Source organism: Centropristis striata, chromosome 11 (assembly GCF_030273125.1).
Source record: "Centropristis striata isolate RG_2023a ecotype Rhode Island chromosome 11, C.striata_1.0, whole genome shotgun sequence".
In the NCBI taxonomy this organism is placed as follows: domain Eukaryota; kingdom Metazoa; phylum Chordata; class Actinopteri; order Perciformes; family Serranidae; genus Centropristis; species Centropristis striata.
Genome location: NC_081527.1, coordinates 24,167,945 through 24,312,123, shown reverse-complemented (window position 1 = coordinate 24,312,123; position 144,179 = coordinate 24,167,945). Strand labels below are relative to the sequence as shown.

General features: G+C 38.8%; 2 protein-coding genes and 1 non-coding gene across 3 annotated transcripts in view; 2 read left to right on the top strand and 1 right to left on the bottom strand.

Moving 5' to 3' along the window:
* The window catches only part of LOC131980645 (potassium voltage-gated channel subfamily H member 2-like), a 36,620-nt gene extending 22,294 nt beyond the window's left edge, over positions 1 to 14,326 (top strand). Inside the window, exons 6-14 of the mRNA XM_059344923.1 lie at positions 2,942 to 3,096; positions 3,963 to 4,204; positions 7,439 to 7,638; positions 8,179 to 8,266; positions 11,367 to 11,531; positions 12,132 to 12,256; positions 12,387 to 12,458; positions 12,884 to 12,983; positions 14,042 to 14,326. Of these exons, the coding sequence (XP_059200906.1) occupies positions 2,942 to 3,096; positions 3,963 to 4,204; positions 7,439 to 7,638; positions 8,179 to 8,266; positions 11,367 to 11,531; positions 12,132 to 12,256; positions 12,387 to 12,458; positions 12,884 to 12,983; positions 14,042 to 14,145 (1,251 nt within the window). The 3' untranslated portion in view covers positions 14,146 to 14,326. The remainder of the gene's footprint in view (positions 1 to 2,941; positions 3,097 to 3,962; positions 4,205 to 7,438; positions 7,639 to 8,178; positions 8,267 to 11,366; positions 11,532 to 12,131; positions 12,257 to 12,386; positions 12,459 to 12,883; positions 12,984 to 14,041) is intronic.
* Positions 14,327 to 48,714: 34,388 nt separating this feature from the next.
* On the bottom strand, positions 48,715 to 113,121 carry LOC131981095 (phospholipid phosphatase-related protein type 4-like). The gene is made up of 11 exons (XM_059345394.1): positions 112,793 to 113,121; positions 79,219 to 79,404; positions 74,185 to 74,314; positions 73,280 to 73,475; positions 67,582 to 67,639; positions 66,071 to 66,244; positions 62,259 to 62,394; positions 61,061 to 61,289; positions 56,772 to 57,387; positions 52,308 to 52,461; positions 48,715 to 50,133 (listed from the first exon to the last, which is right to left on the bottom strand). Exons 1-11 carry the CDS (start codon positions 112,874 to 112,876, stop codon positions 49,118 to 49,120), a joined length of 2,979 nt encoding a protein of 992 aa, XP_059201377.1. The 5' UTR covers positions 112,877 to 113,121; the 3' UTR covers positions 48,715 to 49,117.
* LOC131981141 (U2 spliceosomal RNA) lies at positions 97,752 to 97,944 on the top strand. Its single transcript, XR_009395275.1, has one exon. It is a non-coding gene; the product is annotated as a U2 spliceosomal RNA (small nuclear RNA).
* Positions 113,122 to 144,179: the final 31,058 nt, after the last annotated feature.

Here is a 144,179-nt window from a genome sequence, read left to right as displayed (position 1 = left end):
TCTGGGCTGTCTATACTTGTCTCTGTGTTAGGAGGCTCTCAGTTGTGCCTCTAACAGAAGGCCCATAGGATCTTGGGCACCCAGACAACTTTTTTTCAGGCGTCACTGCGTCTTTTTCTCCACATGGCGTCCGTCATGGTGTTTGTCCCAGGTAAGACCCTCTGTGATGTGGACACTGAGGTGCTTGAAGCAGCTGGCTCTCTCACAGCTGAAGTGCAGATGGTGATGGGGTCCAGTATGAAGGTATTATTGGTGCAAAAGATTTGAGCACCTCTAACAGTGGAATTTATAGTCTTCCCCTCTGATTGGCTGTGGGACAAAAGTCCCTCTCCTCTGATTGGCTGTAGGATCAGTAATCTTAGATCAGCACCCGCCTTTTTGCTCCATAGACTGAATGCACAGATCGTTCTGCACCACAGACCTCAGTGGAAGGGTGCAAGTTGTGATTTGTAGTTGAAAGAAACAGAATCTGTGACTCGTGGGGAAGATTCGAGCAGTTGAACTTATCGATTTGTGTTTGTGTTTTAAAAGAACACACATTTTTTTGTGAGAAATTATTTCACATACACTACCGGTCAAAAGTTTTAGAACACACCAACTTTTCCAGAATTTAATTGAAAATGATGCAGTTTAATGTCTCAGTGTACTCTGAAATTAATGCACATTTGCAACATTTAAAAATTTTTATTGAGCATGATAGTGTTTTGAAAGTAAAAAAAAGATTCAAAATCACATTTTATGTTGGACTAAAGGACTAAAAAAAGACACAAAATGACAAAAAAAGACACAAAATGACTAACAAAGACATGAAAAGAATTCAAAAATGGACAAAATAGCCCAAGACTCCATAGAGTTAAGTTGTTAACCCATTTCTTGTTCCCTGAAAAAGGCCTACTTGTATAATTCTGAAATGTACATTATTTTTCAGTTTTGGTTAAGCTTACCTTTTTTTATTTACCTCTGGCAGTTCACCACTTACCTTTGTACCCTTTCAAGCTGTTCATTTGACTTGAACTGCTTGAATTTCAATAAAAAACTGGAAACATTGGGGTGTTCTAAAACTTTTGACCGGTAGTGTACATTGAACATTTATTGCACAAGTTCACATTCAGATTTGCACATATTAAAATTTTGTCCACAACTTCACATTGTCTGATGCAGCTACACAAATATGTTTTGCCGAATATACGACAACAATAGGAGCAAAAATGTGAGCATGTCAGTTTTTTAATCTGTGACTTGTAAAATAGGATTTGTGCACCTTTAATTAAGAATTTGTGAATGTGTAAGTGTTGTGTTGTATTTGTGGAGAGAAAAAAATCTAAAAAAATCTAGTATGTGACTTCAAATTTACTGATACGCATACACAATCACTGTACACAACTACAAATTCCACTGTAAGAGGTGCTCAAATCTTTTGCACCAATAATACCTTCATAGTGCAGCTTCTCTTTCTTCCTACTGTAGTCCATGATCAACTTCTTGGCCTTGTCGACACTGAGAATCAGGTTGTTCTGTGTCAGGTTGCTGACAACTGTCATTGTTTGTTTTTTTTGTTTTTTTAAACATTTCTTTATTGAATTTTCAGTGACATAACAAAATCAAGAGATGACATTACGAGAGTCAAAACAGTGTCAAGTGTAACAAGTAAAAAACTAATAATAATAATAAAAATAATACATAAAATAAAATGAAATCAGATAAGGAATAACTAATAGTAAGAATATAAAATAAAATAAAATAAATAAATAAATAATTAAATAAATAAAAATGGAAGCGAACAACAAATACACAGAACAAAACAAAAACACAAATAGGTCACCCACTGCTAAATAAAAGTCTAATAATATGTTCTCTTAAGCAGAGATAAATAAAAAAAATTCCCAGCATGCTACAAAATCACACAAGAAAAACTCACAACTAGTAGACAATCAGGGTGGCTACTCAGGAATAGCCGTAAAAACCAATCCCTCAACATGTGCAAAAAATGGATCCCAAGTTTTATCAAACTTTGCAAGAGAACCATGTATGGAGCACCTAACCTTCTCCAATTTCGCAAACTGAAGGATGTCGACAACTGTCATTGTTGTCAATGATTATTATGAGTCCTTGGTCCCTGAGCTCGTTGAGTCTGGAGCAAGGTTATAATAGTTTTGTATTTTTCATTAGTTTTAGTTTTAATTTCGTTGTGAATTTTATCTTCAGTTAGTTTTTAGAGTGAGTTTTCTAGTTTTAGTTTATTTTTTATTTTTTTTAAATGCTTAGTTAGTTTAGTTTTTATTAGTTTTAGTGTTAGTTTTAGTTTTTTTGTAACGGGCTATATGTTTGGTGCCAGATTCAAAGAGGTCATAATAAATGTTTCCTTTATTTCCTTTGGTTTATCATCTCAGCCCCAATAAGGTTATTAACTCTTACAGTTCTGGGTGTTTTTAATTTTTTTGAGTGTAAACATCCCAGTCTCAGTAAAAAAAATGTACCATGTGTTGCATTTTCAAATAAATACACTGAATTATGAATGAAAAAAGTTGACCAAAAACGAAAACTAAGGACATTTTCACTATAATTTTAGTTAGTTTAGTTTAGTTTTAGTTAGTTTTGTAACCACAAAATACAGTTTCAGTTAGTTACCGTTTTTTTTAAAAACTCTAGTTTTTATTTTTATTTTTAGTTAACGAAAATGTTTTTTCAATTCTAGTTTTCGTTATTTCGTTAGTTTTCGTTAACTATAATAACCTTGTTCTGGAGGCAACTATAGTAGTAAATGCTGAACTGAGTCTACAAACATGCTGATAGAAGTACTCCTCTTCTCCAGGTGAGGGGAGAAAGAGAAAGAACATGTGGAGGCCAAAAAGCTAATAACACTCCTTATTTATTGATATTGTTTTATGACATTTGTTCACTCACATTACATTGTTGTACATCTGTCTCCTCCTCCTAACAGACCACCACACTGATTGGTTTACTGAAGACAGCTCGGCTACTGCGATTGGTTCGTGTAGCCAGGAAGTTGGACCGCTACTCAGAGTATGGTGCAGCTGTCCTCTTCCTCCTTATGTGCACCTTCGCCCTCATTGCCCACTGGTTGGCCTGCATCTGGTATATTACTCTACTTTATCCTGCACTATTTCTTACTTACACCTAAAATGCAGCACATGTAGACTCTTGTCTGGATCACTGGTATTGGCATACAGATAAACATTTGGATGTATTTTTTTTTACTACTATCTGCATTAAAATGCCTTTTGTAGTAAAATCTTAGCAAAGATAATTTAGGAAAAATTAGTTGCTCATGTGTTGCTGATCTCTTCTCTGAGATCAGTTTGAGCTTCTCATATTCGATTCAGTTCAGATCACCCAAAAAATAAACAAAATGACCAAAAAAAGTAAACAAAATGACCAAAAAAGACACAAATTGAGCACAAAATGACCAAAAAAGACACAAATTGACCACAAAATGATTAAAAAAAAGACACCAAATGACCAGAAAAGACACAAAATGACAAAAAAAAGACACAAAATGACAAAAAAAAAGACACAAAATGACCAAAAAAAGGAAACCAAATTACCAAAAAAGACACAAATTGACCACAAAATGATCAAAAAGACTTTATATTGGGAGATTTTTTCTCACTTAGGGTAGTCGCTGGGGGACTGCTGAGCTGTGCTGACCCTCCTGTGTAGAAAATATATTTAATTTTTTGATGTTTTGGAAGTTTTCTTTTGATGTAAATAGTTCTTAAATAAATGGGATTTTTTGCACCTTCATTTTTTTTTTACTGTGGCTTGTCATTATTTTTGTAAGGCAGTTTTCCCTTACAAATTGGTTTTTGGGGGAATTTTTCCAGTATGCCAAGCGGGCAACCTACCCTCACTCTGAGTCAGAGTGTGACAGGTCTACCAAAAGAGTTGTTAATGGTGCTGTTTGTTAGACACGGGTTAAATGAATTGTCTTCTCTCCCAAGGTATGCCATTGGTAGTGTGGAGCGGTCAACCTCAGCTGGGATTGGCTGGTTGGACAATCTGGGTGAGCAGCTGGGGAAGCCATACAATGACTCCATCATGGGGTCGGGTCCTTCCATCAGAGATAAATATGTCACAGCTCTGTACTTCACCTTCAGTAGTCTGACCAGCGTAGGCTTCGGGAATGTCTCCCCAAACACCAACTCTGAGAAGATCTTCTCCATCTGCGTCATGCTTATTGGAGGTGAGCTCTACAAGAACAAAACTGTTGGACTTTTTGGCCATGTCACAAAAATAGTAGCCTTTTCTGTAGCCTGGAAATTAAGTCTGCTTCAGCCCCTGAAAAAAAAAGATGGCAAAAAAATCTTCCTCAGTTAACATGTCACAACTTTTACTAGATTTTTAAAGAGTTTGTCCAGCTATTAGATGATTGGTGATGGTTGTGGTGAGTTATAACAGATGATGCTGATCCTCTAGCTGTGGTAGGAAATATAATCCTATTTAGAATGATTCTCCATTAAAATTACTGCACAGGTCAGAAATCTGGGAAATTGTTTGTCTGACCTCAGATTGCAAAGCCATAACTCCAACATTAGAAAAAGCAAACTGTCTTTTTCCATTTGAACAATATGTATGTTTTGTTCCAGGCTGGAAAAAAAGTTTAATCCAAAATATAGCTGCCAGAATCCAAAAATATCACACTAGTGGTGGGCGATATGGGCAAATTATTATTTTTTGAAATTTCCAGGTAACAATAATCTGACGATATCCTTTAAAATGTTTAACAAAAAAAAAAGCTGTTACAATTCGTTTTGCTTACCAGGACATCTATGGATGGACACAATGTTCCAGAACAACAGCTCTTGTTTATTTTCTTTAAACTAAAGCATTCAAGAGACTCCCAGTTAAACTTCAATGTAGAGACATTAAATAGAGTGGGGTTAAAGGGTTATTTGTGCCCTAGATGGTGTGTATGTGTAAATATCAATAAGCAATTTAGAAAGTATAAAAAATGACACTTAACTGCAAAATAAGCTTTAGAACCAGTGTTTCTTACAAGATTTTATGATACTATGATGGTGGGACCGAACAAAGTAGGGGAGTCCCAATCTTTTGCCGTAAAAGCCTAAATTTGAAGGCCTCTCGCACATTCTAATGCCACTATTCCATTGATTATTTTCATGAATTATTGTAAGGGAGAGTAAGGGTTCTTCTGTTTTAATTAAGGCATCATATTTGGCAGTGCTTTTGTAAATTCTGTGGACTCTACTAACACATCCATGTGCTCTTATTTTGAGAGCTACATGTGTTTGCTTTTATTTTGAAGAAGGGTCCAACATGTTCTTAGCGTAACGCATAGTAAATACATGCACTGGGAAAACTAGTGAAGGCTGCAGTGTGCTTTGTTCTCTTCCAGTAACGGTAGATAGCCATTAGCTTAAAAGGTAGTCTAACCCATAGACTGTATATAAATAATGGACATAGTCACCGTGACGTCACCCATTGGTTTGTGGCCCGTTGGAAGCCTCGAGTTCAGCGTTATACTCGTCGCCATCTTGCGTCGCCATCTTGTTTCCGATACAGGAAGCAGACCATATTTGGATTGTGGAGGAGGAGAGGGATCTGATCACTGACTACAGCCTCTCTACACCTCAACCTGACTGAGAGAAGCTGCTGCTAATTCATGTTAGCATTAACTGGAGCATTAACTGGGATGTTAGTTTTGGCTAGCAAAAAAACAAAAACAAAATGTATCTTTCTTACCTCAGAAAACTGAGCAGCGACTTCTTGGAGTGTCTGTTAGTCCAACCAAACACTGAACAAGACATTTAATGAACAAAACGTTCAAATAAACTGTCATTAAGTGAAAATACAGTGAAAGGGTCAAAGATATGAGATCAAATCGGTAAACCTCCTCTTTTCTATCTATATAACGTTATATATAACTTTATTGACACGTTGCCGTGGATATGCATTGCTCTGCTTCTCTCCTGGTGACGGCTCGCCTTGTCAGTGACCTGTCAATCAAAGGTAGCCCCGCCCCAAATCATATGATTCTTTATCTTCTATTTTCTTCTAAATGGGGCCATTATTAGAACTATTGACATCAAATTGTCTTGAAGAATATTTTTTACTAGTGATTGAGACCATAATGTTGTCCCTGAAAATTTTTTCTGAGGTAATAAATCAAGTGAGAAGTTTTCAAATTTAGCACTGAAAAGAATGGGCAGATTTCTTTTGCAGCCAAACTTAGCACCACCTACTGGAATTTTTGTTGAATTGCAGGTTTTATGCACTTCCTGGTTGGCCTCCATGCTCAGACACGGAGATTGCTGCCTGGTCTAACCTCACTCAGAAACTGGAGTAATGCTAACAGAGTGCTCGTGCTGTTACGGTTGTTATGACGACAGTGTTCTATTTACTTGTCCCTGAGAGCGGGAGAGTGTTCTGGGGAGCCTACCACTGTGGTCACTGCTACAGAATTAAAAATGTGGTTCGTTCGCAAGTGGTGGAACAGATTTGTCGTTGAGCTGCTTTTCACAGTGACAGTTTGCGGCATGTCTTGAAAATAACGTTATTTTGACCAACGTCAGTCGTTTAAAACGGGACCATTTCCAGGGAAGTGAGGTAGACCTACGTCTCGCCACTAAATCATCCGTATCAGACAGTAGAGGAGAGGTGCATGAAAGTCCTCATTCACCTCCTTTTTACATGATCAAATTAATGTTGAAGCTGTATATTGTGTATTTTTTTCTTATAACCTGTTTCCGTTTTGTTTTTTTCTTCTCTTTGCGCTAATGAACTAGACCAGGGGTGTCAAACTCAAATACACAATGGGCCAAAATTTAAAACTTGAATAAAATTGCGGGCCAACATTGAACAAATAAACCTTTTAATATATACCAAACATGTTTTGCTTTAACATTAAATATGGAACCAGCGACGCTTATAAACATACAATATATAACTAAATAGTGCAGACATGCAAAATCAAATTTCAAATAAAAAACACATCAGTGTCATTAATTTATTAAATAAAAATTAAATAAAAATTGTATGCCTCTTCTATTTGCATCCTTCCAATTTAAATATCAAAATAAACTTTTTCAACAGCTTAATAAATTCTGCCTTTCTTTTCTCCATTTTTGGGAAGGGGTAGCTGGGAGACAGCTCTAGCTTGAGGTTGCTATGACGACTGTCACAGAGGAGCGTTTCTGGGTCCTGTCCTGATTGACGCGCCAAAACAACAGCAGGGCATTGTGGGATTTGTAGTTTTAGCGGTAAATGCGCCGTATAATACCGGCGGGTCAGCTGTTATAGTACAATAATAATATAATAATTTGGTATTGCCTCGCGGGCCAAATAAAATTACACTGCAGGCAGCCAGAGTTTGACACCCCTGAACTAGACCATGAACTATTAAACTCCTTGTTTGAAAGGTTGGTAAATAATAACCAGGTTTTGGTCTCTTCTCCAGCTCTGATGTATGCCAGTATTTTTGGTAATGTGTCAGCCATTATCCAGCGGCTGTACTCTGGTACTGCACGCTACCATGCCCAAATGATGAGAGTTCGAGAGTTCATCCGCTTCCACCAGATCCCCAACCCTTTGAGGCAGCGGCTGGAAGAGTACTTCCAACATGCATGGTCATACACTAATGGAATAGACATGAATGCTGTGAGTATGGGAGACCTTCATGTGATCTTACCTTTTCTCTGTTAGCTATATCGTAAGTCCTCAGCTCTTGTGTTCAGCCAACTCAACAGCCTAGATTTCTTTTTGTCTATGTTGTTTATGGCTGAGAACATATACTTTTTAGCCATAATTTTAATATGATTTCAGGCAGCTTGTTTGTGTATTTATCTGTTAAACCAACTTCTGTTTCAGATCCCATAGTTTCCAAAGCTACTCAAATAAACAAGCTCATTATGGCAAAAATTGTCAAAACATATCCATAAAACAGATATAATATTTACATTTGATCTAAAGATGCAGCCATGAAAAGGCAGGGCTTTAATAAGGGTCCTGCTAGGTTAGCTATGGCTTTAATTTCTGTATCAAGTAATAATAATTATAAATTGTATCTATACACCACTTTTCAAGAAACTAAAATATGCTTTAGATGACATTTAAGTAATTTATTTAATTCATTGTGTATATTAATTTTGTTAAAATTGGATAATATCTTTTTTTCTCCCATTCCTATATAACCATCAGGTTTTAAAGGGTTTCCCAGAGTGTCTCCAGGCAGATATTTGTCTCCACCTCAACAGGTCACTGCTGCAAAATTTTAAGGCTTTTAAAGGTAAAACCATTTTACCTTAAAAATGTCTTCTAAAATTTGATATCACATTTTATTAGTATTGATTAGGAATAATTACAATTTGATTCACCTTCACCAAATACATACTTCATTCATCAAAACACTATATACATGTATTGTTCAATAAGGGTATACTGTAAGTCATTTTGTTAATATCAACTTCCTGTTAACACAGCAGAGTATATTTTAACATCATTAACATGTATAACAGTTTCCAAAATATGACATACCATAAATATTCAGGGGGCAAGTAGCCTGGGACCTGACGAAGTTTGCCAAAAGCCAGAACCGACGAGCAGAACCACTGGATGTGGTCTGGCCGCTTGAAGTCACGAAGGGCCCCTCAACTGAGCAAGACCTGAAAGTGGCACTTGCATGGAGGGCCCTGAATGGCATGACCAGTGTATGGAACTCCAACCTCCCCCATAAAATCAAACATAGCTTCTTCTATGCAACTGTGGAGTCTGTTCTCCTATATGGCAGTGAATGCTGGACCCTGAAGCCAACCTTGCAGAAGTCTCTAGACGGGTGCTACACCAGAATGCTGCGTGCAGTATTAAACATCAGTAAGGGTACACATGTTACCAACAAGACTCTGTATGAGGGCTTTCCAAGGTTGAGCCAGAAAATAACAGCCAGGAGAATGAGACTAGCAGGACACTGCCAAAGGCACCAAGAATTGTCGGCCAGTAAACTGGTGCTGTGGGAACCAACACACGGGCGCCAGTCTGTGGGACGTCCCACACCAACATATGTGGACGTACTCAAGGACGATGCAGGAGCACAAAGTACCGATGAACTGGCCAGATGTATGGAGAATCGGGATGACTGGAAGCAAAGATGGAAGGCTCGTCTGAGGACGACCTAGAGAGAGCCCCTGCCAACTGATGATTAGGTTGTAGGTCAGGGACTGCTGGAAAACAGAGCAGGAGGCCTGTGACAGACTTGCAGAGATAGCTGACTGAAGACCAGGCAGAAGGCTGGATGACCATCTGGAGGGTTTCTGCCTGAATTTGCGGTTCAGGCAGGACATCAGCTGGGATGTAAAAAAAATCTTCCTCTGAATTACCTTTTGTTGATGTTTGTCCTCCTCAAGCTCAGTGTAGCGTAGAACCTGTTCCTGTGCCATTATCATAAGACCCTCTGTCCTCTCCTTTAATCTCGCCTTTTCTAGACAAGGGTAGTATTTCTTTATTTCAGCCATATCCTTTATCTGTTTATGGAACATCCCATGAAGACACTATGTCTTCCATGATACCTCATCTTATGCTGTCTGAGGTACTCACTTAGCAGATTGGGGCCCACTTTCTGATGTACTTATGTATGTTTCTTATTTCATTCTGGATAATTGTCCTGACAAACAATAACCCTCAGCCCCAGTCTTTTTGCTAAATGTCCAGTCTCAGGCTGCTGGACTATGGATGAACCCTATTTGCATTGTGAGAAATGTTCATGTCCTGATATCTTCCTTTGGTCAGCTAGAAGTGGGTGTCTGATGACTGTTAAGGCATGAATTATGGGGGTATTTGGCTGTAACTGACCTCCTTATTACTTCATTGTGGTTTCCATTTGCCTGCAGAATACTTTGGTACTTCTAACTGCCCTTGATACTATTGCCATAATCCAAAAGATCTCAATGTCCACACTGTAGATCCTGGGGAGATGGGTCAGACATTCAATGTCTCACTCATTTCTGGCATACAACTTGATGTTATCTATGTGTATGAGGCAGCTGATGGTACCTTCACTTCTGAACCTCTACCCATATCATCATTCTCTGATTGAAGGGAGGAATTCGGTGAGGCTATGGAGGAGGACTTTTGGTCAGCCTCAAAGAGGTTGTGGATAAACGTCAGGTGACTCAGGAAGGGAAAGCAGGGCTTGGCCCAAGCTGTGTTCAGACTCAGGGGAAGCCCACCAGTATCCCTGGCAGAAGTCGCAGAGCTAGTTAAGAAGCTGCCCGGCGGCAAGGCGCCAGGGTTGGATGAGATTCGCCCTGAGATGCTGAAGGTTCTGGACACTGTTGGGCTGTCAAGGTTGACACGCCTCTTCAGTGTCGCATGGAAGTCTGGGACAGTGCCAGTGGAGTGGCAGACCGGGGCGGTGGTCCCCATTTTCAGGGAGGGGGACCGGAGGGTGTGTTCCCATTACTGTGGAATCGCACTGATCAGCCTCCCCGGGAAAGTCTAGTCCAGGGTGCTGGAAAGGAGGCTCCGGCCGATTGTCGAACCTCAGATTCAGGAGGAACAATGCGGCTTTCTTCCTGACCGTGGAACAGAGGAGCAGCTCTTTACCCTTACAAGACTTCTGGAGGGGTCATGGGAGTTTGCCCATCCAGTCTACATGTGCTTTGTGGACTTGGAGAAGGCTTACGACCGTGTCCCTCGGGGGGTCTTGTGGGGGGTACTGCAGGAGTTTAGGGTACCGGGCTTGTTGCAACGAGCTATCCGGTCCCTATATAACCAAAGTGAGAGCTGTGTCCGCATACTCGGCACAACGTCAAACATGTTCCCAGTGGGTGTTGGCCTCCGCCAGGGTTGCCTCTTGTCTCCGATTCTGTTCGTGGTCTTCATGGACAGGATCTCAAGGCGCAGCCAGGGGGAGGAAGGGATCTGGTTTGGTGACCTTTTTGCAGATGATGTGGTTCTTTTGGCTTCATCAGACCTGGACCACCAGCACTCATTGGGGTGGTTTGCAGCCGAGGTCAAAGTGTTTCGGATGATAGTCAGCACCTCCAAGTCTGAGGCCATGGTTCTCTGCCGGTAAACGGTGGACTGCCCCCTCTGGGTGGGTAGAGGTACTGCCTCAAGCGAAGGAGTTCAAGTATCTCGGGGTCTTGTTCACGAGTGAGGGTAGAACGGAACGTGAGATGGTCTCGGCCTCGGGGTCCCCCAGGAGGAGCTGGACGTTGTGGCTGGAGAGAGGGATGTCTGGAATGCCCTGCTTAGCCTGCTGCCCCGGATAAGCGGAGAACAATTGATGGATGGATGGATATATATGTGTGTGTGTAGCTATAGTACAAACATTATTAAAGATGTCTTGTAGCATGAGACCAACACAATGTATTTGTTATGCTGTCTAGGAACTACCAAGGGCTGTCTGAGGGCCCTAGCCATGAGGTTTAAGACCACCCACGCTCCACCTGGTGACACCCTAGTCCATGCTGGAGACCTGATATCAGCTCTGTACTTTATCTCTAGAGGATCCATAGAGATCCTCAAAGGAGACGTGGTCATAGCTATCCTTGGTAAGTGCCTGCATGACGCTCAGATATCGTTAGCCTCATAGCATAATTGCCCAAGTCATTTTTTGGCCAAATTGTGATATCTGCCTAACTTTACTCTCCTACTACTGCTGCATCTTTCTGCCTTATTGCCTATGTTCTCAACCTATCAGAACACTTGTTGGAGTGCAAAATCACTTTCTGCCTTAGTCATCTCCTTGACTTAGACATTTTTGCCGCTACATACAAACCAAACTACATTATTTATATGTAAGAGAAAAATTGCCTTAGTCAAGGCATATTCTGCCTAAGACATTTTTATCTGTTATGAAATCGATGCATTTAATTTTTTATGCAAACTTGTTCACACTTCTATTTGAACTTACTGTTACAATATCAATTAAGAATACCAATGGGCTTACTAAAAATTGTGTATTTTCTTGTTTCCCGAAAACGTTCAAATATGTCTTAGGCAAATATGCTATGAGGCTAACGATATATGCTAGTGGCTCCATCAAGTGGCCCAAGGAAGACTCATATTGAGTTAATAATGTGTCTTATGTGAATTAATATACATATCAATTTAATTGTGTTACAATCCTGACTAGATTTTTTCTGCTTCAGGGAAGAATGATATATTTGGGGAGCCCATCAATCTGCATGCTCATGCTCCAGGAAAATCCAATGCTGATGTCAGAGCTCTCACCTACTGTGATCTGCACAAGATACACAGAGAGGATATGCTGGAGGTTTGCCAGAGTCCTTTTCTATCTGTTTTTTTAATTTGTGCTATTCATTTTCATACAGACACATACCCATTGTAAATAGATTTCTTGTGATGTTGACAGTTCTAAGTTGTATTTGTATTTTTGTTTGCAGGTTCTCGACATGTATCCTGAATTTTGTGAATATTTCTGGTCCAACTTGGAGATTACCTTCAATCTCAGAGATGTATGTTACTCATGTTACAGATCCTCTATTTATTAAAACAAGGTAGAAATAATGACTTGTCAAAACTAAAATAGGGGTATTTTGAATTTTAGTTTTGACTAATAATGCTTTAAGTGGAGGTTTCTGGAATTATGGAATGGAGGCAGGTCACAATAATCTCTTATTAATTAAATTAAAGTTAATTCATTTAATGTAACTTTATACTGTAAATCCTGTGAAGCTGTTAACAGGTCAAATGGATGTGAAACTACTGTATCTCTGGCTAGATTTAAGAGCCAGATATACTCTGTTACACTGTGTACCACTGTCTAAAACAGAACCTTTACAAATAAAAAAAGTTTGAATGAAATGTATCTGTATCGATAGTCCATGATTCTTCTTTTCTTTAGCTTCACATATTCCTCCCTCTCCCTCCCTGTCTGCAGGTGAATAAAGAATTTGTAGATTTTCTCAGTGGAGAAGACTCTGATTGTGAGGGAATCAGCAGACCACAGAGGAAACACAAACTCTCTTCCACTCACACAGGTAGTGTTTCACAAGGTACATCAGATCTCAGATGATTTGGCCCCTGAACCTCTGACCAGAGAGGATGGGGCACATAGATGAGGGTGGACAGGCCTCTGTGTTCTTTAGCTGTGTACACAGAGTACGTTTTAAATAGTATTATGAATATAATAATAAAATAAATACATTTTATTCTGTATATTGTTTTCCAAACCTTACTTTCTACCCTTACTGTTATTATTGCTCTGCTTTTTAGCACATCATCTAGCTTGTGCTTGGACTTAAACTGGGACTCGGACGAGATTTACTCCAACCTACACTACTGATCAAAAGTTTTAGAACACACCAACTTTTCCAGAATTGAATTGAAAATGATGCAGTTTAATGTCTCAGTGTACTCTGAAATGAATGTACATTTGCAACATTTAAAATTCTTTATTAAGCATGATAGTGTTTTGAAAGTAAAAAAAAGATTCAAAATCACATTTTATGTTGGACTAAAGGACAAAAAAAAGACACAAAATGACAAAAAGACACCAAAAGACACAAAATGACTAAAAAAAGACACAAAATGACCAAAAAAGACACAAAATGACAAAAAAAGACACCAAAAGACACAAAATGACTAAAAAAAGACACAAGATGACCAAAAAAAGACACAAAATGACTTACAAAGACATGAAAAGAATTCAAAAATGGACAAAATAGCCCAAGACTCCATAGAGTTAAGTTGTTAACCCATTTCTTGTTCCCTGAAAAAGGCCTACTTGTATAATTCTGAAATGTACATTATTTTTCAGTTTTGGTTAAGCTTACCTTTTTTTATTTACCTCTGGCAGTTCACCACTTACCTTTGTACCCTTTCAAGCTGTTCATTTGACTTGAACTGCTTGAATTTCAATAAAAAACTGGAAAAATTGGGGTGTTCTAAAACTTTTGACCAGTAGTGTACCTTTGATGGTAGATGTCTGTTTTGTGCTGCTTGCACCATTAATTGTTTGATTCATACTCCACTCCTTTGAACTTGTTCATTTCTTCAGAATGCAAACTCACAGTGACTGTTTGTGTTTACCTGTCAGGTGACACCATCTCCGCTGGGAGAGCTGCCTACAGTACAAGAACACACAGTAACTGGGAGCAGCGTGCCAGCCACAAAAGAGATGAGCATAAACATTCACTGTGAGACCTGGTGTTTTATTCTCTTCCTATAAAATATCAAACAATCATTCAAATCTTAATTAGAAAAAGAAACTCTAAACTAATGGCTTGTGTAGATATGGCCCTGTGTTTTCCAGTGACGATGAGGGGGAAGATCCAGAGGTGAGCAGCCCTGCTCACACCTCCAAGATACATGCTGCTGCCATCAACACTAGCAGGTGTCCCGATAATGATGGAAGAGACAAGACATGCAACCCTTTAACAGGCAAGGCTCACATTTAAGAAACATTAATCAATCAATCAATCAATCAAATTTTTATTCAAGACTCAGGGTCCATAGGAGACAGATATTAAAAACAGGGACAATACAAATAAATAAATTACACAGCAGACAAAAATATGACAGAAACCAAAAAATACAAAAAGATGATCTTCAGACCGACCAAAATAAACTGTTACGCCACATTACTTAAGTGTGTGTGTGTGTGTGTTCTTGTACTTCCTACATAGTGAGGACCAGAACACGTTTTTTAACCAACAGAGTGAGGACATTTTTGCAAAGTGAGGACATTTCGGCCGGTCCTCACTTCTTTAAAGGCTTTTTGAGATTTCAGACTTTGTTTTAAGGGTTAAAGGTTACATGATTATGATAATTAACTGAAACTGTATTGTGTGGTTACAAAACTAACTAAAATTATAGTGAAAATGTCCTTCGTTTTCGTCTTTGTCAACTTTTTTCATACGTAATGAAGATGGATCAGACAAAGGAAATAAAGGCAAAATTTACTGTGACCTTTTTTAATCTTCCACCCAACAAATACCCCATTACTAAAAACTAAAACTAATAAAAACTAAACTAAAACTAAAGCATTTCAAAAAAATAAATACTAAACTAAAACTAGCAAACTCACTCTAAAAATCTCATTAAAACTAACTAAATTTGAAAACAAAAATTCACAACGAAATTAAAACTAAAACTAATGAAAAATTCAAAACTATTATAACCTTGCAAGGGAATTCACTGTTCCAATGAGGGCCCTCACAAAGATAGAAGTAAAAGAATGTGTGTGTGTGTGTGTGTGTGTGTGTGTGTGTGTGTGTGTGTGTGTGTGTGTGTGTGGGTGGGTGTGTGTGTGTGTCTTACTGCTAGTGATACAAAACATGGTCCATTACTCAAGGCTTCAGTTACACACAGTGCTCGAGGAGGACATCTAGTGGTCAATAAAATGAAGAACAATCAAGACGTGTCATTGGTTGGTTCATGGATTCGAGTGGATACAACAATAATAGTAATATTACTAGTAATGATAAAGACAATAACTATTGAAGACCATGTTTCTTCATTTGACATGTCTGTAACCATATATAGTCTTCACTCTTGTGTTAAGAAACATTTAAATGGTGCTGCTACATTCATGAGATGTGCTTTAGAAATACAGACTGATGTAATTTTCACATGGGGCTGGTAGTCTAGACGGAATTGTCCAAAAAGTGAAAGTGAGGAGCATTTATGGGTACAAGTCGGGAACTGGCCTACTTTACTTATTTCAAGGGTGCTGAATAAAAAAAAATGGTTCCCAAGCTGAAATCATCAAACCTCAGGACCACATAGCATTTACTCCTAGTAATCGTAATCTCTACATATGCATATGGTCTCCGTGACTTAATTATAACGTATATTTAAAGGCCTGTAGGAAGAAGTGAATGAATCTAAATCTCCACTTAGCATGCTAAGCGCGAATAACAGAATTTGCACAACCAAAAAAGACACAAAATTACTGAAAAAACACTAAATTATTTTAAAAAGTAGTTTTGTGTCTTTTATTAGTAATTTTGTGTCTTGTTTGGTAATTTTGTGTTTTTTTAAGTAATTTTTTTTCTGTCATTTTGTGTCTTTTTTTGGTCATTTTGTTTCCTTTTTTTGGTCATTTTGTGTCTTTTTTTGGTCATTTTGTGTCTTATTTGGTAATGTTGTGTCTTAACAGGGTGTGTGTGTGCAAGATGGGCAATTTGGTGGCCATTTGATATACAAATTAGAAGGTCAAAAACTAAAAATTTCGCTTGGGAACCATTTTTTTGGACTCAGCACCCTTTAAATATGTAAGGTAGGCCAGTTCCCGACTTGTACCCATAAATGCTCCTCACTTCTTATAGGGGGCCTTTTTTCTGAAATCTGTCTAGACTATGGTGCAAATACAGATTATATTATGGATTTTGGCAGAGTGTTTTGGGGTTCATTGGTAAAGAGGTTCATGGGTGGGTGGGGAAAGAGCTTGTGCTTGAAAAACAGGGCAGTGACTTTGCTTGTGTAACTTGTTATGAATTTTTATTTAGAAACAACAGTTTTTCCACAGTTTTGGGATTCAAGCGGTTTCTTCTTTTTGATACAATATCCCCAGCCTTGGAAAAAACCCGTTGACACGGCACAGATGAGTCTGGGGTGCATAACAAATGTTTAGCAATTGGAATTTCAAGTAACTGCGGGTGGGTTATTGTCAAGTGACCCACAGAGATTCCTCATATCACCAAATAAACCATTATATCACTTAACTGCTCCGTGTCGGCCATCTTGAAAAATGTCCGCCATCTTAAAATTTCAAATGTCTCGGACAATTTTCTTGTTAAGTTACCCATGGAGAGTGTTCATGTCAATTTTCACGATTGTATCATAAACTGAACGATTCTGCCAAAAATGAGCACTTAACCGCTCCACTAACTTGATAAAGATTGGGATAAACATTTTTGCGGTTCGTCCAGTATGTGAGCGAGTCTGCAGTTATAGTTAAGGTGGTGATAAGGTATCGGTTCACTTCCACATTAGCGTTGGTGATTCGGTGACGTTCAAAGCACTCAGCTGCTTTGAACCAAGGTTATAATAGTTTTGGATTTTTCATTAGTTTTAGTTTTAATTTCGTTGTCAATTTTTGTTTTCAAATTCAGTTAGTTTTAGTTAGTTTTTAGAGTGCGTTTGCTAGTTTTAGTTTAGTTTTTATTTTTTGAAAATGCTTAGTTTTAGTTTAGTTTTTATTAGTTTTAGTGTTAGTTTTAGTTTATTTGGAAGGGGCTTTGTAATGCGAGATTCAAAGAGGTCGTAATAAATTTTTCCTTTTTTTTCTCTTCGGTTTATCAAACATCCAAAGAGTGTTGAGCCGGTGACATGTTTGCTCAAGCACACTTCGGGTGACCATAATAACTGAACGGATTACTCTATCGGAAAATTTCCAATGTTTTCTGAAAGCTGAGAAGTTGCTGTTTACAGCCAACATGGTGTCATTACGGTGATTTCACTCACGCTTCTCCCGGAAGCCACAAAACAGGAATACACACACTCAGCAGTGAAGAAATAGAAACACTGGATTATGATTGAAAAAAAGTTGATAAAGACGAAAAAACGAAGGACATTTTCACTATATTTTTAGTTAGTTTTGTAACCACACAATACAGTTTCAGTTAGTTATCGTTTTTTTTTAAACTCTAGTTTTTATTTTTATTTCAGTTAATGAAAATGTTTTTTCAATTCTAGTTTTCGTTATTTCGTTAGTTTTTGTTAACTATAATAACCTTGCTTCGAATGTCACCAAGTGTATGAAACATCCAACATGGTCTCACAGGAATCCGTGAAATAGCCACGGAATCACTCAAATTTCCGTGAAACTTACACGGATTTCGCTACAATGCAAATTAATGACAGTCATATCCCGTGGCTATTCCAACATACAAAGTGATTACTGTATGTACATTCACTGAGTGAATATTTAGAAAATAAAACACATATTTCTCGCTAGAAATGTGATCAAAATCCATTTTTATGCAGAAACTAAGTCAAAATATTGATTTTTTTCACTAAAAATGAGAGAACTGTCCGCCATGTTTTTTGTTCTGACCGCCGGGACCTTGAAAGTCACGTGACTTGGAACAAACCAATAGGAACAAATATCCATGGAATAGCCACGGGATATGACTGTCATTAACTTACATTGTAGCGAAATCCGTGTCAGTTTCACGGAAATTTGAGTTATTCCGTGGCTATTCCACGGATTTTGAGTTAAGCGAATCCGTGGCTATTTCACGGATTTCTGTGAGACCAGGTTCGAAACATCACGTGTCTCACTGTCCGTCTGTCTGTCTGTCTGTCTGTGTGTGAACCAGGTGCATTCTCAGGGGTGTCCAACATCTTTACGTTCTGGGGCTCAGAGAGTCAGGAGGAGCAGAGATACCAGGAGGTGCCCTGCTCCAGCAGCCTCCCCTCGCCTCCTCCTCAGCCTCCCTCCAAGCAGTTCTTTGATCTGCCCTCCTCCTCCTACTGTCCCACCAGCCCTCCGCCTCTTCCTCCTCCTCCTCCTCCTCCTCCTCAGTCCATCATCTCTCGGAAGCAGAGGGTGGAGTTAGAGAAGAGGCTGGAGGCCCTGCAGCAACAGATAACCAGGTGGGTCATGATTCCTTTACTTGTAGGTCCAATTTGAAGTCAAATACACAATGCCAGCAAAATCATTGTAACAGCCTTACAGGCCTTGAACACACAGGCGTTTACACCTATTCTGACTGATCAGACCTCTGCTCAGGTCAAAGAGGGGCCGGAGCTTTGATGGGAATTTATTTTGTCACAATTCTTCATCTACACTGTAAAAAAAGTATTGTTTTTAAGGTTAAATACTGGCAGCTGTGGCTGCCAGAACTTCAAATGTATATATGTATATATTCCTTTTCATTGAACAACAAAAATATGAACGTTAAATATTACTCACCCACCGCCCCCCTACACCCACCCATTCAAAAATTAGTACAAGTGACTCAATGACACTGCAGTGGTTGTCAGGGGTAATAAATGTCATCACACTGGACTAAATGTATTTTTTACAGTAGTTAAATGCAAAAAAATTTGTTAGCTGTTATATATATATGTATATATATATATATATATATTCAGTCAGGTCCATAAATATTGGGACATCGACACAATTCTAATCTTTTTGGCTCTACACACCACCACGATGGATTTGAAATTAAACAAACAAGATGTGCTTTAACTGCAGACTTTCAGCTTTAATTTGAGGGTATTTAGATCCAAATCAGGTGAACGGTGTAGGAATTACAACAGTTTGTATATGTGCCTCCCACTTTCTAAGGGATCAAAAGTAATGGGACAAATTAACAATCATAAATCAAACTTTCACTTTTTAATACTTGGTTGCAAATCCTTTGCAGTCAATTACAGCCTGAAGTCTGGAACGCACAGACATCACCAGACGCTGGGTTTCATCCCTGGTGATGCTCTGCCAGGCCTCTACTGCAACTGTTTTCAGTTCCTGCTTGTTCTTGGGGCATTTTCCCTTCAGTTTTGACTTCAGCAAGTGAAATGCATGCTCAATCGGATTCAGGTCAGGTGATTGACTTGGCCATTGCATAACATTCCACTTCTTTGACTTAAAAAAGTCTTTGGTTGCTTTCGCAGTATGCTTCGGGTCATTGTCCATCTGCACTATGAAGTGCCTTCCAATGAGTTCTGAAGCACTTGGCTGAATATGAGCAGTTAATATTGCCCGAAACACTGTCAGCAGTCACATTATCAATAAATACAAGGGAACCAGTTCCATTGGCAGCCATACATGCCCACGCCATGACACTACCACCATGGTACCACATGCTTTGGATCATGAGCAGTTCCTTTCCTTCTCCATACTCTTCTCTTCCCATCACTCTGGTACAAGTTGATCTTTGTCTCATCTGTCCATAGGATGTTGTTCCAGAACTGTGAAGGCTTTTTTAGATGTTGTTTGGCAAACTGTAATCTGGCCTTCCTGTTTTTGAGGCTCACCAATGGTTTACATCTTGTGGTGAACCCTCTGTATTCACTCTGGTGAAGCCTTCTCTTGATTGTTGACTTTGACACACATACACCTACCTCCTTTTTCTTCATCAGGGAAAGAATTCTTTGGTCATCCACCACAGTTGTTTTCCGTGGTCTTCCGGGTCTTTTGGTGTTGCTGAGCTCACCGGTGCGTTCTTTCTTTTTAAGAATGTTCCAAACAGTTGATTTGGCCACACCTAATGTTTTTGCTATCTCTCTGATGGGTTTGTTTTGATTTTTCAGACTAATGATGGCTTGCTTCACTGATAGTGACAGCTCTTTGGATCTCATATTGAGAGTTGACAGCAACAGATTCCAAATGCAAATAGCACACTTGAAATGAACTCTAGACCTTTTATATGCTCCTTGTAAATGGGATAATGAGAGAATAACACACACCTGGCCATGGAACAGCTGAGCAGCCAATTGTCCCATTACTTTTGGTCCCTTAAAAAGTGGGAGGCACATATACAAACTGTTGTAATTTCTACACCGTTCACCTTATTTTGATGTAAATACCCTCAAATTAAAGCTGAAAGTCTGCAGTTAAAGCACATCTTGTTCGTTTAATTTCAAATCCATCGTGGTGGTGTGTAGAGCCAAAAAGATTAGAATTGTGTCGATGTCCCAATATTTATGGACCTGACTGTATAACGGTATATTTACCTTAACAACACAATGGTTAGTATATTTAAAAGTGACAAGATGTCATTTTTACAAAGAAAATATTTACAAAGTACAGTCTTGGCTGTTATTCATATTTGAACAAGATCTTCAGACATGATGTGAAGACTTATTGTTTACTTCAAACGTTTAACTGGACCCGAAATGTCACTTGAAGAAAACGGACTAGTTAGAAGCTAGCTGTTTTTATCATGCTGGGTCGTCATATCTCAGGACTGTAAACTCATGGAGCTCTTTCTGTTTGGATCTTTGTGTGTTTTCCAGGTTGGAGTCTCATATGTCAGCAGACATTGGGAACATCATGCAGCTGTTGCAGAGGCAGATACCAATGATCCCACCTTCCTATAGCACCCTAACCTCATCACCCTCCTCCCCCATCCTGCCCCCCACTGCTGCCTCCCCTCCAGACAAGTCTCCAAACACCAACACCCAGCAGCAACAGTCCAATGAAAACCAAGATCAAACCCGTCAACAACTTTCACAATCTAACTCTCTTGGGTGTGGCTCCTCTGTCCTCAACCTCACTGCCTCCCCACCTCTTGTTAATACCTCACCCCTTCACACCCTGTCACTTCTTTATTCCCCCAACTTACCCTACAACACGTCCACCTCTCCAAGCCTTTCTCAAACTCCCACCCATTCTTCCTCTTTCCCTCCTCAGACAGGAAGTCAGTGTGTGTCCCTTCCCTCTCCCCCCAACACTCTAAACCCCCAGCTCCTGGAGAGGCTCGATCAACCACTCCTTCCTGTCCGGAAACAAAGTGTTGCCTCTGTCTCACAGGTACTGTAAACCTTGTAGTAGCATAGGCTCTAAACTTTCATAGGAAAGTCGGTTAGTGAAATAATATTCCATTTAGTCACAGAATTCTGCCTTGTTTTTTTCCTTGTATTTCCTTTGAATGTAGACTGTTGTTGTCATTTACTTACTTAACCCTTTGATGCACAACATGGTCTAAAGCAGCTATTCTCAACCTTGGGGTCGGGACCCAATTGGGGTCGCGAGATGATTTCTGGGGGTCGCCAAATCATTTTGGAAGTCAGCTCTGTCTCCACTGTGTTAAAGTGTTCATGTGTTAATGTGTTTTAGTCTTTTTGGTCACTTAATGTCTTTTTTTGGTCAATTTGTGTCTTTTTTGGTTATTTTGTTTCCTTTTTTCGGTCATTTTGTTTCTTTTTTGGGTAATTTTGTGTCTTTTTTGGTAATTTTGTGTCTTTTTGGTCATTTTGTTTGCTTTTTTTGGTCATTTCGTTTCTTTTTTGGGTGATCTGAACTGTGTGTGTGAGATTCTGTTTAGTGAGCAGGGGTCACGGACAACATGCATGTTAAAATGGGAGTCGCGACTCAAAAAGGTTGACAACTACTGTTCTAAAGTGACCCGACTAAGTTTTTATACTATATCTTTGCAATAAACTAATTCCATCATTCAGTGTTGCAGGTTTTCCTCAAATAACTTGTTTTTGATCATCATACATCCTAACTTTTTTGTTTTCATTTCTTACTTTTTGAATAAAAACCCTTTTTTTATCGCTACACTTCTAATGCACACGGTCATTTTTGACCCATGTTGTGCATTAGAAGGTGTTTATATGCATCAAAGGGTCACCAATTCTCCAATTTAAAACCTGACAAACAAGACACAAATATTAATTATTTTTTAACCATATCAGCTCCAATAAGGTTATTAACTCTTACAGTTCCAGGTGTCTTGAATTTTGGTTGGAGTGTAGACATCCCAGTCTCAGTAAACATATTTACCATGTGTTCCTGCATGTTAACTAACCAGCAGCTGTTAAGTTGGAACTAAATAAATACATTTCATATCAACCAAAAAGGATGATGCAGTGTTTCCTCTACATGTAGTTGTTGTTGTTTTTTTTTTAAAAACTCTCGTTTTTATTTTCATTTCAGTTAACAAAAATGTTTTTTCAATTCTAGTTTTCATTATTTCGTTAGTTTTCGTTAACTGTAATAACCTTGGCTGTAACCAGAGTGCGGATAAGTGGTTAAGGATAATGAATGAATGAATGAATGAATGAATGAATGACATGATTGAAATGAAAGCCACATTCACAGAAGGATGTGTGCTCCAAGATGTGTGATCTTTCTTTATGTCTCTCTTTGGCAGGATGTGGTTACTGATTGTGAGGACCAGTCCTCACAACTCCTCCAACAGCCAACCTGTCCTCCCATCATCAGTCAGGGTGGAATCAACAGATCAGAGGAGGGCCTGCTGAGCCTCTCACCTGATCAGCCCAAAGCAGAAGCCGCATCTAGCCAATCAGAGCAGAATGGGAGCCAGTTACACCTGTCGATGCTGGGAGAGCCATCACTGGACAGCAGCTAGCTGACTCAGCACTACAGAAAGTATCAGTGATGAAGAAGTTTGGCCTGATTTAGCTCTGAACTTTGTTAACATGCTTCTGCAGAATCATTTTATTTTTTATTTTTCATATTGATCACACAAAATCACCAAATTACCAAAATTCATGGATCAAACTAGCCTGGGTATACCCATACTGCCTTGCGCGCTCGATTTCATTTCGAACCTGCAGGCGGTCTGGAAACTAAGGCCGATGAGGCCCTGATTAGGATCCAATCACAGAACGAGGAGGGACGGCAAGACGATGACGCGTACTACTTGACAGATGGAAGCTTGTAGTTTTGTAGTTTTCTTACAGATCCAACATGGTTGCAGCAGACGCAAAACTCTCTTTGGATCTAGCTGTAGACGGCGGTTTAAATAGTTTAGAGCGAAAGTTGATTTTAAAAGAAGAACAACGTTTGACTTTACACTCATGTTTCACCACCAAAAAGGATGTTTTAGCCTTGCTTCCGACAGGATTTGGTAAAAGCCTAATCTACCAACTAGCCCCGCTACCGCTCGCTGCTGTAACGTAAAAAGACGTAAAAATAAGAATAAATAATCTTGCAGAAAGCGAGAACTGGAGAAGCAAAGCAGCAAGCAACACTCTCTCACAGACACACACAGACACACACACACACATACACACACAAAGTAGAGATGGGCTATGTAAACATCAATTTCTGTCGCTCTAAATACGTCATCTGGTATAACTGATCTGATTGGCTAAGAGCTACCTACAGACGCTTTGATAGACATTCTAAGCGTCCAATAAACGGCTCTGGAGGATCGTAAACCACACCTCCTCTACGGAGAAATGAACGGCAGGTGTCCAGACTAATCTCATCTGTGATTAGTCTGGCGTTAGCCAGGCTAATGTTAGTCTAGAATCAAGGCCGCAATTCAGCACATTAATTAGCAACGATAAATAACCTTATCTACATTCACTCATTTCTCGTGACAAAACCAACACATCCCAACTGTTTTTTTTCTGAGCTTCACACACTTTCAAATACAATTAATACACAATGAATCATTTTTGTTAATAACACAGTGATGCTACGTAGCTAACCGCATGGCTAACTCACCAGGATTAGTCTGGCATTAGCCAGGCTAGGATCAAACCGAAATTATTAGTTTGTTAAGGCTCTTGATTATGTAGCATTAGTATGAGCTAGTCTTCACTTTTGCTTTGCTTTGATCCCCACCAAATCCTGAGTCTGTCAGCATCATACAAATGCAGCAAGTGGCACTGAGAAAGAGAGAAACGTTCCTCATACTGGGTTACTTTTCTATTAATGCCTCTTAAAGTTTGTTTTGTGAATATTCGAACTACATATCGGTGTAACATTTTGTTACTTCATTTCTCCCAAGGTGACATTATTCTTCAAAGCTGGCTGCTATTTATTTGATCTATTTATTATTTTCCTTCAGAGAGAAATGCTCTCCTCCTCAGAAGGTGCTGTTCACACATTCACAGCTGCAGCTGCCTGGTACACCAGTCTGACCTGTTGGTCACTGAGCAGTTCTACTGGAGCAGCTGGGAGTTATTACTCACTGGTGGTAATTAGAGCGCTGTTCTGTCACTCCCCCACATGGATTAAAGCTGCAATTGTAGGGGATCAGACCAAGGACTGTCACACAACACATTCTCATCCAGGCTTGTCAGATACTGACACTTTGTCACAGCCAACTCTTGTGTTTACAGGAAATTGTTAACTTTAAACAATATAAGCAGTTGACTAAGGTACGGGTAAAAGAACAAGGTTGGGATCAACTCTATGGAGCTTTTAGCTATTTTGTCCATTTTTGAATCCTTTTGATCCTGCCTGTTTACACCACTTACAAAATGTTTGGTAACCCTTTATATTAAGGTCCTTGTAATAACCATTAATTAACAAGTAATGAGGCCCTTGTAAGTCCTTACAAGAGGCTTATTAACATTATTGTGTGTTTATAAGCTTATATAAGTGTTGATAATGGCATTACAAACACCCATGACCCACCCATTATGTCTTTGCCATGCCTTTATTAATCTTATTTTGTTTGCTTATTGATATTAAAATATACTTTATTGCTCATCTATTATAAGTTAACTATAAGTTAACTATGCTTTTTGCAACTACCGGATCTGAAGCGAGAACAATGCCTTATTACTTGTTAATTAATGGTTATTAAGGACCTTATTATAAAGCGTTACCAAATGTTAAAATGCCATGTTGGTATATATTTTTTCCAGCACAACCTCACCTATATGACCTAATAATAATTACATTTTTATTCTGACTTACTGGATCGACATTTTGAACCAAAAAGAAACAAAGAAAAACCAACATAAATGTGATCTTGTGATTGTGTGTCATTCTGTCATCCAACTCTGGTTTTTATTCTGACTCTATTTTATTTGTGTCTTGTGTGTTTAGCGTAACAATTTGTCATTTTTTGTATTTTTTAGTCATTTTGTGTCTTTTTTTTGTTACTTTGTGTCTTGTTTTAGTCATTTTGTGTCTTTTTTAGTCCTTTAGTCCAACATAAAATGTGATTTTGAATCATCTTCTTTTTTCCCCAAAACGCTATCATGCTCAAAATAGAATTTTAAATGTTACAAATGTGAACAAAGGTTGCAAATCTAACATATAAGAGGGTTCCATCCAGTTCTATCATTTTATACTAAATCTATTTGAACTTGTCTCCAGTTTTACTTGGTATATCATCATCAAACTGAAACTGGCCTCATGGAGTTTACAGCCAGAACTTTAGAGGTAAATTTACAGTAGGGCTCCACGCTGCTTTGTTTTCTAGTCTGGATCTCATGAAGAAGTCATGATTTGGTGCTTTTGGTGACTCCAGAGGGTTAAAATCACATACTTCCACACTGAACTAAGGACACAGTTACGCAGGTTGAATTGAAAAAACAACAGTGGCTCTTTGTTTCACACAGGAAAAGAGTCAAAGTCCAAGTTTTCTGTGACCCTGAGCAGTCTTTGCTCTTTCTATGACATCTGTTACTCTAAGCCAGCTATTCTCAACCTTGGGGTCGGGACCCCAATTGGGGTCGCGAGATGATTTCTGGGGGTCGCCAAATCATTTTGGAAGTCAGCTCTGTCTCCACTGTGTTAAAGTGTTCATGTGTTAATGTGTTTTAGTCTTTTTGGTCACTTAATGTCTTTTTTTTGGGTCATTTTGTGTGTTTTTTGGTCATTTGTGTCTTTTTTTTGTGTGTGTTTTTGATCATTTGTGGTCAATTTGTGTCTTTTTTGGTCATTTTGTGGTCAATTTGTGTCTTTTTTTTTTTATCATTTTGTGGTCAATTTGTGTCTTTTGGTCATTTTGTTTCCTTTCTTTGGTCATTTTGTGTCTTTTTTTTGTCATTTTGTGTCTTTTTGGTGATTTTGTTTCTTTTTGGGGTAATTTTGTGTCTTATGTCATTTTGTGTCTTTTTGGTCATTTTGTTTCCTGTCTTTGGTCATTTTGTGTCTTTTTTGGTCATTTTGTGTCTTTTTGGTCATTTTGTTTCCTTTTTTTGGTCATTTTGTTTCTTTTTAGGGTGATCTGAACTGTGCGTGTGAGATTCTGTTCAGTGAGTGGGGGTCGCGGACAACATGCATGTTAAATTGGGGGTCGCGCCTCAAAAAGGTTGAGAACTACTGCTCTAAGCAATAAATATTGCCGTGGATGGGCGTCTGCATCACACACAGAGGGCTGTGACAAATCATATCTGACGAGATGGGAGTGACACCGGGCTGGGTCACAAGCCTGCTTCTCTGTCTTTTTGTGTTGTATAATAGAATACATGTGTAATAGAATGAAGTTAGAGACACATAAATACTAAACAACAAATACTGCAGTGATGGTCTAGACCAGGGATGGGCAACTGGAGGCCCGGGGGCCGCATACAGCCCGCATCCTCACTTGAAGTGGCCCTCAGTACAACTACATGCATATAATCTGAAAAGTGCAGTGTAAAAATGCACAAAATTACTTCTTGCATTAATGTTGGTCTGCTGTTCTTGCACTGAAAAAAAGGAAATCCCAGTAAGTGGTTATTTTTTATTTGCTTCAAACCTTTTGTATTCCTGTTTATACTGTTCAACATGCATTTGAGCATGAACTATGTTAAGTTACTGCACTGTAAACATATTTAAAATTACAGTTTCATCATATCTGGCCCTGTGGTAGTGACGATACATTTAAGTTGCCCATCCCTGGTCTAGATCCATGGGGTACTGTTATTAGTACATTTTTATTAATGTGGTTCATTTTGTGCTTTGTCATGTCTTACAGTAGTTCTTCTGGACCAAGGTTATAATAGTTTTAGATTTTTCATTAGTTTTAGTTTTAATTTCGTTGTGATTTTTTGTTTTCAAATTCAGTTAGTTTTAATTCGTTTTTAGAGCGTGTTTGCTAGTTTTAATTCGTTCTTATTATTTGGAAAATGCTTAGTTTTAGCTTAGTTTTTATTAGTTCTAGTGTTAGTTTTAGTTTTTTTTTGTAATATTTGGTATATTCGTTGGGTGCCAGATTAAATAAGGTCACAATTAATGTTTCCTTTATTTCCTTTGTCTGATCCATCTCAGCCCCAATAAGTTTATTAAGTCATAAAACCAGATAGATGAAATAGATTTCATATCAACCAAAAAGGTTTACGTATGGAAAAAGTTGACAAAGACAAAAACGAAGGACATTTTCACTATAATTTTAGTTAGTTTTGTAACCACAAAATACAGTTTCAGTTAGTTACAGTTTTTTATTTCAGTTAAACGAAAATGTTTTTTCAATTCTAGTTTTCATTATTTCGTTAGTTTTCGTTAACTATAATAACCTTGTTCTGGACCCCTTATTTCATTATACAGTATAGATACTGAACATCTGCTCAGTTAACCTGAGAAGCTAAAAAGCAGGGTGTAGTGTGAAATTGATCTTAAGTCAAATAATAGATGAATGTAGTCCAGTGAACAGAGTAGTAACAGTAGTCAGGAAGAAGAAAGAGGCAGTGTTGAGATTTTTTCTGAAACACTCTTTGTTTGTATTGAACCATTTTGGAGGCATGCTGAGTAGTGGACATGGGAAGATTATACATTTTACTGCTTCTCTTCCCCATTTTTGCTCTCTGATCTTTAAAATTTTGCTACTAACCATTAAAACTGTGTTGTGGAGTGTGCAAAAAAATCCCCTGTGTCATTGTTGATCCCTTTCATTGTTGATTTCTTAATTTATTTCAATGTGGCTGTCAGAAGCATCCAAACATTAGCCTCGTTCTGTGTGAGTTGTATTTATGTGACTTCACTGCACTGCTTGGGTGAACTCAAAATTTCAAGGCAACAAACTTCGAAACAATTTTAAGTTGGACAATTAAACTAAATATTTTAAGTTTTGTTTTTGAGTTTGCTCAACTCTGAATTCAGATTTTTGTCAACTCAACTGTAAGTTGTACTAATAACTTTTAATCCTTTCTTCTGCTAACTTCTGCAATGTGCTGAATTGGCACGATTGTAATGGCACAATGAAATGTCAGCTAATGTTGCGACCACAATTTTGAGTTAGCATTGATATGCTAATAGCTACTCTTGTAGCTGTAACAAGCAGCGCCGCTAGCATCAGTTATCCGCTAGCATCAGTTAGCCGCTAGCATCAGTTAGCTGCTAGCATCAGTTAGCCGCTAGCTTTCGCTAATGACCGAATTTTACAACAAAGAAATAAGAGTTATCAGAACTATTGTCCCTTGTTGTGAACCACAACTTAAAGATATAAGTAACAACAACTCACCAACTGGTTTTTGAGCAGACAACTGGCTTCCTTTGTTGTGCTAACTTACATTATTGCCCTAAATGTCAATAATTTATATTTCCAAGTTTTCCCAACTTAAATCAATGTTTTAGGCCAAAAAATACAAGTTGGCTTTTTTGCAGTGTGTAACCACTATTTTATCACTTCTATTTTTCTAGAGCTGCAAAATCATTTGTATTACAATATATGTTATCCATTTGTGTAAAAAAAATCAATAGCTGTTGATATTGTTTTTAAATATTTTCTTTATGAGTCTAACGTGATTCATTTCTATTGTAAGTTAGTTAGCTTTTCTTTTTGTGTCTGATAGAAAGTATAACACCACAATATATATTACTTATTAATCTTATTCATGTATTTATTTTTTTATTATTTAATGTGTATTATGTATGTATATATTTGATTGTATTTTATTCTAACTTAAACAGCTTTAACAGCTGTATGTGTCTGCACAGATACAGAACATGCATTAATAATAATAAAGGCTACACACAGTTATCAATGTTTCTCTTTGTAGCCAGTGACCTGTTTAACACCTGCACATGAATTATAATATGCATTCTGTATTTATATTGGAACTGTGTCCTGCTCAGAGGCACAGAACATGTTTTTAATTATTTATTTATTTATTTATTATTTAATTAAGTTTAATTTTAATTAATTTAATTAAGTATAATATTCAAGATATATAAAGATATATCTTAAATATTATACTTAATTATTTACTATTCCAGAATATGATTGTGGAGTCCATTGAGCAATGGCAATTTTTTATTAGGTTAAACGTTTCAGGGATAACTGAAATCATGTAACTCATATCAAACCCTACACTCGGGAATGATCAGCCTCACATGTGACTGAATGAAAATGACAATAAACTATGAGAAAAGTGTTTATTGCTGACAGACAGACTCTCATAGTCTTTTTAACTTAATACTATCCATAATAAATCTTAATGTGCAAAATAAGAAATCATGAAAGGAAAAAAGATGATGAAAAGTTTTCAATCCCCTCGTTTTTTATCATAAGTAATGTAATCATAACAAATGCATGTGTACAGGTGTACATATTTACAATCATAGTGTCAGAGATTTATTCTGAAACTCTTAATCACAAAAAATACCAATTCCACATAATGTTGCTTTGATGAATAGAACATCATGATGTACGGTACCAATAGAAATATACCAGGAGTTAAAGTCGGGATGGAACGGCGCTTCAAAATTAGTTAATGTTTTTATATTTGGTTAAATCGTTTATAGCCATTTTACCATAGATATGTGTTTTACAACAATCTAAATATTAATTTATTTCTATTTAATATCACAATAAATAAAATTACTTACCTACCTGTACTTCATTTGCAAAGATGTACTTAGACGTTTGCAATTTGATGAAATGAATGAGATATTCAATTCTGTTGTGAATAACTGCCAAGTGGTTTGGATGTTTTTCCATGTTATTTTAAGAATGTTATTTCTGTTTTAAGAAATGAGCCAAACCAATGGAGAAAAACTGTAACTCGTATTTCCCCTTGTCTGCCACGTGTTTTATAGAGAGCAGGGCAGAACAGTGCTGTGAGGAAAAAACGCTGAGCTGATGTCAATTAACTTTATTTCATATCAGAATTCCAATTATCTGAAAAGTTCATTGTGTAGCCTAAAAGTAGTGGATTCATATTAGCTAATATTTCTCATTATATGCCATGTGTCCTTTACTGAGAAGACAGGCAGCATGAGACCAAATTAATTAACTTATATTTTTCATGTAGCTCTGATAGTAATGACTGAAATATATATTTTTTTGAAAGGTCAAGCATTGACCAACCATGATTTAAACAGAATATACTACATTATTTTTGCCTTGACATATATATTTTTTAAAAATATGTTCATGTAACAACATCTTTAGTCATTGTCTTAATTTTCCAGAGTATACAATGAGTATATCATCAGGTTGACACAAACATGAATGCAAATGAATGATAATGTTGCTCCATTGGTGCCTAAACCACAGTTTGCTCACATGTTCACCAATACAACTGACTTTGTGTTGATAATATGTCAATGCAGCTTGTTGCACTGCCGCCAAGTGGCCAAAAATATGTCAATGCAGCTTGTTGCACTGCCACCAAGTGGCCAAAAATATATGTCAATGCAGCTTGTTGCACTGCCACTAAGTGGCCAAAAATATATGTCAATGCAGCTTGTTGCACTGCCACCAAGTGGCCAAAAATATGTCAATGCAGCTTGTTGCACTGCAGCCAAGTGGCCAAAAATATGTCAATGCAGCTTGTTGCACTGCCACTAAGTGGCCAAAAATATATGTCAATGCAGCTTGTTGCACTGCCACCAAGTGGCCAAAAATATGTCAATGCAGCTTGTTGCACTGCAGCCAAGTGGCCAAAAATATGTCAATGCAGCTTGTTGCACTGCCACCAGGTGGCCAAAAATATGTCAATGCAGCTTGTTGCACTGCCACCAAGTGGTCAAAAATATATGTCAATGCAGCTTGTTGCACTGCCACCAAGTGGCCAAAAATATATGTCAATGCAGCTTGTTGCACTGCCACCAAGTGGCCAAAAATATGTCAATGCAGCTTATTGCACTGCCGCCAAGTGGCCAAAAATATGTCAATGCAGCTTGTTGCACTGCCACCAAGTGGCCAAAAATATATGTCAATGCAGCTTGTTGCAGTGCCACCAAGTGGTAAAAATATATGTAAATGCAGCTTGTTGCACTGCCACCAAGTGGCCAAAAATATGTCAATGCAGCTTGTTGCACTGCCACCAAGTGGCCAAAAACATATGTCAATGCAGCTTGTTGCACTGCCGCCAAGTGGCCAAAAATATGTCAATGTAGCTTGTTGCACTGCCACCAAGTGGCCAAAAATATATGTCAATGCAGCTTGTTGCACTGCCACCAAGTGGCCAAAAATATATGTCAATGCAGCTTGTTGCACTGCCACCAAGTGGCCAAAAATATGTCAATGCAGCTTGTTGCACTGCAGCCAAGTGGCCAAAAATATGTCAATGCAGCTTGTTGCACTGCCACCAGGTGGCCAAAAATATGTCAATGCAGCTTGTTGCACTGCCACCAAGTGGTCAAAAATATATGTCAATGCAGCTTGTTGCACTGCCACCAAGTGGCCAAAAATATATGTCAATGCAGCTTGTTGCACTGCCACCAAGTGGCCAAAAATATGTCAATGCAGCTTGTTGCACTGCCGCCAAGTGGCCAAAAATATGTCAATGCAGCTTGTTGCACTGCCACCAAGTGGTAAAAATATATGTAAATGCAGCTTGTTGCACTGCCACCAAGTGGCCAAAAATATGTCAATGCAGCTTGTTGCACTGCCACCAAGTGGCCAAAAATATATGTCAATGCAGCTTGTTGCACTGCCGCCAAGTGGCCAAAAATATGTCAATGCAGCTTGTTGCACTGCCGCCAAGTGGCCAAATATATGTCAATGCAGCTTGTTGCACTGCCGCCAAGTGGCCAAAAATATGTCAATGCAGCTTGTTGCACTGCCACCAAGTGGCCAAAAATATATGTCAATGCAGCTTGTTGCACTGCCGCCAAGTGGCCAAAAATATGTCAATGCAGCTTGTTGCACTGCCGCCAAGTGGCCAAAAACATGTCAATGCAGCTTGTTGCACTGCCGCCAAGTGGCCAAAAATATGTCAATGCAGCTTATTGCACTGCCGCCAAGTGGCCAAAAATATGTCAATGCAGCTTATTGCACTGCCGCCAAGTGACCAAAAATATGTCAATGCAGCTTGTTGCACTGCCGCCAAGTGGCCAAAAATATGTCAATGCAGCTTGTTGCACTGCCACCAAGTGGCCAAAAATATGTCAATGCAGCTTGTTGCACTGCCGCCAAGTGGCCAAAAATATGTCAATGCAGCTTGTTGCACTGCCGCCAAGTGGCCAAAAATATGTCAATGCAGCTTGTTGCACTGCCACCAAGTGGCCAAAAATATGTCAATGCAGCTTGTTGCACTGCCGCCAAGTGGCCAAAAATATGTCAATGCAGCTTGTTGCACTGCCACCAAGTGACCAAAAATATGTCAATGCAGCTTGTTGCACTGCCGCCAAGTGGCCAAAAATATATGTCAATGCATATTCTAAGGTAAATCACAACTAGTTAAGTGATTGCCAACGAGGTGCCCCTTTTTCATGTCCGCCCCTGCCCCTTTGATTGTTTGTTCACGCCACTGTCAGACAGTACAGCATCCTCTGCAGTCTGCTGTCAGGACTGAACACAGATTGGTTGGTATGCTGTCCTGAATCCCCTCTGAATTTCACATTTCATTTCCATTGTGTGTGTGTGTGTGTGTGTGTGTGTGTGTGCTCCTGTGTGCTGAAGTCATAGTGAGCTCTCTGACATAGTTGCCATGGTGAATTTTTGACCAGCCAATCAAAGCTTTGTCTGCAGTGTGTGTGCAAACACATACACTCATACACATACTATATAAAACACACACTACACAGCACACATTCATTTCTTCTCAGATATGTGTAATAAAGCACGTCTATGTCTCCCTCCTCTCTATCTACCACCCACCCCCAGTCTGTTTGGTCTCTAGGCTCTCCTTCGTGTTATTGCCATGGAAACTCGACCAAGATTGCAGGGTTGCAGCAGCAATGAGGGTAATAATAGTGAGTTTGAGATTGAGGGTGAAACAGCCAGGCAGAGACATAGGAGGTTAATTGGGGTAAAATGAGATATTAGGGAGATTTATATTTTATTTTAAATCAATAAACCAGTGAGTGTCTCAGTCATCAAACCACATCTCCATTTTATCCTTTTAGTGTCTTTCTTTTCATGAGTCTGTGTATTCAGGTCATCAGTTATCTGACTTTCTTGCTGATCACAAGTCTCTGTCTCTTCCTGTCAGTTGTATTCCCCCCTTTATTCCTTCTCTTTCCCGAACAAAACCCTGCTGACGCTGCCGTGCTTCCACCCACAGTGAGGCTAATACAGGATGTGTTTAGCCTCAGTAAACACCCCTGCTTCTAGTGATCAAGAGTGATCCTGATTGAAATGACTGTATCATAACTAGGTCTTATCACTGTCACTCAAAACGCTATTAATAGACTGCATTGCTCCCATTAACATATTCTATTCCTTTCCCCTCCTCCTACTCCTCCTCTGACAGAGCCTTTCTCCTGATCATTTTCTGACTTGGCAACTTAAAAGCCGCACCACATTACAAGCCTGTTTGTTTTCATTACCCTTCTATTCCCTTGATCATGCTTTGAGATAAAGTTCATTGAAAGATGTGGTATTCTGTGGTTGCAACATTTTACTTGTTACATGTATGATTTATATTAATGACTGCTTGGTCCCACAGCTCTGAATCACAATGATTCATTTAGTAGTGTTGTGCTCATTAATGAGGCCTGAATAAAGATGGCATTATACTACACACACAGAGGACACAAGGGGATTTCCTCTGATCTTTCTGGGGAATTTAGGGGAGTTAAATGACCCAAGATGTTTAAATGTTGGGTTTTTGAGGCCCCCACAGCCACCCACTGTCACATAGGCCTTTTGCTTGGGTGTATCTAGTTATAGTTTGTAAGTGGGGGTGCAAGTTTAGACACAGGAAAGGGGAGGTTAGATTTCTCCATTGGAGTGACTGATATGAAGTGGGGGGTCTGGGGATCCTCCCCCCAGAGAATTTTGAGTGACACTTTATTTCCTGCATTCTGGTGAACTTTTATGCACTCATTTGTGCCATTTGTGAATCCATTTATGGTGTAAATTTGTTTGATCAATGAAAAACACAAAATTCAGGCACCAGACAATTCAAAATATAATGGAATATAATACAATAAGGCCTCCCTGCTGAGTCGGAGCACAGGTAAGCATTCATTCTAAAACCTATTACCTCCTTATTTCCGCTGTTTTTATTTCTTATGGAGGCTGCAGCAGGCTCAATTTTAGAAATATACTGGAGATACTGGTATCATATGAAACTAGAAGATCCATTGGTACCAAGCATGTCAGGATATCTGTCGAGGAAGTTGCCGAAATAACGCTGCAAAGTTATTTGTTGATTCATGTGACCTCTGACGTCATGCTATCTAAATGATAATGGCTCTCTGGGTTTCCACAAGTCTTCTCTTTACATACATGCAATTTAAGGCAAAACATTCAGCATTCAGAGAATGTATGCTATCCACACTACAGTATATTGACAATAAGGGGTTTCTCAGCAGTTTGAAGAACAGAAGTGCTCATCATCCAATCGCTGAAATTACTGAAACCTCCAAAATGAAAAAAAAAGTTTTTGGAATTCATGGATTTTTCTATGTTGTTCCAAAGTTCTTGGCATATTGATGTAATATTCTGGAGGGTTTATCCATTCAAATATCACAATGGCATTTTTTATAATTGAGCACCAAATGTATGTAACAAACGGTATCAACACAAATATTGCTGCAACAACTTCTGGGACAAAGTCCAACATGGAAATGGACCTCAAGGGGGCACATATTAATGTTATTAGGTTTAAATAACTAATTAATTTCGTCATGTTTATTAGATATTTCTGACTAGAACAACTTGACACACAGTGCTGAGCTGCATCTCATCTCAATTAATCTTCAGGTTCACAGCTTTCAGATGATGTTCACAACTTCTATGTAGCATTGATTGTTGACCTGCTATCTCCCCCTAAATATCCACTGCCCACAACCTCCAATTCTCAATAAAAAGGAGTCTGAATGGTCAAAGAGGTTAATTCATTGTTGAACTCCCAGACTTTTATAGCTCATATGTCCTTCAGCAAGATTTCTACTCATGTTCAAAACTTTTTGCACATTCAAAACATGTCCCATGTCTGTTCTCTGACAATTAAGTCTAATGTATTGCATTTCTCTGCTGTGGATCATTCAGTCTCTTGTTCCGTTTGTGACTTGATGAGACAAAGTTTAGAGAAGCATCTGTACGCTTTGCTTCATGGGAGGTGAAAAACGGGTTAGGAAAAGATGAAGGGCTTTGCCAGTCTCTGAATGTTCCTGCCCTCTCTACAGTGACAAAACACGCAAAAAAGGGCATTTATTGGTCTGTAAGCAGTGCTTTTGTGAGCATTGATCTGTTATCTTGAACAGGTGTTCAGCATAAGTTACCATGGCGATGTACTCCAGTAAGAAGTGAACCTGCATTGCAGTTAACCCTGAAGAGAAAAACAAAATTAAATGGGTTCAAATAGAGAGAGACAGATTTGATATCAAACTTTTATTTTGTTACTGAGACACCACTGGAAAACAGAAATGTAAGGATGTCTGTCTATATCAGTACACTGTCACAGTTGTAAATGTTTCAAATGTAAAAGTTCAGTCATCCACAACATTGTCCTGCCTGCCCAAATGTAATGGCACTCTAAAGCAATCATGGTCCCAATGCAAGGCTGTTCCTGTTTGATAACACACGTCTCAATCCAACGGTTCAAGTGTCCAGTATGTGGAGATGGAAAATAAAAGAAGCAGACTGTGGGTTCATTTGAAGTGTAGAGCGTTACAGTCACACAATGGATGAGATGTTCTTCAGTACCGACATTTACATGTACACGTTATTTACACGGACCAGTACCGCAGCTCAGGTACGGCCTTTGACAGTAACTTACATGTAACTTATGTTATTAGATTCTGCTAGCTAATAAGAAAAAACTAAGTGGTTAACATGTGAAAAACAACACCAAAAATTAAAAAAAAAAAAACATTTGGTTGGTGGGCCTTTTCATCGATTAAAACTCTTTGTTTAGGCATAGTGCCACTCTGAAAGCTTCTCAAGGTAACTTTTATAGGATAAAGTGTATATGAGCCATCCAACAAAGCATTACATACTGTACAACAGAAGAAAAAATTACAGAGAATAGTGTGAACACACATCAACACACATCAACATAGGAGTGATCAATGACCCTTGTTTAAATGTGTCTCTCAATACCAATCATGCTGATAGCTGCAGAGGGGGTCATCCCTATGTTCCCCAGGTCCTATATTCCCCAGGTCCTATGCTCCTGCTCGGGGAACATAGGACCTGGGGAACATAGGACCCTTTTTTAGAAAAAAGGTCCTATGTTCCCCATTTTTCCCAAAAAGGGTCCTATGTTCCCAGTTTTTCCCAAAAAGGGTCCTATGTTCCCTGCTCGGGGAACATAGGACTCTTTTTTAGAGAAAAGGTCCTATGTTCCCCGTTTTTCCCAAAAAGGGTCCTATGTTCCCCTGTAGCAATACATACTGGGGAACATAGGACCCTTTTTCTGAAAAACGGCCCTATGTTCCCCGCAATCTATGGCCCACCTTAGCTCAAGCAGCCCAAAACTTAAATTTGCACAACAGCTACTTTTTGCTTGCTTTGCGGTTCATTTTTTTGGCCTTTTAAATACGGCTAAGGCCTATTTGCCATGGAATTCGGCAGTAATGGTGGAAAAAGTTACGAACCGGGGAACATAGGACACTTTTTGGGAAAAGGGTCCTATGTTCCCCAGTCTCATACAAAGAGGGGAACATAGGACCTGGGGAACATAGACACACTCCCCTGCAGAGAACATTCACTTATGGCGGTTACCATCAACTCACTTTGAGTCTTACAGCAACCAAAGCAGATCTAAGCTGCAACTGCAGTTGGTAGCAATGTCAATGTTTCCTCCAGCTATCAGCATGTGTGTGGAGTTCCAAGGTATTCACATGACAGCAGGTTTTTACAGCCAATTTCTATCAACACATTATAAGCCTTGCAGTGTACTAAACAGACATGAGTCCATTGAGGTTAGCATGTAGCTACTTACAGTAACATTTCAGTCTTCTAGCCATCTACACATTACATAAAAATCAGTGGGCTAACACTGGTGTCTGTCCAGGTTGTGGATGGATGGACTTGTTGGTGGACTGGCTCCAGGCCTGACTGAACATGTCTTTTAGCCTATGCTAAACATTAGCATTTTCCACCGAGCTAACAACCCAAACCATCAGGCTGGGTTCACACACAGGATATACTGATGAGTATAAAGATACAAATGTCTATGTACAGCAATAGAAACAGCAAACTGTTACTGTAGTTGATTAATATAAACAGCTAATAGCTCATGTCAAATGATTATAAATCTGATAGAAAAAACAACAACAACAGCAACAACAACAATAAACTGAACCTACACCAAGAATCAGTTCTGACTAATATTCTGTAACTGCTCATTTTGGACCCTCTGGATTTACATGACATACAGTAAGTAACATGTCACCAGTCCTGCTGGACAGTTGTCTTAGTCCACTGTCTTGATCTGATAAAAAAAAAAAAAGTAGTGCAACATTGTGGGAAATAAAAAAAGGGAACGGTTCAAATTGTTAGTTACATTTTTTTCTTATCATAAACATAGTTACATAATCAGCTCTTGAGGTGTTGCTAGGTGTATTTTTGAACTCCAGACAGAGCCAGGCTAACTGCTTCCCTCTGGATCATCCCTATGTTCCCCGTGCAGGAAACATAGGACCTTTTTTAGAAAAAAGGCCCTATGTTTTTCCCCAAAAAGGGTCCTATGTTCCCCTGTAGCAATCTATCAATCTTTACGGTAGACCCTCAGCATGGCCAGCAGGCCTACCGTTGCATGGCCCAAAACTTAAATTTGCACAGCAGCTACTTTCTGGTTACTTTGCAGTTCATTTTTTGGCTTTTTAAATAGGGTTAGGGTTAGGGTTAGGCCTATTTGCCATGGAATTTGGCAGTAATGGTGGAAAAAGTAACAGACCGGGACCCTTTCTGGGAAAAGCCTGGAAAAAGGGTCCTATGTTCCCCATTCTCATACAAAGAGGGGAACATTGGACCCGGGGAACATAGACACACTCCCCTTCCCTCTCCTTTTTTTCTTTATGCTAAGCTAGGCTAACCAGGACCTGACTCAGCTTGTGCGCATATAATTAATCTCAATCTTCTTATAATGACTCTCTGGCAAAGAAAATAAAAATAGGTGTATTTCCCCAAATGTGGGATCTATTCTTTAAACTAGTTTTATTTTAAAATAATATGTATCCTTAACAAGCAATAAATCCACTTGGTAGTACCAGTGTCCTTAGTCTATTGAGAAACACCATAGAGCGTTGTGTTGTATCAGTGGGTTGTAAGAGCATGCTGATCTGACCTGTCTGCTGTGAGGCAACAGTGGTGAGTCACACAAAGTCATAGAAAATGAAGTGAATTCCAGCAGCTTTACTGACTGACTTCCAGCAAAAAATGCATTGTTATTGATATATGACTGCTTTCGGGATCCTCCAGCAACAGTTGCAGAATACTACAGTTTCCAACAGTAGTGTTAGTATATATATATATTTCCTTCCTGGCTGGCTACAGGACTAATTGTAAGGAAACTGACCATGCACTCATACGAGTGCAGATGGTTGCCATGATAAATTGGCAACGAATTGGATAAGCAAATATAAAAAAAATACATACACGAATCAAATATATTTGTGTAAATATATCATATTAATAGAGATTCAATGAAAGAAAAGACGAAAATAACTGATTATTATAAATATAACATAATTATTAAGTAGTTATCTGTGGATCATTCACATGCTGATTCCTGTTGGTATAAAAACTTTCACCAGCTGGTTACATCTATGAACATATGTGTTGTAACCAGGAGGTCATTCATTGTGTAACAATAGGTAGTATGAAGGCGACAACTAACACCAACAAACCAGGTACCTTTTATATGCAAGTGAGCTCATAAACGGCTAGTCATTACCAGCACCAGTCACAAACTAAAGACTCACTTCAACGTCAGCTGGTTTAACCTGTTTATCATACGATAATTTCATAATATTAGTCAGGCAGCTTAGGACCAGATTTGAGAAGAAAGGGGACACGCCGGACAAAAGCAGCAATTTTTTTCCACATTCTCTCTATCACCATAGGTTTCAATTTTTGGTAGGAGCCACTTCATCAAGATTGTGGATCGGAGATGTCAGCCATATAAAGTCTATGAGAACCAATATATCTTCCAAGCCACTTAGAAGGTCAATCTTGGTGTCAAAATCTACATTTTCTGGGTCAAGGAATCATTTAAAGCTATTGAGAATATCACTAGATGATTATTTGGTCAAATAGATATGTTCATTCTCCACATGTTTTTACGTAATTCGAAGGTTCCTAAGTGGTCGGATATATATGTCATTTTGATCTCAACAAGTAATACAATGTACATCAGTAAAGATTCTCACTGTAAATAATTTGTTGATCAAGATCTGACATGAGATTAAAGCTTTCCCTTGATTTTATTTAGCAGTGTACATGGCAGCTAATCCACTCTCCCGTGAATACAGATTCCAAACATTTTCAACTCAGGATTCCTGCTGCAGCACTTGAAGCTAGTTGCCTACCAGTCTGGGTGAAAATGAACATATCTATTTGATCAAATAATCATCTAGTGATATTCTCAATAGCTTTAAATGATTCCTTGACCCAGAAAATGTAGATTTTGACACCAAGATTGACCTTCTAAGTGGCTTAGAAGATATACTGGTTCTCATAGACTTTATATGGCTGCCATCTCCCATACGCAATCTTGATGAAGTGGCTCCTACCAAAAATTGAAACCTATGGTGATAGAGGGTATGTGGAAAAAAATTGGTGCTTTTTTCCGGCGTGTCCCCTTTATTTAGCTAAGCTGCCTGACTATATAGCTTCAAGGGGTATAATAAAATTTGATTGTTAAGGCTGAAACAGTTTTTGCTCTTTTGTAAAATAGCAAATCATGCACTTGAATTCCTACACTAGAAATACTAGCAAATAAAAATATCTGACTACAGTGAAAAGACAAAGCAATGGGACGGAGCAGAAAGAGAGAGTGGTTTCCTGTGGTTGAATCAGGTTTGACTTGTGTATGTTGGCCGCAGCAATGATCAGGTACAGCCACATTCAATGTAATCACTATACGTAACCACATATGACACTTGGTACAATTCCCTTTCAGTGTGACACAGTACTTCCTCCTCCTCTAACCACATTTAAGCACAGATGACTTCTGGGTCTGGGGCTTCACAGAGCTCTCAAAAAATAATCACACACATTCGTCTTCATGTTATCTTCATTTAAAAACACTGTTAGCAAAACCATGACTGCAACAAATGTCATTTCCTAATTTGAGAACTTCATCAGAATACTTAAAATAGGAATTCACAAGAGAAATATATAAAAAAATCCTCAGTTTTAAGACATTGATACATGAGATATGAGCATAAACATACTTCTTCCAATACTGCCCTCCTGATTGTATATCGTGTGCTATATTCCAAAGGTTTCCCTTACAAACACACAACAGTATTCCAACAGGAGTTACACCAAAAGCTCTGCAAATGTTCCTGTCAATTGTATCTCCTATTATATTACTTTGTCACTAAAAGCAAACAAAACTATACTCAAATGTACAATTTTGAAACTAAGATATTCACTATAATTGTTGTACTGACTTGTAATGAGTACTAACTTATAATCCACCGACATGCCTTTACATCAAATTAGATAAAAAATGTCTTGTGTTTGCTTATAAACCACATTCACTATCATCAATCATATCAAAATATACTTCTCTGTCTCCAACACTATACAAAGGGATAATACATTTATGTATGGGATTATTTCTTTGTATACAGACTGTATATTTAATCACAGTATTCATGTTAAACGCAGTCTCACTGAAATTCATGAAATAAGCATGCAGGGGGAAAAATAGGCCAATTCACAGATGTTCATTTTTGTATGCAAAAATAATTAACTTTAATGCTCGTGGAGTATTCTATCATTACATTCCTCAGGATTGTGCCTGCCATGTCTTTCATATAATAAGAGCATATTTGCTAAAGGTTTTGGCAGATAAAGCAGCTTTGGTTAAGGGGTTAGGGTTACTGTTAAACTGTAAAATGACAACTAGAAAATTCTAAGTGAAGTCAGGTTCTTGGGTCTGAAAGTGAATAACACGTACATCCACCTCTGCCCTACAAAGTCTAACTGCAGTAATTGCTTTTTTTTGGTCGAAATTGAGTTTTAACTAAAAATGAACTCCTTGATGTCTGTTTTATCTTGTGACAAAGTTTTAGGGTAACACTTTACAATAACCATCTAAGTGATGTTTATAGATGGTTTATAGACCAATTATTAACCATTCACAAAGTGCTATACATATTTAAGCTTTAAATGTTTTCAACCAATTTCTTAAAGGTATATGAATCATTTCAAAATCATTAACATACTTAATATGGTGTAAACATTTTATAATGAGTGCAAATAAAACTATTAATACACTATAAATTATAATTTATTGGTTTGTTAATGGTAAAGTAACTATGAACTTACATTAATATACCATATATTTGCCATTTAAAAATGATGTAGTTAGTTAAACATTAATAAGTTACGTATTTTCCATTCTAAGTGGCTTATATACGGTTAATAAATGATGATTAAACATTAATAAACTATCTGTTTACCATTTATAAATGATGGTTATTGTGTGTTAAGTGTTACCAGTTTTAGATTTCAATTTTGCTTTATTTCAGAGAAATAATGGTATAAAAAATTGCAGTAACTACAAAATCCAACTCAAAACCAAAGCAAACCGCAGTAACTTCACTTGACGGTCTGATTTTATATATATACGAATTTAAACATGAAACCAAAGTAGACGGTCTGATACATTTGTATTTCTTTATAAGTTTATTTGATAGGGAAATTATTAACTATATATTGATGAAGTAAAAAAAAGTGAGATAAAATTATATTAAGACTAAAATATAACATTACTTTATCATATTAAGTCTAAAATACACAAATATTTGAATAGAGTTGTTAAACACTTAAATAAATGTATAAGAAAATCTATTTGAAAATGTTTCTTCACTGAAAACAAAATATAAAAGCTGAAAGAAGAAAACAACATTACTATTAGAACCTTTTAAAGCAAAGCCAGAGTGCAGTAACTACATTTTTGGGGTCAAAGGTCAAATAAATCGTCATGATTTTTCAGCATAAAAATGACATCATCAATACATGTAGAAATAAATGTTATATCACTGACCTACTTGTAACTAATATTGCTGGCCAGTTAAAAACATTAAAAAACTTTAAAGTATTTTTTCTCAGTTTTACTCTTTGCCTAGTTACTGCAGTTAGACTCTGTCCATGACAGTTTACCTCAGCACTCCTATGGTAAACTAGTGGTGCTTCCTCTACATGTCTGCTGCCGCTAGAGCTAAAACTATTTAAGGAAAACATTGAATAGCCTTTTCTCTGATGATACATTAACATAGCCTGTTTGTTTCAACATAAACTTATTGACGTGGTGCAATATTGTACTGAAATTCTGAACCTGGTCTCACAGGAATCCGTGAAATAGCTACGGATTTCGCTTAACTCAAAATCCATGGAATAGCCACGGAATCACTCAAATTTCCGTGAAACTGACACGGATTTCGCTACAATGCAAGTTAATGACAGTCATATCCCGTGGCTATTCCATGGATATTTTTTCCTTTTGGTTTGTTCCAAGTCACGTGACTTTCAAGGTTTCGGCGGTCAGAACAAAAAACATGGCGGATATTTCTCTCATTTTTAGTGAAAAAAAATCAATATTTTGACTTAGTTTCTGCATAAAAATCGATTTTGATCACATTTCTAGTGAGAAATATATGTTTTATTTTCTAAATATTCACTCAGTGAATGTACATAATCACTTTGTATGTTGGAATAGCCACGGGATATGACTGTCATTAACTTGCATTGTAGCGAAATCCGTGTCAGTTTCACGGAAATTTGAGTGATTCCGTGGCTATTCCACGGATTTTGAGTTAAGCAAATCCGTGGCTATTTCACGGATTCCTGTGAGACCATGTTTGAAATTCTCTATGAGACTATTTGAAGGAAACTTGCTGCAATGCCTGACAACATAGCTAAAAGTTTCGATTTCAGCAACAAATATGGGATGTTCCAACTCACAGCTTTTGGGATCCCAATGTTTAAAAGGTACATGTTCTATGATGTGCTTAAAAGTTTAATCTTATTACTGTTCATCAGCCACCATTTGGCCAAATGTAAAGAATGCACACACTGGCCCACAGAGAGCACATCCACTTCCTGTTGTACTAGTTCCTCAGCAGAAGCAAACATTAATTAGGTAGGGTGAATTCGGGTAATGTGGGACACTTTTTGCAATTTTGAATTTGTTATATTTTTCAAAATTTAAAAATATGTCAGTTTCAATAACTTCAGTCACATGACACCCATGGTAGACCAATAGTAAAGGTTTTGATGACTGTATTTACTTTAACCCTTTGATGCACAACATGGTCTAAAGTGACCCAACAGTTTTTATGTTCTATATATTTGCAATAAATTAGTTTCATCATTCAGTATTCCAGGTTTTGCTCAATTAGTTTGTTTTTGGTCATCATACATCCTAATTTTATGTTTTCATTAATTCATTTTTTTAAATAAAATCCCTTTTGTGTCACTACACTAATGCACAACATATCCATTTTTAGCTAAGTAGCTTGCTAAGCTAACTACTTAGCTAACTTCTTGGCTAAGTATTTGGCAAAATAGCTTGCTAAGCTAACTACTAAGCTAACTTTTTGGCTAAGTAGCTTGCTAAGCTAACTACTTAGCTAACTTCTTGGCTAATAATACAAAAACGTTTTTTTCTTCATAAAGTATGAGAGGCAACATGGAAATAATGATCTGTTGTTATCAAAAACAAGATATTTAAAGAATACTTGGAATATTCAATCATAAAATAAGTTGATATCAAAAACACACAGCAGCATTAAATAACATGGGAAATGAATGTGGGTCATTTTGACCATGTTGTGCATAAGAAGGGGGGTTAATATGTTGTGCATCAAAGGGTTAAGCAGGAAATAAACCAGCCAAACCTTAAATGTCCCACATTACCCGAATCCACCCTACAGCTGAGTACTTTTTCTAGTGATAGTTGTTAATAAATCGGCATAACATAATTTGAGATATTGTTAGAAATGTTTTCTGTATAATATTTCATCGTTCAGCTTTCACTGCAGTCTTGACTAACATTTGTAGTCTTTTATTTCACATTTAGCTCAAGTGGTTCTTGTTCTGCAATAGTACTGTAAGATTGCCCTTCGCCACATACTATAAATACATACAACCCACACATAACAATTACAAGTGTCAATGATTGTGCTCTGTAGTGGCAAAATCACTAGACAAGTATCTGCTAATATGGTGGCAACAATACCAAAGTAGAAGTTTAATTTTAAATTATTATTAAGATTTCCTCTTCCATCTACATTCAAATATTGTTTCCATTACTTAATACATAGCTGTTTAGCCTTCTTTATAAACAGTGCTGACTGTTTAAATTGTCAAAAGAAAACAACATCTATTGTATGAACTCCTTGTTAGCTGCATTGTGAAATCTGAAAACAGTAATGACTACTGTGTTCATATGATGATGTTCCTACTAGAGGTCGACCGATATATCGGCCAGCTGATATATCGGGCCGATATTTGTTTTTGTTTTTTACTTGTGTGCGTTTGCCGATCAATGAGCCCATTTCACTGAGCCAACAGCAGGCAAGGCTTGGTGCAACATCTCCATTCTCTGGTGAGCTGCTGCTGATACCAGAAAAAAGAAAAACACATCAAATATGTGGATCATCTGAGGCGCCACCACCTCGAGGCCTAGAACAACATACACATGTTTAATATCCAACTGTTCAAATGTTTTGTTGAACCTGGTCTCACAGGAATCCGTGAAATAGCCACGGATTCGCTTAACTCAAAATCCATGGAATAGCCACGGAATCACTCAAATTTCCGTGAAACTTACACGGATTTCCCTACAATGCAAGTTAATGACAGTCATATCCCGTGGCTATTCCATGGATATTGTTTCCTATTGGTTTTTTCGAAGTCACGTGACTTTCAAGGTCCCGGCGGTCAGAACAAAAAACATGGCGGACAGTTCTCTAATTTTTGGTGAAAAAAATCAATATTTTGACTTAGTTTCTGCATAAAAATGAATTTTGATCACATTTCTAGCGAGAAATATATGTTTTATTTTCTAAATATTCACTCAGTGAATGTACATAATCACTTTGTATGTTGGAATAGCCACGGGATATGACTGTCATTAACTTGCATTGTAGCCAAATCCGTGTCAGTTTCACGGAAATTTGAGTGATTCCGTGGCTATTTCACGCATTTTGAGTTAAGCAAATCCGTGGCTATTTCACGGATTCCTGTGAGACCAGGTTGCTTTTGTTTATTTTGTTAATTAATGTTTCTTGTTTTGTTGAGATTGAGACTTAATTGAGACTTGTGTAACATTTGTTCTCATTGTGTCATTTTTATCATGTAAATGGAGGGAGAAAAGGCAATATAGGCTTCCAGAATCTGCCCCAAAAAATCGGCAGCACATATCGGGGATCGGTTAAGATTGATGTCAAAATAATCGGTATCGGCATCGGCCTTAAAAAACCTGTATCGGTCGACCACTATCTATAACCTTTACAGCTTTTAGAACACTCTACATCTTCACACCAGCTACTCTCCAAACTTACAGCTGAAATTATTAATGACAGCAACAAAACCAAAAGCAAAGAATGAGATCACTGATTATCACCAGAAACCTTCTGGAATCCTTTTTTTTTATCAAACACTACTCCTTGTTGATCAATCAGGGTACTTGTTATTTAACTTAGACATACAATAAGTGCCTGCTGTCTCTTGTTGGGTAGAAAATAAAATGTTGCACACTGACACATTTAAAGGAGTTGAATAGCAACAATATACACTTGATTTATCAGCTTGTTTAACAAAAACACACTGAAATATTACAATAGAAGTCCTCTACACTCAGTTATTGTGTACTCAATGAAAAACATAGCTCTTTACAACAGCAGCAGCAAACAGCAGCAGCAGCAACATCGTCTCCAGCAACATCGCCACCTAAATCTTCATCATAGCCCTGCATCTACAAATCCAATCATCAGAAATATATAAATATGTACACAGATATAATATCCACTGGGTTGTGTCATCTGTTGACATTGTCATTGAGCTGCAGTAATTGTGCTTTCTTAAATTCTACATGACCAAGCCTTAGGAAAATATGTTCCCTGACATATTTCCTCCAAAACACTGACTGCTTAGAGTCCTTCCAGTCCTGTCCATGTGACTAGCCCACAGTCACAGCACGTCTCTTTTGATGGCACTTGGGCACTAAGTTAAACAAGGAATGTAAACACTGGGTGTAGAAAATGATGAGCAATGTCTGTTCTTCTAGTCATCAGTAAACAGTCAATTACAGTACAATTTTTCCTCTAACATTGATGAAGTACAATTTTTTTCTACTTCATGAAGTCAACCACATATGCAAAAGCAAAGTTTATGTGGAATAATACACACTGACTGAGAATAGGGCCACTGAAAGACTCATCCCAAGAATAAATTAGTGGGAAAAATAGTAATTATGGTATAAGAATAAAGTTTTCATTACATAAAGGAAAAAGTCCTAATAGTATGAGTATTAAGTTGTTATTTTATTTAAACATTTTAACACCTGCAACGAGTTGTTTTGACAATAAGTCACACTATTCTGAAAATAAAGTTAAAATTTTCCTAAAAACAAAACATAATATTTCAAGGATAAGATTGTAAAATTCTTTACATTTTTTATATCAATATGTTTTCTACCTGTTTGTAGTAAACAGCTTAGGGTTGTGTTGAGGATCTTAAGTTATAGTTTCTGTAGTTTTTCTAAACTACTAAATATTGACCTTTTCATCATATTTATTATACTTATTATTTCTTATTTTACATTTAATATTAATAATTCTGCTAGTAAATTACATTGTTTTCTTAAAGCGTATTTTTTTAATTCAAATTATTTATTATTATGTATTGTATTATAGATTCTCATTTGTAAAATGGCTGTTGTATTCTGGTAATATTGTATTTCCTTGTGAAATTATATTTTATTTTTGTTATATTTGTCAGTAGTTTTGAATATTCTCATCAGATAATACACTTTTTCCACATAAAACTATTTTGTTGTATAGCATCCCAAACTTTTCATCAAAAATTTCACAACTTTTTTTCTCAACAGTTGCCCTAAAACTCTATAGTACTGGCACCCATGCCGTATTTCTGGGAGACATGATGAGCTGATAAAGTGATAACGAACCAAAGAAAGAAAGAAAATACTGACAGTTTGTCTCACATGCTGCCAGTGTACAGTACATCTACTACACAGTCAGAATAATTCATATACTGCAAATCATTAAAACATAGCATGTAAAAAATAGAGCGCTTGTACATTTAAACACAAGGTATGTACCATTATTGTTCTTATATGTTCCAACACAAACACAATACCACCATGACCTAAGAGATACTGTTATTGCCCAAAAGGGACTCCTTGTAGCCCAGACACAATTAAGACTGTGGGTTTAATTTCCACCGTGGCCACCCACATTCATGTACAAACACAGCACAGTTATGGGCTTTGAATTCAAACGTCCATCTAATTGCATGTGATTACATTAAAAAGTTTATATATTGATATTGTTACCTGTGTGTGACAAAAAGATGAGCGCTGAGGCTATATTGTATGTATAAATGCTGTGATAAGAATGTAATCCCACTGAACTGGACCTGGTATTCAGAGTCATCAGGCTCAATCCCCTTCTCACTGCAGTGAGCTATGGCACAGACTTCTGACTGAGTCAATGGCTCAGTGGTTTATTTAGCCCATTATCCTTGTGTCTATGAATCAAGGGCACACAATTTATTACATTTACAATAAACTAACTGGTGTATCCAGATTGAAAAAAACAAAAACAGAAGGAATGATGTTGCATCAAACTCACCCTGTTACGTTGACCCTGACCATGGTGCTTTTGTATTGGCCAGAGATGGTTAGCAGGGCAAAGTGTGTACTCTCTATGACTTTTGAACCAAAGAGGATTGTGAACCTCTTGCTAAAAGGTTTTTATAAGCTAACAGTACATCTCAAAGTAAGAGAGAACGTTTATTCAGTTGGGTTCTAAACCTGCTAGGCTGCTGGGTGAACACAACTATATTGTGCCCTAAATGGCCAGCTGAGAGGAAGTGGGTGAGACTAACACATTTTTGGGCTGAACCTAGGCGGTGAAAAGATTTAACTGAATTTACTTTTATATTTCACCCAATTCAAAGAGCATCAATACTGAAAAAAGTCAAGTAGGATGCATTTAAATTACAGATGGATGAATTTAACACTGAGCGTGTCATTCCTTGTAGGCCAACCCCAGAGTGGGAGGTGGGGTGTGAGTCAGGATGGGGCGGGGTAAAGTAGGGGGAGGAGTTGGGCTGGGACGGCCAAACATGCCCTGCAGCTGCCTGTTGGGGTGGTTGGGGTGCATGGGGTGGATGGGGTGCATTGGGTTTTCTTGAAAACTTCGAAGATTTTCGTGGAAACGATTGCTGCTTTCGTTGTCAAGGCGGTTACTGTCATCACTGAGGCGGTGGTTATTCTGAAGGTCAGGGGTGGGCCCTCGATCAGGGAAGTGGACGATGTCGGAGCCACTCTTCCTTCTCAGGGTGGACTCACGGCTGGATGATGCGACCGACTGGCAGTCTGAGCCACCATCGCTGCTGGCAGCCGTTCCCTCCACCGGAGTGACCCTGATGGTGGTGATGGCCTGAGGGTGGGGGTGGAAGGGAGGAGCAAACATGGCAGGGGGGGTGAATGGCATATTGGAGTTGGTCATGTTGGGGTTGAAGTTAAAGTGAGCATTATTAAAATTGGGATTGTTGGGGTTAAAATTGGGATTGTTGGGGTTAAAACTGGGATTGTTGGGGTTAAAACTGGGATTGTTGGGGTTAAAATTCGGATTGTTGGGATTAAAATTGGGGTGCTGGAAGTTGTTGGGGTTATTGGGATGTAAGGGATGTAAAGGATGTACAACATGTGGATGGTTTGTGTATCCGCCTCCACCCCCTCCACCTCCCATTCCTCCTCCCCCTCCGTCTCCTCCCCCTTCGCTCTCTGATTCGGTTCCAGTCACGCTCCTTCGCCCATCCACTGACCCTCCATCCTTCAGCGAATCACAGCTGTCTGTGTGTCTATTCAGGTCATTGAGGGCAAAAGCTGACTGTCTGAGTGAAGCTCGTTGATCTGGTGGTTTCCATCGCCAGGAGCCACTTCCGTCGGTGCTTGGAGGTTTCACCACAGGTTTATTTGATCTGGACTCTGGGTGGGCTTCAACACGGACTATACTGCCACTTCTTTCCAGACCTCCTCCTGACAAACCAGGAAACAAGATCAGTAACTCAATGATTATCTTTTACGACTAACGGCAATCATCTATAATCATCAGGTCCCACCCCTTGCAATTCTTCATCAACATCAGGGGAAGGCTTGCCTAAAGAGATATGTTTTAAGTTTTCTCTTAAAACTGTCTGTGGACTCTATGCTGCGTAAGGTCAGTGGAAGTGCATTCCAGAGGTGAGGGGCACTGGCCTGGAAAGAACAGTCACCTCGCGTTTTAAATTTGGGTCCGGGGAACCATCAAGAGTTTCTGATCTGACGACCTTAATGAATATGAGAGAGAGTAGGGTCTCAGCAGTTCAGCAATGTACACGGGAGCTTGATCATTTAGCGCTCTAAAAGTAAGTACTAAAATCTTAAAATGAATCCTAAAGTTAACTTGTAGCCAGTGTAAAGAGTATAAAATTGGGGTGATATGGTCTCTTTTCCTAGCTCCAGTTACGAGCCTTGCTGCCACGTTCTGTACAGTCTGAAGGCGATTTACAGCCTTTTTGTTAAAACACATAAAAAGAGTGTTGCAATATTCAATGCGCGATGACACAAAGGCATGAATTATCAATTCCATTTCATTTTTTGAGATCATGGACCTCAGTTTAGCGATATTCCGGAGATGATAAAAGCAGTTCTTCACCAACTGTTTACAGTGGTGGTCCAGGGACATGTCCTTGTCAAACACAACTCCTAGGTTACGTAAGCTAGGTTGAACAGAGGGACCTAACTGACCAAAATGTTGCTTTATGAGGGGAATAGCAGTATCTGGGGCAATAATCAGTGTTTCCGTTTTGGCAGAGTTTAGTTGAAGGAGGTTATTATTTAGCCATTTTTTGATGGCAGTCAAGCAGGCTGTTAAGTTACCTAATTTGTGTAGCTCTGTCTGCTTGAAAGAGCAGTAGAGCTGAATATAATCAGCGTATAGATGATAAGAAACATCACTGAACTCACCGATAATCTGTCCAAGAGGGGTCATGTAGAATAAAAAGAGTAAAGGGCCAAGGACTGATCCCTGTGGGACCCCACAGTCTAGCTCTGTCGGGTCAGATAGGGACTCATTGACATGGACCAAGAAACTCCTGTCAGTCAAGTAGGACCGGAACCAATTCAAGACGGTACCAGAAATCCCAAAGATCTCTGAGTCTATCTATTAAGATGTAGCCTCACTCTTACTGGGGATTTCCACCGGGCACGTTACAGCCGCGGAACGGCTCCACCGTGGTTTTGTTCCATCTTCTGCCCAGCGTCAATTCACACCAGGCGCGTTACGGCCGCGGAACGGCAGCATAGCGAGCCAGCCGTATGCACGCGAGATAACGAGAACACGCAATAATCCTGAACATACGGGAGACCGCAAGATCCCGTGATAAACTGTGTGTATAAAGTAAAAAACAACAACAACAACAACAAACAGCTTACTTTGCTTCTCTGACGTGGAAGATCTGTTGATCTGACCATCTATCCTTATAAAAAACAATGTCTTATGTCATAAATGATTGTATGATGTTCCACTTCAATCGGTCTCTTCTCGTCTGTGTCGCCAATCCTCTGAGACCCTTTGATTGATTGATTGCTGATCTGGTGCCTCGGTCATAACATAATGTTGATGTGAAGTAGTTTTAGGCTGCATGAACTGCGTATTGTGTTTTATTTTGAAAGGGGGCGGAAGTGTATTACGTTGATTCTGAGTCAGACTTCCTGTAGAAGTGCTACCTAATGTTCACGGAGAGCCGCGGCTGAAACATTCTGCAGCGCGCCCGGTGGAAATGCTCTCATTGATTAGAGTGGCAGCGATTTGCAACGGCAGCTGTAACGCGCCTGGTGGAAATCAGGCTTTAGTCCAGCTCAATTTAAAGTGTGACCTCTTCTACCTGTCAATATTGTTCTTTCCTACACAGAGGAAAATTATTTTGAAAGTAATTTTCCTGTTCTGTTCATTATTTCCACATTCCATCAACATAAAATTGTATCTCCATATCACTGATTGAGCAGGACTCTTCCATTTTCGTGGGATACTCATTGTTGAAAACCCCACCTTATGGTGTTGTGCAGTTGTATGATCAGTGGAGGCTGCCAGTCTTCTCTGTGGTTAGCTCATTTGTTATTGGTAATGATACTAATGATTGTATGTTGTATTGCTTTACTGCAGTACAAACCTCCTCCCACTGCTCCGGTGGTGGAGGCCGGTGGTGATGGGTCCTGGTCCGTCAGGGCTCGGTACCGAATGGATCCAGTGCAGCTGACGGTGCTGCCACCATCCTCGGACCGAGGAGAGAGAAGTAGTCCCTGCTGTTTGGATAAGGCAATCACCTGGAATAGGAGGACGACAGTGAGCTATTGGAAGGCATACTGACTCATTACCAACCACCCTACTCTTCTTGCAGGTGGAGTTCTACTGCTGCAACTGGAACCTTTTTACAATAAGCTATAGGACTGCAGCTAAGCACTGAAATTACATTATATACTAATACTCTTGCAGAAAGCAAAAATCTCAACTCTGCATGAAACAATCACAGTGAGGTTGAATAACATTCATTTTCATCACTAATTAATTTATTTAACCATGTAAATACCTGTAGTCAGCCTCCTCTGTTGGGGTTTATATGCCTCAAATATGAGCTCTTATGTGGGTCTCACGGTTCAAAAGTTAAGGTGGCGAGTTATTAATAATTATCATGCCATATCATGTTATCGTATCATGAAAAATTGTTAATGATATGACTTGATTTACTCTAAGTCAACTCCAGTTGGGACACCACTTGGTCTCAAAAGTCTCAAAGTTACTAAACTATCGATTTTGGAACTCTGATCAACAATTAACATAATAATTAAATAATCAAATTGCCATATTGATATTCAGCAATGGTTTGACTTCATGTTGAGATGTCAGGGTCAGAGCGAAGGGCCATCTGCCAACTTTGAATTTCTCTTCAAAGTTGTAGGTCTGTGTTAGGAAAGCTAATTCAAAATATTTTGTGTGTCATTCACCGCCAAGTAGAGTGGCAAAGCCTAATACCAATAACCTACACTGATATCACAACAATAATACCTAATAACACATATTAAACCATATCTTTGATTACAGTTTAAATCTTTGCTTAGCCTTTCATGTTGTTTTGTTAGATCTAGGCCCAGTTACTTTATCCAGTCCATGAGGAGGATTGGAAATCCTCTGGAGGAAAGAAGGGAAAGGCTGGAGAACTGGTTCCTTGTTGGGTATAATGTTGCTGGGGTGGTTGTAGACTGGTCGCTCTTGTCTTTCACGGTTAGCTGCTCACTCTGTTGGCTCTTGTTGCTCTTAAAGTTAGCTGAAGGAGTTCTAGTGGTCTTGGATAACTTACTGTAGTTAACTGTGTGTTAACTAATCACAATTTTAAGGCAGGATTCAGTGTGGCTACATCCCAGGTAGGCCATGTGCAGGAGAGGCCCTCTGTGCCCCAGGGAGGAGAAAAAGAAAGAGAGTGAGGAAATGGAGTCCTGGCTTCTTAAGCTAGAGACCCCATGCTGTGCCAGAGGTTTTCCTTGCCAATTACTGTTAAGGCTCAGGTCGTCCCGCCTATGAAAACTGCGAGGAATACTGGGAAACTGAGTTTGCTTGCTTTCTCCTTTGTTGGAGAATGAAAGGATTCAGCTGCCATTTAAGAATCTCACAAAAAAATGTAATACTGTTACAGGCTTCCAGAACAAGCCTGTTTTTTTGAAGTAGAACACAGCAACAAGGTTAGTGAGGTTTCTGGAATACTTTTGCTTGAGTTTTGATGGTGATTTAAGCTGATTGCGGGTCGTTAGTGTGTCGATTTCAGGTGCTAGTTTTGCTGTATTGATGGCCACCGCATCGATTTGATTGGTACATATTCATATACATATTCAGCAGCGGATCGTCCTGGTATGTGAATACACTGCTTCACTGTAGTGTCAGCCTTTCTGTGTCAGCCCCCATTGTGAGAAGACCGAATTGGGTTAAAACCTTCAAGTCTACCTGTGCGAGTCCACCGAGCTAGGACACTGACGGTTAAACCTTTTCTACTTTTTCTGCTACCCTCACTCATGCAACATGTGCTATGAAAACATCCCTGTCATTCATGACAACCGAAAACACAGAACCTGTCACAGACGATACAACTCTGAGAACTTCCACACTCAGGAAAGCCTCACCCACTCACTATTACTTCAACTTTGACTTATGGAACTGCAGGGTCAAGCAGGGTCACACTACTGAGACTGCACTCCTGTCCATAACAGAATCACTGCGCCTGGCCCGAGCAGCTGGTCAATCATCAGCTCTATTGCTGCTGAACCTCTCTGCAGCCTTTGACACTGTTAACCACCAAATCCTCCTCTCTACACTCGCTGAGCTGGGTATCTCCGGTTCGGCCCTCCGATGGTTCAAGTCCTACATCCAGGGAGATCTTCTAAAGTATCCTAGAAGGGAGAAGTGTCCAAATTACTTAACCTATCCACTGGGGTGTCTCAAGAGTCAGTGCTAGGCCCCCTTCTCTTCTCAATTTACACCACTTTACATAGTGCAATCATCCGCAATCATGGCTTCTCATACCACTGTTACGCCGACGATACCCAGCCGTTCCTGTCCTTCCCAGCAAATGACCTCACAGTCTCAGCCCGTATCTCTGCCGGCCTTGTTTATATCTCCACTTGGATGACAGAACACCACCTCCAGCTCAACCTCTCTAAGACTGAGCTTCTAGTCATCCCGGCTCACCCAGCCCTACATCAGCCTATCATTGTCCGGCTTGGATCCATGCAACTTCTCTCTTCCAAGCTCTGCACGGAACCTGGGTGTTATGATTGATAACTAACTGTCCTTCAAGGCTCATGCCTCCTCAATTCACCCTCTACATTGTAGAGGGTGAATGTCACGAGGGCCAGTGCCAGCAGTTGAGTGGATTCCGGGGAATGTCGCACATGTCACTCCGCTCCTCATGTCTCGCACTGGCTCCCAGTCGCAGCCCGCATCAAATTCAAAGTCTTGTCTCTTGCTTACAAGACAGCAACGAGCACAGCTCCTACATATCTGAACTCCCTTGGTCAGGTCCACAAACCCACACTCTTCGAGTGAAAGTCGTCTGGCTCTTCTGCCGCTGAAGGGCTCTACGTCTCAAACCAGACTCTTCTCCTCTGGAGAGCCCCGGTGGTGGAACGACCTTCCAAACTCCAAACAATCTGCGGAACCCCTCTCAATTTCAAAAAGAGGCTGAAGACCCAGCTCTTTAATGAACACCTACACACATAATCAACACACAGAACACACACACACACACACACACAAAAATTTGGACTCACGACTGAAAAGCACTTATGTCTAAAAAGCACTTATGTACTACCTTGAGTCCTGTTAGGACGTGTCAGTTATTCTTAATTATTCTTTTGTTGTTTCTCAACTTCATCCTTGCTTGTGTTGTATTATCTTTTAAATGTATGTCGCTTTGGATAAAAGTGTCTGCTAAATGACATTGTAGATTGTAGATTGTTGCATTTTCCATTCAAATCAGTCCAATATACACAAGTGAACTAAATCCATCTGTGGCGTTCCTGTGGTCCCAACACTTTTGTTTGTTTGTTTGTAAGCTCATGTTTTGCTTACAGCTCTGGAATTTCTTCTTAGCAGAGATGTGTACTTGGTATAACTACTAGGAATATTCTATTTCAAACAACTCCAGCTGACAATTAAATTAATGATAACTGAGAGATGCCGTTAAGAGTTCAGCAAAAAGATAAGTTTGCCTTCTTAAAATGTCCAAAATGATGACAAATGGCCATTATTTTCCATGATGTTTATCACTAAGCTATACTATGTGCTGCCTTGAAATTACTTGTTTTGTCTGACAAACAGTCAACAACAAACACATTTATGACATTCAATACAACAGAGCAGACACCTTATTTTACAAGGTGTAATCACCACAGTCACATTTTAGAACTTTACTTGGTGAAAGATGAACCCTCAGAAGTGTATTTGATTTAGTTCTCTCTATCAGTCAACTACAGACTGACTCTCTCTCTTTAAAAGGTTTGTCTGTGGTCTGCACTCTCTTGACAGGTCACTCTTTCTAGGTGACAGAAAGGATGGGTGTCGAAATCTTGCAGGATAAATGACCTTCTGCTCTTCTTCCTTTAAACAAGACTGTCTGGGTCTGTTGCAGACTCTTGTGGCTTCTCCGACCACTTCTACGCTGACAACCCCCAACTATTCTTGTCATCAACCCCCTTCTGACACTCACTGTTGCCTTGCCAATGTCTCAAACTGGATATCAAGGCATCACCTAACTCTTGTGTTTCTTCAGGGGAGAGGATGCCCTTGCTTAGATCTATTCATGTTCCATCCTCTACACCTTAACGCTTGCACTTTCTTAGAATAAGAAAGAAAAGAAGACTCTTTGGACTCCAATACCCTGACCATGTTTTGGTTGTTAAAGAGTGATACACTTACAATTGTTGATGACATTTAGCTCTTGTACTTTTCACGTTTTTCATGCATTTACTGTACCCATTTTGGACAAAGTCTTTTCTCAGTTATTTTTAACGTAATGTAATATCATCTAACAAGCGCTTGACTTGCTATAGATTTACAACTGACAGCAAAAAGAAAAATAAAGATTAACCTGCATCAGACGCGGCTGTCCTCCAGCACTGAGGGGCCTGCAGGGGATGGTGGTCTTCTCAGCCACTCTCAGCCACTTCTCTCTCACTGACCCACCTCCGTCCATAATGCTGTCCTCTGATTCACTCTCCTGATCCTTGCTGGTCAGGTTTTCCTCCTCAGGAATGTGAACCAGCTGAGAGGATCCAGGCCTGGATTGGATAGACACTCTGGCACCACCGACCATTCCGGTGTTGCCGTTATGCGTCATGTGATTATGATTGGCCATAGGTATAGAGCTTGCTGCAAGTTTCATGTACTGAGCTGGGATGTGGGCCCCAGCACGCAGCTCTGATTCCTGACAAGCGATAAGTGTAGGCAGGTGTGTTCCACGGAGCTCTGCCTCAAGGCCCATGGCAGAAGGTTCAGAGGAGCAGCGTAGTTCCATGTTCCTCTGAGGAGAAGAGGAGGTGGCTGGTCTTATCCCATCCATCACCTGCAGGGATAGCTTCCTGTTGTCGTTTTTATTCTTCCATTGGCTGAGCAGCTGTTTTGATCGTGTTGAGTCCATTGATGTGTGGATGGAGGCGTGACGGCGTGGAATGCGACCCTCCTCTACTGAGGAGCCTCCGTGGGACCTGGAGGAATGAGCAAAGGAACTTTTTGAGCAACAAGGCAGAATAAAAAGGCATCAGCATTTGTCATAGTGATGTCATACTGCTGGCCAGTGAGGCAACTCTTTGTGCCAAAGCCGCATTTAGCATACATTAGGATACACACAGGCATCTTCGGAAATTCATTGAAAGAAAGATTCTGTCCTTGGTTGAATTCCAATGATCCATGACACCTACGATATGTATGTATGCATTTATGTTTGTATGTTTGTATTTATGTATGTATGTATGTATGTATGTATGTATGTATGTATGTATGTATGTATGTGTGAAACGAGCACAGGTTGCTCAACATTGGAAGATAAAGAATTTTGATAATTGTATAAAGTTGAAGAAAACATTTTTAAAAAACATGTATCCTATGTGTCATGATTGTCTATGTAATGTGTCAATATTGTGTTGAGAGTTTTGGTGGTAAAAACATCTAATTCAGTTTTGCACAAATATTTTATTTTACAGTAAGACACTTACTAAGTAAAACTTTATTTTCATTTGGCATTTAGCCTTTATTAATTCATAAGATAGCTGCGCTGCGCTATAACAGTAAACACTAAACAGCATGTTGTTTCTTGTTATTGAAATAATTATAGTCATTTTATTGTGAATTAGGAAACACTAGAAATTAAACAAACAGTGTACAGTTAATGTTGTCGTTGAGCTAAATCTCCTAACTGTGACTGCCACCACCGGCAGCACCAGAAGCTGCTGCAGAGCTGATAAAGCAGCTGTGTGTACTGAAGCAGGCGTACGATCTATCCGCCTTTATCACTTATGAATCATGTTTTTATGTTCATTATTCAGTATGTTCATTATTTTGGCCATTTGGTTGTTTTTTTTAAGGTTAGCTCTCCATGCATGTAGCCAACACTCTTCAAACCTGTGCTGTACAAATATGCGTGGTCAGGTTTTATGTAGATTCATTAAGATATACTTGTATTATATACACTACCGGTCAAAAGTTTTAGAACACCCCAATTTTTCCAGTTTTTTATTGAAATTCAAGCAGTTCAAGTCAAATGAACAGCTTGAAAGGGTCCAAAGGTAAGTGGTGAACTGCCAGAGGTAAATAAAAAAAGGGAAGCTTAACCAAAACTGAAAAATAATGTAAATTTCAGAATTATACAAGTAGGCCTTTTTCAGGGAACAAGAAATGGGTTAACAACTTAACTCTATGGAGCCTTGGGCTATTTTGTCCATTTTTGAATTCTTTTCATGTCTTTGTAAGTCATTTTGTGTCTTTTTTTGGTCATTTTGTGTCTTTTTTTGGTCATTTTGTGTCTTTTTTTAGTCATTTTGTGTCTTTTTGGTGTATTAGTGTACTTATATACTTATATTGTGATATTTCCTCCATGATTTGACCACAGAGGACTAAACAGCTTGTCTGTCAGTCACAATTTGAAGCTATGCTATAGTTTATAGGTTGACTGAGTCACTGTGTGGGATGCTGCAGCCTAGTGAAAACAATGGAAAATGGAAGATTTAAGGTTCCTGAGAACAATCATTGCGATGGTTTTAAGGAGGTTAACAGAACACCTCCTCTAGACCTCCATGTCCATCTCTCCTGACATCACCATGAGGCTGGAGTCCAAAGATTGCGAGATCACACAACATCACAAGATCACATAGAAGCCTGCCCAGAATAGGTTGCAATGGAAACTGTATTTCCAAATCTCTACATTTCAACTTCAACTGAAATCACTGTCTGTGGCCCCCCACCTCCTCTTACTCCTCTACAAAAGCATCATCCACCCCCTCCTAACGTACTGTTCCCCCTGCTTGTTCCCCCTGCTTACTGTCACCAGCACAAACAGACTCCTCAAAATCCCACACACAGCATCCAAGCTAATCCCCCTCCCCACCCCCAGCCTGTCAGAAACAAATGACCAAGCTATGACACGCCTGGCACGTGTCATAGTCAGCAGCCCGGACCACCCCCTACACCAATTCTTCACTCTACTCCCATCTGGCCGCAGATATAGGGTACTGGACTGGAAAAAGGCCCACTTCAAAAAAAGTTTTGTCCCCACAGCCGTCATAGCACTGAACAAGAATATGTAGATTTCACTGGTATCACTGTATATCTGTCATGTGAGGGGTCATGAATGGATGTCATGTTGTTTCTCTGTGATATATGTGGGAAGAGGAGTTATCTGTTATATGTTGTATATGTGGGAAGAGAGGGTATTTGGTACTTGTGTGCTACACAGTGTTGCTACACTGTGCTGTGCCTATTTTTAAATGTATGCTGTCCTGAAAAACCTGACTGTGTGAAAACAATTATCCCTTTGGGGACATTGACCCTTTATCAGGCAAAGAACTATATTTGGTAGTTAGAGTCAGGTAATATTTCGAGAAAAAAGTTGCAAATTTACTAGATTAAAGTGGCAAACCTAGAAGAAAAAAAGTTGCAGATTTAAGAGATTTAAAGTGGCAAATCTGCACATTTTTTTCTCGTAGATTTGCCACTTTAATCTCGTCAAATTTTTTCTCAAAATATTATTTTTCGTATGTTTTTTTTTACACATTCTGGCTGTATGTAATATCCTCCAATATTCTCTTGGGTTGAAATTTGGAATTTGCAAGTATTGCAATGAGTGCCCTATTAAGGGTTAAAGTGGTGAATCTGGGAGAAAAAAGTTGCTTTTTTCCCACTTTTTTCTCGTAAATCTGCAACTTGTCTTGTAGATTTGCCACTTTAATCTATCTGTTTTGACTGCTTTGTAGTGTTTCTCTCTTTTTTTTTCAAAATGTGATAACTGACAGATATTCAAATCATATTAAAAGTGTTTCAGCCAACCACAAGAATTTGTGGAATTTCATTTTATTGTTCGTCTTGTCCTGGTGCAAGCGGCGTTTCTTGACGTCTGTGGACCAGTTGTGGAAAACGTCCCAGTGCATTAAATCAAACGCACCGATGCCCATAGCAACCATAGACTGTATGATAGCAACCGCTGTGTTTCGGAAGTAGACGCGCATGCGCACTCACGTACTGCTGAGTGAACTCTCCGGTCGTTATCTCATAAGCAGTTTATTTTCCGAGCTGTTCTGTGTCGTTAAAATTAAACAAAATAACATGAAACATGAAATAACAACTGCACTGCTTACTCTCCTACTGATTTTAACTGTGACATTTTGCAACGAACATAAAGACATTAAACGTGCGGTACACGTTTCAAAGGCTGGGCGCAGAGGAGACCACCGGGCTCTCTCCGAGGGGAGAGAGGGAGCTGCCCGGCCAAGGCTCCGTCCAGCATGGACTAAAACACAGCACGGACACTTCAGAAACTATTCAGAATGAGTTAAAAGGAATTTTTAAACAGACAGTAGTAGTTTTTAAGACTGCATATTGCTAGTGCATCTATTTTCTGACCCAGAGTGCGGCCGTGACTGGCTTTGAATGAGGGTCATATAGCAGGCAGCCGCTCTCCCATCTTCCTGGTACTGCGTACCGCCACTGAATCTTTTAGTGGTACGCAGTACCGGACCGTACCGGCTTACTTTCACCCCTGCCTAAACCTGATACTAGGAGGAGCGCTATGTGACAGTTAAACATGATGTATTGTGGGTAAGTGAAATTCGAGCACATTCTTTTCTCTCTCAAGACAAACCTATGGAAAAGATGACTAAAAACATTAACCTTGGCAGCGTGCTGCTGCTGAAAGTCATCATGTTGTCATGGTTGCCGAGGGGACTGGATGGAGTTATCACCTCCACCTCAGCGCTGGCTCTCTTCAGATTGGACAGAGATGGTTCCCGGTAGGAGGCGCTGCGCGTCAGCATGGGCTCTGATTGGTTGAGGGACAGAGTGTGGGAAGAGGTCCTGGTGATGATGGGCTCTGGTTGGCTGGGAGCGAGGGTGTGGTGACCTGCAGGTGAGAGGTCAAACTGTTAGCGTTTGATGTTGACTCTTAGTCAAGATAAAAAGGGATGATTACAGTACTTATTGGCAGCCATTGGATCATTGTCTTTGTGAGAGGATCAGAGATCAGACAGGCAGCATCCAAACTGAACACTTACAGTAAATGTCACATCTGCTTGAATCCTGAAAAAGGAGGTTTCCATCCAAACATTTCTATGCATAAAAGGTGTGTTTAGTTATAAATTATAGGGGAACACCACTGACTAGACATAGTTAGTGATAGATGTCTTCTGTGTGCTCCTGGTTGGTTGGAATGAAGACCTGCAGTCACACACACTGTAAAAAATAATCTGTTTAATTTACGGTAAAATACCGTCAGCTGTGTTTGCCAGTACAGTGAGTGGGTTTTCTACTGTAAATTTAAAGGTAAATATCAGCAGAAACTGTAATTTAGACTGAACATTCCCATTATTTGTAGGCTAATTGTGTCATTCATTCACACATCATGGTATTTCTCCATTAATTTTACATGAACATTTTATATTTTTACAGCAAAACTGTGTGTTCCCTACAGTTTATAACAGCAAAAGTAAAAGTTTTGTGTTATTCTTTGATTTACGGCAATTAAATGTGTCTACTACGGTGATACACAATTTTTTACACCCTATTTCTGATGTAATTTGACAGTATTTTACTGTAAGTTCTATAAACTTCTTATCATCTTATCTTATCTATGTTTTGCTGTTTCATATCAATGACAGGGAAACATTTATTTTCTCCTATGCTTTTATGATTTCATGGCATTTCACATTGTTCAAAGTCACTAAACTTTAAACACTTGTTGGTACACAGTGTGATTACAGTTAGAATAACTATTTATGCGTAGAATTTTATTCTGGAAATGTATTCTAGTAGTTAACACGTCAGGTAGATGCCATGTGGAACTGGAAGACACACCTGACAGACATGGTGTTACCTTGGTGGCTGTTGCTAATTGTTGATTGGCTGACATTGGGTAGGGAGGAGAGGGGGGGCTCTCTCAGGGTGGGGGTAGGTGCTCGACTTCTTGATCGATCCTCGCTGGGCTGGAAATTCCCCACTGCATACACACCCTTTATACAAACACACACACACACACACACATACACACACACACAGTGAGACACAAAGGGTCATGCAGCAAAGAAACACTAACCATCACACTAAACAATAAGCATAAAAGTTTGGCAAATCCAGTTTCAGGTGGCAGCCATGACAGCTACTCAGTCCAAGTGAGACCTGCCTCATTCCTGGCATTGCACGGTTGTGGAAACAGCCTTTTAGATATGATTATAGCATATGATATAAGCATCTGAAAGACAGAATGTTGGCCGAGGAGTCTGCACAGATTTAAAGCAGGTTAGAATTCTGCTTACACATACAGTACAGGCCAAAAGTTTGGACACACCTTCTCATTCAATGCATTTCCTTTATTTTCATGACTATTTACATTGTAGATTCAACAAAACTATTAATGAACACATGTGGAATTATGTACTTAACAAAAAGTGTGAAATAACTGAGAACATGTCTTATATTCTAGTAAGCAAAGGGTGGTTACTTTGAGGAATCTAAAATACAAGACATGTTTTCAGTTATTTCACACTTTTTTGTTAAGTACATAATTCCCCATGTGTTCATTAATAGTTTTGATGCCTTCAGTGAGAATCTACAATGTAAATAGTCATGAAAATGAAGAAAACGCATTGAATGAGAAGGTGTGTGTCCAAACTTTTGGCCTGTACTGTATATATATATATATATATATACACTTTTGGCCATTTGGCTTACCATTACCACTTGGCTTACCTTTTGGACATTTGGCTAAACTTTTGGCCTGTACTGTACACTCACCGCCACTTTATTATGTACACCTGTCGAACTGCTCCTTACTTACTCCCCCATGCACCACACACCCCAAACCCTCTACCTTGTCACAGCAGCTCAGGGACACAACCAACAATATACAAAATACATCTGCTGTTGTTAGATATACCACATGCTGTTAAAACAGTGTAACAAAAAAAGAAAATGTTTAAGAGTAAAGTTTGTGCTGTCAAGGAATGAGTAGTTTCCCCGCCATGGTTTACTCAGTGCAGCACTGATGCACTGCAGTACTGAAACAAGTGAAGGATGCTAACTCACACTCAATTTATCTACTTTCCTTTTCATTATGAAAGATGATAAAATGCCAAACAAAGAATCCTAAAAATAGCCTAGTGAAGCCTGGACTGTGCAAAATGATTGTGGATGTGATGGTTGTTCACATTTATTCTCCAGGCAGAATGTAAAAGCACATACATGATGATAAAATCTTTCAACTATTCTCCTATTCTCAAGTCAATCATTTTATATTGGCAGAAAAATAAGGGAACTCTACAGGTGAAATATATTTAGTTTAAACTGTGAAATGATCATCTGATGAGGAGTTGATGTTCCGGAGCACAACCTCACATATCGGCTGCCAGCGTTTCTTCCTGCAGGAGAAGGCGGAACAACAAAAGTGTAGGCAGCTGAACAGGGCTGTGTGTGTGTGTGTGTGTGTGTGTGTGTGTGTGTGTGTGTGTCTGCTCACAAGTGTAGCTGCTTCAGTTCCGCTCATGTCTGTTGGAGTGTATGCTGGACATGTTTATCTAAGTGTGGGTGGGCTGGAGGATGATGGTGTGTGGGAAGTATCAGATATACTGTGCAAATGTTCACCATTTTCTACACAAGAGTTGAACATTCACGTCTACTTTCAGCCCATAAAACTGTACTCAATGATACACTGAAGAACATGTAGTTCAATGACAGTATGTGGCATCTGCATAACATGTCTGCTATAGGAGCTTTTTATCTCTTCAAAGATGACCTAGAACAAAGTGAGCAGAAACGCAGCCTTCTGTGGATGCATAATAATCTTCCTGACTGAGTGTCCATTCAAATTGTAAATTTTCATGCTGCTCTAAATTTTTATCCCACGATTTTTGTAACGCATTTATTATTTCACCCTGGGCCAATTGCCTATCCTGCATGATGATTTTGTGAGAGGTCCCAGAGGTAAGGGGGACCTCGGGGGACAAGGAGGTGGACTCCAAAAAGGCCCTTTTGCCGACCCCAACCAGCCTTGGAGACATGGAGGTCTCTGACACACCGCCAACGCCCACAGTGTCCCAGGCGGGAATCGAACCCAGGTCAGTAACTACTGCCCCATTAGTATTCTCCCAGCAGCCTCAAAGTTCTTGGAAAAGGCAGTGGCAGAACAACTCACTGCCTACCTTGAATCCAAGGCTCTTTTACATCCTCTGCAGTTTGGATTCAAGAAAAAACACTCCACACGGCCTGCTGCTACTTCCTTGAGGATATTAAAACCAACAAATTCAAGCATCCAGTAGCAGCAATAAAATTGTACTTCAAGCTTGGTTTGAGACATAGTGAGATTCTACAGTTATTGAGCAGAGTGGGGATGTTTTTATAAGTATACATACTCACAGGGACCGTCTACAAAGTACATGTTACCATGGAAAGGTGTAGGGTAAAAAACAAAATCCATCCACACAATAATCCATCCCAGTTGGTAATACTACAATTACTGTTTGGGGAAAATATGCTTTTATGTAACTTGTGGTGAATATTTTAGACAGAAAAAAATCAATAACTACATTATTGAAGCTTAAGGTTCAACTGTTCTAGTGTACTGGAAGCCTTAATGTGAAACTTAATAAAACATGCCTTTAGGGTTGTAAAGCTAAGATGATTACCACTACCACCTTTGATGTTTTACTTGAAAGTAACTGAACACTGCCACTGTACAAACTGAGCTTTGCATTAGGTTCTGACGATGTGATTCTTCCAATTTGTTGTGTAGTGTATTTTCTGCTAGAGATTTACATTACTCTAATACTAAAAGTTCTGCTGTGTTAAAAGGCCTCAGTATGAACCTTTGTTCAAGAACAGCCAGAGTCTTCAGGTAGAAACTGGTTCCAACCAGTATAATGACCATTAATATCTGGGAATTGTCAGACAGTAAAGGCATTGGAACTTGAATATAAACAGGTATAGGTTGTATCCTTTTAAGGTTAAAAAGTAGGCTTAGCAGCGTGCTCGTGTCCGGGAAAACGTACACATGCATGGGCTGTAACATTTGAATTAAATGATCTTACACACAGACAAAGAGTCAGACGAACTGAGGGCTTCATTGGAAGTTTTGTCTGTATTTAGGCAGTGTTCTGATTGATTGATAATAAAGAAAACTAAAAGGAACTTCGACTTGGTTTTTAATCCACTCTTCTCACTCAGAGGGGTGGTCAATTTACACCACAGTTGGAAATTTCAACACAATAGAAATGTAAATGGTAAATGGACCTGCACTTATATAGCGCTTTTCTAGTCGCTTTGCGACCACTCAAAGCTCTTTACACTACAGACTGCGCTCATTCACCCTTTCACACACACATTCATACTGGTGGCAGAGACTTCCCTAAACGGTCCCACCTGCCACCATTGGGAAGTCATTTACACACCGATGAACACAGCATCGGGAGCAATTTTGGGGTTCAGTATCTTGCTCAAGGATACTTCGACATGTAGGCTGCCATGGTCAGGGATCGAACCACCAACCCTTCGGTTGGGGGCCAACCAACTCTACCAACTGAGCCACAGCCGCATGTCTTTTAAAGAGTTACAAGAGTAGATGTTCTGACAGTTTAAGCTGCACAAGAGACATGGCTTGTATATTGATACTAATATTAAAATGCTGGTGACAGTTACCAGATAAACGGCGATTGCAGCTCCCAGTAACCATCCGCAGTAGACATCGACAGGATGGTTTCTGAACTGTATGATCCTGGTTAGCCCAGCCAGGATGGCCAACATGACGAAAGAGAACACCAGGAGAGGCTTCAGCAGTTTGGCAGAGTCTGTCAGCACCGTGTTGAAGTACATCTGAAACACAGTTTGCATTGAGCCAATCATGACATTTAAATGATTTAATGTTGAACAGATAATGACACAGCTGTAATAGTCAGCAGTTATTGTAGTGAAAGTGTGATACTGTATTTTAATTTTTATTAAATTATTAATAACTTATTTCAATATCAAACCATTTGAAAATGATCTACAACTGAAATTGGCAACAACGTCCTACAACTTTTCTGCATTTTCTATGTTTCTGTAGTAAGATTTTAGGTGACACCCTTCTGCCACAGCAACACATGCGTAACATTAGCACCGCCGAATATTGACTCCCATTGACTCCCATTGACTTCTATTCTGGGGACGTAAAATATATTTGCTTCCAGTGACCAGGCAAATTTTTAATTTCACATAATGTGGAGTTAAATTTTTACAAATGACATTTCAGCCAATGGCAAAGAAGAGAAGCACTGCCCACCAAGGTTATTATTAACGAAAACTAACGAAGTAACGAAAACTAGAATTGAAAAAATATTTTCGTTAACTGAAATGAAAATAAAAGATTGAGTTTTTAAGAAAAAAAGATAACTAACTGAAACTGTATTGTGTGGTTACAAAACAAACTAAAATTATAGTGAAAATGTCCTTCGTTTTCGTTTTTGTCAGCTTTTTTTATACATAAACCTTTTTGGTTGATATGAAATCTATTTCATCTATCTGGTTTTATGACTTAATAAACTTATTGGGGCTGAGATGGATAAAACAAAGGAAATAAAGGCATAATTTATGTTGAATTTTTGAATCTCGCACCCAACAAATACCCCATTACAAAAAACTAAAAATAACACTAAAACTAACAAAAACTAAACTAAAACTAAGCATTTTCAAAAAATAAAAACGAATTAAAACTAGCAAACTCACTCTAAAAACTCATTAAAACTAACTGAATTTGAAAACAAAAAAATAACAACGAAATCCAAACTAAAACTAATGAAAAATCCTATCCTATAAAACTATTATAACCTTGCTGCCCACACATGACCTCAAATGTCAAAATAATAACTAATTATGTTGCGGATTTGTAAAAAGTCTGAATTCAAGCTGTCAGGTCTGTCAGAAAGGTGACCACCAAACAACTTTAAAATGCTTGTTGTTCTTTGTGGAGTCATCAGGACTACCGTATGCAGAAAACATGATATGCTTTTACAACAAAGCGTCACGCGACTTTGAGTTGAGTTGAGCTTGTTGTGAAAAATATCAACTTGCATGAATATATGAATGGAATTTATTCTGTTTCCATCTTTGCAGTGCATTTGGTGTGAACACACAATCAGTAAACATAAGTAGAGTGTATGTTAAGCACTTACTGAGATGTAGACAGCAGCAAAGGCAGCCAGAGTTGCATGCTGGGAGGGAAAAGACTTCCTGTAAAGATAAAAGAAAGACAGTGTTCCTTCTGATAATTTTCATGTTCAGACAGCAAAGGGCAATGCTGAATATTCATCTGCAGCAGGGAAGTGACTTTCAAAGAAACTTGGACTTGTGTGTGTGTGTGATACTGCAGTACATGTTATGTGTTTCTAATGAGTCATTATAATCAAGCATTAATTAATGCCTTTGCATAAACAATGTTGAGTCTTGTACTCTCATTTTAACCCACAAGAACCCAGAGCCAGTAATCCTTCAAAAGGAAAATTATGGGGGATATACCACAGACCAAGTGGACCTTATGATACATCTTATTTTTAAATGAATAACCTAGACACCTTTTCTGCTTACAGAAACACAAATTTGCCTTTTTCTTTGCATCTCCACAACATTTATCAAAATTGTGACATTAATAGCACTGTTTAACGATAAATTATTTCTTAGATTTGTTTATAACTAACAAAATAATATTAAATCAATAATAAATAAAAACAAATAACCATGAACCATCTGCCTTTTTTGTTTTCATCTCCATAACATATATCAAAATTGTGACTTTAATAGTGCTGTTAGACAACAAATTCCATTTCAGATTTGTTTTTGAGTAACAAAATAATAATAAATTGAGAATAAATAAATATAAATAACACTGCCTCATTGGACGGCTTCTCAACAAGCTACTGTAGCTGTAGAACACTAAAAAACACACTTATGTACTTGAGAAAACATACATGAACATTTTTGAACATTTAAAATGTTTGTGACACCCGTGTCACCGTGGGTTCTTATGGGTTAAAATGAGAAGCCTTCCAGAAACAGTGGACTGTTTCCACAGTCCAGGACAACTTCACAAGGAAAAACAGTTCCCTCTTCTCATAGAGAGTGTCAAAGCTCAAATAAACAGCTGCCCCAATATGTTTCCAAATAAATTCACGTCCACCATGGAATATGTTTTCAGTTAGGCTCTAGCTACAGTGCATTCAGTACACAAACATGCCTTTCCATATTATTTAATGTTCAACTTCATGTATCAAATGAATGATAATGTCAAAACTGAAAACTGCAAATATTGAGAAAAGCAACTGTGTTATCTCTTTAATCTGCTGACACATTTACATAAATACATTTCCATGTTTGCAGAAGAATTTCATGTTTTAATCATGCAGAGGACATGGCGTTTTGAGATTTAAAAATATCCTGAGATTTCTGAAGGAGCTCAGGATGTATCCAGAGAATGTCTGCTATACTCTAGATAATTTTGTACAAACTAGTATCAGTGTGTGTGTGTGTGTGTGTGTGTGTGTGTGCACGCCTCTGCCATCTAATGCTATTTCAGTCAGGAGAGACAACAGAATGAAGTAAAGATCAAAGTTTATGATGTGATATTACAGGTAACATGAGCTGATTTTAACACATGATATGAGATGACTATAGCAGAAGATATGTGATGATTTTAACAGATGATATGAGATGATTAGGTCTTGGCAGAAAAAGTTTTGGCGCTTAGACTCTGCAGGGAGATTTGTTATTGAGGGACATCTGTCCTGTGATAAAACCCCACACAGTCCAGACCCTGGTGGTGGAGGTGGCTGAAGATCCTGCAGGCTAATAGGCTGATGAGACTGACGCAATGATGAGTTGATTAATATGCAAAGACGGATGGAGATGTGGACAGGCTTGAGAATCACGTTTAAAAAGAGGCAGCTTTGGTATGGCCATTGCAAAACGAGTCATCCTAAGGGAGTGGAGGTCCGCTTCCCCTCCCTGCTTCAAAAGGTGGCTGAATGATCTGGTTTCCTGTTTATACCTCGAGGAGGTTCGATTTTCTTTGTCTAATTCTCATGATAGGTTTAAAAAGATCTGGGGACCTTTTATTGAATACATTAGAAAAGATAGACCTCAAACTGGTACCTGAACGCACTGCTTTCTTATTTTTATTTTATTAAGTAATTATTATTTTTTTATTATTTTGTATATAATAAATTATATTATGTTATATACAGTACAGGCCAAAAGTTTGGACACACACCTACTCATTCAAAGCGTTTTTCTTTATTTTCATGACTATTTATATTGTAGATTCTCACTGAATGCATCAAAACTTTGAATGAACACATATGGAATTATGTACTTAACAAAAAAGTGTGAAATAACTGAAAACATGTCTGGTATTTTAGATTCCTCAAAGTAACCACCCTTTGCTTACTAGAATATAAGACATGTTTTCAGTTATTTCACACTTTTTTGTGAAGTACATAATTCCATATGTGTTCATTAACAGTTTTGATGAATTTACAATGTCAATAGTCATGAAAATAAAGGAAACGCATTGAATGAGAAGGCGTGTCCAAACTTTTGGCCTGTACTGTATATTATATATTTTTTCTTGATATGTATCCGGGTTATGAGACTTTGCTGTTCCCCTCTGGCTCGGGCTCATTTTGTTGGACCGACATGTTTTTGTGCACATTTTCTTTTTACATTAACGAGTAAGTGGTGGCTGGCTGTCTGTTGCTTCTGTTTTGTTTTATCTGGTTGTTTACTTTTATTTTATTTTATTTTTTTCTCTGTTGGTTTTTTTTCTATGTTTCTTGTACTGTTTGTGTCTGTATATATCCAAAACATTGCATAAATAAAATTTACCAAAAAAAAAAGAGGCAGCAGCAAGATGATAGGCTTACGAAGTAGGTGTCGCTGAGTTGAAAACATGATTGAACATGATTGAAGCCCCAAACAATGATAGCAAGGATGCATGAGGAGTGAATGCTGCAAACTCAGCTGCAGCCTGCAACCTTACTGTTCTGCAAGTAGGTCATCTGAGCTTTGAATTGTGAAGCTTGTTTAAAAACATTATTCAGCAAATGCTGGTAGGTAAACTAGATGTTTTGTTCCAAGCACTGACTAATCTACATGTATAGCTGGAGCATCTATCACTGTGACCCAGCTAGCCACCTATAGCCACTCCATCTGGGCCCTGTACTACGAAGCAAGTTCAACATCCCTACCACCATGGTTATCAACTCAGTAGTGTTATGATCGGACCACAGGTGAATCTTGGGTTCATTTGTGGACTTTAACTGATGTGGACTAAAATGCAACAGCATTCTGATTCAACTCACAAAAGGGCATTGCCCCTCCATTTTGGTTTTCTAAGGAACATCTCTCCCAGAATGCCTTGCGTTTATGACACCCACAGGCCACCTCATTGGTCAAGGGACCTTTGACGCCGCAGGTGGTCCACTGTAAAGACCAGATTTCCGCCTCTGTTCTTGTCTTTCTCCACTGCTTGCTGAAGCAGCAACACCTCAATCTGCCTGGATTCACCAGCCCCCTCCTCCCTCATCTCCTGCAGAGCCCTGCTCAGATGAGGCAATCTCTTTCAGATATCTTCTTTTCCATAAGGAATTCTGAACAACTGCAATTCTGATCTTCCCTGCACATCAAGGTTGCATTTATGAATTCAAAGTTCATTGCAACTGCCAAAGAAGACGAGCAACAACAAGGATAAGCCAGAAACATAATTTGCAAGGAAGCAAATTATTGAAACTCAGTGAGAAATCAAACTTCCTTCCACGCCCTCCATCAAAAAGGATGTCCCCCCTTTTCCAACTGGACTGTGAGTAATGTAACAGGGCTTGGATAAGAAATCAGCAAGGACTTTAAGTGCAATGGATTTGACCTGTAATTAATGATTTGGTTTATATGTGTGTTTTTAAGTATATTCGTTGTGACATTGGTATAGCTAAATCATTTTAAGTTGTATGTTAACCTTGCTTTATACAAACATACATGCAAACTAACTACTATCTTCCTTGACTCGCTCACACACTGATTCACATCAAATATACTTTAAATTGGCTTTTACCAAAATATAACTTTGTAGGAGGTGCTTCCTTCGACCACTACTAAATATAAAGATGGTAATTTGATTATAATTATGTTCATAATTATTAATCAGTGTTCCAAATTGATAGTTTAGTAACTTTACGAGACTAATTCAGGTGAATTGGCTATATTTTTCTGTTTACCAGACGGTGCCCCAACAAGTGATGACTGACAGTAAGTGATGCTCAGGTTCATCCTTACATATCTAATATCCTTATGGGAGGGATTTTCTCATCCGTGTTTTTTCTCATCTGTTTTATTTGCTCTTTATTAATGTTGTGTTGAGGGTATTGGTTTGGATATTATTTTGGTTCTCTGAGTGGTGTGAAAGGGACCAGCCCCCCGCTTAGGATTGGAAGGTGTCTCGCTTTCTCTAATAAGTTTTGGACTTTGGCACGTTTGTGTTTTCTCTGCATCTTATTGGAGTTATTTTGATTTAGCCTGTGTGAGGGAATATGAGTGGTGGGGGTTGGAGTTCTGTGTATATCCTCTGTAACCTGTTGATTAAATGTGAAAAAAATATAATAATAAAAAAAACATTTCAAAGTATCACATTAAAGTAAAGCTAAGTGGAAAAGGTAAAATGATCAAAATGTGCTAAACAGGAAATGAAAACAGCTTTATCAAATAAGTTCTGACAAAGCAAACATTTAACCCACATGACTGATAAGCTATTTCTGGATATTACAGTAATTTACCTTTGTCTCCAAACAGCATGAACAATGGCCAATCTTACATTAAAGAACAATTCAAACTTGCCCAATTGAACCAAATTCCAAAATACCTATCTTTCTTTTTCTATTTACTATATTAATACTTTATTCATCACCAAGGGGAAATTGTGTCGTAGCAGCAGGTGAGCAGCCTAGTTTGACACTGTATCACATAGCCTGTACTTAGGCACACAAAATCTGCAGATTTTCAACCAATACAACAAAATATCATAGCCTGTTTGAGTGTGTAAGTGTGCAAAAGAAAACATTAAGAATTACTTCATAATCACGCACTCACGAACACCCACAGACATCCTCTGACACACTTACTACACTGCAAAAAAAGAAAAGTTGGGTGAACTCAAAATTTCAAGGCAACAAACTTCGATAAAATTTTAAGTTGGACAATTAAACTAAATATTTTAAGTTTTGTGTTTGAGTTTGCTCAACTCTGAATTTCTCTGGCACGATTGTAACGCCACTATGAAATGTCAGCTAATTTTGTGACCACAATTTTGAGTTAGCATTGATACGCTAATGGCTACTCTTGTAGCTGTAACAAGCAGCGCCGCTAGCATCAGTTAGCCGCTAGCATCAGTTAGCTGCTAGCATCAGTTAGCCACTAGCATCAGTTAGCTGCTAGCATCAGTTAGCCACTAGCATCAGTTAGCCGCTAGCTTCAGTTAGCCACTAGCATCAGTTAGCCGCTAGCTTCAGTTAGCCGCTAGCATCAGTTAGCCACTAGCTTTCACTAATGACCGAATTTTACAACAAAGAAATAAGAGTTATCAGAACTATTGTCCCTTGTTGTGAACCCCAACTTAAAGATATAAGTAACAACAACTCACAAAATTGTTTTTGAGCAGACAACTGGCTTCCTTTGTTGTGCTAACTTACATAATTGCCCTAAATGTCAATAATTTATATTTCCAAGTTTTACCAACTTAAATCACTGTTTTAGGCCAAAAAATACAAGTTGGCTTTTTTGCAGTGTAGTTCACTCACACACTCTCCCACAGTAACCATTAGACAGTCCTACCTCCCCGCATTGATGATCCCAGGGTCTTGTCCAGAGCAGATATCCTCCAAAATAAAAGCTTCATCACAAGTTGACATGTTAATATGGGTCAAGTTGGGTTTACACACATCCAACCAGTAGGGGGTGTGTTGACCAGTGGACAGCTGGAGAATATCTGTTATCAGTGCTGTCACACACAGGCCAAAGATATGGACACCTGTAAAAAAAACAACAACAAACATTTTACAACAGCAAACACTGGATTAGTAGAACATTACCATGTCCAATTCTGCATTTTAAAATTTGCAATTTGCGATTATGTTTTGTATCCAGTCATATTCTGACAGTCCTTTTATATGTTACACTGTAAAACTTTTTACTGTAAAATTACAGTAAATTACTGGCAGCAGTTTCGCCAGTAAGTTACTGTAAAATCTATTGTATTATAGAAATACAGGTCCGTTTACTGTCTCGTAACGAAGAAAAAAAATAGTGCAACGTTTAAATGTTTAACTCTAAATTATGTTACAACTAATCCATTTAAACTCTATATTAGGGTTACTGGAAAAACAACACATTGTGATTATTTCAGCCCAGACAAAAAAGAAATAAAATAAAACTTTTCTCCTTTTCGAAAATAACGGCTTTATTTTCCCAACATGCTCAGCTGAAAACAGTAAATTCCTGTAAAAATATAATTTTGACCATTGGAATGCCTGAGCAATCATGATAACTCCCACAATGCATTGTTTTTACAGCAAAATACTGTACAATCAATAATACAGCAAGTTACTGTTAGAACTTGACTGTAAATTTACAGCAAAGTCTTACAGTGTACAGTTACAGCTTGTGTCATTTGTTTATGTCTGTGTTTCTGTGGTTCAGAGAGTGAAAACATGCATGTAATCTGTTGTGTGTCCTCCCACCTATGAAGCGCACAGCCCTGCGGATGTACGAGTTGAAATTACAGCCTGCAGCGTTGATGTTAGCCTCAGTCTGTGTGGCTGATGACCTCCTGGATAGATAGCAGTACAGAATGGCCTCTCCTATAAGAATCTACACAAAGCCAATGACAAAAAAAGACTGTTGGCAACACAGATTTTACATCACCAGATAGCTCTGTCTCAAATGCAATAATTTATCAACATACTGCAAAAAAAGGTCAAAAAATGTGTGTGAAAATACTAAAATCACAGCAAATTAAGTTAGTACACAAACAAATAAGGTAAACCAGATGTATGGGCTCTCTGACATAGTGTCTATGCATAAACCTATGTTGCACTCTGCGTTTTTGAGTATATCTTAAAGGTGCAGAGTGGAATATATTATCAGATTTTTAGTTTAAATTATTGTAAAAATGAACAGAATGTAAAAAGGTCACAGTGTTGATGTTAGGTCAAAGACGTAATGCATTGTGTAGCATAATATCTACTGAAATAAGCATTCTTGTTTTAAACAATATTTTTATTGAAATTTCAAGTTATTTATCACATGTGATAAATAACTTGAAATTTCAATATAAATTCCAACCCAAACACAGACTATAAATTAACTGAAGAAAGTAAATGATTTACTAAATATAAAGAAAACCAGGTAATAAGTAGAATGGAAAAGTAAAGTAGAATAACAAACATCAAAGCAATAAAATAAAAACCCGCCCCCCTGCAATCTGATTGGCCACCTTGTGTGCCCCCCCCCCCCCCCCCAATGGTCATTGACTCGTGGTAATGTCAATCATTGTGTAAAGCTCTTTACGACGCTGCGTGTTACAAACAGAAGCAAAGCTGAAACCTTGTATGACTTGACTGTGTTAAGAACTCATGAAGGCTTTTATTTTGGAAAGAAGACAAAGGAAGTGGCTCCCCTAATAAACCGCTAATGAACTTGTGTAACTTCACAGACTTTTTTGCAACTTGATGCTCCGAGGTGCACCAAGTTAAGGTAAGGTTCAATTTGCATGGAAATAGGTGGTCGCATAGAGCAGCTATTCTCAACCTTGGGGTCCCAACCCCAATTGGGGTCGCGAGATGATTTCTGGGGGTCGTCAAATCATTTTGGAAGTGTGTTAAAGTGTTCATGTGTTAAAGTGTTTTAGTCTTTTTGGTCATTTAATGTCTTTTTTTTGGGGTCATTTTGTGTCTTTTTTTTTGTAATTTTGTGTCTTTTTTGGTAATTTTGTGTCTTTTTTGGTAATTTTGTGTCTTTTTTTTTTGTCATTTTGTGCCTTTTTAATCATTTTGTGTAATTTTGTGGTCAATTTGATTCTTTTTTGGGTAATTTTGTTTCTTTTCTGACAAATCCCAAAGTATCAAGTTGTTACTTTCCAAGGAGTCTCTGGCTTGAAGCTGACTGTTACACACTCAGGAGGTCAGAATGGACCTTTAAACTTATAGCAAAGGACTTAGATTAAAAGTAAGAAAATATAAAATATAAAGAAATATATAAATGCACAGACAGAGATGTTTTAGTTGTTGTCTGCTTCATTATTTGTCCAAAATTCATCGAATCAACTGAGTTTGTGTGATCTGAACTGTGAGATTCTGTTTAGTGAGCGGGGGTCGCTGACAACATGCATGATCAATTGAGGGTCACTCAAAAAGGTTGAGAACTTCTGGCATAGAGCACCTTCTGCTTGAGTGGTACTTGATCTGATTTTCCGCTGACACAGCTTGTCCTATCACTGCTATGCAGATGAAACTCAGCTCTATCTGTCATTTCCTCCCGATGACCCATCTGTCTCTGCACAGGTCTCTGATGCCTCTCTGACATCATCACTTGGATGAAGGCACATCACCTCCAGCTGAACCTCTCAAAAACTGAACTGCTGGTCCTCCCTGCTAAACCCACAATACACCACGACATCAACATCAAGATTGACTCCCTGTGTCTTGCCCCCACCAGGGTGGTGAGAAACTTAGGGCTGATGATTGATGACCAACTCACCTTTTCCAGTCATGTCGCCTCTGTTACCCGGTCATGCCGCTTTGCACTTTACAACATCAGAAACATCAGACCTTACCTAACTCAACATGCCACTCAACTCTTGACACAAGCTGTCATCATCTCTAAACTTTACTACTGTAAACCCTCCTGACAGGCTGCCAGACTGCACAATAAAACCGCTTCAGATGATCCAGAACGCGGCGGTGCTCCTGGTCTACAACCAGCCTAAAAGGTCACATGTCACTCCGCTGCTCATTGAGCTCCACTGGCTACCTGCTGCAGCCCAAAGCATCAAATTCAAATCTCTAATGCTGCCTACAAAGTTGTCTCCAGTACTGCTCCTACCTACCTGAACGCCCTGATTCAGACATATGCTACCTCACGACAGCTGCGCTCTTCCAATGAATGGCGCCTGGTTCATTCATTCAAGGCAATCCAAAACTCTTTACGTTTGCAAAACCCATAACTTTAATCCCAAACCCATAACTTAAATCCAAAACTCTTTACGTTTGTTGCTCCCTGTTGGTGGAACGCACTAGGGGTGGGCGATATGGCTCTAAAAGAAGCACCACACGATAATTCTACACCTTAAAGAATCCTCACTAGCACTTATTGATGCACTAATAGCTCTTTTTGCACTATAGCTTGATTGTTTACCTTTTTCTGTAAGTCACTTTGCAGAAAAGCATCTGCTAAATGACTAAATGTAAATGTGATACGGAATGCATAATTGTTTACAGTACACAGTGTAAAGAACTGAGCAGTACTGATTTTGAATATTGTTGTTAGTGTCAATTTCACTGTGAGAATTTGAGTGGCAGTGGTGAATTATTTTTCTTAAGACTAACTACAGGTGCATCTCAATAAATTAGAATATGATGGAAAAGTCAATTTCCAGTGGTTCAAGTCAAATAGCCCCAACCAAGTATTGAGTCATATAGATGGACATACTTTTCAGAGGCCAACATTTCCATAGTAAAAGTACTTTTTAAAATGGGTCTTTTGTAATATTAACATTTTTTGAGATACTGAAGTTTAGGTCTTCATTAAATGTAAGCCATAATCATTATAAATTAGAAGAAATTAAATAAATTAAGACATGAAATGTTTCATTCTCTGTGTAATAGAGCTATTTAATGTGTTATTTCCACTTTTTGCATTAAATTACTGACATAAATAAAATGTTCTATGATATTCTAAGTTATTGAGATGCACTATTGAGGTGCTGATTGTAGAGTATAGAATATGGTTAATGTTCTTACTTTTAGTTGTAAGTGGTACCAACTCTGCTTAAAACTATTTACTGAAGTGAACTCATATGTTTACAGTACAGCACTACTGATGTGAAGTATACATATTATTGATGGTGTTCTAAATTTAATTGTGATGATTGTAATCTTATTAAAACTGATGACAACACAGAACACTGAGCTGGTTTTATTTTTTTTAATTCTATTTTACATTTTTTTTATTTTATTTTATTATTATCGATTAATGTTCCATTGTAAGAATTTAAGTGGTGATTAAAACTGATTACTACACAGAACTCTGCTATGTTCACTGTACACACTGTGGCTCATTTAACTGCTGTTTTAAAATTCTAATTACACTTTTTTAACATGTTCATTTTTGTTTTTGTTTTTGTTATTGTCATTATAACTTGTTGATGTTATACATGTGTTTTTTCTATTATCAGTTTATTACTTTCTAATAGCTATGAAATTTTAGGTGGAGGCTTTAAATAAGCCCATCTGGGTTTTCTGCCTCCCCCTGCACTTTACATTATATGTTATCTTTGTCATTTTATGTAATTCTAACTGTGCAAATAAATAAAACCTAAAACCTACACAGCTAGAACCACTAACTTCTGACTAACTCTGTATACAGCAAACATCCTAGTGTTCTTTGTGTTACCACTTGGTAAGAGTAGACCCAGCCGATTTAATGTGGTCAAGAAAAGTAAGATGAAAACATGAACAGTGTGTAACTGTACAATATAAATATAGAAGTGGGCAATCATTGGCAGCTGATAATTGTTGTTACCCCCTGTGCCACCCACCAGAAAATTCTCTGGACCTGCCCCTGCAAACAGCTTACTGTTTTACTTTTGCTTGACTCATTGCAATCAGAGTCCCACAGCATTATGGCCACACTGCAAAAAAGCCAACTTGTAGTTTTTGGCCTAAAACAGTGATTTAATTTGGTAAAACTTGGAAATATAAATTACTGACATTTAGGGCAATAATGTAAGTTAGCACAACAAAGGAAGCCAGACAAGTTTGTGAGTTGTTGTTACTTATATCTTTAAGTTGGGGTTCAAAACAAGGGACAATAGTTCTGATAACTCTTATTTCTTTGTTGTGAAATGCGGGAAAGTGGTGAAATTCGGTCATTAGCGAAAGCTAGTGGCTAACTGATGCTAGCGGCTAACTGATGCTAGCGGCTAACTGACACTAGCGGCTAACTGATGCTAGCGGTGCTGCTTTTTACAGCTACAAGAGTAGCCATTAGCCTATCAATGCTAACTCAAAATTGTGGTCACAACATTAGCTGACATTTCATAGCGGCGTTACAATCGTGCCAGAGAAATTCAGAGTTGAGCAAACTCAAAAACAAAACTTAAAATATTTAGTTTAATTGTCAAACTTAAAATTGTATCGAAGTTTGTTGCCTTGAAATTTTGAGTTCACCCAACTTTTCTTTTTTTGCAGTGCACATTTTAATGTGCAACAGTAGGAGTCCACTTCTGGCTGTGGGAAGATGGCTTTTCCACAGAAATATCATCTACTACATGTATTGTCTATGTGTGAATATAATGATTCAGAGGAGGTTTCTTAATGGTTGGAGTGTGTAGTGAACCCTTGTTTATAGAAAGAGCTTCATTAAGGCCTTTGGCTTATTGTGGACACCAGCTGGATCACCCCCTTCATGTACAATGACAGCCCCTGAAACCAATCTGTTTGTTAGCCACATGTAGACATTACTGTGAGGTCAGTCCAGTATGGAGGTTAACTTACAGTGACGGCGGGAGCAGCGAAGGCCAAGCTGAAGAGCAGAGGCAGTGGGCAGACTTCCTGTCTGGGCAGGATGTAGGGCAGAGACAGACTACGGTCATTACAACTGTACCCAGAATGCACCGGCTGGAATATATCTGTCAGCTCCAGGAAATACAGACTGACAACAGAGGATGCCAGGATAGGAAGCTGCAGTGAGGAAACAACAACACAAAAAAAAATTAAGAAAATAAATTCAAATATTTTTTTTTTTTTAAGTTAAATACTAGGACTGGGTATTAAATTTGTCAATACCTCGATGCGACACGTAGGGTTCTGAACTGATACTAAAACACAATACCTTGCAACTGGGAATTTTAAAATGTTATCGAAATTTAAGGAGCAGTAATAGAAGTGTGTCTAAATACTCCAAATTAAACCAGAATGTGTCTAATTAAAGTAAAAAGAGTACAAATCTGATGTGACATTCAATGTCAGGTTTTGAATGTTTCCTGTCTCTATTACTTCACGATAAAGACACATTTTGGATGGTACTGGAAGAGCATGAGGCTTCAAGTCCAGCACTAGAACCCTGCACACTGGCACCCGTAATGATCAAATCAAAATCAATCAAAATTAAAATGCATTTATTAATCCCTGAGGGGAAATTCAGTTAGTCTGGTAACTCTGGAAGAATGAGACAGATATACACCTAGATAATTATAACTTGGCACCACCTCCATGTCCACCCCACAGGTATTCACTGGCAGAAGAGGGGACTTGAACCCGCAGAAATCTATGATCATTTCCTTAGTCTTTGAGGTGTTCAGTAGGAGATAGTTCTTGTGACTCCAGTCACTGAAGGCTTTTATCAGATCTCTATATTCAGATTCCTGTCCATTCCTGATACACGCCACAATAGCAGTGTCGTCGGTGTACTTCTGGATGTGGCAGGACTCAGAGTTGTATTTGAAGTCTGCTGTGTACAGTGTGAACAGAAATGGAGCCAGAACAGTGCCTTGTGGAGCCCCTGTGCTGCTCATTAATGTCCCAGAAACACAGTTCCCCAACCTGACATACTGTGGTCTTCCTGTCAGGTAATCTGTGATCCATGAGATGAATGAAAGGTCCACTCCCATCTCTGTCAGCTTGTTTTTGAGTAAGTTGGGTTGGATGGTGTTGAATGCGCTTGAAAAATCAAAGAACATGATTCTCACACAAGCACCAGTTTCCTCCAGATGAGCAAGGGCACGGTGAAGCATTTAGAGGACAGCATTGTTCACTCCCATGTGTTGTTTGTTGTATGCAAACTGAAGGGGGTCGAGTTTCTTTGACTTCAGCTCTCAGTAGGCGTAGAATCAGCCGCTCCTAGGTCTTCATGATGTGAGAAGTGAGGGCTACTGGTCTGTAGTCATTAAGTTCAGTTGGACATTTTATTTTTGGTACCGGCACAACACAGGAAATATTCCACAGTGCCGGCACTCGCCCCAACTGTAGACTGAGGTTGAAGAGAGGTTGACACAGTTGGGCAGCACAGTCCTTGAGCAGCCTTGGACACACACCATCTGGGCCAGCAGCCTTCCCAGAGCAAAGTCTTCCCAGTTCCAACCTCACCCCCATCTCTGTGACAGACAAGGGTGGAGGCTCAGGTAAGAGGGGGGTGGATGCTGGAGGAGGAGGAGGAGGAGGAGCATTGGCATTGGGTGAGGCCGCTGTATTGAATCTGTTGAAGAACTGGTTGACTGGATGTCTTTTCTTGTTGTTGTAACCAGAGATGGTGTTGATTCCTCTCCACATTTCACGGATGTTGCTGTTCTGTAGATTTCTCTCCGGTTTCTTCTTGTATTCCTCCTTTGCCATCTTTAATCTCTTCTTCAACTTAAATTGTACTAGTTTGAGCCGTGCTTTGTCACCATCTCTAAAAGCTGCCTTCTTCTCATTGAGGATTGCCTTTAAATCAGTAGTAATCCAAGGTTTGTTATTGTGGAAACAGCATACAGTCCTAGTGGGTATGCCCGTGTCTCTACAGAAGTTGATGTAATCAGTAAAGCAGTCAACCTGTCTGTCAATGTCCATACTGTTCTCCTCTGTTTCCAGCAACACATTCCAGTCTGTACATTCAAAGCACAATATTGTCTTGTAATAGTAATTTCAATCTCAGCCACTTTAGATGCCAACCTCCCTCCCCCTTTCTACCACTAGACATCAAGGTCCTTTTTGTGTTTTAAATTGTGATGTCCAGACGAGGTTGTGCACCTGGAAAGGTTGCCCTCAAGGAGGCGCTACAGGTGCATCAGGTCAAAACAAACACATTCAAAAACAGTTTAATTCCCAAAAGCAATAACCACCCTGAACTCTCATATGCACTGTTTTTCATATGGACTTTCTTACTGTGCAATATTTCTTTTTTAAATGTACAACACTTGGCAATGTGCAATAATTTGTGCAATAATTCGTCCTTCAACGTGCAATATATTTATGAACACTGCATAGCATCATATCTGCTTCTGGCAAATTGAAGACTGTGCACTTCACCTCCCTTTCTTGCCTATGTTTACATTATATCGTATATATTTTTCTTTACATTTACTTGCTTATGTATGTTTATGTTTATGTTGTATATTTTTTTATATTTTATATATTTTTTATTTATTGTCGCACTGCTTTTTGGAGTCAGCTTTCAAATCTCATTGTACGTGCGTATAGTGACAATAAAGGCATTCTATTCTGAATTAATTTCAGCTCGATATGAATTTCATCGCTTTATAAAATGAAATAAATGATATGGTTTCAGAGCTGATAGTGGCAAGAATATACTATGCTATGAAAAACTATGTTAATGTGGAGTTAGTCAAATAAAGCAGTAAAAACATTTTAAAAAACAATTTATTTTAAACACAACATACATTCAAACCACAAAAACAATATAGAGCATGTATGTTATGCAGTAAATAAACAATTTAGAAGCGGGTGCTTATGCATCTAGCACATACGTAAATCGCCTTCAAAATAAAAGCACTGTGGTTGTATTGATTTCTAATTTGGGGTAACCTCATGCGGGCCAGACAGGGACAGCCATCCGGTCAGATGTGGCGTAATTTAAATACCATGCCCTAATATATACCCGATTCAGATGGCTCGCCCCAAGAGTTTAAGACACCGAAGGACACAATATGGCCCAAAAAAATTTTTTCCTTTCCTTTTTTCTGAGTCAGCTTTATTAGCAAAGTGCACCATCACAAATAACAGGATCATCTTACAGAAATACACAGCAACAGAGGTTTATGGAATAAAAATACTTATAGTGATAGTATACCCAAACAAGTTCAATGAATATTTTACATTTGGAGCACAGAATTTTCCACAGCTTTTTGGTTGCAGCCAGGAGGTAAACAATGTTTTAGAGTAATTTTTTAATCCCAAAAGAAGAGGAATTTCTCAGAGGCAGAAAGTGAAATGCTGACGTCCAACAGCTGCAACAGAACAAACTGGTTTTGTTTGGCAGCAAAAAAAGTGAAAAGGAAGGAAATCAGTGGTGCTGTCAGCAAAGTAGCGGACTATTAAACTCCTGGGGCCTCATGTGTCAACGCTGCGTACGCACAAAAACATTGCGTACGCTGTTTTTCGCGCACACGCCACATGTATGAAAAGTGAACTTGCTGTGAGAATGTGCGGACCACTGCGCAACCTTCCGAGGTGCCGTGAGAATGTGCAGTGGCACCGCAGACTTTTGTTTGGCGGAAACTACTGTCTTTTATGCTGTATTAAAAACTTATTTCATATCTAAATAGAGTTGTTCCGATTCTGATACCAGTATCGGAAATTGCTCCGCTGTTGCGCTGTGCTGCAACCTGCAGCCTGCTGTTTTAGGGGGACGAGGAGGAATTGATTACGTAACACAGACACAACAGACACACACGTGTGTCAGAGCAGGTTGACGCGAGGCTACGAGCTAAGCTAAGTAGCACTTTCTTATTGGCGGTGTGTGGGGTGGACAATTTACATTGCAGCGCACATTGAGAGACCGGCAGCTAATGGTGCGTTCAAGGTCTACACGAATGTGAGAATTTTCAAGTTCTGACTTTGAGTGTAAATTAAACACACCATACAGCGTTACGGTAAGAACGTGTTAGATCTGCCTTCAAAATAAGAGCACATGGATGTGTTTGCAGAGTCCACCACAGAATTTACAAGAACACTGTCAAAATAAGACGCCTTAAACAAAACACAGAAGAACCCTTATTCTCCTTCACAATAATTCTATAAAATATAAAAGGATTAAGATGAAATAGTGGCATTAGAATGTGCAAGAGGCACCAAATTTAGGCTTTTAGGGCTAAAATGTTATAAAAAATAAAATGTTATATATGCCCCCGGAACCCCAGATTTATTTATTGAATTTGCTGTTGCACTACTGTTTTGAATGTTGCACTACTGTTTTGAACTACTGGCTTGAATCTGCTGTATTTATTCATGTTTTACAAAGGGTTTAACCTGAGCCTGGCCAATGATAATCATATGATAGTCATGCAGGTGTAGTATGATATTTTTTTTTATAACATACTGGTATCGGATTGGTAGTCGGTATCTGCCGATACCCACAGCACAAGTATCGGAATTGTCACACCGTGGTGAGGTCTTGGGTTTTTTTTATGTTTGGTCTCGTCACTGCTTTTATTTTGAAAAGTAACTCTCCTCTCGTTTCAGATCACCTGCCCCTCCCTGTGTGTGTCACCTGCCTGAATGTCTCCCCTAATTACCAATTGTGTTCACCTGGTGCTCCCTCCCTCATGTGTTAAATAGTCTGTGTCTCCCTTGTCCTGTGCCAGTGTGTCGTTTTTCGTCTCGCCAGCATTTCCACAGTTCTTGTCATCGCCACAGTCATCTGCCTTGCTTCGTTTTCAAGTTTGGTTCTCCTCGTAAGAGTGATTTTCTTTTGTAAATTTTCACAGCTTAGCTGCTCCCTTAGTTTGTTAGTTGTTTAGATTGCCTTTTGTTTTTCCTCCTTAAGAGTGATTTTGTGTTATTTAGTTTTTGCCCTTAGATCGTTCCTCCATTTTACGTAGTGATTTTTAGTTTAGTCTTTTTCCCTGTTTAGGTTTTTCCTCCCTTTTGGAGCGCCTTTTGTTTATTAGTATTTTAGTTTGTCCCTTTTTCCCCCTTTCCCTTGTCTAGTTATTTGTCCATTTACCCCATAGGATAGTTTCCCTGAGTTTCAGGATAGTCAGGAGTTTTGTGTTTTTCCCTCTTTGTAGGAATTATTATTGTTAGGTCCTTTAGACTGTTAATGTTCATAGCCCTTTTGTTTCCTCTGTTCGGGGAGTTCCTCTTGCTGACTAAGTACCATAATAAAGTGCTTTTGGCATACTCTATCTCTGCGTCTGAGTCCTGCTTCGAGCCCGGCCTGACAGTACACACTGGCCAGTATGGACTCAGCAGAGACACAGAGAGTGGCAGCCCTCCTACAGGATCAGGAGTCGCGGATATCTCGGCAGGAACAGTTCCAGTCGGCCATGGCTACTCATCTCGGCGACTTGTCCGGCAGAGTACAGGAACTCGTGGATCACCTGACCAAGGCGTCTGGTCCATCCCTCGCTCCGAAGACCCCAGCAGCCCCCACTCCAGCTCCGACTGCTCCCGGCTTCGGATCGGGAGTCAGACTGTCGTCTCCTGAACGGTTTTCTGGAGATCCGGGTCAGTGTAAACCATTTTTGATTGACTGCTCTATCCATTATGAACACGCTCCACAGGCTTTTCCCACTGATCGATCCAAGATTGCCTTTATGATCTCCCACCTGACGGGGAGAGCCAGAGCGTGGGCCACAGCCGAGTGGGCTCGTGAATCTCCACTCTGCAGCTCACTGACGGAGTTCACGGCGGCTCTCCAGAGAACATTTGACCCGGTTTCGTCCGACCGTGAGAAGGCCCGGGAGCTAACGAATATCAAGCAAGGCACCGACACGGTATGTGATTATGCCATTCATTTTCACACCGTGGCGGCGGACAGTGGGTGGAACTCCACCGCATTGTTTGACGTGTTTCTGAAAGGGCTAGCGGCTCCCATCCGAGAGCTTCTGGTTCCCCTGGACCTTCCCTCCGACCTGGACTCCCTGATCGCCCTCGCCATTAGGACGGACAACAGACTCCGCGAGCTTCACCCGCCGGCACGGAGCAGATCGGCGAGCACGGGAAGATTTTCCAACGCACCGGACCGCTCAGCCTTCTTCCAGCCACCCGTGGGACCATGCCCCCAATCTCCCTCCCACTCAGAAGAGGCTATGCAGCTCGGACGTGCACGATTGTCACCGGAGGAGCGACAGCGGCGACAGCAAGAAGGTCGCTGCTTTTACTGTGGGGAGACGGGACACCTTGTGGCGGCCTGTCCAGCCAAACGACCCACAAGGGTGAGTGATGTTAAAACATCTAGACCCACTCCTCGGATCCTCACGGACATCAAGGTAATGCACCACGCTGTCACCACAGACATTAAAGGCCTCATAGACTCTGGAGCTGACGAGAGCTTCATGAACTGGGGACTGGCTGAGAAGCTCGGGTTAAAGACTAAGGAAATAGAAAGAGCTATCACAGCCAAGGGGCTAAATGACAATACCCTACTCACCATCACTCACACCACAGAGACAGTAGAGCTTAATATTCAGGACCATCATGAATCCATGAACTTTTTTCTGATCAATTCTCCATCTCATGCGTTAGTCCTGGGACATCCATGGCTGCTGCGCCACAACCCCCACATTGATTGGAGAACAGGAAAAATTTTGGGCTGGGGAAAAGACTGTCAGGGATGTTGTTTTGACCCTCCAGTACAGGAGGGGGATGTAACCATGCTTAACGTTGTCTCTGCTGATTCCTCTGTAGACCCGGAATATCCCAACATAAGCTCCGTTCCTTCATGCTACCATCACCTAAAGGAGGTGTTCAACAAAGCCAAGGCGATGTCACTTCCTCCGCACCGACCCTACGACTGCGCCATTGAGCTCACCCCTGGATTCACCATTCCTAAGGGACGACTGTATTCTGTTTCGGCACCTGAGAGGGAAGCCATGAAAGACTACATAGACACTTCTTTGAAGGCGGGGCTTATCCGCCCCTCCTCTTCTCCTGCAGGTGCTGGTTTCTTTTTTGTGGCTAAAAAGGACGGGTCGTTAAGACCATGTATTGACTACAGCCCTTTAAATGACATTACGATTAAGAACCGTTACCCTCTCCCTTTGATGTCCTCTGTTTTCGATCAGCTACAACAGGCCAAGATATTCTCCAAACTAGACTTGCGCAATGCCTACCATTTAATCAGAGTAAGAGAGGGAGATGAATGGAAAACAGGTTTTAATACCCCTAGCGGACATTATGAGTATTTGGTCATGCCCTTCGGACTCACTAACGCACCTGCCGTTTTCCAGGCCATGATAAACGACGTCCTGCGGGACTTCTTAGACCAGTTCGTGTATGTCTACTTAGACGACATATTGATTTACTCACCAGACTTGGAAACCCACAAGACTCACGTGACCAAGGTCCTCCAAAGGCTCTTAGAGCATGGTCTTTACGTCAAGGCTGAAAAGAGCGAATTTCATGCCAACACCATCTCCTTCCTGGGCTTCATTGTAGCCCCTGGAAGAGTGCAGATGGATCCGGCAAAGATCAGAGCTGTCACTGACTGGCCCACACCTGATAGCCGCAAGAAGGTTCAGCAGTTCCTAGGGTTTGCTAACTTCTACAGGCGGTTCATCAGGGGCTTCAGTGCAATAGCTGCTCCGCTTTCTGCATTAACATCTCCTAAGACAGGTTTTCGGTGGTCAGCAGAAGCGGAGTCAGCCTTCCAGGAACTCAAACGCCGCTTCACCACCGCACCGATCCTCACCATGCCGGACCAACAGCAGCAGTTTGTGGTGGAAGTGGACGCCTCCAATGAGGGGATCGGGGCCATCCTCTCCCAGAGATCGCAGCAGGACGGTAAGATGCATCCTTGTGCTTATCTGTCTCGCCAACTGTCTAAGGCGGAGCGAAATTATGACGTCGCCAACAGAGAACTGCTCGCAGTCAAGGTGGTTCTGGAAGAATGGCGGCATTGGTTAGAGGGGGCCAGCCAGCCGTTCATGGTGTGGACGGACCACAAGAACCTGGAGTACATACGTCAAGCTAAGAGACTTAACTCACGCCAGGCCAGGTGGAGGCTGTTTTTTAACCGTTTCTCTTTTTCTCTCTCTTACAGGCCGGGGTCCCGGAACGTTAAGCCAGACGTCCTATCTCGACTCTTTGACCCCGAGCCTGTAGCCAAGGAGCCTGAACCCATCCTCCCACTGTCCTGTGTGGTTGGAGCGGTAACTTGGCAAATAGAAAAAGCAGTTAAGTTGGCCAACGGTGTAGCTCCACCACCTAGTGGGTGCCCTGAAAACAAGCTGTTTGTCCCAGTTAATCTGCGCCCACAGGTGATCCATTGGGCTCACACCTCGCCGCTTTTCTGTCATCCGGGAGTCAGGCGGACCATGTTCGCCATCTCCCGGAGGTTCTGGTGGCCGTCTATGGAGCCGGAGGTTCGGGAGTACGTCGAAGCCTGCTCGGTCTGCGCCCGCAATAAGTCCTCCACTGGATCACGCATGGGTCTGCTGCAACCACTTCCCATCCCCTCCCGCCCATGGTCAGAAATATCCCTGGATTTCGTCACGGGGCTCCCGGTCTCTCAAGGTAACACCACAGTCCTGACTGTGGTGGATCGTTTTTCTACAATGGTTAGGTTTATTGCATTGCCCAAACTCCCATCAGCCAAGGAAACTGCTGAAATCATGTTGACTCACGTTTTCAAGATCCATGGTTTTCCAAGGGACATTGTTTCTGACCGGGGGCCCCAGTTCGTCTCCAGATTTTGGAGGGACTTCTGTAAGCTAATTGGAGCCAGGGCCAGCTTGACGTCGGGATATCATCCGGAGGCTAACGGCCAGACCGAGCGGCTTAACCAGCAACTAGAGACCGGCCTCCGGTGTCTGGTGTCACAGAACCCTGCTACATGGAGCAAACACCTGGTCTGGGTTGAGTATGCGCACAACACACTTCCTACATCTGCCACAGGATTCACCCCTTTCAAGTGTGTGTTTGGCTACGACCCTCCTCTTTTTGCAGACAATGAGCCAGAGGTGGCGGTCCCCTCCGCCCACACCTTATTCCGCCGCTGCCGCCGCATCTGGTCCGCTGCTCGTCAGGTGCTCATCAGGCAGGGAGATCGAGTGAAAAGAGCAGCAGACCACAAGAGGAGACCAGCACCAGATTATCAGCCTGGCCAGAGAGTGTGGCTCTCTGCCAAAGACATGAACCTCCGAGTCCCGTCGAAGAAGCTGGCACCGCGGTTCGTGGGTCCGTTCCCCATCTCACAGGTCATCAGTCCTGCTGCTGTGCGTCTCCGCCTGCCCCGATCCCTACGCATCCATCCCACCTTCCATGTCAGCCAGATCAAGCCCGTGAAAGACAGCCCCCTGGTTCCTCCAGCTACCCCACCTCCACCCCCTGAAATAGTGGACGGCGGCCCGGTCTACAAGGTCAAGAAGCTGTTGGCTGTACGCAACCGGGGCCGAGGAAAGCAGTTCTTGGTGGACTGGGTGGGTTATGGCCCAGAAAAGAGACTCTGGGTTCCATCCAGACACATAATGGACCACACCCTTATTGATGACATTTACCGGGATCATCCTGAGCAGCCTGGACCGTCAGGATGCCGGTCCTAGAGGGGGGGGTTCTGTCACACCGTGGTGAGGTCTTGGGTTTTTTTTATGTTTGGTCTCGTCACTGCTTTTATTTTGAAAAGTAACTCTCCTCTCGTTTCAGATCACCTGCCCCTCCCTGTGTGTGTCACCTGCCTGAGTGTCTCCCCTAATTACCAATTGTGTTCACCTGGTGCTCCCTCCCTCATGTGTTAAATAGTCTGTGTCTCCCTTGTCCTGTGCCAGTGTGTCGTTTTTCGTCTCGCCAGCATTTCCACAGTTCTTGTCATTGCCACAGTCATCTGCCTTGCTTCGTTTTCAAGTTTGGTTCTCCTCGTAAGAGTGATTTTCTTTTGTAAATTTTCACAGCTTAGCTGCTCCCTTAGTTTGTTAGTTGTTTAGATTGCCTTTTGTTTTTCCTCCTTAAGAGTGATTTTGTGTTATTTAGTTTTTGCCCTTAGATCGTTCCTCCATTTTACGTAGTGATTTTTAGTTTAGTCTTTTTCTCTGTTTAGGTTTTTCCTCCCTTTTGGAGCGCCTTTTGTTTATTAGTATTTTAGTTTGTCCCTTTTTCCCCCTTTCCCTTGTCTAGTTATTTGTCCATTTACCCCATGGGATAGTTGCCCTGAGTTTCAGGATAGTCAGGAGTTTTGTGTTTTTCCCTCTTTGTAGGAATTATTATTGTTAGGTCCTTTAGACTGTTAATGTTCATAGCCCTTTTGTTTCCTCTGTTCGGGGAGTTCCTCTTGCTGACTAAGTACCATAATAAAGTGCTTTTGACATACTCTATCTCTGCGTCTGAGTCCTGCTTCGAGCCCGGCCTGACAGGAATTGGTATCGGGAGAGAAAAAATGGTATCGGAACATCACTATATCTAAACTCAAACTACACACAACTGGCTTTGTGTTTTCAGTTAATAACTCTCGGACAATATTCCCACCCTTAATAACCTGTTCTAAATATAAATACATATTTTTATCGTCAATTATTATTTTTTATCTTTCACCAGCGTACTGCTGCTTACTTGTGCAATAATAGTATGTTGAAGTTTTCTAAGATTGTATATTATCTTAAGTAAATTTTTTTGGTATTTCCACCATTTTTATAAAAACATATATACCAAATTTTCCTCCGGAGATCAATAAAGTATTTCTGATTCTGATTAATATGGAGCGCACAATATTTTCACAGATAACATGTCTTAACATGTTAATGCTGCAGGTGCACAGTGATCTATGACACACAGATCCCTCTCCCCGGAGAAAAACGTGTGTGGGAAATCCTTTCAGCATAAGTCAGGTGCGGTGCATAATTGATCCCGTAGGTGATGTTTAATTGGGACAACAGAGTCCAAACCAGAGCTACATCAATGCAAATAACAACACTGCCACCCACTGGTTGAGGAGGACGGGCCATTTGTGAATCACAAGCTATTTGTTTGTGAATCTGTGTGGATCTTGTCAAGAACGTCTCAAAACTGCGTCTTTGAGGAAAGAGATGCGTGTGTGTGACTGATGATTCACAAATGCAGAGTCAATCTTCACAAACAGATGAAGATTTTCAGTTTTGCAAATGGCTTTTTTGTTGAAAATTGTGTATTTACAAATACACAATATATTTACAAAACCACACTTATTTGTAAAAACCAAAATACAAGTTACAAATTAGAAATTTGTAACACAAAACAAAACACGTGTGCAAATCAAGGACTATTTGTAGATCACCCTCTGTGCGTTTACAGGTATTAATGAGACAAATTTAAGTCCATACGAGACCACCTAACCACAATCAACAGTTTATTTTAGGAAAGGCCTAAAAACTTTTCTCTTTAAAAAAGCCTTTTCTCAAACGTATCGTTGTGCTCTTGCTTTTAATCCTGTTTTTTAATCTTGTTCTGCTCTGTAGCACCTTGGGATTTCTTTTATCAATGAAAAGTGCTTTACAAATAATTTGTATTATTATTATTATTATTATTTGTATTTATTTTTATTATTATTATTATCATTGTTATTGCACCCACCACCCAGCCCCGGATATACTGATGAAAATGGATGGATGGATGGATGGATGGATAGATGGATGGATGGATGGATGGATGATCTGCATTTTTATCTGAGGTGCACATGTTTCTGACTGCAACAGTTATGTAAAGACCTGTAACTGAGTGTGAAATGCTCTCTATTTCCACAGCATACAACACAGGATTAGCCACCAAGGTTGTTAAACATTTCTTGTGATTTCCCTAGAATTACCAATCATTTCCTTTGAACAGCTTTACAGCACATATTTAAAAGTACAGTGAACAGAGAGAAGTGTTGTCTGTATGTTATGTTTGGTTTTAATGTAACCTGAAATGTGGTAACCAACCATTTAACTAACACTTATTAGCTGGAATTACTGGTCGGCAGCTCCATGTCTCAATGTTTACTTCCTGTCAGTTGATGTTTGTAACAGGAGATAATGTGACGTTCTGGAGTTTTTTAAAAATTTCATGAAATTAGTCAGAAACAGTCTGATATGAATCCTTTGTTTCTTCACAACAGAAAATGAAGCAATATTAATATGAATACATGCATATGAGCTATGTTTCCCTTGACTATATCACAAATGAGATATAGTCTGGATACCAGCTATTCATTTTTCTTCCGAGGAGGCGTGGTTTACGATCCTCCAGAACCATTTATTGGGGCGCTACGAATGTCTATCATAAGCGTCTGTACGTAGCTCTTAGCCAATCGTATCAGTTATACCAGATGTCGTATGTAGAGCGACAGATATTCGAGAAAGCATTGAGCAAGAAAACGACTGATGTTTACATAGCCAGACTAGCCCATCTCTACTTTGGGACTAAAATGGTCAATTCTGCTTCCGCAACGTTTTTCTGCAGCATGTTCTGACTCTGGCTGCTCTGTAGTTTCAGCTCACAGTCTACCGGCAGTGTTGGTGTGTGTGTGTGTGAGAGAGTGTTGCTTGCTGCTTTGCTTCTCCAGTTCTCGCTTTCTGCAAGATTATTTATTTTTACACCTTATTTCCCCCTCATATAATTTAGCCACACACATCCACTGATTTTATGGTCAATATACGAGCTGCTGGGGGTCTCTGGGGGCTCCGCTGTCCCCTGGCTTGTAGCCAGATCACCGGTGTTACAGCAGTGAGCGGTAGCGGGGCTAGTTGGTAGATTAGGCTTTTGCCAAATCCTGTCGGAAGCAAGGCTAAAACATCCGTTTTCGTGGTGACACAGGACTTTAAAATAAACTTTCCCTCTACACTGTCTACAGCTAGATCCAAAGAGAGCTTCACGTCTGCTGCAGCCATGTTGGATCCGTAAGAAAACTACAAAACTACAAGCTTCCATCTGTCCAATAGCACGCCGTCCCTCCCCGTTCTGTGATTGGATCCCTGAAACAGGGCTAAGAAACGACCATAGACACCAGATCGTTTCGCAGTTCGAAATTAAATTGAGCGTGCAAGGGAGTATGGTTATACCCAGGCTAGTGATGTCCTTTTTTTTTTATTTAAATTTTCTCTTTTAGGGACATTGTGTTTACTTGCCTTCTTCATCTGCAATTATTAACTACAACAATACAGTATTGAGTAACAACATTTTTTTAATACAATGCTGGAAATATGCTGCTTTTTTTTCTTTTTAACTGATTAATAATTGATTTATCAAAGTAACATTCCAGGTTAATCATCCATAAAAATATAATAAAAAGTAATTAGTTGCAAAAATGTAACACTCCAAACTAAGGGGGGGGGGGGGGGGGGGGGGGGGGTCATCAAAGTTATCACAAATTATCCTGAGGGGAACATGCATATCAGTATAAAATGTCATGAAAATCCATCCAATAGTTTTCACACATTTTACCCAAAACTATAAATGTCAATCCCCTTGTGGTGTCTGACAGAGGAAAGGTCAGGGGACTCCCACAATCGTTCTGATCCATCCTCTGGGGAAGATGAATGTCTTTATAAAATGTCTTGGCAAATCAGTCAATAGCTGAGACAGGTAGTTCACTGCTATTTTTCACTTTTCTTCAAATTCTAGCATGTGATCTAATTATTACGCTGGTATGATGGAACTAGGTTGTTTGTTTTTTTCCCTCCCACATCAGTTTTGATGATTCTCTCATGCAGAAATGATTTCTGTATTTATGCCAGGTGAGAAATGAAAACAAATCATTCAAGTGAGGGAGGATTTACAAAACAGTTTCATGGGTGTCAGTCAATATTACCTGCAGATAAGCCTCCTTCTTGCTCTAAAGAAATGTTCATCCACCTACCAGATTTCCAGTACTCTAACTGTGAAGAGTCTGGGGGAGCTCTTCAAACTTGTCATTTCTTCACATTATTTGCATGTGAAATAACTTTTCATACTGAGAAGGGGGATAAAAACGCATAGAAAAGTAAAAGCTAAAGGGAAGCTACCCTGGAAGTGATGAGATATGTGCACCAAAAAGAAGAAGAAGTAAATGTGCTGGTGCTTTCATGGACTCCAGAGTATTAATAGGTGTAGGTAAAGTATTATTTGTCAATGTCCATTTCCCACACATGATTTGTGTGAAATCACATGTATACATTCAAAGAATACTTGATAAAATCTTAAACTGATAGGGCTGGGCGATATGACCATAAAAGAATATCACGATATTTCAAGGTATTTTGAGGCCCGTCTACTTAACTTGCGTATTTCCATTTATGTAACTTTATACTTCTACTTCACTGCATTTTAAAGGCAATATTCACTACATTTAGCTTCCAGCAATTTTTTCAATCAAGATTTAACAAAAAAAAGGTGATTAAACATTTTTATACATTAAACTACGTATAAGTATATTAAGCTGTAGTAAATTAGCCCTACCTTGGTGACAGTAAAAGGCTGCTTACATAAATGCATCAAAAATAATTATCCAACAATATTTAGAGAATATATAACAATCTAAGTGGGGTCATTCTACATTTTGTTGCTGGTACTTTTGTACATTTTAAGTAAATTGCATTAATCTTGTGCACTCTAAGGGCAAAATATGAACAAACACTTCACATAACATTTTCCCAGTTGGGGAACACTGTGATATAGAATCTTTACTGTTATCCAACTGTGACATTTTTAATAGCTGTTAACAGAGCTTTCCACTGGGGACATGGAGTAGCCAGCAAGTGTGGAAAATAGCTGGCGAGGTGGGTCCGGGGGCATTTTCTCCTTTTTCTTCCATACAATCCCAAATTTGGTGCCGCTCACACACTCTAATGCCACTATTCCATCATATACACCGATCTTAATCATTGCATATTTTTCACGAAGTTTTATAAAGAAAAATAAAGTTTCTTGTATGTTTTATTTAATGCATCTTATTTTGACAGTCTTCTTGTTATTCTGATTCTGTTAACACACTGTGCTCTTATTTTGAAAGCTGCATGTATTTAGCGCCAGGAAGTAATTCAGGCCGACATTTTAGATTTTTGTGATTAACTTTAATTGTTAGCTAATGTTGGCTACCAGACGGCATAATGCAACAGTAGGTTTGGATCATCTCTGACCGGCCCGTACAGGTTGATAGTATTGTTGATGAGTGTAGTATTTTAAATAGAATCCTCAATCCTCAATTATTGGCTCAAAAACAGTGTTGGACTTTTCTTTAAGGTAAATCATTTTGATGGATCTCTAGTGTTAGAAAAGTATACCCACCTATTAAATATACAAGCTTTTTATGTAAAGTTGCATGTAAAAACTTGTTAATACTTAACAGGTAAAAAACAGAGGTTATGGTGTTTGGCAGTGCCCTCATCGACCTGGGACCCCTCAGAGTATGAGCTTCCTAAAGTCACCAGCCTTGGCATCACCATAGACAGCGATTTTAAATTTGATAAACAGATTAACATCGTTTTAAAATCGTGTTTTTATCATCTGTGTCTTTTATCAAAAGTGAAACCATTTTTATCTTTTAACCTCTTTGAACAGAGGCAGAAACATGGCCTTTCTCTCCATTTTACCTCCTAGACAGGTCAAAAAACAGACACCAACAGCCAATGGAAGCAGATCAAAATGAGGCTTTGTATTGATATATTGTACTGGCAGCCCATCATGCTCTGTGCTGGACAGTTTGTTAAGTTTGCTTTTTCATGTTCAAAAATGCAAATGTTACTTTATAACATATAATATTTAATTTTAATTAATACATATTATATATTATCAAATATTTAAATAGGCAACAGTAGATGTTAATATTCAGATTTAACCTTCATTTGAACATGTCATCACAGGTATTCTAATGGACACAAACCATGAAATAAAACAGAACTCCTTTTGGTTGGCACTAAATCCACATTGTCTAAATCCAACAGTTTCTCACTGCACATTGATAATAACACCCCTGTCCATCCCTCCCCTCAGGTCACAAGTCTGGGCGTCAAGTCAAGTCAAGTCAAGTCAAAGTTTATTTATAGAGCACAGTGGCGGTTCTCCACAGGGGCCTCCAGGGGCCACTGCCCCTGTGAAGAAGCCTTTGGCCCCTGCTGTGGCCCCTGTGTCAAATTAATAATAAAATTATCAATTTATAACGATGAACAACGTAACAATTCTCACCTTTTTTTGTTCAAACAATATCTCATTGTACACAAAAAGAACCCAGAATGTGTACATTGTATAATAGTTTAATTGTGCAATGAAATATTGTGTGTGTGTGTGTGTGTGTGTGTGTGTATATATATATATATATATATTTAAAAACAACCTCAGTTGACCAAAGTGCTGTACAGTTATTAAAATACAATAAAAACCATACACAAATATAGTTATAAATAACAATGAAAACAATAAAATACTAAAAACAGTAAAACAATGAAATAGTAATAAAAACTCAAACCAGAAAGAGTTAGAGATAAAAAAAAAAAAAAGAAAATAAAAGGGTAAAAAAGTCAAGGATTCTTGCCTAGCTGGGACTGAACGCTAAGGAGAATAAATAGGTTTTTAATAATGTTTTAAAGTGCAAGTGAACTTTTTGTGCAGCTCTGACCTGGAGAGGTCGGCTGTTCCACAAAGAAGACTCCCCACGAGTCCAGAGTCTGGACCACGGTATGACCAGGAGCATCTGTTAGACCACCTAAGTGCTCTGGAAGTACTGTGGGGTTTTAAAAGATCTGATAAATAAGACGCTGCCAGACCATTTAAGCCAGGGGTGTCAAACTCAAATACACAATGGGCCAAAATTTAAAACTTGAATAAAATCGCGGGCCAACATTGAACAAATAAACCTTTTAATATATACCAAACATGTTTAGCTTTAACATTAAATATGGAACCAGCAACGCTTATAAACATACAATATATAACTAAATAGTGCAGACATGCAAAATCAAATTTCAAATAAAAAACACATCAATGTCATTAATTTATTAAATAAAAAATAAATAAAAATCGTATGCCTCTTTTCTATTTGCATCCTTCTGATTTAAATATCAAAATAAACTTTTTCAACAGGTTAATAACTTCTGCCTTTCTTTTCGCCATTTTTGGGAAGGGGTAGCTGGGAGACAGCTCTAGCTTGAGGTTGCTATGACGACTGTTACAGAGGAGCGTTTCTGGGTCCTGTCCTGATTGACGCGCCAAAACAACAGCAGGGCATTGTGGGATTTGTAGTATTAGCGGTTAATGCGCCGTATAATACCGGCGGGTCAGCTTTTATAGTACAATAATAAGATAATAATTTGGTATTGGCTCGCGGGCCAAATAAAATTACACTGCGGGCCAAATTTGGCCCGTGGGCCAGAGTTTGACACCCCTGATTTAAGCACTTAAAAACAATTAATAAAACCTTAAACTGGATCCGAAAGTTTTCAGGATGTGCTCACGCTGTTTCTTCCCAGTCAGCAGGCGGGCGACTGCATTTTGGACAACCTGTAAGCGGAGCACTGCTGACTGGTCAAGACCAACAAATAAAGAGTTACAGTAGTCTAGGCGTGATGTGATGAATGTCATCTTGGACAGCAGCCTCTCCTTCACTGCCCCTATCAATATCAATCACCCTCACCCATCTCTCTCCCATAATAGCACCTCCATACTGGTCAACGCCTTGTCACATCCTGACTCCATTACTGTAATGCTCTTCTACATGGTCTGCCACAGAAATCCCTCAATAAACTGCATGTTACAGCCCTTGGCATCAATGAGACAGCGTAGAGTTCAACTGGTACAAAATTTTATTCCATCGCCAAGCGCCGTGAAGCTAAAACACATAACAAAATATCAATATTTGCACATATTAAAAGTTCACACATTTTACTTCATTAGATAGTTTATGTTTTCTTTAAAACCCACACTCTACCCACAGTCAACCATAAAACTAAAAATATCACACATAATATATTAAACCAAACAAATATATAACAATATATGAATATAACATGACATATGAAACCAAACAAAACACATGCCACTATTGTTTCAATGCCACATACCTCGCTTCGCCTACCAAGGGTGCAAACTTTCCTCCAAATGAATGGCAACAGGTACACCAACCAAACTGCATTCAGCTTCTCTGCTCTACCTGACCTGCTCTTTGTGTGGCAGCCCAGGTGAATGTGGCAATCACAGGTGTGTGGCAATTAACCCTATTTATCCACACTCCAGGGTATGTGGTGAGACCAAGAACATGAATAAGACATAACCCAAAGAAAGAGGCTGTGTCCCAATGTCAAGGATCCTTCCTTGGTAGGATCCTTCCTTCAGAGTCGGGTCCTCCGAAGGCAAGGCAAGAGTCCTTCCTTTGACTGGTGTAATGCACAAATGGGACAGCCTTCGGAGTGTGTAGCTGTGCGTCATTGCGTAATTGGACGTCCTGCTTAACTTCAGTGCCGCTCTCGGCCCTTTGGCTAAGATCAAGTGTAGTATCTGTTCTTATCAGTTTAATAAAAAATAAATAAATAAATTCAGTGCCGCAATTTCAAAATCAGTTCACGACATGAATGTGTCTCTGGCATCAGCACTCTGACACATATTTGTGAAAATGGAAGATGCTTTAAGGTTGAATCTCCACGATTTATCAAGTAAAAACCATAAAGTGGATTAAACCTGAATATTTAACTGATCCTGGCTGAATTCGGCCGCTACTTAGTGCCATGAATGCAGCGGCGCATAATTCATCATGGAAATATGTTCTGTGATTTTTTATTTTTTATTTTACAGTACAGTACAATAACAGTTATTTATAAATAACAATAACGGATAATAGCGGACGTTCGGTCCCTGTAAACACAATAAAGAAACGTATAACTTTCTGAATGGCATAGTTGCACATAGTACATCATCATCGGACAAATATAAATTAATAAACAATAACTTTAGCGACTGAGACGGCATTAATTAACTTAACCGGCAATGTATCAAGATGACGTTTATTATCTTTAAGCTTAATATTCTGGCATATGCTTATTCATATGTTTTTGCTTGACTTTGAAAACACGTTTTGTAAGTTATGTGATAACATTCAGTGTAAACTGAAAATATCTACATATTTAAATGCATATTGCGCCGCCGGCGTCGCTGTTTCTACGCTCGCCATTTTTAAATCTCCCGGTAGACCGGTGTGCGCAATGCTTTATGGGTAGTCGGAGCGCACGGAGGATACACACATGCATCCTCGGAATTTGGGCAAAAGAAGGACTCTGTCCTCCGGAGCATCCTCGACATTGGGACAGTCCTTCGGCGGATGTCGATGACGTAGTGTCCTTCAAATCAGCCGTTTGAGCATCCTTCCTTGACTTTGGGACACAGCCAGAGACCAAAAAACAACTACCCTGGAACATGAATGGTGCATAAACAACCAGCTCAGCTGGTCACTAACACTGCAATTAGTCCAAAATGTGGCCGCACGCATCATTTCCAGAAGTCCATCCACACAGCACATCACTCCCGTCCTCAAACAGTTTCACTGGCTCCCGAGCCAACTCCGTAGTGACTTCAAGATCCTGCTCCTCACATTCAAAGCGTCCACAACCTTCACCCTCATACCTCACTGAGCTCCTTCAGACCTCCACACCCTGCCGTACACTCAGGACCTCCTCTGCTTCACTCCTCTTCACCCCTTCACCCAATTAGCCACAATGGGACTAAGATCTTTTACCCCTCGACTCTGGAACAAACTCCCTCAGTATCAGGTCTCTAACAACACTGTCAAACTTCAAGTCACATCCCAAAACCCACCTATTTACACTGGCCTATCCCCAATATATTCATCTTTTTATTAATGTTGCCAATTTTTGTCTGTACTGTTTTACTGTTGTTTAATATTACTGTAGGAGCCTAAATGCAGTTTTTTGTTGTTAACAGAATAATTGAAGTTCAAAAGAAATAATAATAATATTTAAATGTTTTGATATTTACAATTAGGGCCGGAACTTTTAACACTTTAATCAAGATGAATTAATTACACAAAAATTAACGCGTTAAAAAATGTACGCATTTTAATCACACATATTTTTGCACCGCGGAACGTTTCTCACTGGATGAGTTTCAGGCGGACCGATTATACTGGAGCACCAACTAGGAGCTCCAAGGCAGCGTTCAGACTGCCAGCCAAAATCTGATTTTTTAGATTTTTTTTTTTAGATGCGCCGGCAGCGCAGAGACGAGGTGTCCACCGGCAGCAGCGCCGGTGATAAGGCCAATATACTGATAAGGCCAATATACTGAGGTGACATGCCTCCATCATGTTTGTTGTTGTTGTTGTTGTCGCTGTCGCAATTATATGACGTCAGACGCTCTGACGCCGTTACTACAGCAACCTGTCAGATCAGTCAATAATGTGGCCCAGTCTGAACAGAGCCATATCCGATTTGGACACTTGCTAAAAACTGTGTGTACAGTCAGCTCTAAAACTCGGATTTGAGTAGGAATCTGATTTGAATCAGATTCACCTGCAGTCTGAACGCGGCCTAACTCCAACCAATGGTTTAACATCATCACTAATTTTGACAAATTACATAACTTCATCACTCACTCACTCTCAAACACGCACTCAGTGGCTAGTAAGAGAGCCTGTGTTACAAAGCGGGTGCTAATATCAAGCCCTTGGTGAACAGATGTGTTTGCAGCAAAGACTGAACGAAAGAGCAAAGCCATGAAGAACAATGGTTCCATTGCAGGTGTTCTTGTTGATGTACATTTGAATGGTGTTGCAGTTGATTACAGTAAGACAGTAAATTAGGAAAAGCTCTGAAGTGTAAATCCTGCATGTACTATAGCATGCATATTTGATTGAATTGATACATGTGGATGATCATTTCAAATACATATGAAGCCTTAGTGGCCACTGTGCACACAGAGGAAATCAGCCTGCAGCAGGGATGTTTTTCTCCTCTTAACGTCTCCAGGCCTAAACACACAGATGTAAAAATACACTCCATTCAGAGGGCCATGTTGCCTAGCAGCCAGTTGGTGGGTAGGATGGTGTGACAGCGTGTGAGATAGAAACTGCAGGAGACACAGAGCAGCTATGTCAGGGAAAGAAAGAAGCACACAATAATAATGATAGATTCAGAATGTTTGTTGGGTTTTTTTAACCCAAAGCCAAAAAAAGCCCTATTTCCCAACACTAATAAAAACTGATGTGCAATTTTGTGATCACGCCAGATTTCACATGTTGTTGATTCTGGGAAAAAGAGGCTAAGCTTAAATTGTCCGTAATCATGTGTCTGTTGATAGTTAACATGGTAATAAAATGTTCAAGAAATCCATAAAATCAGCAAAAACTATGTCCCAACTTTTTTTCCTCTTTAGTTATTCATCCATTATTCAGTGTTCCAATCATATAATATACTTCACTGCCTATAGCTTGGTCTTTTTTTGAAGATTGGTTTAAAAATGTGCATGCATTGGGCAGTAGCATGAAAAACATAATCAACACATTTGACTGTAAAGATATATTGTGGCACAATATTTTCTAATACAAAAACATGAAGATGCATATCAGGCAGCTCAGGAACATCAAGTAGTGAGGAGGCGGCAACCTCTGAGCAACCGGTCTGAGCAGTTAGGAAAACCCTGAAGTGCCTTAAGCTGCTTTCTATCAAAGATTCCAACAGCAGTGTTGCAGAAGCATTTTTGTCCAATCTATCCCAATACAAAATGAGATGCCTTTTCACTTGATTTATTACCTAAGAAAAAATTCTCATCACTACACTATGGTCTCACTAGTAAAAAATATTCTTCAAGACAATATAATGTTAATTGCGTAAATAATGGCCCCATTTAGAAGAAAAAATAGAAGATGAATCGTATGATTTGGGGTAGGGGTGTGACGAGATCACGTGCCACGAGATCTCACGAGATTAAAGTCGACGATATTTCTCGTCGCGTTAAAAATCAGTCTCGCGAGATTTGTGAGTTATCAGACTATTTGTGACCTGTGGGGGCAGTAAAATGAAAAGAAGAGGAGGAGAAGGAGGGGAAGCAGCAAGCAGCCAGAATGACGTCACAGAGGCTCGTGAAGAAGAGTAAGAACTATTCGAAGAGGCACAGTCCTCCTGCAGCAGTTTGCAGAGCCGGAGCCTGCAAATTGCTAACAGGCTAACAGTTAGCTCTGTAGCAGTACAGTGTGTATGTGCTAACAGGCTAACAGTTAGCTCTGTAGCAGTACAGTATGTATGTGCTAACAGGCTAACAGTTAGCTCTGTAGCAGTACAGTGTGTATGTGCTAACAGGCTAACAGTTAGCTCTGTAGCAGTACAGTATGTATGTGTGTGTTAGAAATTGAAAACAGTTAGTTTCAATTTGTGGAAGAAGAAGTTTATTAAAAGCCCATGCCTACATCATGCATGTAAAGAGTTATAATAAAACTCAAAATGCATGTGCAACTCGGTTAAATAAAAAGTCTGTTGGTCCAGTCATATATTTTGTCATTGAAGTTTTCTCTACACTCCATCCCACACTGCACAAGCTGCACTCACATTTAGCTCGCTTTGACTACTGGTTTTGGTTTTGCAGTCTGTGTCTTATGATCACAAACAGCCAAAGGACAAGTTCATGACTGATACTGCAAACCAGAGATAGGGACTTGATTTATTATCACTTTGATTCAAGTTGACTTGAGTCCCTGTTTAGAACCATGGAATCTCAAACAGTTGAATTATTATATTATATATTGGGACTTGATTTGGACTTGCTCTAACTAAAGACTTGACCTGACATAACACACGAATTGAGTTGCTCAAAACAGAAAATTGTCAGACATTGGCTATTACATACACTAAGGCTACGTTTACATGATGACGGTGTGAACAGAAGACGCAAAAGTGGCGTCGCGTCTTCACTTTTTATTCCGCGTTTAGACAAGCATTTTCGGGAAGAAATCTGCGTGCATACGGTGACGCAAAAGTGTCTGAAATTCGATTGGGTATGCGGCATCACTTAAAGCAATAAGAGCATCTTTGGGCATGCAGAAGTTTTCACCAGCTACTTTTTTTCATCAGCTACTCCTTCCACAAAGTTCTCAACCATCACTAGATCTCCCAGGTCTCGTTCGCAGCCGTCTGGCTCGCCTCCCACCAATTGGTGCATCCAAAATTTGGTAGACGTAATTACAGATCCGGGCTACACGGTGGTGTAGTGGTTAGCGATCTCGCCTCAGAGCAAAAGGGTCGCCGGTTAGCTTACCGCCTGCGTTATCAGTGTGGGTTCTCTCCAGGTACTCCGGCTTCCTCACACAGTCCAAAAACATGCACTTAGGTTTAATTGGTGACTCTAAATTGCCCTTATTGTGTGAATGAGAGTGTGATTGTCTCTATGTGTCAGCCCTGCGATAGTCTGGCGACCTGTCCAGGGTTTACCCACCTCTCACCCAATCCCTCCAGTGACCCGCGACCCGAATGCGGATAAGCGGTTAATGGTAATGAATGGTAATGGTGATTCCAGATCCTTCTCTGTTCAGTAACACTATCTGTACATATCCTGTACATTTGATGGAAAGACTCCTGTAAGGAACCTGGTCTCACAGAAATCCGTGAAATAGCCACAGATTTTGCTTAACTCAAAATCCGTGGAATAGCCACGGAATCGCTCAAATTTCCATGAAACTGACACGGATTTCGCTACAATGCAAGTTAAAGACAGTCATATCCCGTGGCCATCCCATTGATATATGTTCCTATTGGTTTGTTCCAAGTCACGTGACTTTCAAGGTTCCGGCGGTCAGAACATAAAACATGGCGGACAGTTCTCTCATTTTTAGTGAAAAAAACAATATTTTGACTTATTTTATGCATAAAAATTGATTTTGATCACATTTCTAGCAAGAAATATATGTTTTATTTTCTAAATATTCACTCAGTGAATGTACATAATCACTTTGTATGTTGGAATAGCCACGGGATATGACTGTCATTAACTTGCATTGTAGCGAAGTCAGTTTCACGGAAATTTGAGTGATTCCGTGGCTATTCCACGGATTCCTGTGAGACCATGTTGCTAAATTGCCCTCATTGTGTGAATGAGAGTGTGATTGTTTGTCTCTATGTGTCAGCCCTGTGATAGTCTGGCGACCTGTCCAGGGTGAACCCGCCTCTCACCAAATGCCTCCAGTGACCCGCGACCCGAATGCGGATAAGCGGTTAATGGTAATGAATGGTAATGGTGATTCCAGATCCTTCTCTGTTCACTAATACTATCTGTACATATCCTGTACATTTGGTGGAAAGACTCCTGTAAGTTTATTAGAGCTGCCAGAGCAGCTTGAAGGTCCCACGCATGGAAATAATCCCACGTTTGTTTATTTTCCTGTACTGGAGCATGTATGTGACGTAAACACACACGTGACGTGAGCAGATCAGAGTTTTGTGTCTTGGCGTGTAGACGGACACGATACGGTGGAGCATATTCAAGTTTTCCACTCTGGAGGCTGGTTTCAGATTTTTGTGTTTTTAAAACTCCGTCACCGTTTAAACGAAAGGCACTTCTGATGAAATATTTTGTCGTTTTTACCCACAAGCGTCCTCGTGTAAACGGGGCCTAAGTGGGGCAGCTCAGAGAGTCTGATTCACAGACAATCAAACAATCAAAGCATTTAAATATAATTTAATTATGTTATTTATATATGCAAAATGACAGAGAAGGTGCTTTAGTTAGTGGTTACAGCTGCTCTAGTCACTGCATGACATCAGTGTTCTGTATCTTGAATGGATAGCAATGGCACACAACTTTGCTGATATTTCTACCAAATGTACCATTATTCTGCCACTACAGTTGACTTCAACTTGGGTGTTGCTAATACAATTGCCACAGCAACGGGATCAGTAGTACACTGCAAAAAAGCCAACTTGTATTTTTTGGCCTAAAACAGTGATTTAATTTGGTAAAACTTGGAAATATAAATTACTGACACTTAGGGCAAAAATGTAAGTTAGCACAACAAAGGAAGCCAGTTGTCTGCTCAAAAACAAGTTGGTGAGTTGTTGTTACTTATATCTTTAAGTTGGGGTTCACAACAAAGGACAATAGTTCTGCTAACTCTTATTTCTTTGTTGTGAAATTCGGTCATTAGCGAAAGCTAGCGGCTAACTGATGCTAGCGGCGCTGCTTGTTACAGCTACAAGAGTAGCCATTAGCGTATCAATGCTAACTCAAAATTGTGGTCGCAACATTAGCTGACATTTCATAGCAGCGTTACAATCCTGCCACAGAAATTCAGAGTTGAGCAAACTCAAAAACAAAACTTAAAATATTTAGTTTAATTGTCCAACTTAAAATTTTATCGAAGTTTGTTGCCTTGAAATTTTGAGTTCACCCAACTTTTCTTTTTTTGCAGTGTAGGGCTGTCACTATTTTAACTGACATCGTTAGCATACACCCAGCTTTTGGTCAGATCTGTAACCAAGCAAACATTGACAGGAATTTTTGATCTACTTCCTGTAGTCTTACATGAAGGAGTAGCTGTTCTGTGAATATTTGTTTCTTTAATTTTTTTTATCATAGGCTAACTGCTGCAACACTCTAACTAACTACTGAATTACTGTTAGGATCCCTGCTATGTATTTTACTCTTGTGGACACTATATTAGGGCTGCAACTAACAATTATTTTCATTATCGATTAATTTGTCGATTATTGTTGTTTTTGGTCAATAAAATGTTGAAAAATATCAATCAGTGTTTCCCAAACCACAAGATGACGTCCTCAAATCTCTAGTTTTGTCCACAAACCAAAGAGACATTCAGTTTATTGTCATAAAGGAACAAAGAAACCAGAAATATTCACATTGAAGAAGCTGAAATCAGAGAATTTGGACTTATTGTCTTTAAAAAAAAACTGCTCGAACCAATTATTCGATTATCAAAATAGTTGACGATTAATTTAATAATTGATTATTGTTCGATTAATGTTGCAGCTCTACACTATATGAATATTTACAGGATGAATTATTGTGCTGTGTGCAACTTGTCTATACTAACTTATTTTACAATTCATTTCGTCCAACCATTTTTTGGGGAAAATATTTTGGATTTCTATTAACTATCATTGCATTTTTTCAGAATTCGTTAAAGAAAACCTTCCATTTTTATTGGAAACATTTTCACACAATTTATAGCTATGCACCCACACACAAGGTGAGGGCAGAAGAACCATGCTCCACATGTTTCTGCTATGTCTTCCCACTCTAATCTCATTACGTAGACACATAGTAGTAGTAGTAGTAGTAGTTTAAAATAGAGGAAATGGTTAGTAATATGAAATGCTTACTATAGCAAGCTTATCTAATGAAAACGGGTGTGTAAATTGACAGTAGGTGGTTATTGTTGACGTTTTATTTTTTAAATGTGTTACTATTTTTTCTTTTTTGTGTGTTATTGTTGTTTGTTTGTTAATTGTTGTCTCATTATGACTACATGGGTGTATGTGTACTTCTGTGTTTGTAAGTTAATAACAAGTTATGTGTGTTAATAATGGTAATAATGAGTTTATAAACTACACTGTAAAAAAATAATCTGTTAAATTTACGGTAAATTACCGACAGCTGTGGTTGCCAGAACTTCACCATAAAAAAATACAGTGAGAGGGTTTTCTACTGTAAATTTAAATATCAGCAAAAACTAATTTAGACTGAATATTCTCGTTATTTTTAAGGTAATTGTGTCATTCATTCACACATCATGGCAAATCTCCATTAACTTTACATGAAAATGTTATATTTTTACAGCAAAACTGTGCGTTTCCTACAGTTCATGACAGTAAAAGTAAAAATTTTACTATTCCTTGATTTACGGTAATTAAATGTGTCTACTACGGTGATACACAATTTTTAATTTTACGCCCCATTCCTGATGCAATTTGACAGTGTTTTACTGTAATTTCTACAAACATTTTTTACAGTGTACATTACTATGTGTTATACATACATATATATAAATATTATTGTTATATAACTGAATATAGTAAATTAACATAGGGAGAAGGGGTGGGATTTAATAAGCTTTGGCTTCTTCCCACTCCTTTTGAACACAAATAAGTGTTGAGTCTTGTTGTTGTTGTTTCATTTTGTGTTGTATTTATTGTGTTTCGTTTGTTTTTAAATGTTCATCTTTTATTTTGTGTTCAAATAAATTCTTAATCAATCAAAATAACTGACATCGTGGACTCAGCTACCAGCAAAATGAGCTCTTCATTTTCTTATAGTTTCTGTTGGCAAACCACAGAACAGTCATCAACTCAGACAGCAGCAGGTCGCCATGCAGGTTGATGTGAGCAGTAGTCAGCTTCTCTCTCCTTAGCACTACCTCTGCTATGTGCTAATTATGTGCTAAGACATTATATTTTAATCAGGATGAAAATCAACACATACTTAGATCAGTAGTTCTCAACCTTTTTGAGTCGCGACTCCCAATTTAACATGCATATTGTCCGTGACCCCCACTCACTGAACACAATCTCACACGCACAGTTCAGATCACCCAAAAAAGAAACAAAATGACCAAAAAAAGACACAAAATGAACAAAAAAGACACAAATTGACCACAAAATGATAAAAAAAATACACAAAATGACCAGAAAAAGACACAAATGACTAAAAAAAGACAAAATGACCAAAAAAAGGAAACAAAATGACCAAAAAAGACACAAATTGACCACAAAAAGGTTAAAAAAAGACACAAAATGACCAAAAAAGACACAAAATGACAAAAAAACACACACAAAATGACAAAAAAAAGAGAAGTGACCAAAAAAACTAAAACACATTAACACATGAACACATGAACACACAAGGTTGAGAATAGCTGCCTTAGATAAAACCTCTCCATCTAACAATTGTTTTCTCTTAACTTGTTGACTATTGCAAAATCCTCGCCATATTAAAGTTAAACTTTTCACCTTAAGCCCAGTTTAATTTTAATAGCCCAGTTTATTTTCACAATTTAATTCAGTGCATTAATCTTGTGTGGATCTAACCTGGCTCCTGGTCTCTGGTAGTATTTTTTGCTTTAAGATTGCTTATTGTTTTTGCTTAAGGTTGCTTAGTGTTTTTTGCTTAAGGTTGCTTAGTGTTTTTTGCTTAAGGTTGCTTAGTGTTTTTTTGCTTAAGACTGCTTAGTGTTTTTTGCTTTAAGATTGCTTATTGTTATTGCTTAAGGTTGCTTAGTGTTTTTTGCTTAAGGTTGCTTATTGTTTTTGCTTAAGGTTGCTTATTGTTTTTTGCCTAAGATTGTTTCTCTGCTTGCTGAGGCTTTATGCTTTATTTGTTTGGTTTAGTTTAAAGTTAAGTTCAGTTTTCAGAGCCCCACTGCCTAGCTATTTTACCTGTTAATTGGCTATTTAGTGGCTTTTGTTTACAAGTATATAATAATAATGTATACAAGTATATAATAAATAATGGTGGGAATGCTGGATTCTGAATCGCTTACACTACGCTGCCATGCTGGCGGTAATGTGTCAGATGAACTTCAAATAGAATGAGTTTGAAAAGTAGGATTGGGTGATTTAATATGAATGTCATTGAAAAGTTGAATAATAATAAACAATAACGTATACAAAATGTGGAACATAGGTTTCTGAAGAGCACAAATGAAGCTCAAAGTGGTGGCAACTGCTTGCTTAACAGTAGCTTTACAGTGCTTTATAGCTGTCCAACTAACAAATATGTGCTAAGACATTATATTTTAATCAGGATGAAAATCAACACATACCGTACCTTTGAAAAAATCTCTCCATCTAACAATAGTTTTCTCTTAACTTGCTGACTATTGCAAAATCCTTGCCATTTTAAAGTTAAACTTTTCACTTTTTACTTCTCAAGTATTACTCGGGATGTTCTTTTTTTCAAGTCAAGGAAAATAAGCCTGAGAAAGTCATTAGGGTTATCAAAGCTTGGGTTTAGAGACCAATAAAACATTAAGATAGTGTGGCATGATAAAAACTGGTCAACCAAGAGATTTTTTTTAATATATCTGGTTGGGCCAATGTTGCAAATCAATGAGTAGAACCTTTTAATTGTTGTTTCTAGGTTTGTCAGGTTTTTAATTCACTGTATTAGGCAAAAACAGACATTTCCATCTGGTTATTTCTCTGTAAATGGTGAGTTTTCACCCAGTGTGCTAATGTCCCAAGCTATTTAACTATCCATACCATGATAAAACGTTACACAGACCAGCAAGATGTTCCACATGCAGTATGTTCCTTCCCTATCTGGAAGATCTAACAAAAGGTTCTATTGAGTTCCACTATAGAAAACTTCTGTTGCATACACTTTTTTTTTTCTTTTCTGTCAACAAATTTTTTTTCCCACTTTTTATTTGACTCACTGACAAGTCATCAGGGAAATTATGCTCACTGTTAACCATGTATAAGCCTTCATTTATACATATTACACTCTCAGAAATAGGGGTACAGTACGAGTCCTTTTTTGTCCCGCGAGGTACAATCTACACTAATGTACCCCCTAGAGCAGGGGTGTCAAACTCTGGCCCGCGGGCCAAATTTGGCCCGCAGTGTAATTTTATTTGGCCCGCGAGCCAATACCAAATTATTATCTTATTATTGTACTATAAAAGCTGACCCGCCAGCATTATACGGCGCATTTACAGCTAATACTACAAATCCCACAATGCCCTGCTGTTGTTTTGGCGCGTCAATCAGGACAGGACCCAGAAACGCTCCTCTGTGACAGTCGTCATAGCAACCTCAAGCTAGAGCTGTCTCCCAGCTACCCCTTCCCAAAAATGGCGAAAAGAAAGGCAGAATTTATTAACCTGTTGAAAAAGTTTATTTTGATATTTAAATCAGAAGGATGCAAATAGAAAAGAGGCATACGATTTTTATTTAATTTTTATTTAATAAATGAATGACATTGATGTGTTTTTTATTTGAAATTTGATTTTGCATGTCTGCACTATTTAGTTATATATTGTATGTTTATAAGCATTGCTGGTTCCATATTTAATGTTAAAGCAAAACATGTTTGGTATATATTAAAAGGTTTATTTGTTGAATGTTGGCCCGCAATTTTATTCAAGTTTTAAATTTTGGCCCATTGTGTATTTGAGTTTGACACCCCTGCCCAATAAGGGCCAATTATTGGACCTTAAGGTACCCATATGTATTTGTATTTTTTTAACACATATCTCCGTTAGAAGAGACAAATAACTTCAGCAATGTGTTAAAGTTAGACAATAATACATAAAAACCCAGTGTAAATTGACCGTAAGGCAATATAATTATTTAAAACATAAGCAATAATCTTTTGGCGTCCATTTTTGTTTTGCTTACATCATGCTTACATGGATCCAAAAAGTTATATGTACCCAAGTGGTAAAAGGTACATATATGTACCCTTTCTTCTACATGCTAGGGTACAATAGATAACCTGTGTTAAGCTCTACAAATGGCAGTAGCCTAAATATTAATTATTGTTAAAATAATTATTTAGTCTTTCTTCAGCAGTAGTTAAACTTTTTAAATGTGAAGGTTTCACTGTTTCCTTAAATATTCAATGAAGATTTTAACTTCTAACCATTTTTTGAGTATCCTTGATATAAAATAAAAATTGTGAGCAGATTTGCAGGTATGAAAAATTACTAATCATCCAGTCAATATTGTATGTTATGATATCCACACACGGCCAACCATGCACAGTGAAATCAGCTACCTACAGCCTGGCAGACAAAGCGCAGGGAACCCTAAACGTTAATCTCAAAATAGCCCCGTGACTACATCCATCTAGGCCAGGGATGGGCAACTGGAGGCCCGGGGGCCGCATACGGCCCGCACCCTCACTTGAAGTGGCCCTCAGTACAACTACATGCATTTGAGCATGAAATCATAAAAGTGCAGTGTAAAAATGCACAAAATTACTTCTTGCAGTACTCTTGCAATTAATGTTGGTCTGCTGTTCCTTCACTGAAAGAATTTTTTTTATTTGCTTCAAACCTTTTGTATTCCTATTTATACTGTTATACATGCATTTGAGCATGAAATATGTTAAGTTACTGCACTGTAAACATATTTAAAATTGCAGTTTCATCATATCTGGTTAAGTGCACGGACCTATATGTAAATGGTAAATGGACCTGCACTTATATAGCGCTTTTCTAGTGGCTTTGCGACCACTCAAAACGCTTTACACTACACACTGCGCTCATTCACCCTTTCACACACACATTCATACTGGTGGCAGAGGCTGCCCTAAACGGTGCCACCTGCCACCATTGGGAATTCATTCACACACCGATTAACGCAGCATCGGGAGCAATTTGGGGTTCAGTATCTTGCTCAAGGATACTTCGACATGTAGGCTGCCATGGTCAGGGATCGAACCACCAACCCTTTGGTTGGGGGCCAACCAACTCTACCAGCTGAGCCACAGCCGGTTATGTGGCCCTGTGGTAGTGTCCATGAAAAATTGTGGCCCCCTCCTGCATTTAAGTTGCCCATCCCTGATATAGGCTACCAGGTAATTCAGGTAGTTATAAGTATGTAAAGCCATCTGTAACAGTATGACCTGTCAGTGCATTTTTTCGTTGAGGTAAGACTCTATGAACCCACTTCAAACCAAATTCAACACCTGATGATGCAAGCAGGGGCTGAGTAGCAGTAAGCAAGCAAGTCAATACAGTCCCAACACCTTTGAACATTCAAATTCAAAAACCATTCAAATCTTACCAGAAGTCAGACTCTAGTAAAACCTGTTGGTTGCCTCCTATGTCAACTGGAGAACTGGAGTATTCAGATCCCTTACTTAAGTGAAAGTACTAATGCCACACTGCAGAAATACTCCTCTACAAGTAAAAGTCCTGCATTTAAAACGTACTTAAGTAAAAGTACATAGGTATCAGCATCAAAATGTACTTAAGTATCAAAAGTAAAAGTACTCGTTATTCAGAATGGCCTCACTTAAGATTGTTTTATAGATTCTAAATATATTATTACATTATTTGTATTGATGCATTTATGTAAGCAGTGTTTTAATTTTGTAAAGATAGGACTAATTTATCTACTTAATATACTGTTTTGAGGTTTAATTAAAAAAAAAAAAAAAGTCAAATCACTTTAAATTGATCATGTTTTTTTATGTTAAATCTTGACCTGAAAAGTAACTAAAGCTGTCAGCTAAATGTAGTGGAGTAAAAAATACAATATTTGCCTCAGAATGTAGTGGAGTAGAAGTATCAAGTTACATAAAATGGAAATACTCAAGTAAAGTACAAGAACCTCAAAAGTGTACTTAAGTACAGTACTTGAGCAGATGTACTTAGTTACTTTCCACCACTGGCAATGACAGCACAAAATAGCTTGACTGGAGCTTATTGAAATGGTCATTTAGGAACACAGAACATTAGTAATAGTAATATAACTTTGATTTTTTTTAAACAAAAAAATTCCAAATAGTGCAAAGTCACAAAAAGGGGCAGTGGACCCTCCGACACCGGTTCAGTCTGTCAGAGACTATGCAGTCAAACTATTTTCTGTCACTGTTTTCATACTTCAATAATATTCTCTCATGTAATTGGAATGTAGGTCATGTACAAAGGTTATACTAACATGACACTGCTGTTATGTTCATCCTCACCACTCCTGTTGCTAATATGAATTGTGCCAATAATATTTTCAAATGCTGAAACATTTGCACATTGTGGAGCCTACAGAAAGGCTGCTCCACAGTATGGGGGCGTAGGAACTAAATGCAGCATCACTTTTGGCCTTATGTCCTCGGGGGAGGAAAATTTACTGTGAGAAAGTCAGTAGAAAACAGTGATCTGACAGGGACAGGATAAACTGTGGCCAATCATTTTAAATACTGACGATTCATATGAATTATTGTGTCTAATTGTGTTAGTGTGGCAGAAAATTAAAGTACATTGTGTCTGCCTTTGCTCTTTTCCTATCAAGGTGTTTGACTTATAACACATAAATGATGAAGCACTTCCATATATTGAATAAGCTGAATACATTCTTGCATCCTGCCACACAAATAGCTGTACACAAGGAATCATAACACCTTGTGAAGGCCGCAGTGTCACTGGCTGCAAGAAGAAGAACAGGGTAAACAGGGATGAGGTGAATACAGATTCTCAGTATCACTGCTATCACACTGCTGAGATTACAGCATGTCAACTCATTATGTGGCATCTCAACAGCACATTGTATCTATAGGATTATTAAGAATTATTTAATAGCATTATTAGTTTATAGTGATTGTGGCATTCGCTTTGGTTGCTTGCTGCCTGGAGACCAACTGGTCATCAAGTCATCCAGTCAAATCTGTCAAACAGGCAGCAGCCTGCCAACCAGTCACATAGATAGATTCATTACAGACAGATAGATAGATAGATAGATAGATAGATAGATAGATAGATAGATAGATAGATAGATAGATAGATAGATAGATAGATAGATAGATAGATAGATTGATTCACCTCTACAAAATAAAAGCACGGGAGCAGAGTGACGCTGTCCTTGGTCTCATTCGCGCCTTTCAGCCGCTCCTTGGCACGAGACATCACGAGCGACCGGTGATCTCTCCCGTTGCCGGGAGACAGGGAGCTGTACTTGATTCCCGTCGTAATTTTGGCGAAATTCCGACAGAGTCCCCCAAATCCCTAACGGCAAACCTCCATCGCCTGTCGATGCCTATTAATGTCGCCTCTTAATTGTGTTTTTTTTTTTTGCTTCAAATATTTTTGCCAGCGCAGTAATGCCGCTGTGTTGCCCGAAACAGTCTGGCCAGTGTGGTGACATTAATATCCATCCTGAAATTGTGTCGCTGTTCAGAGGAGAGGACACTCCAGTAAGCCGCAGGTACCTCAGTAACACTGAATCTCTCTCTCTCTCTCTCTCTCTCTCTCTCTCTCTCTCTCTCTATTTATGTATATCTCTCCTCCAGCCCTGCTCTGCTGCAGCAAGTGACCGACAGCCGTTAAGTTAGCCACAATAACTTACTTCCTGTCAGATTTTCAAAATAAACCTAATAGACTTTTTCTTTGCCCTGTTCCTGTTCAATCAATAATTCTACTGGGCATTTTAAAAATGTGTAAAGTGACTAGAGCTGCAACAATTATTTGATTAATCGATCAATAATCAATTATTAAATTTTCAAGTCAACTATTTTGATAATTAGTGGGGCGGATTAGCTCAATATTTTACACTAATCGTTCACTTTGTGATAAATGCATGAAATTTGGTAGATGTGTTGGTGAATATGTTTCAAACAAATCTGGATATTGGGCCACCTCAAAGGCGCCCCCTAGTGGCCGTGGCAGGCATTTGTTATACGAATAAATCAATGATGAATAAAAACTGCCCTTTTAATAATACCAACTGGTGATGAATTGTATATTGTTGGAAAGCCTGATTAGTCACCTTTACAACGAGGTACAGCTTGTAAGGATCGTGCATTCATGGAATGAGCAACGGGGCTAAACGTGGGTAGCACCCCCCAAAAATGTGCATCCCCTGTGGGGCGGATTAGCTCAATAAATCACAAGAATTGTTTATTTTGTGATAGAAGCACACAATTTGGTGGATGTGTTGGTGGATATGTTTCAAACAAATCTGTATATTAGGCCATCGCAAATTCGCCCCCTAGTGGCCATAGCAGTCATTTTCTTCGTTAAAATTACAAAAAATATTTAAATTATTTCTTAAAATATTTAAAAAATTTAAACTGAATATACAAACGTAAATTAAAAAATGTAAATACACATATTAAATTAACAAAAATCCAGTTAGACACTCTTTCAGTTATTTTTCCTGCCCCACCACAATCAGGCTAGCCATCGAGCTAGCTAGCAAATGAGCTAGCTAGCATTTGCTTCCTGGGACAAGCAGTGCATTGGACTGTCCATCAAGGTATGTCTAAATATTTTATTTCACCTGTTATAATTATGAATAAAATATGCTATGAACATCATAAAGGCTAAAGAGAAAAACAATCATCATGGGCCTTGGCCGAAAAGTAAATTAGCAAGATAGCAGAAATAGGTACTTAAGCTAGCTAGTTAGCTTGGAACATGTATCAGTGGCTGTTGGGTGTGAAAGCTTAATAAGACACTGTTAAATTATGTCCTGTGGAATGTGGACATTCCTCTCTGCACACACACACACACACACACACACACACACACACACACACACAGTCACACACACACACTATATGTTCAGACTTTTCTCTGTCTTGGCTCCCAAATGGTGGAACGAGCTCCCTACCGACATCAGGACCTCAGACAGCCTGGACATCTTCCACCGCAGGCTGAAGACCTATCTCTTCCAACAATACCTCGGTTAAGTCATGGTCACCTAACATATACATTTAAAAAAAAAAAAAAAGCTCTTATTCTTTTCTCTTCTTTTCTTCTTTAACATATAGCACTCCTTAGCAATGACAGTTAGCTCTTAAAGTTGTGTACTTACTTGATTCCTATGGTCTATGTCTAGTACCATCAGGTTGAATGCCCTTATTGTAAGTCGCTTTGGACAAAAGCGTCTGCTAAATGACATGTAATGTAATGTCATATGTCTCCTTTGCCCATGTGGTTCTTTTTTTTTTTTTTTTTAAATGTATTTTATAACTCCATCACAGTTAGTCAGGCGGCTTAGGACCAGATTTGAGAAGAAAGGGGACACGCCGGACAAAAGCACCAACATTTTTCCACATGCTCTCTGTCACCAAAGGTTTCAACTTTTGGTAGGAGCCACTTCATCAAGATTGCAGATAGGAGATAGCAGCCATATAAGCCATAAGCCATTAGTCTATGAGAATAATATAAGAATATCACTAGATGACTCACTGTAAATAATTTGTTGATCAAGATCTGACATGAGATGAAAGTGTACCCTTGATTTTTTTGAGCAGTGTACATGGCAGCTCCTATGACCTCCTGATCATGAAACAGCCGGTTTAAACCAGGAATAACGTACTACAGGATCTGGGATCAGCAGCTTATAAACAGTATAAGTTGTATCCTTTTAAGGTTAAAAGTAGACCTAGCAGCGTGCGCATGCACGGAAAGCGTGCCCCATGCGTTGGAGGTGTGGGATGTTACAATTGTGGTTTACAGAATTGTTTAAATGCCCTGAAACAGACAGAAAGGAGAGAGAACTCAGGGCTTTATTGGAGTCGGGACACCTTTTTTCAGCAGCACTTAAGATTGACAAATTGATTCTCCCCGCTGTACCTAGGCAGTGTAATTTGAGGTCTGATAATAAAGAAAACTAAAAGGAACATAGACGTGCTCTTTGATTCATTTTCTCACTCAGAGAGGTAGTAACTCCACTACAGAATGCTGGATTCTGAATCGCTTACACTACGCTGCCATGCTGGCGGTAATGTGTCAGATGAACTTGAAATAGAATTAGTTTGAAAAGTAGGATTGGGTGGAATTAACATGAATGTCATTGAAAAGTTGAATAAAAAAAAAATAATGTATACAAAATGTGGAACATAGGTTTCTGAAGAGCACAAATGAAGCTCAAAGTAGGTGACTCCCACTTCATTTTCACAGTCTCGCATAGCAACCAATTTATAGCCCGTGGTAACACCTTCAACAAATAAAACAAATACCTTCAATATAGTCTGTTAGTAATTGTCACGCTGCTTTGTGAAGCGTTGTCAGTTTCTGGAGTGTTACAATCTTAAAATGTCTGCTTTGGTAATAATATTAATAAAAAAGATAAAATCTGGGGTTGTGAGTTGTCAAATTTTCTTATAGTTCCGTTTTAGCATTCCTACTAACTAACGAAAGGCAGCATTAACTAGCTAATTATTTAAGCTAACCAACTAATTATGTTGAGCGCAGACACTGATACCAACTAATTAGTGCTAATATAGTAAAACCAGAATTCCACTCAACAAATAACCAGGAGCATGGACTTCTTGGGCGGACAGTAGTACAGCTCACCACACATCCATCCATCCATTCTTGTCCGCTTATCTGGGGCCGGGTAACGGGGGCAGCAGGCTAAGCAAGGCATTCCAGGCATCCCTCTTCCCACCACAACGTCCAGCTCCTCCTGGGGGACCCCGAGGCGTTCCCAGGCCAGGAGAGAGATATAATCCCACCCCGTCTTCCCCGGGTCCTCCTACCAGTTGGACATGCCCGGAACACCTCTAACGGGAGGCGCCCGGGAGGATCCTTACCAGATGCCCAAACCACCTCAACTGGCTCCGTTCGTGCGAAGGAGCAGGAGCTCTACTCGGAACTCCCTCCGGATGTCTGAGCTCCTCACCCTGTCTCTAAGGCTGAGCCCAGCCACCCTACGGAGGAAGCTCATTTCAGCCGCTTGTATCCGCAATCTTTTTCTTTCGGTCACTACCCAAAGCTCATGACCATAAGTGAGGGTTGTAATGTAGATGGACCGGTAAATTGAGAGTTTTGCCTTCAGGCTCAGCTCCTTCTTCACCACGACGGTCCGGTACAACGCCTGCATCACTGCTGACGCCGCACCAAACCGCCTGTCCATCTCACGCTGCGTTCTACCCTCACTGCTGAACAAGACCCCGAGACTTGACCTCCTTCGCTTGAGGCAGTACCTCTCTCCACCCAGAGGGGGCAGTCCACCGTTTTCCGGCAGAGAACCATGGCCTCAGACTTGGAGGTGCTGACTCTCATCACCACACAGCTGATGTTATTTGGCTGATGTTGAAATGTAAAGTTATCCAACAGCCTACAGGGCAAATTAGCTGAGGTGATACCTTTCAGCTGTTGCAGCTAGCAGACAGCTAGAGGCTAGAGATGGACAGCACCTGTGGCGGTTCTACACAGGGGCCTCCAGGGGCCACTGCCCCTGTGAAGAAGCCCTTGGCCCCTGCTGTGGCCCCTGTGTCAAATTAATAATAAAATGATCAATTTATAACGATGCACAACGGAACCATTTTTTACCTATTTTTTGTTCAAACAATATCTCATTGTACACAAAAGAAACCCAGAATGTGTACATTGTATAATAGTTAAATTGTGCAATAAAATCTTGTGTATATATATATATATATAAAAGATAATTCTCACTGTACTGCCCTTTCAAAATAAAAAAAGTAATTGTCCACAAAATTGAGAAATGTCATTGTCGAACAAAAATAGTTATTATTGTTGGTAAGTCTCATTGTTTCAATCACTGTTTTTGTATCTTCCAAATATACTTAAATGAGATTTTAAAAAAAGGTAAAATAAAGGGTTTGAATGCTTAAATATAATCTTTGCTGTTTTTTATATGCCTCTCTGATTAAACACTGGCCCCTGCTTGGCCCCCACAGTAAAACTGGTCTAGAACCGCCACTGGACAGCACCAACCTGTCCCTAAAAGCGGCCAAGCCCTTAGTTATGCAGAATTTTAAGGCTGTATATAATTCAAACAAGTGATCCTAAAAAAATGTTTATATTTAATTTAATGTTTAATTTAGGCTACAAAACCACTGACCTAGTTCTAGGGCATAATACTTTTAGTGAAAAAAATCTATATTTTGACTTAGTTTCTGCATAAAAATGGATTTTGATCACATTTCTAGCGAGAAATATATGTTTTATTTTCTAAATATTCACTCAGTGAATGTACATAATCACTTTGTATGTTGGAATAGCCACGGGATATGACTGTCATTAACTTGCATTGTAGCGAAATCCGTGTCAGTTTCACGGAAATTTGAGTGATTCCGTGGCTATTCCACGGATTTTGAGTTAAGCAAATCCGTGGCTATTCCACGGATTCCTGTGAGACCATGTTGGTTTTGACCTAGTCTTGTTTAATAAGAACCCAATACTCTTACTGCTAGATATAACCTGCAATTTATTTTTCATTTGCATACAGTGTAATTGATAATTTAACACCTTTCACCCTAGCATTTAGGGCCTGGATTTCAGTGAGGGAGTGATTCCTCTTCTTAACATACAACCTTTGGAGAAAAAACAAAATGATAGATGGGCGTGACGTCAGAAGTGTGCTAAAAACCTATTTTCCACACGTGTAGTGCGCATGAATGTGTGTGAATGCCCCTTTCGATACAACAGAGCCATACTTGTGATAATATGTGGGGCACACAGCCTCCAGGACTAATGGCCATATAACACTGTGCCATGTTATGGCCTGAGGCAACTGCCTGCAATATGTTGTCATCAGTGTGTTGATAGACTGCCAACATACATGTATATGATCACTCCAATCATCACCCTTGCCTTCATTCTGGCATGAAACTAGAGGTATTGTCATAATCAAAGGGTTTTCATTGATAATCTATACAAAGCTTATAGTTGATTAGTGTCAGGCCGGGCTCAAGTCAGGACTCAGATGCAGAGCAGGTGAACTTAAAAGTTTCTTTATTCATATTTATTAACTAGAATCAAATACAAATAAAGCAATACCAAAGCAAGCAGACACCAGAAGCCAGGTAGTTCCTCAAAAAATAAAATGCACTAGAGATTCTCAGCTAAAAGTAGAGTTATAAAGGCACTTAGACCCAAGGTTATTATAGTTAACGAAAACTAACAAAATAACGAAAACTAAAATTGAAAAAACATATTCGTTAACTGAAATAAAAATAAAAACAAGAGTTTTTTTTTAAAAACGATAACTAACTGAAACTGTATTGTGTGGTTAAAAAACTAACTAAAACTAACTAAAATCATAGTGAAAATGTCCTTAGTTTTCGTCTTTGTCAAATTTTTTCATACATAATTCAGTGTTTCAACATGCAGGAACACAGTAAATATGTTTACTGAGACTGGGATGTCTACACTCCAACCAAAATACAAAACACCCCGAACTGTAACAGTTAATAGCCTTATTGAGGCTGAGATGGATAAACCAAAGGAAATGAAGGCACATACCCATTACAAAAAAAACTAAAACTAACACTAAAACTAATAAAAACTAAACTAAAACTAAGCATTTTCAAAAAATAAAAACTAAACTAAAACTAACAAACTCACTGTAAAAACTAACTAAAACTAACTGAATTTGAAAACAAAAATTCACAATGAAATTAAAACTAAAACTAATGAAAAATCCAAAACTATTATAACCTTGCTTAGACCACTCCCCCAGAAACTGAAAACAAAGCCTTTTAACATGCCAATTTCAGCTAAAGTGACTCAGGCCTGTCAGGTGAAAACCACTAACTAGAATCAAATACAAATAAAGCAATACCACAGGAAGCAGAAAAGCAAATTTAAAGCAAATACTACACCAGAAACCAGACGCCAGGTAGTTCCTCAAAAATTAAAAAAACTAAACAGAGAAAAGTCGCTCCAAAGGAGGATAACACTGAATCTATCTACACTAAAACTAAATATATAAACCCTAATCTAAGATAAGGGGAAAACTAGCTAAACTCTCGAGGGGAAAACTATTAAATAATAACACCTACAAACTAAAGGTGCTCCAAAAGGGAGGAACAAAACCTGATAGGAAAAATAAAATATTCTACAAAAACACTATGAGAAAGTGGATCAGGACTAAAGGGGGAAAATAAGAAGACCAGAACACAAAATAAAACACCACCTCACTGCGGTGCGACACTCACGCTGGCATTCACTCAATTAAGTGTCACCAATTAAACCTAAGTGCATGTATTTGGACTGTGTGAGGAAGCCGGAGGACCTGGAGAGAACCCACACTGACACGGGGAGAACATGCAAACTCCACACAGAAGAGCCAAAGGCCAGAGTCGAACCGGTGCCCCTCTTGCTATAAAAGTGTACTATTTTTTTTCTTGTCTGAGGCTACATTTACATGATGACGGTCTGAACAGAAGACGCAAAAGTGGCGTCGCGTCTTCACTTTTTATTCCTCGTTTAGACGACCATTTTCGGGAGGAAATCTGCTGCATACGGTGACGCAAAAGTGTGTGAAATTCGATTGTATGCAGCCAGGCAGCATCACTTAAAGCGATAAGAGCATCTTTGGGCATGCAGAAGTTTTCACGCCACACATTTTCATCAGCTACTCCTTCCACAAAGTTCTCCACCATCACTAGATCTCCCAGGTCTCGTTCACAGCCGTCTGGCTCGCCTCCGACCAATTGCTGCATCCAGAATGTGATGGAGGTAATTCCAGATCCTTCTCTGTTCACTAATACTATCTGTACATATCCTGTACATTTGGTGGAAAGACTCCTGTAAGTTTATTAGAGCTGCCAGAGCAGCTTGAAGGTCCCACCATGGAAATAATCCCACGTTTGTTTATTTCCTGTACTGGAGCATGGATGTGACGTAAACACATACGTGACGTGAGCAGATCAGATCAGAGTTTTGTGTCTTGTCAGTGTAGACGACACGATATGGAGGAGCGGATTTAATTTTTCCACTTTGGAGGGTGGTTTCAGATTTTTGCGTCTTTAAGCCCCCAAAACGCTGTCACCGTCTAAACGAAAGGCACTTCCCTTAAAATATTTTGTCGTTTTTACCCGCGATCGTCCTCGTGTAAACGGGACCTGATATTGTCTTCTTCTCTGCCACAGAGCTGCACTGTTGCCAAAAAACTATTACAAACACCTCAGTGAGCCACACTGTTGGAACTGGCGACATTACCATGGATACACACACTGTGCTTTGATTTGTCCCTCATACACCATCCTGCTGGTCCAAAAGCTCACCACAGCAGCACATTTGGATTAATCCACTGCAAAAAAAATAGTCCCCCCAAAAATACTGATAGATAGATAGAGAGAGAGAGAGAGAGAGAGAGAGAGGGAGAGAGGGAGGGAGGGATGGATGGATGGATGGATGGATGGATGGATGGATGGATGGATGGATGGATGGATGGATGGATGGATGGATGGATGGATGGATGGATGGATGGATGGATGGATGGATGGATGGATGGATGGATGGATGGATGGATAGATAGATAGATAGATAGATAGATAGATAGATAGATAGATAGATAGATAGATAGATAGATAGATAGATAGATAGATAGATAGATAGATAGATTACTTTATTCATCCCCGAAAGGAAATTCGGTTGTCACAGCAGTCCGGTATTCAAGTACAATAAAATACAATAGAATAAAATACTGAGGTAGCATAAATAAAAACAACAATAGAAAAAACACAGAATAGAACAAGGACACTTAAGAAGTTAAAAAAAGAAGATCAGTTGGTAGGATGACCAGCTGTTTTATTTTTTAAGAGCCTTTTTTAAGACTTTGTCTTTTGAGACTATTGTCAATGTCTTCAGCTGAGGGAAAAATGGGCTTGTAGCTGAGAAACATAGGGTAGAGAAATCAGAGAGTATTGAGAAACACATTGTTGGTTAGTCTTTTCATGGGATCTGTTCCTAATATCTGAAATACAGAGAAATGCTAGTCTTGTCCTTCAACCTGATGTGATTTTAATGAAACATCTTGTTAAATCTTCTTAATGGGGTTTCAAAACCTTTTCCACACTGTCATGAATAGATAAACATTTAGATGTTTAATTCTATGTTAGTTTTCAAGAAGACTTTAAAATCTAAAATTATCAAGGGTTACAATGAAATTTGATTGAATTTGATTTTTCAGTTAAAGGTATCATGTGTTTTGTAACAATGTGAATTACTCAATGTAGAATTAATGTAATGTATATAATGTAATGTATATGCATGTAGATGGTACAGGAGTGGCAAAAATAAGCCTTGGGGCTTCAGCCTGTTCCTTTTTCGGTTGCTGTCTGATGGATTCTTTTGTAAAAAACATGATTTTATTTTGTTTTTGTTTTGTTTTGTTTTTTGTTGTTTTTTGTAACCGAAATAAAGCATTCATTCATTCAAACATTACTGAACACTCATCTCAGTTTTTGAACACAAGATTGAGTTTCTAAGATAACAAAACTGTCACAAAATATGTTGTGATTATATTAAGTGATTTTACGTAAGTGTTGGCACATTCTGTCTAAAATGATCACATAATTTCTATCTAGAGTGTGAAGGTATGGCCTTTATGCCATGTGTCACTACTGAAGTAAAATATACAGTACACCACTGTAAGTAGGACGGCTTTTCACTAAATAAAGGAATATCCTTGACATTAGCTATCTTTACAGTGCTGAGGGTTATGTTTTTAGATTCAATGTGGGTGGCTGTGGTCAATTAAATCTCTTGAGACATAAGTAGAGATGTTCCGATACCAATTTCCCCAAGAAACAACACAAGAGTAAGTGCCATGGGTCAAGTTTGAGTCCAATAGGACGCAAGAACTTTTAGGCAGTGCGAGGGGTCAGTGCGAAGTTTTTTTTGTTTTCTATAGTTCTCATCTATGTAGATTAAGCATGAAGGTGTTCAATAACCCAGCTCAAGGACAATGTTGGAGGATGTGGTAATATGTCAGCTGGCCATTTTCACATATTCTGGGAATGTCCTATAATTTCATTTTATTGGGAAGACATAATAGCAGCAATCAATTCAATAATCAATTTGCAGCCTGATCTCAGTTTCAGTGTTATATATTTAGGAAACATACCAAATAAGATAAATAAACCAGACCGATACCTATTACAAATATTATTGGCTAGTAGCAAAAAGGCAATAACCAGGAAATGGCTAAGCAAGGAGTGTCCGACAATTTCAGACTGGATAGGAATAGTTAAAGAAATTTATAATATGAAAAGGTTAACATTTTCCCTGAGATACAGTACAGAAAAAGGTGACCAATACTGGAAGAAATGGAGGGACTACATGTATGAGAGGTGATTACATATTCTGTGTGGGAAAATCTTTTTAATTTATATTGTATTTTTCCCCTGGGTCAGGAGCGTTTCTCCCCTAGTATAAATATGTATATATATATTCCATTTCCGCTTGTTATGGGGTTCTTTTTTATTTTATTTTTTGTACCGGTGACCTTGTGGACAGTACAGACGAAGGTATTTTGTGTCACTGGACCGAGGGAGACTAAAGAACTGTGGGTGCCTTAAAGCCTCTAGACCCGATTCATCAGCCTGAGTTCTGCCAGCCCTTTGTTTAGAATAAAACCTGCCATTGTATTTTGCCATGGATGACCCTGTCTGATGTACCTGATCTGTGTGTATAATTATATGTTTCTGTTTTGTTTTTCACTGAAAAATCAATAAAAAGAAAGTTAAAAAAAAAAAATTCATGAAGGTGTTCAGTAAAGAGTTGGGTCTCTTTTTAAAGATTGATGAGGACTCAGCAGATTGGATGGAGTTAGGAGTTTGTTCCACCACAGGGGAACTACCAAGGAGAAGAGTCTGGTTTGAGATCTAGAGCCCTTCAGCGGCGGTGGAGCCAGACAATGAAGATGGTGTTCTGTCATCCATGCGGAGATGTCAGCAAGGCAAGCAAAGATATGAGCTGAGACTATGAGGTCATTTGGTGGGAAAGAGAGAAACAGCTGGGTATCGTTGGCATAACAGTGATATGAGAAGCCATGATTGCGGATGATTACGCCAAGTGAAGTGGTGTAAATTGAGAAGAGAAGAGGGCCTAGCACTGATCCTTGAGGCACCCCAGTGGATAGGTTTTGTAGTTTGGACACTTCTCCCTTCCAGGATACTTTAAAAGATCTCCCTGAGAGATGGGACATGAACCACCCGCGGGCCGAACCTGAAATACCAAGTTCTTTGAGTGTAGAGAGAAGGATTTGGTGGTTAACAGTGTTAAAGGCTGCAGAGAGGTCTAGAAATAATAGATCTGATGATTGACCATCTGCTCTAACTTTGGATCACACAGGTTGTTCTTAGAAAGGAACATGGAGACATGGTTCAAGACTGTGTGCTCCAGTATGTTTGAAAGGAATGGTCGGAGTGAGACAGGTCTGTAGTTTTCCACCTGGTTCAGGTCCAGTGTTGGTTTTTTAAGCAGCGGAGTTGACCTTGCTTGCTTTAAGGCTCTGGGAAACATGCTGGTTGTAAGTGAGGAGTTGTTGTTCTGTGTGGCTGAAAGATTTACTGCTGATGAAATGGTTTAAATCTACTAAATGATTATTGTGACGACCCCTCCCACTCTGCCTACCTGTTTACCTCTGCTTTTGTTGCAGGTACTGGGAGTGGTTAGGAGGGTAGAGTGGGAGGGTCGTGATTGTACCTGCCCATATAGGCTGGGCTCTCCAGAAGGCATAAAGGAGGCCTTCTGGAGAGCTTCTCTCTCTCTCTCAGCAGGCTCCAGGCCCAACACTGTGGCTTCCTTTGTTTGGTTTGTCGCACCATACAACACAAACTTCACCATATTTTCCACGCATCCACACACTGCTGACATGACTGACTCTTTTCTTATCTACACACACACCACTCATTTGAAAATAAGTTACTTAAATTATGTTAAATAAAATAAGTTTTCATGATCTATCTGTGTGTGACCTCCCTCCTTGTTGCCACCTTAGAGCCAGGTGGTAACAAATTGGGGCTCGTCCGTAGGCAAAGTTAATGCTGGGAATCTTGTATTGTGTATTTTTTTGAGGGGGTGTTTCACACAGATTTTACATTCTACTCTGGTATTTAGTACTTGTAAAACACTTGGTTTTGTTACTGTTCAATTCATCCTGCCACTAACCTGCATGAATACTAGGGTTGAGTGAGTCAGATAGTTTGTTTAGGCAGTTAGCTAGAGGGATGGGGTTCCAGGAATTGCTTAACGTGTACAAAAAGGATCAGCTCTTGGAGGTTGCTGATTATTATGGTGTTGAACTTCATAAGCAGTCCAAAAAAGATGTCATGTTGGCAACATTAAAGGCACATCTAGTGGAGAAAAAGGTTTTGTCTACCTCAGCGGTGGGTGCTAGTGCACCTGTAGAAGTTAGTGGTTTTTCTGATGTTTCTCCTGGGTTAAGTGAGTCAAGTAAACATGTTAATGTAGCTTCTGTTCTGACTGGACTTGGGGCTGGTTTGACATTTGAACAGCAAAAACAGCTTCTTTTGCTACAGCTACAGCAAAATAATGCTTTGGAGTTGGAAAAGTTGAGACAGAGTGCTCGTCTTCGAGAAGCTGAACTGGCTCATGTGGAGGGAAAGTGTCAGAGTTGGAACGTTACAAGTTGGAGCTTATAAGTGAAGGGAAGCTTCAACCTGAGTCATCAAAGGTTAAACTTATTTTGAGTTTAATAAACTCCCACAACATTTTCGAAAAATACCAATCTGGTTTTAGAGCCAATCACAGCACTGAGACAGCATGTGGATATGAAAAAACTCTCCGTATTAGTATTACTTTAGTGCAGCTTTTTACACTGTAGATCACTCCATTATTTTAGGTTAAAACCATTTCAAAATTGCGAGCACTGACAATAAACCCATGTAATCAGGTAAAAAATCTTGGAGTCATTTTTTATTCAGACCTTAGTTTGAGTTTCACAGGGATTATTCCAACTTCAAAATCAGTGCTTATTCTAATGATAATTTAGTTTGATCTCTGTTATCAGCTTTTAGTTAAAAAACCCGTCCCTGTTTGGTTTCACAATGAGGCCATGAGGATTACAAAATAAATTAATAAAATGTTTAAATAGATACTGTTATGTCTAATAATTCACGGACAATGACTGTGTGCTTACGGTGTGTTATTAGCAGCCATGTATACACTACACTGCTTTACCTGTCACACACACACACTAAGTCACCTTTATGACAGTGATGTCACACTGTCGTAATCCTGCTGCCATATAGCATATGGCCATATGCTACAGATACAGTAATAAATTAATATGGAAATAAATTTATGTATGAATAAAAAAGTAAATATATATGGAAATGAAAAATAAATAAACTCGTGAAAAATAATTAAGCAAAAATAAAAACAATTAGAATTAAATAAATAGGATGCATGAAAATTGCAGAAAAATCTCTGAAAATGGTTCAAGTAAAAGCCAAAAGGCATAGAAATTAATAGCCGAGGCAGGTTAGAAATTAATTAGATAAAATAAATAAAAAATAAAGTAAGGTAAGATAAAATAAAAATAAAATAAATGAAAGTAGATAATAATAATAATAATAATAATAATAATAATAATTAAAAAACCTAGATAAAAAAGATAAAAACAATAATTAAGAAGTAGAGCATGATAATATTATTTTGTCCATTTTTTAATTCTGTTCATTCTGTTTTTTTTTTTGTCATTTTGTGTCTTTTTTTGTCATTTTGTCTTTTTTAGTCCTTTAGTCCAACATAAAATGTGATTTTGAATCTTTTTTTTTAACTTTCAAAACACTATCATGCTCAATAAAGAATTTTAAATGTTGCAAATGTGCATTAATTTCAGAGTGCACTGAGACATTAAACCGCATCATTTTCAATTAAATTCTGGAAAAGTTGGTGTGTTCTAAAACTTTTGACCAGTAGTGTACATATATATATATATATATATATATATATATTATATATTAGCACTGTTGATTTCCCGTTTAAGATTGCCATTTTATTCCATATTTTACCGTAAAAAATAAAAAGTTTTTCCATCAAAAGAAAAGCTGTTCTGCCATATAAATGACAAGAAATAATACTTTATAAATGCCGCATGAATTAAAGATTTTACCATTAAATATTACAGTATATGTTTTTGTCACAAACACGGTGCCAGAGTATTTTACAGTGGAATAATGTATTTTTCAAAAAAAATAAACTGTGAAAAAAAAATACAGTTTTGGCTGATATATACATTTACGGTGTTTCATTGTTACTGAAACTGAATTAACCGATTTATCATTTTACGGTCTTTTACTGTCATATATATATATATATATATATATATATATATATAACAAATAACCTCTTTAAATCCGCAGGATCTTTGAGCATATAGAAAAGCATTATATTAATTGAATGTATGATTATCCGTACAATACACATCGATTGTTGTACCTCATTTAAGTAAAAAGAGCAGAATTTGCAAATTAGTATCTTGTTGATTTCTTGATAATGGATTTTCAAATGTTGTAGCCTCAAAAGTAGGCTAACTTTACTATTGAAATGATTGTTTATTTGCCTTTAGTCTGTTTATCTGCACCACTGCTTTCCTTCGGCTGGTGTATAAAAAACATTTTAGAGTTCATCCTGTTCTGAGTTACCTCACTGGGCTTCTTATTATATGATCATTTATTTGATAATGAAGAGTTTATATTTGCAAAGTAACTAAAGCTGTCATTTTAATGTCCTGGACTAAAAGAGCAATATTTAACTTTCAGGTCAGTTTTAGGAGCTGCTGAAATTAATTTGTGGTTTCTTGGCGCCATCTTGTGACATTCAGGAGGAAGTGTTGTTTGATTTGACTACTTACTGCATTAGTATTCGTCATTGTACCCATGCTAAACTGTACTTTAATCATATTCTTGACCACATGATGCTGTACAGCTTATAATGTTATATTACATCTCTGTATTTATAATGACAAACATTTCATATTTGCTTCCACTTGTTCTTGTGTGGGTTTCTATTGTTTACCCTCTCTATTTGTTTCCCTTTTTCCCATTTGAATTGAGTTCAGTATTTTATATACACTACTGGTCAAAAGTTTTAGAACACACCAACTTTTCCAGAATTTTATTGAAAATGATGCAGTTTAATGTCTGTCTACTCTGAAATTAATGCATATAACAAATAAACAATTGAAGTTATAAAATAAATCATAGAATCAGTTTAGAAAGGAAAATGTATTCTAAACTGTTGACTCATTGAAGTAGCACCTTAACAGATAGAACAGCTCAACACACTCAATGGAAATCAAATATTCGTCAGAAAGTTCTTCCCAACTCTGTTGCAGAAGTTCCCTTAAATGTGGAGCAACTTGTAGGTTGTAAGTGATCAATAAAAGTTGGGACACCTGTAGGAATTGGTAGCAACTTAGCAACTTTCAAGGCTTGATCAACCTCCGTTGCTGCAGAACTGCTTTAAGTTGTTAACCCATTTCTTGTTCCCTGAAAAAGGCCTTGTATATGCCCTGAAATATGCCTTGTGTAATTCTGAAATGTACATTATCTTTCAGTTTTGGTTAAGCTTACCTTTTTTTATTTACCTCTGGCAGTTCACCACTTACCTTTGTACCCTTTCAAGCTGTTCATTTGACTTGAACTGCTTGAATTTCAATAAAAAACTGGAAAAATTGGGGTGTTCTAAAACTTTTGACCAGTAGTGTACATATACTATATACTTTTTTAAATAGATTTTCCTTTATGTTTTCTGTTTATGTACGTTTGGTATAAAAAAAAAGAAAAAAACATTTTAGAGTAAATCCTGTCCTCAGTTACCAAACTGGGTTTCTTAATCCATGATACTGTATGATAACTCATTTGATAATGAATGGTCTAAATTTACAAAGTAACTAAAGCTGTCACTTCAATGTACACTGTAAAAAAAAAACCTGTTGTTTTTACGGTAAAAAAACGGCAGCTGTGGTTGCCAGAACTTTACCGTAATAAACACGGTGCAACTTTTTGTAATAATACAGTAAAATTATATTAGCACTGTTGATTTCCCGTTTAAGATTGCCATTTTATTCCATATTTTACCGTAAAAAATAAAACGTTTTTCCATCAAAAGAAAAGCTGTTCTGCCATATAAATGACAAGAAATAATACTTTATAAATGCTGCATGAATTAAAGATTTTACCATTAAATATTACAGTATATGTTTTTGTCACAAACATGGTGCCAGAGTATTTTACAGTGGAATAATGTATTTTTCAAAAAAAATAAACTGTGAAAAAAAAATACAGTTTTGGCTGATATATACATTTACGGTGTTTCATTGTTACTGAAACTGAATTAACCGATTTATCATTTTACTGTCTTTTACTGTCATGGTTTAGCAGTTCTCACCGTAAAATCTACAGACATTTTACACAGTGTAGCCAACTAAAAAGAACAATATTGCATATTTTTCTTTATTTATCAGTAAATCACTGCTATTGTAAGAACCGTCAAATAAAACCCAAAGCATTGATGTGTGATATAAAAAATTATCTTTATTATATTCAGTGGCGGTTCTACACAGGGGCCTCCAGGGGCCACAAATTAATAATAAAATGGTCAATTTATAACGATTAACGACGGAACAATTCTAACCTTTTTTTTGTTCAAACAATATCTCATTGTACACAAAAGGATGTGTACATTGTATAATAGTTTAACTCTCTGGAGTCTTATAGGGCTATTTGGTCCATTTTTTAATCCTTTACATGTCTTTGTAAGTCATTTTGTGTCTTTTTTTTGGTCATTTTTTGTCATTGGTGTCATTTGTGTGTCTTTTTTGTGTCTGTTTTAGTTATTTTGTGTCTTTTTTTTGGTCATTTTTTGTCATTGGTGTCATTTGTGTGTCTTTTTTGTGTCTGTTTTAGTTATTTTGTGTCTTTTTTGGTCATTTTGTATCTTTTCTGGTCATTTTTATGTCTTTTGTATATATTATTATATTATTAAATCTATTATGTTTTATGTTAAATCTTGACCTGAAAAGTAACTAAAGCTGGCAGCTAAATGTAGCGGAGTAAAAAGTACAATAGTTGCCTAAAAATGAAATGAAGTACAAGTAAAAAGTGACATAAAATGGAAATACTCAAGTAAAGTACAAGTTCCTCAAAACTGTACTTAAGTACAGTACTTGAGTAAATGTACTTAGTTACTTTCCACCACTGGTTATAGGAGCTAAAGGTGGTGGAGATTGGCCTGCTTTAAAAAATATAAAAAATATAAAAGGAATTGACATTAAATAGAAGCTGGTAGTAGCTTCAAGAAAAAAAAAGAAGGGAAGAAGAAGCTGTGATATCTTGCATTGAAGTGAGTATATTTCTTTATTTTTATACTATAGAACAGGGATGGGCAACTGGAGGCCCGGGGGCCGCATACGGCCCTCACCTTCACTTGAAGTGGCCCTCAGTACAACTACATGCATTTGAGCATGAAATCTTAAAAGTGCAGTGTAAAAATGCACAAAATGACTTCTTGCGATTAATGTTGGTCTGCTGTTCTTGCACCAGTGGCGGTTCTACACAGGGGCCTCCAGGGGCCACTGCCCCTGTGAAGAAGCCTTTGGCCCCTGCTGTGGCCCCTGTGTCAAATTAATAATAAAATTATCAATTTATAATGATGAACAATGGAACAATTCTAACCTTTTTTTTTTGTTCAAACAATATCTCATTGTACACAAAAGGAACCCAGAATGTGTACATTGTATAATAGTTTAACTCTATGGAGTCTTATTGGGCTATTTGGTCCATTTTTGAATCCCTTTCATGTCTTTACATGTCTTTTTTGGTCATTTGTGTCTTTTTTGTGTCTTTTTTTGGTAATTTTGTGTCTTTTTTTGTCATTGGTGTCATGTCTTTTTTGTGTCTGTTTTAGTTATTTTGTGTCTTTTTTTGGTCATTTTGTGTCTTTTTTTGTCATTTTGTGTCTTTTTTGTCATTGGTGACATTTATGTGTCTTTTTTGTGTCTGTTTTAGTTATTTTGTGTCTTTTTTGGTCATTTTGTGTCTTTTTTTTCCATTTTTATGTCTTCTGTGGGGGGTTTTTTTGTTATTCTGTCTTCTCATTTTGTGTCTTTTTTTGGTCATTTTGTGTCTGTTGTTGTGTCTTTTTTAGTTATTTTGTGTCTTTTTTTGTCATTTTGTGTCTTTTTTGTCATTGGTGTCATGTCTTGTTTGTGTCTGTTTTAGTTATTTTGTGTCTGTTTTTGTTCATTTTGTGTCTTTTTTTGCCATTTTTATGTCTTCTGTGGGTTTTTTTTTTTGTTATTCTGTCTTCTCATTTTGTGTCTTTTTTGGCCATTTTGTGTCTTTTTTTGGTCATTTTGTGTCTTTTTCAAGACATTCAAAGATTTTGAATGCTTAAATATCATCTTTGCCATTTTTTCATGTGCTAATGTGCCCCTCTGATTAAACACTGGCCCCTCCTTGGCCCCCACAGTAAAACTGGTCTGGAACCGCCACTGTCTTGCACTGAAAAAAATCTGCGTCAAACCTTTTGTATTCCTATTTATACTGTTATACATGCATTTGAGCATGATATATGTTAAGTCACTGCACTGTAAACATATTTGAAATTGCAGTTTCATCATATCTGGTTAAGTTAGGCGTGGAATAATAACCTGCATTGTTTACGACTGTAACAAATATATAATCAGGGCCGAAACCTTGTAACAGTGATCAGCCAATTACAATGTTGTATGGAAACACGCCCATTGTTGACATCAGGAATAACTAATGAAAGGATGAATGACTGATTGTGATTTTATAAGAGGGGCGTGCTTTATTAACCCTCTATGGTACACATTATGATGCCAGTTAGGAAAAACATGTTTGGAGTATTTTTTGTCTTATAATAGACTAAATAAACATAATCTGAAAAAAACATTTCAGATGTTTCTGGGGTTTGTTGTCCGTAGGCAACATTGTACCATAACAGTGCAGAGAGTTTTTAAATTAATTTTAAGATAATTTATTTAATAAAGATGTGTAAAAGATACAGTAGCTTCAACAGGGTACAATACATAACATTTTAAATTTAAAAACATGATAAAAGGAACTTTTTAAACCGGTTTCTTGTCTGAATGTTGCCGGTAGGCACTGAACCAACGACCCATTGAAATGGATGTCTTGAACAGTCTAAGTGTATGAAACTATCAAAAAATGAAGGTTTACTCACCTATCAGTGGGAATATATATTTTTTTCAGATGGAAAAGGGCCACAAAATGACATTTTGAGTCATATTTTGTGGGGCAAAATGGCAAAGTTGTTTCCTTTGGAGAAGTCTGCAAAATAGTGTTTCAATATGGCCTCCTGGAGGTCATGTGACAAATTAAAGCTTTGCTATTGGTTCCCTATACTCTTCACTCTTTTTTAAAGTATCGCATCACTCGAAAACATGCATTGTAGGGCAACACCGTACTATAGAGGGTTAACATATGGAGAGAGGCTGTTCACATTACATGATGAGTTGACTTCTTTGCAACCGTGACAACAAATTCCATTTCATCCTCAGATACGGAGTCATCATTACTTTTTTAATTTTTAGTATGGCCCGTACGTAATAATCTTATGATTAGCCTCTCAATTCTATATTTAAGATACTATCAGGCTATGCAACCTGTAAGGCATGACCACTTACACCAGTCAGTCGGATCTGTTCTGGTCTGTAAACAGCTTTATTTCCATGCCATTAACCCTCTATGGTACACATTATGATGCCAGTTAGGAAAAACAATTTGGAGTGTTTTTTCTTGTAAAATAGACTAAATAAAAATAATCTGAAGAAATGTTATAATTCTTTTTTTTTTCTTGGAAGTTTTTGGGTTTGTTGTCCATAGGCAACATAGTACCATAACGGTGCACAAGTGAAAAGTGAATAAGGAAGTTTTTTTAATTAATTTCAACAGGAAACATTATACCATTGAACCAACGACCCATTGAAATGAAAGTGTATAAAAACTATCAAAAATGAAGGATTACTCACCTATCAGTAGGAATATATTTGTTTCCAGATTGTAAAGGGCCAGGAAATTACGTTTTGAGTGATTTTTTTGTGGTGCAAAATGGCAAAGCTGTTTCCTTTAGTAAAGTCTGCAAAATAGGGTTTCAATATGGCCTCCTGGAGATCATGTGACAAATTAAAGCATTGCTATTGGTTCCCTATACTCTTCCCTCTTTTTTAAAAGTATCGCATCACTCAAAAACATGCATTGTAGAAATTTAACAGGCCAAAAATGGGTATGTTGCCTGTGGGCCATAGAGCAGCTATTCTCAACCTTGGGGTCGGGACCCCAATTGGGGTCGCAAGATGATTTCTGGGGGTCGCCAAATCATTTTGGAAGTCAGCTCTGTCTCCACTGTGTTAAAGTGTTCATGTGTTAATGTGTTAATGTGTTTTAGTCTTTTTGGTCTTTTTGTGTCTTTTTTTGGTCATTTTGTATCTTTTTTTGGTAATTTTGTAATTTTTTTTGGTCATTTTGTGTCTTTTTTTGGTCATTTTGTAATTTTTTTTTGGTCATTTTGTGTCTTTTTTTGGTCATTTTGTATCTTTTTTTGTCATTTTGTATCTTTTTTTGTCATTTTGTGTCTTTTTTATCATTTTGTAATTTTTTGGGGTTATTTTGTGTCTTTTTTGGTCATTTTGTATCTTTTTTTGGTCATTTTTTGATAATTTTCTGGTCAATTTGTGTGTTTTTTGGTAATTTTGTTTCCTTTTTTTGCTAAATTGGGGGTCGCAACTCAAAAAGGTTTAGAACTACTGCCATAGGGGATTAAGTTCAGCCACAAAATGTTGGGATTTTTTTTTTTTAAGTTCATGTCCTTTATTTTAATTACACATCAATTCCAAGACATAAATCTTTAAAACGTTTCGAGTCTTGCTCTCAAACTCAAAAAGTAAATCCACATTTGGGATTTTTGAGTTGGCCGTGAACTGAAAAAACTGAATGATGTGCATTGCACGCTGTGGGGTCGGCCCTGATCATCTCTGACCAATTTTTCTGAAGAGAAAGAATCCAGAAGCAAAATAATTTCAGATAGTGGTTAAAATCTACATTACTGACTGTGCAATGAAAATATAATGAAATATGGTATATTTACCATAAGCAGGGGTTTGTGGTGCAGAAATGTCTTGAGGCGTTTGTACTTAACATCCTGGAGTAAGCCGTAAAATCAGACAAATAGTATATAGTCTAGTCTAATAGACAAATAGTCTGCTATATTCCTGAGGGCCCACTTACAACTCTACACATCTGCTAAATGGAAAAAAGGTTAAATAAAAAAAAAAAGCTCAGGTAGGTTTGTTGTTTTTGTGGGGTCGGCCCTGATCATCTCTGACCAATTTTTCTGAAGAGAAAGAATCCAGAAGCAAAATAATATCAGATAGTGGTTAAAATCTACACTACTGACTGTGCAATGAAAATAAAATGAAATATGGTATATTTACCATAAGCAGGGGTTTGTGGTGCAGAAATGTCTTTAGGCGTTTGTACTTAACATCCTGGAGTAAGCAGTAAAATCAGACAAACAGTATATAGTCTAGTCTAATAGACAAATAGTCTGCTATATTCCCGAGGGCCCACTTACAACTCTACACATCTGCTAAATGCAAAAAAGGTAAAAAAATAAATACATTTAAAAAAAGCTCAAGTAGGTTTGTTGTTTTTGTCATTTTCTCTGTCCGACAGTGTTGAAAGAAAGCAAAATTCACTTGATCAGTTATTCGTTGTACCGAATTGTTAAATTAAGAGGATGAGCAAAGTTAAATGTATTTGAGTGGAGAAAATCTTGAGTATTTTTGAATACTTTCTGTTTCTTCAAAAGAGCCAAATTATTAATGTAGTTGTTGTTTTAAATGAAAGAATGTGCTAATTTATGTCCAAAACTTTTAATCTTTGTATTAAATGCAAATGACAAGACTTGTGTGATGTAAGAGTTTTCAAAGAGCACATGTGACATAAAAAATGAATAAAGAGGACTATTCAACATTCAACATTTGTGTACTCAAGTTGAAGACACAAGGGGTTAAATGCTCTAAATCTATAACAGACCAAACAAATACAGAGGCCGAGGAAAACTAACTAGTGGGCGGAGCCAAAACACTCAGAGAGTACTCAGTGGAAACACGCCTAGCGAGTCTGTTTCAGCACGGAAACTGTAAGAGTTACAGAGAGAAACAAACTGGTACAAAGAGATTTACAGTGGTCAAAAAGAGACTCAAAACATCCTCGAGGGATGCAAAAAGACAGCAAATGACAAAAAAAAGCACAAAATTAATAAAAAGAGATTTATAAAAACTACCAAGAGTTACAAAACGACTACAAAGAGACTCAAAAATCCACAAAGAGACACAAAACAAATACAAAGAGACACACAAAAAGACACAAAATAAGCACAAAGAGACACAAAATGACCATAAAGAGACAAAAAAAAAAAGAGACTAAAATGGGATGCAAAATGATCACAAATACCATGATATAGTGTATACTGTTATTTTTATGTGCATTAATCAATGTGACGCTTTAGGTCTTGGTGAACCCTCAACCTTTATTTTAGATCAGAAGTGTCAAACTCAAATACACAATGGGCCAAAATTTAAAACTTGAATAAAATCGCGGGCCAACATTGAACAAATAAACCTTTTAATATATACCAAACATGTTTTGCTTTAACATTAAATATGGAACCAGCAACGCTTATAAACATACAATATATAACTAAATAGTACAGACATGCAACATCAAATTTCAAATAAAAAACACATCAATGTCATTAATTTATTAAATAAAAATTAAATAGAAATCGTCTTCTTTTTTATTATTATTATCTTTTCTATTTGCATCCTTCTGATTTAAATATCAAAATAAACTGTTTCAACAGGTTAATACATTTAAAAATAAAATAACAATAATAAATCTAGTATTAGCGGTAAATGCGCCGTATAATACTGGCAAATCAGCTTTTATAGTACAATAATTATATAATAATTTGGTATTGCCTTGCGGGCCAAATAAAATTACACTGTGGGCCAAATTTGGCCCGCGGGCCAGTGTTTGACACCCCTGTTTTAGATAGATGATAGATGATTAAAGCAAACAAGTTTTCCATTGCTACTTTGAAATGTTATTTCAAGTATCTAAAATGTTTTAATACAGGAAAAAGTTTTTTGAGCAGCTGAGGGAACAGCTGGTGTTACAGTAAAGTTTCGTTTCATTGTGTCCAGAGACAGAAACACCTCGCAGCAGCCTCCACAGAGACCAGAACCAATATTGTTCTTGTGGGCTGGTTCAAAGCAGTCGACAGCAGCATGGAAATATTTGAGTTTGATCTCTCCGGGAAGTCTTTGATCCTCAAGTTGACCACCTGCATTTTTTAGTTCTGCAAAATAACACATATTTTCACAGCATAGGGAAGCTCTCACCTGAAGAGAAAAGTGTTTTCATTCTTTCATTGCTTCTCCTTGTCGTTTACATTGTTCTTAGAGTCTGAACCTGACAAATGCATTGGAACACTCGACCGATCCTATAAATTCTCCCCACAGAACGCTTTCATCTTGTTTCCCTTTGGTGTTGTAAGTGTTGTGAGTCTGAAAACATCCCCCGGCTTGGACTAACCACCTTCAGGAGGTAGTTTCAAATCGCAATTGGACAGATGCGTCTCAGTCTGAACCGCTCCAAACACTCAGATCGGTTTTGACTGTCTGTGACGTTAGCGCGGTCAGCGCGGAGACGAGGTGTCCACCGGCAGCGGCGCCCGACTCATGCGGGCCCGACGGGGTCCATCCGCCCGGTTTCTCCCCTGGTGCGTCTGAGATGTTCTGCACCTCTACTGGACAGTGATAAGGCCAATATACTGAGGTGACCTGCCTAAGGCTGCGTTCAGACTGCAGGGGAATCTGATTCAAATCAGATTCCTACTCAAATCTGATTTTTAGGACTGACTGTCCACACTGTTTCCAAATTGGATATGGCTCTGTTCAGACTGGGCCACATTATTGACTGATCTGACAGGTTGCCATAGTAACGGCGTCAGAGCGTCTGACATCATCACGACATCAGACGTTATATAATTGCGACAGCGACAAGAGCAACAACAACAAACATGAGGGAGGCAGGTCTCCTCAGTATATTGGCCTTATCACTGTCCAGTAGAGGTGCAGAACAGCTCAGATCACCAGGAGAGAAACCGGGCGGATGGACGCCCCCGTCGGGATGCATGAGTCGGTCGCGGTTGCCGGTGGACACCTCGTCTCTGCGCTGCCGGGCCGGCGCTACGCGTGCCGTGTAGAGTGACGTCACGGACAGTCAAAACCGATCTGAGTGTTTGGAGGTTCAGACTGAGACGCATCTGTCCAAATGCGATCTGAAACTACCTCCTGAAGGTGGTTTCGATCCGGTTCGCAAAAATCGGATTTCATGTGATTTGTTACTGTTCAGACTTCAAAAGAGCCATCCAGTTCCAATCTGGATGGGCTAAAAATCTGATTTTGGCTGGCAGTCTGAACGTGGCCTAAAAATCGTATTTGAGTAGGAATCTGATTTGAATCAGATTTGCCTGCAGTCTGAACGCAGCCCTAGTCTGTGTGTGCAAGCCTGATTGCAGATGGGAGCTGCTGTGCTGGAGCCGGGGCCTCTCAACTGCTGCTCATCTGATCATCACCAACACTACTTAAGATCCTGGGCCACAATCAGTCAGCGCTGGATTATAGACTCTACTTACAGTTAGTCTCTAGCTCTCTACACATTACCTGCCTGTATTCCTGTTTTTGTCCTGCCTTTTTGAGACCTAACCCTTTTTCCTTTTTGCACCCCAGCAACATCCTCCGCCCGGACGCCAGCCTGCCTGCACCTCCAGCCTGATCCCATTCCCTGCCTAGCTTCCTACCCACCTGCATCTGCTGACGCCAGCCTCCCTGCCTTACCACCATTTACAATAAACACCTTTGTTACCTGACCTCTGCCTCCTTCCCTGCTCCTGAGTCCACCAAACCCGGCCCTGACACTATCACTGATGTCATCAAAGTAAATACACGGCCCCGTTATAGTCTTCAAACTCAAATTGTCACAGCAATCTTTTTAATTGTAATCGTACCATTTTTGAGAGATATTGCAATGATGTCAGGCATATATATATATATATATATATATATATATATATATATATAAATAAACTAATAAATAGTAGCAAATAAATAAATAAATAAAAGAGAAGACACTAAGATGCATGAGCAGAAAAATCTCTGAAGATGGTTCAAGTAAAAGCCAAAAGGCATAGAAATTAATAGCCGAGGCAGGTTAGAAGTGAATTAGATAAAATAAATAAAACATAAAATAAAAGTAAATAATAATAATAATAATAATTAAAAAACCTAGATAAAAAAGATAAAAACAATAATAATTAAGAAGTAGAGCATGATAATATATATATATATATATATATATATATATATATATATATATATATATATATATATATAAACTAATAAATAGTAGCAAATAAATAAATAAAAGAGAAGACACTAAGATGCAGAAAAATCTCTAAAAATGGTTCAAGTAAAAGCCAAAAGATATATAAATTAATAGCCGAATCATTTCAGTTGTACATGTATTTTAAGTTCTTGGGAGTTAAATTAACAGCACAACATCATACTTTATAAACTAAAAAAGTAAACGAGTATTTGTGTGGGAGACATAAAGGAGAAGCATCTTTCTACTCCCTCAGCTTTCTCACGGAGCTGACACTGGCTTTGCTGTCACATGCTCCCAAAGCTCAGTCACATGTTCTCACTGCTGTCATCCAACAGCTTCAAGGCCTCCCTGCTGCCTTCAGGGACATCTCGGACATAATTCCTTACAGCAAAGAGTGTCAAGCAGGAATTACTGGACAGTGCTGGAAGCAAAGTTATAATAGTTTTGGATTGTTTCCATTAGTTTTAGTTTTAATTTCGTTGTGATTTTTTGTTTTCAAATTCAGTTTGTTTTAGTTCGTTTTTAGAGTGAGTTTGCTAGTTTAAATTAGCTTTTATCTTTTGGAAAATGCTTAGTTTTAGTTTAGTTTTTAATAGTTTTAGTGTTAGTTTCTTTGTAATGGGGCATTTGTTGGGTGCGAGATTCAATAAGATCACAATAAATGTTGCCTTGATCCATCTCAGCTCCAATAAGTTTATTAAGTCATAAAACTAGATAGATGAAAGAGATTTCATATAAACCAAAAAGGTTTATGTATGAAAAAAGTTGACAAAGATGAAAACGAAGCACATTTTCACTATAATTTTAGTTAGTTTCGTGACCACACAATACAGTTTCAGATAGTTATCTTTCTTTTTTTTAACTCTCGTTTTTATTTTTATTTCAGTTAACAAAAATGTTTTTTTAATCCTAGTTTTTCGTTATTTTGTTATGAATATGAAAGTTACATGAAACAGAAATACTCAAATAAAGTACAAGAAGCTAAAAATTTGGCACAAGTTCAGCAGTTAATGTACATTCCACACCTGTTGAAAGTACAAATACCACACTGTGAAATTACTACACTACAAGTTAAAGTCCTGCATTCAAAAGTAAAAGTAGAAAAGTATCAAAATGTACTTAAAGTACCGGTAACACTTTATATTAGGGAACACATATTTAACATTAATTAGTTGCTTATTAGCATGCAAATAAGTAACATATTGGCTCTTAATGAGTCATTATTAAGTAGTTATTAATGCTTTATTCTGCATGGCCTTATTATACAACCAGTAAGACATTAACTAAGAGTTTTCCCTCAATAACCTCAGAAATATTGCTTATTAGTAGTAAGTACACTGTAAAAAATGTCTGTAGATTTTACGTTGAAAAACTGCTAAACCTTGGCCCAAGCTGTGTTCAGTGGGGGAGGAGACCTGCTGACCCGACTTGTGGATAGGCCTGGGACGATAACAAATTTTGCTGGACGATATATTGTCCCACAAATTATTGCCGATAAACGATATTATTGTCAACATGATAATATATCATAATAATGCACACCCTTTCAAATACAATACACTTTTATTTCTCAGTGTTTTTTACCATTGTAATTGTAATTTTAAGAATGCTTAAATATCCTTAATAAATAAAACAAAAATTTTTTTTTTTTTTTAAAAGGGCAGCATTTATTTTGCGATGTAGCAAACTCCACTTTCTGTGAGCGCACACCGTTTATATTTACTTTGTCGACCAGTGTTGACTGTCGGGACAAACGCTCTGCATCTCCAGGTGCAGTTTTTTTCCCCAGCTGGGAAAACTGGGTCGGGTGGTTCTGCTTTAGATGGGCATGCAAGTTTGTTGTGGTGGCTTTTGTTGTTGCCACCACTTTTGAACAAATTCGGCATACAGGCTCGTCCGTGTGTTGATGGGCTCACCTTTTTCATTCGGTTTGAAACCGACATATTCCCACACCGGGGCTGTGGCATTTGGCTTTGCAATCATCTTTTTATCTCGCGTTGCTCCGCACGAGGCTCACCTGCTGCACTCTGTGTGTAGCCAATGCTAGTGGCCCAGCCTTCCCAACAGAGACAAAGAGACTGGATGACTGACAGGAGGGTTCACTCCGCTCATTCTGCTATGGAACAAAAGCGCCCAGGTGCTGAGATCGAGCACAGAGTGAACCCTCTTGTCATCCAGCCTGCTTGGAGGCAACAGACGAGGAAAACAAAAACGCATGCGCATGGCGATATATCGAGGCCGGCAAAATTATTGAGTTCATTTAATTTATCGTGTGATTAATTGATTTATTGATTATCGGCCCAGGCCTACTTGTGGATGTCGTCAGACGGTGGAAAGAACACTTTGAGGAACTCCTTAATCCAGCCAAAACATCCTCTGTGGAAGTGGCAGAGTCTGAAGACTCAGGGGAAGACTCATCAGTATCCCTGGCAGAAGTCGCAGAGGTAGTTAAGAAGCTGCCCGGCGGCAAGGCGCCAGGGTTGGATGAGATTCGCCCTGAGATGCTGAAGGCTCTGGACACTGTTGACACGCCTCTTCAGTGTCGCGTGGAGGTCTGGGACAGTGCCAGTGGAGTGGCAGACCGGGGTGGTGGTTCCCATTTTCAGGGAGGGGGACCGGAGGGTGTGTTCCCATTACTGTGGAATCGCACTGATCAGCCTCCCCGGGAAAGTCTACTCCAGGAAAGGAGGCTCCGGCCGATTGTCGAACCTCAGATTCAGGAGGAACAATGCGGCTTTCGTCCTGGCCGTGGAACAACGGACCAGCTCTTTACCCTTGCAAGACTGGAGGGGTCATGGGAGTTTGCTCATCCAGTCTACATGTGTTTTGTGGATTTTGAGAAGGCTTACGACCGTGTCCCTCAGGGGGTCTTATGGGGGTTACTGCAGGAATATGGGGTAACGGGCTCGTTGCTGCGAGCTATCCGGTCCCTATATAACCAAAGTGAGAGCTGTGTCCGCATATTCGGCACAACGTCAAACACGTTCCCGGTGGGTGTTGGCCTCCGCCAGGGTTGCCTCTTGTCTCCGATTCTGTTCGTGGTTTTCATGGACAGGATCTCAAGGTGCAGCCGGGGGAGGAAGGGATCTGGTTTGGTGACCTTAGAATTACATCTCTGCTTTTTACAGATGATGTGGTTCTTTTGGCTTCATCAAGCTGGGACCTCCAGCACTCACTGGGGCGGTTTGCAGCTGAGCACCTCCAAGTCTGAGGCCGTGGTTCTCTGCCGGAAAACGGTGGACTGCCCCCTCTGGGTGGGGAGAGAGGTACTGCATCAAGCGAAGGACTTCAAGTATTTCGGGGTCTTGTTCAGCAGTGAAGGTAGAATGGATCGTGAGATGGACAGGCGGTTTGGTGCAGCATCAGCAGTGATGCGGGCGTTGTACTGGACCATCGTGGTGAAGAAGGAGCTGAGCCTGAAGGCAAAACTCTCAATTTACCGGTCCATCTACATTACAACCCTCACTTATGGTCATGAGCTTTGGGTAGTGACCAAAAGAGCAAGATCGCGGATACAAGCGGCTGAAACGAGCTTCCTCCGTAGGGTGGCTGGGCTCAGCCTTAGAGATAGGGTGAGGAGCTCAGACATCTGGAGGGAGCTCGGAGTAGAGACGCTGCTTCTTCGCGTCGAGAGGAGTCAGCTGAGGTGGTTTGGGCATCTGGTAAGGATCCTCCCGGGCGCCTCCCGTTAGAGGTGTTCGTCCAACTGGTAGGAGGCCCCGGGGAAGACCCAGAACACGGTGGAGGGATTATATCTCTCTCCTGGCCTGGGAACGACTCGGGGTCCCCCAGGAGGAGCTGGACGTTGTGGCTGGGGAGAGGGACGTCTGGAATGCCCTGCTTAGCCTGCTGCCCCCGCGACCCAGCCCCGGATAAGCGTAGGAAAATGGATGGATGGATGGACGTTTCTATATTGATTTACCCAAAAAATATATGTGTACATTTTCTACCTCTGTGTAGGAACGTGTGCAAGTAGTTGGGACTAGAAATACAAGTTGATTAAATGTTTTATTATTTTATAAATGTGCACATTTAAATTACATATTGACATAATTTACATGTCTTACTATAGTCGAATGATGCTTTAGTTAGTTAGTTAGCTTCTAATGTTTATAATCACACACATTTACTCAAGATTTATTTTCACAAATAATATATTATTATATACTATTACCAGCAAAAGTCCTTTAAAAATTTAATTCTGTTTTTACCTTTTCTATATTAATTTATCAAAAAATATACATTCTGCTAATTTGCTAAACATTTCTCGCTAGTTGCCAATAGAAATAAGAATTGATTAAATAAAAAACATTATTATTTCATAAATGTGCATATTTAAATGAAAAGCAGTGAGAGGCAGGAAGTATCCAGATGTGGATTTCAGAAAGAGTACAAATAAAAATACTCTATTACAAGCTAAAGTTCTGCATTGAAAATACTATCAGTAAAATGTAGTTAAAGCGTTAAATGCATAAAAATGTGCTTTACACTACTGGTCAAAAGTTTTAGAACACACCAACTTTTCCAGAATTTAATTGAAAATTATGCAGTTTAATGTCTCAGTGTACTCTGAAATTAATGCACATTTGCAACATTTAAAATTCTTTATTAAGCATGATAGTGTTTTGAAAGTAAAAAAAAAGATTCAAAATCACATTTTATGTTGGACTAAAGGACTAAAAAAAGACACAAAATGACAAAAAAAAGACACAAAATGACAAAAAAAAAAGACACAAAATGACCAAAAAAAGACACAAAATGACTTACAAAGACATGAACAGAATTCAAAAATGGACAAAATAGCCCAAGACTCCATAGAGTTAAGTTGTTAACCCATTTCTTGTTCCCTGAAAAAGGCCTACTTGTATAATTCTGAAATGTACATTATTTTTCAGTTTTGGTTAAGCTTACCTTTTTTTATTTACTTCTGGCAGTTCACCACTTACCTTTGTACCCTTTCAAGCTGTTCATTTGACTTGAACTGCTTGAATTTCAATAAAAAACTGGAAAAATTGGGGTGTTCTAAAACTTTTGATCGGTAGTGTACATGAAACCATTGGAATAAAAATATCCACATTTAAATTACATATTGAAATAAGCTACACGTGTCTTACTAGTCAAATGTTGCTTTATTTAAAAATAAAGAAAAAAGACCATCTGTTAGCTTCTCATGTTTTTATTCTGACACGTTCCCTCAGGATTTCATTCATCAACACCGCCCAAAAGACTGTCGGCTGCCCTCTCCACACACTGGACGAACTACAAACACAGCTTTTATCCAACTGCAATAACCACCCTCAATACTGGAAAAAACTATAATATTGCACTGCATTCACATTGATGGCTCAACACACCTGAGATATGTTCTGTACTGTTGTTTGACTTGACTGTGTATTCATGCTGTTTGTTTGTTTTGTTTTTCCTGTGCGACTATGCATGTATGTCTGGGTGTGTTTATGTGTTTGTCTAAACTAGGTATTTTGAATTGTACATATTTTTCTTTTAATATTTATATTTTTATAGACTCTTAAATGTTGCACTTACTGGAGAGCACTTTGAGTTTCGTTGTACATGTGACAATGACAAATAAAGACCTATTCCTATTCCTAATATTATTATTTTCTATAAATATTAATTGCTCGCTAGTTGCAAGTAGAAATACTAGTTGATTAAATAGAAATTATTTCATAAATGTCCATATTTAAATTACATATTGTCCTAAGTTAAATGTGTCTTGTTAGTCAAATGTTGCTTATCAAAACATTAAGAGCATCTGTTAGCTTCTCATGTTTTTATTCTGACACGTTTCTTCAGGATTTAATTCAACAAATAGTATTATTTTCTTATAAATATTAATTGCTCGCTAGTTGCAAATAGAAATACTAGTTGATTAAATAGAAATTATTATTTTATAAATGTCCATATTTAAATTACACATTTTCATAAGTTAAAATGTGTCTTGTTAGTCAAAT

What these genes read in the sequence shown, in the direction of transcription:
- LOC131981095 (XM_059345394.1), bottom strand. Translation starts at nt 112,876, where the DNA reads ATGTCTCGTGCCAAGGAGCGGCTGAAAGGCGCGAATGAGACCAAGGAC. An exon ending in CAGGGCTGTGCGCTTCATAG is followed by an intron (nt 73,476 to 74,184) that starts GTGGGAGGACAC and finishes TTTTTTTTACAG; the next exon opens with GTGTCCATATCTTTGGCCTG. An exon ending in GGGATCATCAATGCGGGGAG is followed by an intron (nt 67,640 to 73,279) that starts GTAGGACTGTCT and finishes TTATCTTTACAG; the next exon opens with GAAGTCTTTTCCCTCCCAGC.